This window comes from Oryctolagus cuniculus, chromosome 15, assembly GCF_964237555.1.
Source record: "Oryctolagus cuniculus chromosome 15, mOryCun1.1, whole genome shotgun sequence".
Lineage (NCBI taxonomy): Eukaryota > Metazoa > Chordata > Mammalia > Lagomorpha > Leporidae > Oryctolagus > Oryctolagus cuniculus.
This window is the reverse complement of record NC_091446.1, coordinates 41653871-41776258: the sequence shown is the minus strand read 5'-3', so window position 1 is coordinate 41776258 and position 122388 is coordinate 41653871. Positions and strand designations below refer to the sequence as shown.

General features: G+C 43.5%; 2 protein-coding genes, 2 long non-coding RNA genes and 1 other non-coding gene across 12 annotated transcripts; 3 read left to right on the top strand and 2 right to left on the bottom strand.

The window, feature by feature from the left end:
* The first annotated feature begins 20482 nt into the window (after window positions 1-20482).
* Window positions 20483-20587, top strand: LOC127484290 (small nucleolar RNA U13). Its single transcript, XR_007911171.1, has one exon. It is a non-coding gene; the product is annotated as a small nucleolar RNA U13 (small nucleolar RNA).
* Window positions 20588-21148: 561 nt separating this feature from the next.
* On the top strand, window positions 21149-79862 carry STAMBPL1 (STAM binding protein like 1). Of its 7 annotated transcripts, none has more exons than XM_070057643.1 (11): window positions 21149-21191; window positions 56136-56218; window positions 61050-61267; window positions 63577-63652; window positions 65373-65468; window positions 67487-67844; window positions 69633-69757; window positions 72033-72170; window positions 77031-77143; window positions 77778-77877; window positions 79536-79862. In XM_070057643.1, the coding sequence occupies exons 2-11, from the start codon at window positions 56189-56191 to the stop codon at window positions 79590-79592; spliced, it is 1311 nt and encodes a 436-aa protein (XP_069913744.1). In that variant the 5' UTR covers window positions 21149-21191; window positions 56136-56188; the 3' UTR covers window positions 79593-79862. The 7 variants fall into 7 exon arrangements, with proteins under 7 accessions (XP_069913744.1, XP_002718543.2, XP_051679889.1 ...); XM_002718497.4 differs by lacking the exon at window positions 21149-21191 and adding an exon at window positions 21309-21782; XM_051823927.2 differs by lacking the exon at window positions 21149-21191 and adding an exon at window positions 21798-22024.
* On the bottom strand, window positions 75141-83433 carry LOC138845350 (uncharacterized). The gene is made up of 2 exons (XR_011382382.1): window positions 83154-83433; window positions 75141-77637 (listed from the first exon to the last, which is right to left on the bottom strand). It is a non-coding gene; the product is annotated as an uncharacterized lncRNA (long non-coding RNA).
* LOC127484216 (uncharacterized) lies at window positions 83389-85884 on the top strand. The gene is made up of 3 exons (XR_011382381.1): window positions 83389-83616; window positions 84866-84997; window positions 85672-85884. It is a non-coding gene; the product is annotated as an uncharacterized lncRNA (long non-coding RNA).
* Window positions 85885-91124: 5240 nt separating this feature from the next.
* Window positions 91125-108125, bottom strand: ACTA2 (actin alpha 2, smooth muscle). Of its 2 annotated transcripts, XM_070056994.1 has the most exons (10): window positions 108077-108125; window positions 105284-105487; window positions 104135-104286; window positions 102784-102912; window positions 98770-98880; window positions 97374-97458; window positions 96836-96997; window positions 95201-95392; window positions 93467-93648; window positions 91125-91412 (listed from the first exon to the last, which is right to left on the bottom strand). In XM_070056994.1, the coding sequence occupies exons 3-10, from the start codon at window positions 104261-104263 to the stop codon at window positions 91269-91271; spliced, it is 1134 nt and encodes a 377-aa protein (XP_069913095.1). In that variant the 5' UTR covers window positions 104264-104286; window positions 105284-105487; window positions 108077-108125; the 3' UTR covers window positions 91125-91268.
* Window positions 108126-122388: the final 14263 nt, after the last annotated feature.

Genomic DNA, 122388 nt, shown 5'->3' with positions numbered 1-122388 from the left:
GGGCTGGCCAGGCTGAAGCCAGGAGCCAGGAACTTCATCCAGGACTCCCACTTGGGTGCAAGGGTCCAGAGACTTGGGCCATCTTCTGCTGCTTTTCCAGCACATTAGCAGGGAAACCACCACCCAAACAGGATGCTGGTACTGCAGGCAACGGTTTAACCCACTGTGCTACAGCGGCAGCTCCTTAAATATTCTTGTAAACTAATAAATTAAACTAACTTCCTCAAGTTTTAATTGGCATGCAGTAATCATGTATATTCATTGGGTACAGTGTGATAACTCAATGCACATATAAAGTGTGTGTTGATAGCATCAGGGTCATTATGTTTTCCATCTCATCAAACACTTACAATTTACTTATGTTGAGAACCTAGAGACTTTGGTCTCCTAGTCCTTCATAAAATACATGATACATTGCTGTAAACTATATTCACCCTACTGAGCTGTAGGACATTAGAATGCACTCCTCCTGCCTAACAGTATTTTGGTACCCATTACACAACCTTCCTCTATGTCCTTCCTCTTGCCTTTCCATCTTAAGTTTTCTTAAATATTCTAGTATTGTTTACAAATTAAGTCAAAGTATTTTGCAACATTGCATTTAAAAATTGTAGGTGTTGGGGCCAGCAGGTTAAGTTGCCATTTGCAATGCCAGTGTCCCATATTGGAGTCCCAGCTGCTCCACTGCTTATCCAGGTTCCTGCTAACGCTCCAGGAAAGACAGAGGTTTGACTCCCTGAGTGCTTGCACCCCTGCCACCCACATGGGAAGCCAGGATGGAGTTCCTGGCTTCTGGCTTTGACCTGGCCTGCCCCTGGCTGTTGTATGCTTTTGGGTAGTGTGTGTGTGTGTGTGTGTGTGTGTGTGTGTTTCTGTCTGTCACTGTTGCTCTGGCTTTCAAATAAATCCTTTTAAAAAAATAGTCTAAAATTAATCATCATATTGCACATTTTAAATTGAATCAACAGTTTATTTGATCAAACATGCTAATATACCAACTCTTTTAAACAATGTAAACATATTGTATACTAAATATAATACCAATTACACATTTTATTTGAACTTAATACAATCATATCAAACTATTAAACTTTCCCACAATTAAAATGTTCACCTCTTTCACCTCTACACACACACACACACACGTATACTCATGCATCAGTTCAACCACTCCAAGCAAATTAGTATGGTTTCCCAATGAATCAAGATTCTTCAGATCAAGATTCTTCAGTGACTAGAGGTTAGAAATCAGAATCCTGTGCCTTTTAGGAGCCTGCACCTGCACATATACAGGGAAATTCCTCCTGCTCCAGTGGTTGACAGATATAGTTATTTTTATAACTGTTATTACAAGGATGGCACAGGCTAGGAAATAGCACTGAGCCCAACCTCCCAGGAGGTTGGCTAATTCTGTTGCAGGAAAGGGAAGTCTGCAATACCCAACAAGATTGCAGCAGCTGACTTCCTCTTTGCTTGGGTTTGATTTTGCATTTCTTTAGCCTCTGACTTAGAAAAACAATGTTACCTCCTTTGGGAACTTCATTCTCTTACACAAATCCTTAGTAACCTGTTATAATCTCTTTTGTAAACTGTTTTACCTAATTTATATAAATAGAACCCTTCACTGAGGCCAGGGCTGTGGTACAGCAGGTTAAAGCACCAGTCTGCAGTGCTGACATCCCATATGGGTGCTGGTTCCAGTCCCAGCTGCTCCACTTCCGATCCAGCTCTCTGCTATGGCCTGGGAAAGCAGTGCAAGATGGCCCAACTCCTCGGGCCCCTGCACCCACATGGGAGACCCCGAAGAAGCTCCTGGCTCCTGGCTTCGGATCCGCGCAGCTCCGGCCATAGCGGCCAACTGGGGAGTGAACCAGCAGAATGGAAGACCTCGCTCTTTTTCTCTTGCTCTGCTTCTCTCTGTAACTCTTTCAAATAAATAAAATAATTATTTAAGAAGATAATAATAAATAAAATAAATAAATAAATACAACCCTTCACTCTCACAGCCTCTCTGCTAAAGACACTGCCAGCTTCCTGCAAGTTCTTTACCCTCCCCTGGCTGAATATATATTCAGAACTCTTCTAATTCTACTGCATTTCTTTCTTGGTGGCATTTGGTAATAAAAGCACAAAATTAATTATAGTTGTGAAAAATGAATTGTTTCAATGTAGGATTGACTATTAAAACAATAATAAAAGCAATTGAATCATTACAATTGGGAAAACACTTGCACTTAATGCTAGATCCATGGGTCTCAATCAGAGGTGATCTTGCCTGCAAGTAGACCTCCAGATTTAGCAAATGAAAATACAAGATAGTCAATTAAATTCTAATTTAAAATAAATGTCTGAAACATTGCAGAGACATACTTACACTAAAAACAATGTGCTGTTTAACTGAAAATTGAAGACGTTTGGTGATATCTGGATACATTCTTGGTGGTCACAACCAGGCATGGACCATGCCGCTTGCATCTGGAGGATGAAGGCCAGGAATGCAGCTGAACACCCTACAGTGCACAAGGCACAGCCTCTCACAGCAAAGAAAGGGAGCTAAAGCAGGTAAACCCTGGCCTCAACCAACAGGGGAATTAAAGGTGAAGGGAGACAACTTGACAGAGTACAGTGTTAGAATGGAATACAGTGAAATACCATCAGAATAAGTTCTGATATACAGGCTTTTTAGAAAAGAATTGTTTAGGGTTTGCTCTCTGGTAAATTGAACCTATAATTATAAAGACAAATTAAGATAAAGAAGTTCCAGGAAACACCTTTCACATGTGAATGTCTTCTGTCAAGAAATAATATGAGTCAGATATTGAGTCCTCAAATTAGGGGCATTGATTTGACTCTGGATGTAAATATGGTCATTACTGGTTGTACAGCACCCAACAGCAAGATCAGGGAAGGTCTGGAGAGAGATGATCAGTTTAAGTTTGGGCAAATAGTGTTTAAGAGACATATCTGTAGCACGTCTAAGCGGAAATTCCATGGCTAAATGATTATGGAACTTCAGAGTAAGAGTTGTACTAGAGATAAAAATTTTGAGAGTCATTTTCATGTAGATAAATAATTCTCAATGTAATAAGTGAAGAGGTTAGACAACTTATTAGTCTTTAATTGTTTTTCTTTACAAGCTATGTAAGTTCTTGGTTGTAGAAGGCTCTTTAAGCAATACATGGTCTTTTCTTTTTAACACCTTTTACTGTTGACATTTGCTAACTAAACAAATGAGTACTTTTCCTAGTCAGAATGCTTGTTTCTGAGTTTTATGCATTGGAGGCCTGCCACTTCTTCTGCAATTCTTTTGCTTCTGAATGCTTTTTATCTTTTTGGTAACTCAAGATTAAGTACAGTACTCAGAGGCCAAAGTACAATAATCACTCTAATTATTCTAATATAGGAACATTCCTCTTTTTTAAAAGGTAAACTGAGGGGCCAGTGCTGTGGAGTTTTAGGTTAAGCCTCTGTCTGTGGCATCGGCATCCCATAGGGGCACAGTTTGCGTCCTGGCTGCTCCTCTCCTGACCCAGCTCTCTGCTATGGCTGGGAAAGCAGTGCAAGATGGGCACACTCATCCAGTGTGACATGATTCTTCAGGAACAGAGACCCTCCCCCACCCCCAAGAAATAGAAATAAACTCCCTTGTCTTGAATATGTTAAGGAGTCTCAAAAGTTAGGGAAGCAAAACAAAATCACAGCACTCTGATGACTATGGGACCTTGTACTCCTTATGTTGCCATTAAAGAGCATGGTAATAATTAGTATTGCAAGTGCATGGTAGAGGATGACACAGAAATAGAACACACCATGGAATTAGGTGCTGCATAAGTGCTAAGTGGTTAAATGGCCTATTTTACATTTAAACAGGCAATGCTGGCATTTTTATTAAGGGCTGGCTGACACCATTTCCTCCCCCATTATCACAAATTTCTTATTTTCTAGAAATTCAAAATTGATTTGAAATTTGACAAGAGTTTTTTTGTCTTGAGAGTGTGAAAGTGAATTCAACTAGAGACCAGGCCTAAAGAATCTCTGAGCAGACAAAGCCAGTTAGACTTCACACATAATCTTTTTTTTTTTTTTTTTTTTTTTGGACAGGCAGAGTGGACAGTGAGAGAGAGAGACAGAGAGAAAGGTCTTCCTTTGCCGTTGGTTCACCCTCCAATGGCCGCCGCGGCCAGTGTGCTGCGGCCAGCGCATCGCGCTGATCCGAAGGCAGGATCCAGGTACTTCTCCTGGTCTCCCATGGGGTGCAGGGCCCAAGCATTTGGGCCATCCTCCACTGCACTCCCTGGCCACAGCAGAGAGCTGGCCTGGAACCCGGTGTGCCGACGCCGCAAGGCAGAGGATTAGCCTAGTGAGCCGTGGCGCCAGCCCACACATAATCTTAACCTCGATTAATTTGCAGACATAAGCAAACTTTAATTGGGAGTATTTGTTATAAATGCCTATATTAAAGAAAAATGAAACATAAGGCTATCCAATTGGATGCTGCCTACTACCTTTTACACCTGGAGACTTTCCAGCATGATTACCCAGACAAGGCTGCTGTATAACCGTAACTAATCATTTGCTTTGCTTTGCTTTGTGCTCACCCTCTCAGAAACCTTCCCTTCCTGTTCCCTTCAAGGAGCCCCTGCACCACTTTTGGTTGATGCTGCCTAGTTCATGAATCACTGTTTGCTCAAATGAACACTTTAACATTTTGTCGTGCCTCGGTTTACTTTCTTTAAAAAAGATTTATTTATTTGAGAGGCAGAGCTGTAGACAGAGAGAGGGAGAGACAAAGAGAAAGATCTTCCATCACTGGTTCACTCTCAAATGGCCACAATGGCCAGAGCTGGGCCGATCCAAAGCCAGGAGCCACCATCTGGCCCAACTCTGACTCAGGAGTCTGCCGATGTACGCTGTGAGCCTCTCTGTGTTACAGTAAAACCGGTTTCACAGTGTGAGACAAGCCATGCTCCTGTTTTCCTCATGAATTTTTATAACATTTTTAGAGGCAGAGACAGATGAGAGAGCTCCCACTCACTTGCTCACTTCCCCAGTGCTGGAAAGGGAAGGACTGGGCTGCGCCGGAGTCAGGAGCCACAAACTCAAGCCAGGTCACTCACACCAGTGGCAGGAACACAACCACTTGAGCCATTATCACTGCCTCCCAGGTACTGGCAGGAGCCAGAACCAGGCACTGAATCCAGGCACTCCAATTTGGGACATGACCTTAACCAGCATACTCACCACCAGGCTAAAATCCCACCCCATAAGCTCTACCTTTAGGGTAGACCTAGAATGGAGACAGCAGCCTACTTTAAATTTTGCACTACAGATTTATCTTACTCCTGGTGTTAATGTTGAATAACGATGACATATCACAGCTCCACATGGTGCTTTAATGTTCATTGCATCCTATTCTACGCTGAGTCTGTGAAAATCTGGCTTAAATACTTACATTTACCTGTTATATAACAAAGGGTCATGCTGGGGCCTTTAGAGGCAAGCGCTTACTTCATTTTTTTTTTTTTCAATTAAGTTTTTGTTAATGTCATGGCTGTCAGCCTGTATTGGGGAGATTCTTTTCTTTTTAGGAGCTGACCTAATTCCCCAGTTCTTGGTAATGCCTAGAACTTTTCAATCCTTATCACAGAATAAGGCAGGATTTTAAAGAAGTAGTATTATTTACTACAATATCAAATCAAAACATTATTTTCCTCAATCACAGATATACCAAAACAAGTGAGCAGAACAATTCACTGAACTGGAATAAAACACTGTATCATGTTAACTCTAAAATGATTTTGAAAGTACTCAAGTAGCATCTAAAAGATTTAAAAACCATAATAAGTCAGTTCTTCATTCATAGCTAAACTGATACAAGTCACTGAGCACACTAGTAGAAGGTTTTTTCAATGTTTTTGCCTTCCTTTCTCTCTCTTATTTTACATTTCTTGTCCTCAAAATTATGTTCTGAGCCAGACATGTGATGCAATGTTTAAGAACACTAGTGAAACAGATAGGAACCCCACATAGCATTTAGAGTATAAGAAACACCACACATCTTCATTTTAAAATAAAATTGTATGTGGTATGAATGTTACTTTTCAAGGCTTTGAAGAAATCTGGTATTGGTCAAATTCTCTGGAATTTCTCGTTTCTTGGTGTCTGGCATCTGGTAATACCTCTACACACTTTTTCTAGTATCACCTTGTCATTGTGCTAAGACTAATGTGGGAACTTGCTGAATGTAAATTCCCCACTCCCACATCAGAGGTAAGGAGTCAGGATATCTAGACTAAGAGCTGGGAATCTGCATTTTAATAAGCATTCCAGATGGTTCTGAAACTGGAGGTGCAGGGCTATTTTGAGAAAAGGTGATTTTTTGATTTTTTTCATCAGAAAAGGCTGCAAAGGAAGTAGCACAGTGGCAAATTTAACATTTTATCTGCCTTCAAATGCAGTTTTACACTTACATTTCAATGTGCTTGAGTTTTTGAGATTCTGCAAATTTTCACGATGAAGCTGTATAATGAATAATTTTCCTTACCGTAATAAACCTACTCTTTAACAGCTATGCCTATGTCTCAGTGAGGATGTTTGGGGCCAGGCCTGACTACTAATTTCTGGCCCAACTGAACCTGCATGTTAAATAAACCATAAATTAGAACAGGTTAGCGCATGTGTATGAATTTCTGGTAGGAAAATTTTGACCTATTGAATTTCATGGACACCATATCTTTCTTCCTTAACCATCATGATGGTACTCATTTGCATCTCTTATTTTAACACATGCATTCTCTGAAGGGTAATATTGCTACCCCAAGAAGTGACATTTGTTTTTCAGGGGAGGAGAAAAGTCTTATAATTTTTATGAAGGTAGTACAGACAGAAATAAAATACACAGGACAGGCACTCGCCTGGGCATGTGAATCAAAGTATGAAAGGACAGATACACATGAGAGAAAAACAGTTTGCTTACACATGCAAGGTGCATACACAAGTGGGAGCTCAAAGGAGTGAGAAGAATCTGCAGCTTACATGCTATTTCAGCAGGTAAAGGGAGCAATGCGGTTATGGGAAACAAACGAATTCTCAGGACAAACAGGAGGTAAGAAATAGTTGTAGATAGAAATAAAACAATGTTTTCTGTACAGGCATGTGTGGTCTTTCCATCTCCTTCAGGGCCACCAGCTCCCTGGGAGAAGAGATTTGGGTTAGCTTTTATTTGCTTTCTCCCTTCTGGGAGCAGGTCTTTGTTTCACAGCAGTCTTAATTTTCCGGAACTTGCTATTTTAGTGAGAAAGGGGAAGCTCCAAGCAGTTTCCCTCCCTCTTTTTTGAATGTGTTAAATCTCACACAGTTTCACCTTAAAATAATCTTTTTCCCAATGTGGCCTATTTTGGGGTGGCATATTCTGATTCCCTTCAAGTACATGAAAGGATATGTAGAATATCTGTGATAGTAAAAATCACAGGGGGTGGACAATTAGGAAAAACTATCTACAAAGATTCCTTAGAAAAGAATAATGAAAAAAGATTTAGAGATACAGTTTCAACTGATTTCAATTGATTTTTATCATCTTTACAATAAAATCTTGGAAGTTTAAATAAAAAAATTCCCAAGAATTCTGCTATATACATTTAATACATACACACACAGCATCCACAAGCATAAAAAGTGTGCCTACTGTGCCAGTAGTGTTAACACCTTCAATACAGTCAACAATCCAATATAGTAGGTACTATAATCATCCCCTTTCAGCAGGTGAGAAAGCTAAGGCACAGAGACACTAAGTAACTTGCTCAGGGTCGGTCAACTAAGAAGCATAATGCAAGGATTAAAACTAACAGATTTAGTTTCATAATCCATTATTTTAGCCATTACAATATAGGGCCTCTCTTTGGGTATATATCCATCTAGTCTCTTTCCTATGGCTATGAACTCAATTAACTTATTTGTAAAAAATGAGATTTTATCCACAATGTTTTGAAGCTTACATTTGTCTTTCAACAGTATATAGTGATACACTTCCATGTTATAAAATACACTTTTTTATCATTTTTATTGACTACTTAGCATGTCACTGATATTCATAACAGCTCTAATTTAGCATTTAGCATATGCCAAGCCCTCTGACATGTGCTTATCTAATTTAATCCTTGTGATGGTCCTGGATAATGGCTAGTATTTAACAAGTGCTTACTATTCACAGAAAACATCTCAAGAATGTCATCTACAATACCTCATTCAATGTTCTTTTACAACAACTCCATGAGGTTACACTGTTATGATCATCCTCATTTTACTGATAAGAAAACTAAGCCTCTGAGAGGTAAAATTATGTGCTTGGGATTGACAGTAAGCAACTGGCAGAGTTTAGACCCTAACCCAAATTTGCCTGCCTCTAAAGTCTTTCTCTATATTGTTGTACATTCCTACTACCTGCCAGGGACTGTAGTTTATTTCATCATAACATCTTCAAAAAACAGAAAGAGACTTCTTCCTTAGTTTTGTTGTTACAAGCTCGATGACTTTGGGCAATTGATCCATTGATCTCTTTAAAAACTTTTAAATTAATTAATGTATTTGACAGGCAGAGAGACAGCAATAGAGAAACACAGAAGGCAGACAGACAGTCCATCTGTTGATCACCCCCCAAATGCCTGCCACAGGGATCAGGACTGAGGAGTGGGAAACTCAATCTTGGTCACCCATGTGTGTGGCAGGGATGCAACCACCCAAGCCATCACCTGCAGCCTCCAGGGTGCGCATTAGTAAGAAGACAGACCCAGCACTGAGAGGGATGCAGCATTCCAAGCAGAGTTTTAATCGCTGTGACAAACATTTGCCTCTAACCTGTGGATCTCTGATTATAATTTGTCCTCCTGAAAAGTGAAAGAATAGGCATCAAAATTAAATAAGCTAATGATTTAAAGTGCCTAGGTTATGAAGAGTGTGGAAAACTGTCTACAGAGATACTCAAAAATTCCTCCCATTCCTGTGCCTACAGGCTGCTGCTGCATAAATATGGCCCATCCTTGTGATTTGCTTTGACCAGTAGGATGTGCAAAAGGTAAGGTATGCCAATTCTGCACTAAAGCTATAAGAAGACTACCAGCTTCTTTTTCACCTTCTTTTGATCCAGTCACCCTGTAGGAAACGTAAAGTAGTCTACAAAACAATGAGAGGCTTTCCCTGTCTTCCAATTCTTCCTCAGAAAAACAGACTGTGATCAGATAGGGATATGACTGTAGCATGTATATTCAAAATATTTCTCCATAAATATGAATTACCCTAACAACAGAGAAAAGTCAAGGTGATAAAATGTATTTCATATGAGCTCTTTGGACTCAAGGAGAGACTAAGCTTGGTTTGAAGAAGGAACCAGCCTTGAAAGGGGTAACTCATTGACTATGAATGTTCCTTCCAGTTCCTAGTTCACCTTAGACTCAGAGCTGGGCTATTTATATGTTGAAGTCAGGATATTGAATATAGGGCCAATTATGCTTGGTTGAATAATGGCCAATAATGCATTTACACTAACACATCAGAGATTCAAAGAGCCCTGAAAATACTCAAACTCCCTTTTAGCAGATCTCATTTCCTTACAATTTCCTTTGATCTCTGGTGTCAACAGCTCTCTATGGATCTCACTATGGGTGCAGTCTCATCAATCAGTAGAAGGACCTGAAGGGAGCATTTCTCTTTACAGTAACACACATAGAGGTTAAGAGCACATGCTCTGGAATCCAGGTTGGGTTCACCTGATGCAGAACCTTAAACATATTACTTTTTATTATTAATTCAGTCAATAAATATGTATTAAGTCCCTTCTATGTGCATAGCACTATTTTAAATATTTTGCTGGTTGAGAAGCCTACATCCCATATTGGAATATGAGTCCCAGCTCTGTCTTCATTCCAGTTTCCTTCTAATGTGCATCCTGGTAGGCAGTGGGTGATGGCTCAGGTATTTAGGTCCCTGTCACCCACATGGGAGATCCAGATTGAGTTCCCAGCTCCTAGCTTTGGCTTGGACTACCCTTGGCTATTGTGGCAATTTGGGGAATGAACAAGCAGATGGAAGATTAATCTGTCTCTCTGCCTTTTGGATGAAATGAAAATAAACACACACACACATCACACATACACAGGGATCAGGCCTTCTTCAGGAGGAATCAGTTTGAACATATAATTAGTTCCTACCAACAAATATGATTTTCTAGGGCACTCTGCCCTGAGTGCTGTTTTTCCCCTCCCATTAAGTCACCGTCCTCTTAGAGAACTCCTATCCTCAACACTGCTGCTTTCTTGTTGTTCCAGGTGGTTATGCCTGGGCCCCACCTACAGGATGGACACCTGCAGCACCTGCCTCATGCTAACTCTAAATCATCCATGACATCATAGGAAACCATCTTATTTAAGAAGCATTATAGGAAAATCCAGGACCTGGTTATATCCCTGTTCTTTTCCTGGAAGGATTCTGATGTGCACTGACTTGTCCTCCATCCAGAGGCCATGGAGGAGAAAACCCTCAATCAATTCAGCTGGAATAAAGCAGAAGTATTATTATCACTTAGAGTGTCATCTTGCATATTTTGCCAAGTGACAAAAACAACTCTACTAAGAGCTATGGAATTCAAAGCCTTTCCCTGAGGAATATTACATGCCTCTTTCTTTTGAACCAGCTTTTGACAGAGTCCTGAGAATTACTATTATTTATTGTCGCTCCCCCTCTTCGTGGAGGAGCGACACTAAACCCTGCGCTGTTCTTTCGTCTGCTCGGCCCTCCCCGGGTTTGCTGCTGGTTCTTCCCGGGTTGGCTACTATCCCTTCCACCTCCGTGGAAGGGCAGTTCCCCCTGGCCGCATTCCCCACTTCCGCAGGGGAGCGGCACACCGCCGGCCGGCTTTCTCGGGGGCTGCACGGGTTCCCTTAGATGTTCCCCATAGATGTTCCTGGTGCATGCCGTCTCTCTCCTCCTTTATAGTCCTCCTCCGCCAATCCCAACTCGGCTGCCCACACGCCGAGTACGCTGCTCTCCAATCAGGAGCAAGTCCTACAGTTAATTGGTTGAACTGGAGGCAGCTGTGTGGAAGCTGTTTACTTCTCTCCCAGCGCCATATTGTGGGAGAGCAGATGCATAGAATAAGTCTTAATTTCAGTAACTTAGTCCAGTCCGGATTGCTCCCCACATTTATCAACTGGAAAATATAGAATGATTACTAATATAGTAGCCCATTTTTTAATGATTTTGGCCATGGTCCTGAACAAGCTATGTTTGGAGACATTCCAATAGTATGAGACTTTATATTACTTGTAGGCTAAAAATTTAATCTGCCAGTATTAGAAAAGCTGGTAAAAGACATGAAACCCTTGAGACAAAGAAGAAGGACTTTACTACTCATGGCACATCAAGTCACACAAACATCACCAGGTACACTTAATCTCCTGGACGCCAGTTCTCATGTGGGTGGGCCTGTATAGATACTTAAATATGCCATGGTTGTATTGTAGGGGTGGTTGTGCTGTTGTGGGTCTTTTATAATAGGAAGTAAGTATGTCTGTCTCTTGTTCTGTAGGGAAATGTTATCTCTACCTTCCGAGATTTTTGCTATGCAAAATCCCTAAGAAGATAATATGGGACAGAGTCAACTAGTGTTGCTACTTGAAAGATGCACAGAAATTCAAGATGGAGAATTGTTTCCAAAGACTAGGTTAGATGACCAGCACTGGTGAAAACTGATTTGCTAATGGCAGTGACTCAGCCTGAGTGTGATGCCAGTGGTATCCTCAACAGACCAGTTCCGGCCCTGGTTGCAAGTCTTCAAACATGATTTTTGGACTCACCTGGAGTTTGTTGGCTCCAGCCAATATTTTCTGGTTTGTTTCTTTCACTCACAATTATTAATAATAATTATTATTATTAATATAACAATTATTAGTGAAAAAAATTAGCATATCTGTCACCCACTCAAAATGGTGGGCTTACCTTCTACCCTGCTTCCTGCAGAGCTCAATCAAGACAGGCACCATTTGGGGTGCTGGATTCTGTCCCGGTTGCCCCTCTTCCAGTCCAGCTCTCTGCTGTGGCCAGGGAGTGCAGTGGAGGGTGGCCCAAGTGCTTGGGCCCTGCACCCGCATGGGAGACCAGGAGGAAGCACCTGGCTCCTGGCTTTGGATCAGCGTAGTGCACTGGCCATTAGAGGGTGAACCAACAGTAAAGGAAGACCCTTCTCTCTGTCTCTCTCTCTCTCACTATCCACTCTGCCTGTCAAAAGAAAAAAAAAAAAAAAGACAGGCACCAGAAGGAGTTGTTGCACAAAGTAATTTTTCTGAAGCAAATCAGGTGACCATAGAGAATCATGGGCAAAGTCGTGGCTCCCCAAGCAAGTGGAAATGTGTATGCCAGAAGGAAGGTTCCTGTCACTGCATTTAGGAGTGGGTACAAGTTCTCCAGGCACAGTTCAGGAGCATGTCTTGACCTTTACTACACAAATGGATATAAGGCTTGAGCTCCTCCTGGGTAAGAGATCTTAGTACTAAAACAAAGCAAGAGGGGACCTTTAGACACTTTCTGATCCCTCTGCACAGGCCTTGTCCTTGCGATAGGATCTGGATGAATTCAGCTGACTCATACAGTTAACTCATTTTAGCTGTTTTTGTGGCAAGAGCAGCTAAAAATCTACTGATTTAATATGAGTCCCAAATACAGCACAATTTATTACTTGTACTCTTCATGCTGTATGTTAAATCTTAAGTCTAGGTTAATCCTCCGCCTGCGGTGCTGGCACCCCGAGTTCTAGTCCCGGTTGCCCCTCTTCCAGTCCAGCTCTCTGCTGTGGCCCTGGAGTGCAGTGGAGGATGGCCCAAGCGCTTGGGCCCTGCACCCGCATGGGAGACGAGGAGGAAGCACCTGGCTCCTGGCTTCGGATCAGCGCGGTGCACGGGCCACAGAAGCCATTGGAGGGTGAACCAACGGAAAAGGAAGACCTTTCTCTCTCTCTCTCTCACTGTCCACTCTGCCTGTCCAAAAAAAAAAAAAAAGAAAAAAAAAATTAAGTCTTGTTCACCATATGTGTTTACTAGCTTGTATCTAGGATCTTCATTTTAGAGATATTTTAGTTTTATAATAAATGTTCAGTTATTTGTCTTCAAAGATTGGTTGGGTAATTGGTTAAATGGTATCTGGAGGTAAAAGAAGAGGAATGGGACAACACTCAGGCTATCACCAGGTCTTTGGAGGGCCCAGTCATGTCTTCCCAAATTGTTTACTGTCCTCTATGTTGCCTATACCTCTTTCCCCTGCCTTAGGAAAAGGATATGTAACTTCTAGATCTTACTGGTTTTTGGAGTACTCACTTTTTGTTCTTGTGATGCCCCTGTGCACATAATAAATATGTACACTTTTTCTCCTGTTAATCTGCTATCCTAAATTTATTTCATAGAGTTGGTTATTGACGCATTAGAGCACAGAGGGAAATTTGCTTCCTCTATAGCCTCTTTAAGGCCCTCCCCTCTCCACAGCATCTTGGACACAGTGGTCTGTGTTCAAAATGGGCCTTGTAGAAAGATTTATGCTGGCCTGTTAGTTACACTGGTGTGTTAGTAAGAGAGCACATGTATTTCTTTTATAACTTAAAGATAAGCAATTATATAAGTAACAGATGTTCATTGCAAACTATTAAAAAATTTAAAATAACACCATTAGAAAAATAATGAAAACAGGACAAAGCAAACACAACACATTATATCATCCCTTATCAGCCAAGAGTTTATGGAATTTAAATCATTCTCTAGGCAATGAGATGATACTGGAGTAAGTTATTTATATCGCAATAGCTTCCTTGGGCTAAATGAATATAGATTTTAATCAGACTATTATCAGATTTTAATGAAATATCTGATGATAGATGTGTTTTGTCTCTTTTGTCTAGCCTGTACTGCAAAGATCTCTTTTCAATTCTGACTTCAGGGCTGAAGGGGTAACCCAATGCTGAGGAGTGAAGGACACCACTGTCTGGGACCATAACCTTGGATGTTTGCTTGCTAAACGGCCTGTAAATACATACACAGACTTTGATTTCTCCTCTCCCATACACAACTTCTTACTACTGTATGAATGAGTTTATGGGCAACTCAAGGATGTTTCTTTCCATCTCAGCCTTTACTATTACTTGATACTTGATGCTGATTATTTATTGGGTATTCATAGGGTGCTGGTCACTATGCTAAGCACTCTGGTACTCCAGGTCAGTCAACATTCACAAACTCTCCATGATGTAGTATTGGTATTCCTACTGTACTATTGAAGAAACAAAAATTCAAAGAAATTAATCTAATAGCTCAAAGTTCATTCAATTGTAAAGTGGCAGAAGTAACATTTGTACCCAGGTCTGTCTGACTTCAAAATTTCTCCTCTTATGCAATAAATAAAAAGCCTTGCTTTCTGCCAAAATGGCTCATATTCAGGGTCATAAGAACCTAAGTATAAAGGAAAATTTCAGACAAAGATCCTGTCAAATATCATCCACTGAAAGGTTCTACCCAGGAACCTAAAGTTTAATTTCCATGGGATCAGTTATGGCTGCTTGGTTGAGTGCAGATGTCTACTGAATTTTTGTGTAAGCAGTTTGGTAGACAGCTTCTGGTTCTCAGAAGTGCCTTTAACTTATGGGATCTCAAATAGAAGAACTTCATTTTGGAATTTATACCACCTGAATATCTTTGACTCTGACTTGTGTTTTTAACCCCTTCCTTTCTCAACTGAATGCTAAGAAGCAAGGATGCGTGTGTGTATAGAATCACAGTTGTCAGTTCCCTTCTTGGACTTGGAAAGCAGCACAAGGAAATAAGAAGCTTCTTGTCTGAAGAGGTAATTCCTAGTCTCTTTTTTCCTTGTACAGAATCTGGATGGCATGAAAACAGATAATTGGAAATAAGTCTAGAAAGCTATATTGATTTACATAATAAAGAAGCATGTCAGAAAAAGGACAGGAAAACAAACAAAACCTGTAGGGGCTGTATTGAAGAGACACTGGTAAAACTTGGGGTAGGGGAAAAACAAAACAAACATCTTGAGGCAACTGCCATTTATAAGATACCAAAAATAATAACAAACGTTTTCAATATTCCACAAACACTTCCTTTAACATTTTTATATGAATATTTCCTTCAATGCAAAGTAGGCTGAGAAAATTATAAGGTAGCAAGACAGGACTCATGCCTGGTCTTTCTTCTAAAACGAATCCTCCTGCCTGAATTCCTGATCCCTTCCTGTCCTTCCTGGTTCGAGATCTTACTCTCTTCATTATCTCTATCCACATTTCAGAGCCTCCAATCTCCCTTTTTCTACCAGGCTCATCCCTCTGCTTCTCAGCCTGGCGGAAGAGGTTGCCAGAGCCTCATGAGCCTCTCACTGCCAATCTAGGTCTCACCTTCCTTCGGGAGAACTATTTCCTTCCCAACAATCACTCTTCGACTCCTTGGAACTTGTCTGCTAGGCCCACTCCTCTTCTGAGAACGTGCATGCCAAACCCACGGAACTGTAAATGGCAACACTGGCAACACTGAATTACCTTCTTTCAGACTTTGTTCTTCTTGCTTCTCTCCTCCCAGAGTTCAGAGCTCCAGCTCTCATCATGGCTGCAGTTTGCTCCCTTATAAAATGGGAAGGTAATAATATCATTTGTCTCGCAGGTTTGTGTGGGCTCAATGGGCGGATGCAAGCAGATCACTTAGCTCAGGGCCTACATATGTAAGGGCCAGTAAGTCTGCAGCTATCATCAGTACTACCCACCTGCACTTGTGCCTGCCTCACCCCTAAGATCATCCTTCCCTGGACCTTCTTCCTTCTGCTGTACAGTACAGGTGGACATTTGCTCAAGTTCAGTCCTGGGCCCCCAGGCACTGTCCTTGAGGCTTTTATTCTCAGGACCAGCAGGCATCTTCATTTTATTCTTCTGCATTCATTTCAAATATATCACCATCTCACTATCCAACCTACACCATTACTTGATATTATTGTATTATTTTCATTTTTAGCAACAACTGAACCACTCCCTCTGTAGTCAAGAAGGTTCAAAAACCTCCATGTATTGGTTCCTGTCCTAGACATGGTGCTAGACACTGTACGGATGTGGTTTCATTTAAACTTCTGAGTTCTATCGCATTTACTCACCAGGAAATGGAAGCTTAAAGAAATATATCAACCTACCTTTGTTTTTTTTTTTTTTTTTTTTTTTTTTGACAGGCAGAGTGGACAGTGAGAGAGAGAGACAGAGAGAAAGGTCTTCCTTTGCCGTTGGTTCACCCTCCAATGGCCGCCGCTGCAGCCGGCGCACCGCGCTGATCCTGGCAGGAGCCAGGAGCCAGGTGCTTTTCCTGGTCTCCCATGGGGTGCAGGGCCCAAGCACCTGGGCCATCCTCCACTGCACTCCCTGGCCATAGCAGAGAGCTGGCCTGGAAGAGGGGCAACCGGGACAGAATCCGGCGCCCCAACCGGGACTAGAACCCGGTGTGCCGGCGCCGCAAGGTGGAGGATTAGCCTATTGAGCCACGGCGCCGGCTCTCAACCTACCTTTGAACTACAATTCTTCCAATCCAAAATACCCACTTTTTGTACCTATCCACCTAATCAGCTTTCACAGGTCCACTTATTCCTTTATCATATGTGACAGATGCCCATTTGCTGCTATGTGGTATTTGAGCTGCACTATAATTCTGATCTGTATTGTCATGTGTTTTATGGATTTGCAGTCTTCTGCCTTCCATTTGTTTTTGCACCAATTCTATAAACACACTCCTTTATCTTCTGGACCAATTGCTATCTTTCTTATCTCACAGTTGTTATGGGAACCAACTGACATCATGCCTGGAAAAGTAATGTGCCATCAGTAAAGGTAAAACCTAATAAAACTAACCCCTGGTAAGTTAATCAAGTTTCCAGATAACAATGGAAAAGACACAAGATTAGACTTTAGAACAGTGACTGCTGTGACCTGGGTAAGTATTTGCAAACCAAACTGGCACCACATTGAGTCTAGCTCTTCCTCTTAGAAGGAAGCTGACCACCTGTCAGTCTCACTGATGCCATAATCTAGTCATTAAGTCTAAATGATATCACCAGTCTTTCTGATAAGGTGGGAGAGCCCACAAGATGCCTAACCGGCTATTCCTAAAGAACAGTAAAAGAATATTACAACGTAATGTCCCACCCCCTGTTCTCTGATGATGTATAAAAGTATAAGCCCTTGCTTCTCCAACTATTCTGTGTAGAAGAAACAGGATAAGCTTTGCTACAACTAAGCCCGAACCATCCCTGGTCTTAAATCCTATATTTAAGTTGCTTTAAGAAACTCTTTTATTCACCTATCTTCTTTTTTGTTTATCTATTGGAGGGAGGGAGGGAGAGAGAGACAAAGAAAGAGAGAGAAATGCTTTCATCTACTAGTTCACTCCCCAAATGCCTACAACGGTACACTGTCCCCTGGCTGGAACCAAAGCTGGGAGCTGGAAACTCAATCCAAGATTTCCCGTGGGAGTAACAGGGACTTGTGTACTTAAGCCATCATCACTGCCTCCCAGGGTCTGCATTAATAGGAAGCTGGAGTCAGGAGCAGGAGTTGGGTATCAACCCAGGCAACACTGAACATCGTTCTCCTCTTTCATTTTTCATGGAGTTCCCTTTATTTTTGAGTCTCAGAATTCCTTTTCACTTGGGCAGCATTACATGATCCATACCACTGACACTAAGCTTGACAGCAAGTCACCATCATTTTCAAGATCTCAGGTTGCTTTCCTGTACAGTAAGGGAGCTGAACTAGACTTATATCTCTAGTAATTTTTGACCCTAAAACTTGAAGATTCTGCTTGTTTAAAATGTGCCTTATTTTGCACTTCAATGAATGGTAAAGATTTTTCTGATAAACAAATATAAAGTCAGATAAAGACAATCTCTATAACCTCTTAAGAGCTTTCCCTTCTCTTTTGGGATGGGAGCTGTTTTTCTTTGTGTTTACTCAAGTCCCTGAAACATGAGTAATATATTATGATAGATAGAGTAAATTATGATAGTAGAATCTGACAATGCATCAGGGAAACGGAACAAATCACTGGATAAAATGAGATTCATGATTGTTATCCCTTGGAGTATGAAGAGTCCTACTTTCAAGGAGACTGGTATGAAATTATGGGGTTTCCATCAAGGTGGCATGTACCAATGCCATCTCACTAGTCCCAGTGATCAATTTCTGTTCACAATTGATCATAATGATAGGACTAAGAACCAAAGGGATCACATAAACAAGAATAGTGTCTGCAAATACTAGCTGATAGAATAAAAAACGGAGAGAACGATCCAACATGGGAAGTGAGATACACAGCAGACCCATAGAATGGCAGATGTCCTAAACAGCACTCTGGCCTCAGAATCAGCCCTTAAGGCATGCGGATCTGGCTGAAATGCCCATGAGAGTATTTCAGGCATGGAAAGCCAAGACACTCTGGGGGAAAAAAAAAAAAAAAAAAACCTAAATGAAAGATCTCCACGAGTGAGATCCCAGTGGAAAGAACGGGTCAGCAAAGAAGGAGGTACCTTTCTCTGAAGGGAGGAGAGAACTTCCACTTTGACCGTGGCCTTGTCTAAATATGATCAGAGTCGGTGAACTCAGGGGGCTTCCAAAGCCTTGGCAGCTCATGACAAGAGCCTAGGGTGATTACTGACACCATAAACAAGAGTGTCAATTTGTTAAGTCAACAACAGGAGTCACTGTGCACTTACTCCTCATGTAGGATCTTTGTCCTTAGTGTGCTGTACATTGAGATTTAATGCTATAACTAGTACTGAAACAGTATTTTTCACTTTATGTTTCTGTGTGGGAGCAAACTGTTGAAATCTTTACTTAATGTATGCTAAACTGATCTTCTGTATATAAAGAGAATCGAAAATGAATCATGATGTGAATGGAAGGGGAGAAGGAATGGGAAAGGGGAGGGTTGCGGGTGGGAGGGACGTTATGGGGGGGAAGCATTGTAATCCATAAGCTGTACTTTGGAAATTTATATTCATTAAATAAAAGTTTAAAAAAAGAAATTATGGGGTTTCATTCAGGGTCTATTTTGCACCTACTTGTAAGTGGAAAAAATGTTTCTATGGACTGAACTGCATCCTCTCACCCCTACTCCCAACCCCACTCCTAAATTCATAGGTTAAAGCTCTAACCCCCTAAATGACTGTATTTGGAGCTAAGACTTTTAGAAGTTAATTAAGGTTAAATGAGGTCTTACAGGTGAGGCCTTAATTCAGTAAGATTGGTAGCCACCCCACACACACACACTTCCCTCCATGTAAGGACATAGTGAGAAACCAGCAGTCTACAACCCAAGAAGAGAACCCTCAACAGAAAGGGTTGAATCAGCCAGAATTTGCATCTTGCACGTCCCAGATTCCATAACTGTGGGAAATAAATTTATGCTGTTTAAACCACCTGGTCTATGGCATTTTGTTGTTGTTGTTGTTGTTGTTTATGGCAACCTGAATAAACTAAGACATAAGTGGTACCAGCATTAGAAGCTAAAGTGTCAAATCCAGTGACATTTTAAAAACCAGGGGCTGGCACTGTTATTCAGCAGTTTAAACTGTTAAGACGCCAGCATTCATCTTGAAGTCCCTCCCGGCTGCTCTGCTTCTGATCTAGCTCCCTGACAGTACAACCTGGAAGACAGCAGGGGAGGGCTTAAGGAGTTGGGCCCCTGCCACCCATGTGGGACACTGGGATGGAGTTGCTGGCTCCTGGCTTCAGCATGGTCCAGACCAGGCTGCTGCGGCCATTTGGGGAGTACAGCAGATGTAAGATCTCTCTTTCACTTTCTCTCTCTGCCTCTCCCTCCTCCATCCTCCACTCTGTCACTTCTCTTTTCAAATAAATAAATCTCTTATTAAAAAAGCCACTACCCTGAGAAAAGAGGCCTAAGAAGTTGAAATACGTGAGACCAAATAGCCCAGTTGGTGGTAAAGCCAGGGCTAAAAGCTTAAGCGAAGCTTGAGCGTCTCCAAAAGAAAAGCCAGCTAGGAAAAGCCAATTTCCAAGTCCCCATTTTGCAGTCACTCCTCTCTCAACCAAGCTTCAGAAAAGTGCCTGGGGGCCAGCGCTGTGGCACAGTAAGTTAATCCTCCACATGCAGCGAGGGCATCCCATATGGACAACGGTTCTAGTCCCAGCGCTCTTCTTCCAATCCAGCTCTCGGCTATGGCCTGGGAAAGCAGTAGAAGATGGCCCAAGTCCTTGGGCCCCTGCACCCACGTGGGAGACCAGGAAGAAGCACCTGGCTCCTGGCTTTGGATTGTCGCAGCTCCAGCTGTTGCAGCCATTTGGGGACTGAACCAACGGAAGGAAGACCTTTTTCTCTGTCTCTCACTGTCTGTAACTCTACTTCTCAAATAAATAAATAAATTTTTTTTTTTAAAAGAAAAAGAAATGTGCCTGATCCTTTTGTGGTTCACCAGTGTGAAGACTTGGCTTGCATACCTTTGTGTGAGATGTGTGTTCCTCCCACCTTGTATGACCTCCACACTGTACATCCATTTGATGTGAGAAAAAAGGCAGGCAGGAAAGTGTCTATGTTTCACACAGCAGCAGCAGCATCCATAAAATGTTTGCAAATTAACAGAAACTGTCCTGCCAACTGAAATAGCTTTTGGTATTAGATCAGCGTTCAAATCTTCACTCCTTCCACTTTCTAGGCAGGTAATCGGAGACAAATTACTTCTGTGAATCTCACTCATGGAATAAACAATGCCTTTTAAATATAGGGCTGTGGCAGATAAAGCAAGATTGCACGGACTGAGTGCCGGCCCAGTGTCAGGACTGGAGGGAAAATACTGCATGTGATCAGAATAACATCCAGGGATACCATCATGCGTTGTTATTTCCCAAGTAGATGGAAAAGCGGGAGAACCGAGGTGTTTCTCGGGGTACACACCTAGGTAAGAAAATAAATCTCAGAATGGAGGTTCTATGTGAGATATAAACGGAATTTTCACCCAACCTCTACGCAGTGCCAGTTTCACGGCCAAAGCCGGCTGCATCACACGGTTTGTGGGTCCCGCCCGAGGTGCGGGTGAACTGGATGGTTGGGGCAAAGGGGAAGTGCTGGCGGTCTCGGGCTGCGGAGAAGGCGAGTAGGGTTTAGGTGGTAAGTCGCACCCAACCGTTTCACTTCGTCCTAGGCCATCCGCAGGGACCTGCCGCCACCTGCGAGCTTCCAGGGCAGCCTGCAGGGGGCCGTCGCCGCGGAGGAGGGGGCGGAGGCAGAGGCGGAGGCGGCACCCAGGGGCCGGGGAGGCCGGGACCATCGCACAGACAATTCCGTTTTCCTGAGGCGGCTGTAGCAGGGACGGCTGCCGCGGGCGCGGGGTGGGCCGGCCTGCGCGTGGGTTTGGAAGGAGCTGTCTGCTCCGGCACTGGAGTGTCTGGCAGCGGAGGGAGGAAGAGGAGGACGAGGTGGACTACCGGGAGGAGGTAGAGGCGGAGGAGAGCCACGCACCGAGCTCGCGCGAGCAGGACTGGCCCCTTTCACAGACCGCCGCGGAAAGGGGGAGGAGGCTCAGCCGAGGCCAGCGAGCGGGCGCCTCTCCTCCCCGGGTGCCGGTTTCACCCCGTGGCAGTGCCTTCCAGCAAACGCTACAGCGGCCGGGGCTGCAGCGGCCAGACGGATGCCAAGGCCACACGGCCGGCGCGCGGGTAGCCGCCGTCCCACGCGGGCTCCGGGCGCCCAGGGCTGCTGGTGAGTCGGCGCGTGCGTGCGTCAGGGGGAGCGCGCGCCTGCCGCGTGTGCCGGGGGCCCGCGGGCGGTGTCGGGTCCGGGGCTTGCGAGGTGGGGGTTGTTGCGCTTTGCGGCCCGCTGGCCTCCTTCTAAGCCCGCGCTGCCTGAGCGCCCCAGTGGTCGGCCCGGAGGGTCCGCTTCACCTCGCGCGGAAGGCAGGAAGCCGCGGGTCCTGGTGGCGACGGGGACTCGGACCGTGACCTGTACGTGGGTGCGTGTGAGTTCCAGGCTCGCGCTAGGGTCGCAGCCTGGGCGATGAGGTCGACCTTCTGAGACCACCGCACTGTCTGGCGGTGCGTGGGGTGGAGGCGGGAGGGGCGGGGTTGGAAAAACTGTTTTCTTTTTAACCCCTGCGAGGCGTGTCCCGGTGGTATTACTTTTATACGGGTAACAAGCCCTTTTCCCTCACCCTAACTATGGGAGCCTGCCTCCAAAGTCCCCATTAAAATGCACAAAGAAATGGCATGCCACTGAAATTCTCCAGAACTCTCTCAAACAACCCACGCGGCCACTAGTCAAACGCCTAAGGTGCGTTAACTGAAGTGTAAAGAGATAAATGACTCAGAAGACAAAACTGAGCTAGAGTGCTGGGGAAAAAAAATCTCAGGTGTAGGGGGGTGGGGGCGGGGTGGCCTGCGTTCCGGAAATGCGTGTTTGGTGGGAAATACAGCTAAGGTCTTTCAAAGTTACTCCCGGGGAGTGCACTGCTTTTCAAACATCGTGTTAATCGCTGAGAATGAAATCAAGGCTTAAGTAGTAAACGTTTCCAAAACTATAATGGCTATCACTAGGCCCTTCAAGGTCAGTAACACAGATTTGTGCCAGCAGATAAATTACACCTGTGTGGTTGATTTCTTGTTGCAGTGTTTGCAAGGTAGTTTTCCGTGGTGGTTTTACCCAGAAATCAAGCCATTCTGGTGTGGACCATCCTCTCACCTACCCCCCCCCCCCCAACTGTTTCCACTGGCAATCTTACGTTTTCAGCACGAGTGCTACATTGAACTTGTAAAATATATCCCGCAACCGGATTATAGTGGACATCTTGTAGCTCCACTATAAATACCAGTGTTTATTTTTAACACAAGTTGATGTCTGAGCAAGGTTCTCCTTGTTTACCGTTTGCTCCGGGAGCATCTTCATGCAAAGGCATGACATGTTATTAGACTCAGCCTGGAAAATGAATTGATTGCTTACTCTTTTGTTCGGGCACACACACACAGCAAGTTGTTGGCCGCTTTGGAATTTGCTTTTGGGTACATGTTGGCTGTACTTATCTGCTGGTTCTTGGTAATTTTAAGAAGAAGCTTATTAAAGCCTTTCACAAAGGAAGTGCCACTTAAATTGTAAGGCAGACGTGTTAAGTCCTTTACGCCTATCTTAATCTTCAAGGTCAGTTTCTTGCCTACTTTTGCCCTGTATTCTAGGGTTCTTATTGCCTGGGCTCTTGGAGGGAGTAGTGAGAGGACCTGTTTCCTGGGGGTATCCTCGGCAAGGACATTTGCTCCTGGAGGGGCGGGCATCTCAGGTTGGTTCCTGAGACAGGCTGATATAAAACAGAGAGTGCTTCGTTAGAGTTGCCTCTTTTGCTCCTCAGGACAGAGGACGTGAAAACTACCTCGGTTCCATCAGATCCCTACTTGCAGGACTCTTAGACCTATTTACAGCAACAGTTTCAGGGGGAGATTGCATTTTACACAGAAGAAAAGTCTGATAATTCATGTGAGAGAGAGAAGAAATGTGAGAGGAAATCATGGCCATGCTTCCCAGGAGGTGCTGGGTGCTTTCCTGGCAGAACTAAACATTTTAATTAATCTGAACTTAGGATTCTTTCTAACATTAGCATTATTTTTCTTGACCCTATAAGATTTACGGGTGTCTTTATTGGAGCTACGAGAAATGGTTCATGGTTTTCCCTGAAAATATTAGAGCTTATTTCCTATCCCTTTGGGCTAATAGATTGCAGCTGTTCAATAAGTATTTGTTAAACGAGTTACAAATTCTAGAATGTCTTTGTCTTCCAACCTAACTACATCAGCTGTTTCGGTATTAATTTTTTTTAGTTATGACTTTGTATGAATTACCAAGCATTGCATCTAATTGAAGCCCAGTAGATGTATCCAGCTAAGAAGACCAACTTCCTCAACTGACAGAACAATGACAATCTCTCTACAACAAAACAAAAAACACTGCCCTGGTACCCATTGACTTGCAGATTCCAGCCATGTGAACCTGTGAACTGTGCAGTTAGATGTGTGAGTTTACATTCAGAAGTCCTGAGTGGACATCAGAATGTTCAACTCAGGAATAATCTGGATGGAGCTGCATCTGGATGTGGCTTTTGTCAACTTATTTGCATTTCAAAGCAAATCAGATGGACTTCTAGTACAATCCTGCAACTTCTCTTGCTGAGTACAAAGCAGTTGACAGGTTGCTCAGTCTTCAAAGGACATATTGTTTGATTCTCTTTCAAATTTTAAATGAAATCCATGTTATTTTTGTCCAGTGATGGAGCTGGCTTAGAGACCTTAATTCAGAGTGCTGGTTACTTAGTAACGTGTGCTTATTAAAAGCAGTCCCTTGACATAAGCACCTGTGTTTCTCTTTGTTCTAGTTAGCCTAGCAAGGTACTCTTTTGGAAATGGGTACATTGTTTGGTCTGAAATATTAAGGGTGTTAGCCCTCCTTTTTTTGTTTCAGTTTTGACTTTCCATCTCTAATCATTAACAGTTCTCCCTGTGATTCAGGATCTAAATTTAGGGTGAAAGATTAGAGAGCTAACTGAAATATACCTAGATAGTAACATTGCATTGTTTAAGAATAACGTACATGTTCTCTTTGATATTCTTCCCTTAATGTCTTTCCTGTGTGGCTTTCATAGGAAAAAAACTAAACTCAAACTTACTTTCTCCTACTACACACTGAAAACATGGACAAAGTGTCTGTGAATCAGGTGCCGACAACACCCTCCTTGGGTTCAATTAATTTGCTTGAGTGGTGCACGGAACTCAAGGAAACAGTTTTCCTAGTTTATTATTAAGGATATTACAAAGGAGATGGTTGAAGAGTTGCACAGGGCTAGGTATGGAGGAAGGTGTGAAGCTTCCATGCCCTCACTGGGCTTGCCACCTTCCAGGAACCTCCACATGAGCTTTTGGGAAGTGCTCTGGACCCCGTCCTTTGGGGTTATATGGGACTTAATTGCAGATATAATACAAATATACTGGATGGTCTGTCTGTCCCAGTTCTTCAGAATTCCTTCCTTATTGTTACTGGACAGCACTTCCCCTAAAATAGGTCTTATCCTGCCTACTGGCTTTAGTCTGCCCCAGATCTGGGTATTGTGGCCATTTGGGAAGTGAACCAGCACATGGAAGATAACTATCCCTCTTTCTCCCTCTCCCTCTCCCTCTGTCACCCTGCCTTTCAAACAAACCAGTTTTAAAATAAATAAAATAATAGTTTTATTATCTATGATCAGATTAGGTTACAGAATTCCTGTGTGGCCTACCCCAGGATAGAAAAGTGGGGGAGATTAGAGCTTCTGTTACTTGCTTTGGGAAAGAGAAATTCTCGTTCCTGTGGCCTGCCTTTGGGAGGGAGTTACAAGATAGGAACCATGGTTTAAAACCAGAATACAAGGATCATAGTCCCCCCCCCCCCAAAGATTTACTTATTCATTTGAAAGTCAGAGCCACAGAGAGGTAGAGTCAAAGAGTCAGAGAGAGAGAGGTCTTCCATCTGCTGGTTCACTCCCCAAATGGCAGCAATGGCCAGGGCTGAGCCAGGCCAAGCCAGGAGTCAGGAGCTTCCTCCAGGTCTCCCACGTGGATTCAGGAGCTGAAGGACTTAGGCCATCTTCTGCTACTTTCCCAGATGATTTGCAGGCAGCTGGATCAGAAGTGGAGCAGCCAGGCCTTCAACCAGCGTACATATGGGATGCCAGCAATGCAAATGATGGCTTTACCCACTATGTCACAGTGCCGACCCCTGGATCATAGTATTATACCCTCTCTAATCAAGCTTCTTTCATTGTAAATAAGAATTAATTGAAATTCTCAAATATTTTCTTTTTTTTTAAAAAAATACTTATTTGAAAGGCAGAGAGAAACAGAAACATACAGACAGCTCCTATCCTGGAGCAGCTAGACCCAGGTCAGGCCAAAGCCAATTGCTGAGAATTTCAGTCTGGGTCTCTCACATGGGTGGCAAGGACCCAACTGCTTGAGTAACCGTCTGCTGCTTCCCAGGGTGTGCATTAGCAGGAAGCTGGAATTGGGAGTGGAGCTGGGACTTGAAACCAGGCACTCTGATATTGAATGTGGACATCTCAGGTGTTATCATAACCGCTGCACTAAACACCTGCCCTTATTTTTTTTTTTTTCTACTGGGCCATTGTCGCTCCCCCTCTTCGTGGAGGAGCAACACTAAGCCCTGCCTAGGCTTCATATCCAAGTCACGGCACCATTATGTCGCTCCCCCTCTTCGTGGAGGAACGACACAGGACCCTGCGCTGTTCTTTTGTCTGCTCGGCCCTCCCCGGGTTTGCTGCTGGTTCTTCCCGGGTTGGCTACTATCCCTTCCACCTCCGTGGAAGGGCAGTTCCCCCTGGCCGCATTCCCCACTTCCGCAGGGGAGCGGCATACCGCCGGCTGGCTTTCTCGGGGGCTGCACGGGTTCCCTTAGATGTTCCCCATAGATGTTCCCCGGTGCATGCCGTTTCTCTCCTCCTTTATAGTCCTCCTTCGCCAATCCCAACTCGGCTGCCCACACGCCGAGTACGCTGCTCTCCTCCAATCAGGAGCAAGTCCTACAGTTTATTGGTTGAACTGGAGGCAGCTGGGCAGAAGCTGTTTTCTCCTCTCCCAGCGCCATATTGTAGGAGAGCAGATGCATAGAATAAGTCTTAATTCCAGTAACCCAGTCTAGTCCGAGCTGCTCCCCACAGAGGAGAGCAGATGCATAGAATAAGTCTTAATTCCAGTAACTTAGTCTAGTCCGAGCTGCTCCCCACAGATCCCCCTTTCTTTTTATTTTTTAGCGTTGATATGCGCCTGTCTTCGGTGTCCCGCGGCACACACTCTGCTCCACTTGCTAGCGTTGCCACAGGCTCTTACAAGTCCTATCAATCAGGAAAACCGAATCCGGGTCCTCTCTTCGCCATTGTGAGGAGGTTTTTAGGCGCTGATGCGTGCCTGTGTTCGGTGCCCTGCAGCGCATGCTCTACTCTGCTAGAACTGCCTGCAGGTGTTTACAAAACCTATCAGGCAAACCGAATCCAAGCCTTCTCATTGCCGTATTGTGGGGGAGACTTATTAGTGTTGGTTCGTGCCTATCTTCGGTGACCTGCAGCTCATACTCTGGTCGAGCTTTGCTGGCGCTTACCGCCTTAAATCAGGCAGACCGAATCCAAGCCTTCTAATTGGCATGTTGAGGGGAGGCCTTATTTTTCTCTATTTCTCTATCTCCGGGCATTCCTACCTCTCCCATTTCACTTCTATCTTCCAGCATTCCCATTTCTCTTTTACTTCACTTCCAAACTTCTGTTTCTCTTATCCCTGCGGCTTTCCGGCACCTCGCCCCGCCGGCGGGTTCCCGGCTCTGCGCCGCTTCAGCCCGCGCGCCTCTCTGCGCGGCTTCCCGGCTTTGCGCGGTCCGCGGTCTCCACGCTTAACCCTTTCGCGTCTGAACCACGGCCTACGCCAGCGTTCCCTATCTATTCACGCCCCGTGCTCTCTCTGCACGCGGCGGCTTCCGCGAGTAACACAGCGTAGCTTGCGTCTCCGCCACTAGGATTCAATCTAAGTTCCCCGGGCTAGCCTGGCGAATTCAACCCAGCGTACGTCTCCGCCCCACGATTTGGCTTCCCGTCCTTTGCTCCCCGGGCTAATCAGACGGATCCCAATCTGGCTTGCGTCTCAGCTTCTGGTTTTAACTTTTCGCCCCCTATTCCCGGGCTAACTTGAGAATCCCAAAGTGGCTTTCGTATCCGCCTCGGCCTGCCCCCCGCGGCTTCAATTTCCCTAACATTTTTCTCTACCCGGTATGTTTCCCCAAGCTTTCCTCCAACGATATTCCTCCCTCATTTCTCCTGGCCTCTCCCCACAGTCCGCGTCCGAGTCTGTTTGCTCTAGCTTTCACTTTCGCTTTCGACCTTAGAGATTTCTCCCAGCTTCCCCCCGTAGTCCGTATCCGAGTCTATGCCTAGGCTTTCAATAGCTTCTTCCGGCTCCTTTTTCGTCCGGCTTTTCCCTAGGCTGTTTGCTAGTCTCTCTCTCCGGTATTTTCCCAGTTCTTCCCGTTTCTTCCCTCCTAAGTTTTTTATCCGTCCTAGGTTTCCTATCCGAGTCACGTTTCTTCCCTCCTAAGTTTCCTATCCGAGTCATTTCTTCCCTCCTAGGTTTCCTATCCGAGCTAGGTTTCCTATCCGAGTCACGGCACCATTATGTCGCTCCCCCTCTTCGTGGAGGAGCAACACAGGACCCTGCGCTGTTCTTTCGTCTGCTCGGCCCTCCCCGGGTTTGCTGCTGGTTCTTCCCGGGTTGGCTACTATCCCTTCCACCTCCGTGGAAGGGCAGTTCCCCCTGGCCGCATTCCCCACTTCCGCAGGGGAGCGGCACACCGCCGGCCGGCTTTCTCGGGGGCTGCACGGGTTCCCTTAGATGTTCCCCATAGATGTTCCTGGTGCATGCCGTCTCTCTCCTCCTTTATAGTCCTCCTCCGCCAATCCCAACTCGGCTGAGTACGCTGCTCTCCAATCAGGAGCAAGTCCTACAGTTAATTGGTTGAACTGGAGGCAGCTGTGCGGAAGCTGTTTACTTCTCTCCCAGCGCCATATTGTGGGAGAGCAGATGCATAGAATAAGTCCTAATTCGAGCAACTTAGTCTAGTCCGGATTGCTCCCCACAGATCCCCCTTTCTTTTTATTTTTTGGCGTTGATACGCGCCTGTCTTCGGTGTCCCGCAGCACACACTCTGCTGTACTTGCTAGAGTTGCCACAGGCTCTTACAAGTCCTATCCATCAGGCAAACCGAATCCGGGTCCTCTCTTCGCCATGTTGTGAGGAGGTTTTTAGGCGCTGATGCGTGCCTGTGTTCGGTGCCCTGCAGCGCATACTCTGCTCTGCTAGAACTGCCTGCAGGTGTTTACAAAACCTATCAGGCAAACCGAATCCAAGCCTTCTCATTGCCTTATTGTGGGGGAGACTTATTAGTGTTGGTTCGTGCCTATCTTCGGTGACCTGCAGCTCATACTCTGGTCGAGCTTTGCTAGCGCTTACCGCCTTAAATCAGGCAGACCGAATCCAAGCCTCCTAATTGGCATGTTGAGGGGAGGCCTTATTTTTCTCTATTTCTCTATCTCCGGGCATTTCTATTTCTCCCATTTTACTTCTGTCTGCCAACATTCCTATTTCTCTTTTACTTCTAAACTTCTGTTTCTCTTATCCCCGCAGCTTTCCGGCACCTCGCCGCTTCAGCCCGCGCGCCTCTCTCATCTGCGCAGCTTCCCGGCTTTGCGCGGCTCGGCTCGGCTTCGCGCGCTCCGCGGTCTCCACGCTTAACCCTTTCGCGTCTGAACCACGGCCTACGCCAGCGTTCCCTATCTATTCACGCCCCGTGCTCTCTCTGCACGCGGCGGCTTCCGCGAGTAACACAGCGTAGCTTGCGTCTCCGCCACTAGGATTCAATCTAAGTTCCCCGGGCTAGCCTGGCGAATTCAACCCAGCGTACGTCTCCGCCCCACGATTTGGCTTCCCGTCCTTTGCTCCCCGGGCTAATCAGACGGATCCCAATCTGGCTTACGTCTCAGCTTCTGGTTTCAACTTTTCGCCCCCTATTCCCGGGCTAACTTGAGAACCCCAAAGTGGCTTTCGTTTCCGCCTCGGCCTGCCCCCCGCGGCTTCAATTTCCCTAACATTTTTCTCTACCCGGTATGTTTCCCCAAGCTTTCCTCCAACGATATTCCTCCCTCATTTCTCCTGGCCTCTCCCCACAGTCCGCGTCCGAGTCTGTTTGTTCTAGCTTTCACTTTCGCTTTCGACCTTAGAGATTTCTCCCAGCTTCCCCCCGTAGTCCGTAGTCCGTATCTGAGTCTATGCCTAGGCTTTCAATAGCTTCTTCCGGCACCTTTTTCGGCCGGCTTTTCCCTAGGCTGTTTGCTAGTCTCTCTCTTCGATATTTTCCCAATTCTTCCCGTTTCTTCCCTCCTAAGTTTGCTATCCGTCCTAGGTTTCCTATCCGAGTCACGGCACCATTATGTCGCTCCCCCTCTTCGTGGAGGAGCAACACTAAGCCCTGCCTAGGCTTCATATCCGAGTCACGGCACCATTATGTCGCTCCCCCTCTTCGTGGAGGAGCAACACTAAGCCCTGCCTAGGCTTCATATCCAAGTCACGGCACCATTATGTCGCTCCCCCTCTTCGTGGAGGAACGACACAGGACCCTGCGCTGTTCTTTTGTCTGCTCGGCCCTCCCCGGGTTTGCTGCTGGTTCTTCCCGGGTTGGCTACTATCCCTTCCACCTCCGTGGAAGGGCAGTTCCCCCTGGCCGCATTCCCCACTTCCGCAGGGGAGCGGCATACCGCCGGCTGGCTTTCTCGGGGGCTGCACGGGTTCCCTTAGATGTTCCCCATAGATGTTCCCCGGTGCATGCCGTTTCTCTCCTCCTTTATAGTCCTCCTTCGCCAATCCCAACTCGGCTGCCCACACGCCGAGTACGCTGCTCTCCTCCAATCAGGAGCAAGTCCTACAGTTTATTGGTTGAACTGGAGGCAGCTGGGCAGAAGCTGTTTTCTCCTCTCCCAGCGCCATATTGTAGGAGAGCAGATGCATAGAATAAGTCTTAATTCCAGTAACCCAGTCTAGTCCGAGCTGCTCCCCACAGAGGAGAGCAGATGCATAGAATAAGTCTTAATTCCAGTAACTTAGTCTAGTCCGAGCTGCTCCCCACAGGCCATGTCCAAAACTAAATACATAAAATAAAAAGCCACTTATCACTATTCTGAAGTAACACAAACACTGTTATTCTCCGCATAATGAAATGGCATTCATAGCAAGTGTTTATTTGAACACTTGAATGAGTGTTAAAGGCATATTCTCTCCATGTCGTATTAAGGCTCTTGAAAGCTGAGGAGTGGACTTTTATTTGATGTGGTAGCCAATTGTAGGTTCCTTGTAAGGAAGTACGTGTTGAAAGTATCCTTTTGAAAGCACACTTTGGCAGTTGGGTGGGGAACAGATGAGGAGGAGGAAGAGGTGGAGGTGATAATCTTATCAGGTGGTGACAGCCTGACAAACACTTCTGAGACCGAGGAGGGAAATGCCAGGCAGTTGGACCCCAGGATTTTACGTGGGTGAGGAGGACAGTCCAGCACAAGTGTGATCATGGACGTATTACCGACACATGCAGACATCTCCAGTCGATCACAGCATCCCGTCCTAATGAGCTCTGGTATAACTGCAGAACCTTGCAGACATTTGACAGATACTTGTCAATGAATGCTAGTTGTTAAATGTGCTGTATGCTAGCCACTGTACTCAGTTTTTAATTGTTATATCAAGACTTATGGCATGGTTGGTTGGGAGCATGGTTTCTTTCTGCTGCTTATTAATTGTGTGTCCTTGGGCAAGTCACTTACTTCTCTGAGCATGTTTCCTGATCTTTCAATTAGGCTGTTAGTTTAAGGCCTTGGGAAGGGTTAAATGAATAATAGGAGTAAATAGAAAGCACTCGGAAAAGTATATGTCAGTAGGTATTTGATGTGTGTTTGTTGCTATTAATTCGTAAAACAATCTTATGAAGTAGGTACCATTTGACATTAAGTTGAGATTAAAAATTGAGGTACAAAGAGGCTAGGTAAATTGCTCAGCGTCAAGACTGATAGAGCTGGGAGTCAGACCCAGACAGCCTGATTCCAGTGCCTGCTTTCCTAACCTGTGTGTATCCTCGCCTTCACTGCATGCCAGGTACCACAGATGCTGATTGGCGTTAGAGATGTGTGAACTGGTTCTCATGCAGCTTCAAGGCTCCAGTCATTTCCAATGTAGATTTGCCATTTCCAGTGTAGAATTAGCACCCACGGGGCCGGCACTATGGCACACTAGGTTAATCCTTTGCCTGTGGCACCAGCATCCCATATGGGCGCCAGGTTCTAGTCCCGGCTGCTCCACTTCCAGTCCAGCTCTCTGCTGTGGCCCAGGAAGGCACTGGAGGATGGCCCAAGTGCTTGGGCGCCTGCACCCGAATGGGAGACCAGGAGGAAGCACCTGGCTCCTGGCTTCGGATCGGCACAGCTCCGGCCATAGCGGCCACTTGGGGAATGAACCAATGGAAGGAAGACCTTCCTCATTGTCTCTCTCTCTCTCTCTTACTGTCTGTAACTCTGCCTGTCAAATAAATAAAATATTTTAAAAAATAATTAGCACCCAGGTTATTGCACAAAATTTTTGCTCTTTTCCTGTGGTGTTTTGGTATTTTATAAATAATGTTTGGCATTAAGCTCTTTTTTAAAAATAATTTATTTACATATTTGAAAGAGTTACAGACAGACAGAGATCTTCCATGTGCTGGTTCATTCCCCACATGACCACAATTGCTAGGGCTGGGCTAAGCTGAAGCCAGAAGCCAGGAGTTTCATTTTTCTCAGGCTGTTAACAGGGAGCTGGATAGAAAGTAAAGTAGCTGGGACTCTCTCTGGTGCTCATATGGGATGCTGGTGTCACAGGCGGAAGCTTTACCTGCTACACCACAATGCCAGCCCTGACTTTAAGTTCAAATTATTTTCACATATTCTTTCAAATGGATTATTATGATTTATTTTTTCCCAACTCAATTGAGATATAGAACACATACATCTCTTATACAGTAATTCTTGTTGGAGGTCAGGGGGAGGTTATGCCTCAGTAATATAATGTATCAGATTCTGGGACAGGTATCAGGATTCCGAAAAATTACTATGCCATCCACCTCTCTCTATGGTCTTTGAGTCACATACGTCTGCCATGCGTGAGATGTCGTGGTGGGATGATTACATTCCTAACCATTTTTTATTTGTGGTATTCAGAGTATTTTCTAGATAATGGCAAAGTAAATTTTAGCTGTTCTTTGACTTGTTGAAGTAATTATGCCTAATTATAAATGACCAGATTTTAAATACAGGTGGAAAACTGTTGTGGCAATGAAGAATAGAAAATTCTTCCAGAAAGTTTTTAGGCTAGAATCTGCCATCACTGACTTCAAATTGTCTACATTATTGCATTAATTCTTATAGTTCTTTGTTCTCATAACTTTCAAAGAATCTATAAGCAGTATTTTTTTCTAAGTAATTGAAAGGTTTTCTTAGTCTTCTATAAAGTTCATGGATAAACCATGAATTATGTAGTTTAAGAAAATTTTTAAATCTGATCTTAAAAAATACATTCTTTGATTTACCCTTTTGTGTCAATTATGCATTTCTTAATTTCACTAAAGTTCAATTCACTTGAAAGAAGCTATTTTTAGGGGCAGGTGTTTAGTCTAGAGGTTGACACCCACAGTCCACATGGTAGTATCTGGGTTTAATTTCTGGCTTCAGCTCCCAACTCAGCTTCCTGCCAGTGCAGACCCTGGAAGGCAGGTGATGGCCCAAGAAATTGAGTTCTTGCCACCCACTTGTGAGATGTGAATCAAATTTCTGGTTAAGGTTTCTGCACTCACCCAGACAAAGCCACTGCAAGTGTGTGGGGAGTGACCCAGTAGATGGCGGGGGAAGGCAGCGATGGGGGGCTCTCTCGCTCTTGCTCATAAATAAATTTCTAATTTTTTAAAAAATAATCTATAAATTTCATGATTTAAAACTTTGTTAAGGGTGATAAAATTTAGGTTTGATAGAGTTGTCATTTTGTTCTGTTTTTAACTTTTTTCTATACTTGTTTCTCAGTGGCATTCCTGTAAGTGAACCAAGCACTCAGCAAAAGTTCATACAAGAGGTAACTGGTAAAGGATTCGTCACCAATTATTAATTTTGATTGTTATACTTGATGATTTTTATGGGTGAATTTGGAAACAGGTCACTGATGACTCATTTTTAACCCTTTGTCACTCCAGGTGGCTTGAAAAAGTACCTTCCTGTTTTGTATTTGCCTGTGATTCAGAGAGAAATTCCCATGTGGGTTTCCTGTGAGAGTGCTACATTTATTTAAAACTAAGTGGTTGGGCCAACAGTGTACCTTAAGTTAAAAGCAGAAGGCAGGCTGGCGCCACGGCTTGATAGGCTAATCCTCCGCCTGTGGCGCTGGCACACCAGGTTCTAGTTCGGGTCGGGGTGCCGGATTCTGTCCTGGTTGCCCCTCTTCCAGGCCAGCTCTCTGCTGTGGCCAGGGAGTGCAGTGGAGGATGGCCCAAGTGCTTGGGCCCTGCACCCCATGGGAAACCAGGAGAAGCACCTGGCTCCTGCCATCGGATCAGCGCCGTGCGCCGTGGCAGCCCTGGGGGGTGAACCAACGGCAAAGGAAGACTTTTCTCTCTGTCTCTCTCTCACTGTCCACTCTGCCTGTCAAAAAAAAAAAAAAAAAAAAAAAAAAAGGCAGAAGGAAAACTGCAGTCAGTATAGTGATTGAGTCTAAATTCAGCTCATGTAAAGACCTTGTGATTTCATTTCTCCTGTCACAGGAGCCGCGTCTTTTCGGTGCTGGAAGCGCGCATGCCAACGCTGAGAGGAAACACACAGAAGTCTTCATGCTGCAGTCTTCTAGTGGATTCTCTCTAGCCCTCTTTTCTACTCTTTTTTGTCCTTGAAAGGTTGATTTATAAATCGTCCCACAAGATAAATTCTCTTTAACAGTAGGAGGAAATGAATACGGTGCATGGATTGTATTAGAAAAGGGAAGGCCTGGAATAAACCCTTCTTAGATTAGAGTTTCTGTTTAACAGAGTAGAGAAACTGTTACGGAATTCATACAGCACTTAAGCAAAAGAAGTAAACAAAATTAAAATCACTTGGAATCACTGGCAGGTATGGAACTTTGTTTTTCCAATTAATAACAATTTCAAGAAATTAAAATACAGATATAAAAATAAAAGTAACCATTATGTTTTCATGGTATATACCGTCACTATCTCTGTTTTTTTTTTTTTTTTTAAGATTTATTTATTTATTTGAAAAGGCAGAGTTACAGAGGGAGGGAGAGAAGAGAAGCAGAGAGAGAGCTCTTCCATCTACTGGTTCACTCCCCAGTTTACTGCTATGGCTGGAGCTGAGCCTGTCTGAAGCCTGGAGCTTGTTCTAGGTCTCCCACGTAGGTGCAGGGGCCCAATCACTTGGGCAGTTTTCCACTGCTCTCCCAGGAGCATTAACAGGGGGCTGGATCCAAAGTGGAACAGCCGGGACCTGATTTGGGGCCCACATGGGATGTTGGCACCGCAGAAGGCGGCTTAACCTGCTACACCACAGGAGCGGCCCTGTCACTTTTGTTTTGCAAGTATTTTGTTGAAAGATCTACAAAGGTAACTTGGGCAGTAATTCTCAAATTAGGCTCAAAGAAATAAAATATGTTCTCTATCCCACCCCCATAGATTAGTATTCAGAAGGCTTGTGTTGAGCCTGAAGCCTTATTATTTCTAAAAATATTTATTTATTTATTTTTTTAGACAGGCAAAATTAGACAATGAGAGAGAGACAGAGACAGAGAGAAAGGTCTTCCTTTTCTGTTGGTTCACCCCCCAAGTGGCCGCCACGGCCGGCATGCTGTGCTGATCCAAAGCCAGGAGCCAGGTGCTTCCTCCTGGTCTCCCATGCAGGTGCAGGGCCCAAGCACTTGGGCCATGCTCCACTGCATTCCCAGGCCACAGCAGAGAGCTGGCCTGGAAGAGGGGCAACCGGGACAGAATCCGGTGCCCCGACCGGGATTAAAACCCGGTGTGCTGGCGCCGCAGGCGGAAGATTAGCCTATTGAGCCGTGGCGCCGGCGACGATCTTTTTTTTTTTTTTTTTTTAAGATTTATTTATTTATTTGAAAGAGTTAAACAGAGAGAGAAGGAGAGGCAGAGAGAGAGAGAGAGGTCGGTCTTCCGTCTGCTAGTTCATTCCCCCCATGGCTGCTGATCTGAAGCCAGGAGCTAGGAGTTTCTTTCGGGTCTCCCACGTGGGTACAGGGGCTCAAGGGCTTGGGCCATCTTCTACTGCCTTCCCAGGCCATAGTGGAGAGCTGGATCAGAAGTGGAGCAGCTGGGTCTCCAACTGGTACCCATATGGGATGCCAGCACTGCAGGTGGCAGCTTAACCTGCTACACCACAGCGCCAGCTCCTCTTCTACAATCTTATACAAACTTCAAGGATCCCATCCAGGGTCACAATTATGTTTCCTTGTGTCACTTGCATGTCTGTTAGTGTGTACCATTTCCTCAGTCTTTCTGTCTCATGATCTTGACTCTTTTTGGGAACACTGGCTGGGTATTTTATACAAAAATCTCATGACTTGCATTTGTCTGATGCTTCTTCATGAGTGTATAATAAAGGGTGTGACCTAGTCTAGTGGTGGTAAAAAATACCTTTTCTGAAGAGCAGATACTTAAGCCAACACTGGCAACCTGGGTAGGAAGTAAAGTGTGAGCTGAGGGTGAGGCTCATTCACACCGACTTTTCACACTGCATCTCTGCAGCTGGGAAGACGCCAGTGGGTGCAAGAGATGGTGTGAAAGGAGGCAGCAGCATCAGATCCGAACCTGTGGCGGCTGTTAGGGACATACAGTAGACCCCTACCCCCTTTCCACTGTTTCAACCTGCGGGGTTTCAGTTACCTGTGGTCTACCAGAAGGGAGAGCTCAGTCCAGCAAGGTACTTCGAGAGAGAAAGAGACAGAAAGCATTCACATTACTTTTATTACAGTACATGCTCATAATTGCTTTAGTTTATTTAGTTATTGTTGTTAATATCTTCCTGTGCCTAATTTATAAGTTAAACTTTATCAAAGGTATGGATGGGGGGAACACAGCAGCCATAGACTCTGGTGCTATCTAAGGTTTCAGGAATCCTACTTGGGGGTGGGGTTGTAATGTAATGAGAACTGCTATATAATACTAACAATACTGGATAGCCATTACAGTGTTTTAAGCAAAGAAATGATAGGATCTGAATCAGATTTTCAAGTCACCAACCTTTTCTACGTAGAGTTAATAAAAGAGGGGCAAGATTGAAACAAATAGACCAACAGAAGGCTATTCCAGCAGTGCAGACAGAAAAGAGTGGCTTTGATTTGGCGGCTTCCTGAAATGATGGTGAGAAGATGCAGATGTGAGGAATTTTGGAGAGTGAGTTCTAATCTGTAGGTGTAAGTGGTGAGTTGGATGAGGGGCAAATTCAGGATTCTGCTAGGGTTTATGTAGTTGATTGAATGTTGGTACCATTCATAAAAATGGAAGACATTTCTTTCCCTTCTGCCGGTGGACTCTGAAGTGTCACCATCTCCACCTCCCTCAGGTGCTGATGCTGATGACATCTTTGCTTGCTCCATGCTCTCGTATCTCAGTGTGTCCACATAGTGCTTTGTACGACTTCTCAGAATCTCCCCTCGTGTCCATTTATTCTTCTCTGTTTCCTTCAGTCCTCATCGGGTCAGATCTGGGCTAACTCATTGCACAGTTGCACACCTGCCTCCTCTCTGGGCTGCCAGCTTCTCTCCACTCTTACTTTTTTTCTCTCTGCCACACCGTTTCAGTTTAATAAATGTGTACTAAATGCCCCGTTTGTGAAGATAACTTTTTGGTCAGAGTTGAAAATTAAATTGGAAGTTAAACATACTTAAAGAGACTTGGATGTCAATTCCCAATTTTAATTGGAAGCAGAAGGGAAAAAGGCCATTTTGCTTAGTTGTTAAAAAAAAGACTTCATCGTTTTCTCCTTACATAAAAATAAATTACATGAAGATTAAAGATATTTATCCAAAAATTCTTGACCATAAAATACCAGAAGAAAAGATTAGTAGGCATATTTAAAATTTTTTATGGTCAATAAGTTTGGAGACATTTTAACAAATGTTGAGCGACATAGATATCAGTAAAAAAAGAAAACTCCATTGGATAGGTTAAATTTTTTCCTTTTTATGTAAAAAGAAAACTTTAATAAAGAATTTGAGCTAAATATGTGTAGAAAGAATGATGGAAATAGGAAAATCACTATTTTTAAAACAATAAAAATAGTTTCAGGTAAAAATCATCTTTGGTTGCTAAAATTAGTAGCCAGTGATATGTTTGCATAGTCTCAAAATAACTCCCTTCAAGGTGTTTTTTAATTCCCAAAGGAGAAATGGTATCTTTGCAGGGGAGGAATCTGAAAGACCTACCTTAAACAAATGAGAAAGTTAATGTCACCAGTAGTTGGAAGAATCAGCGATGTGTGTGTCTCCTGATGCATGGGACAATGTCACACTGTCACTTATAAGGTATTTTGCCAAAAACAGATTTGTAAAACTTCCATTGTTCCCTGTACAAGTATTTCATCTTTGTAGCAGTTACCACTATTTTCTTTTAGAAATTTTTAAAAATTTTTAATTATTTTTTTATTTATATTTGAAAGGCAAAGAGAGACATAATGAGAGATACAGAGACAGGCAGAGAGATATATTCCATCTATCAGTTTAGTCTACAAATGCCTTTAGTAGTCAGGGTTGGGCCAGGCTGAAGCCACGAGCCTGGAATTCAATGGGGGTCTTCCACTTGGGTGGCAGGGACTCAAGTACTTGGGCCATCATATGCTGTCTCTCAGGGTGTGCAGGGACTGGAACACAGACACTCCAGTGTGGGGTGTGGGCATCCCAAGTGGCATCTTAACTGCATTGTCAAGTGCGCACTCCACAGTTTCATTAAATAATTATGGAGATAATTGTTTGATATCTTTACATTATTCTTCCCTAATACTTCCTATGAGAAAAATGTGGACTCCTTAACCTCAGTATTCCTGCCTTGTTCCCATTGTATCACCAGGTCCTAGCACAAAATAATACTAAATAATAGTGAGTAAGTAAATGTATTGGAACCTAGCAGTATTTGTAAGAAATATGTATTTAGCATTGGAACGTACTGAACAAGAAATCACAGTTGGATATCCTGGAGGAAACAGATGGAGGACATTAGAAGGTCCAACACTAAAGCTCAAACTAAGCTGATGTCATGAAAATAATGTGTCCTGTGAAAGATATGTCAAGAGAAATGACAGGAAATTAGCATTTGAGAAGCAGAGTGATGGTGAAGGAAGAAAAGGGAAATACTTCTGTTAATAGAGGTCTAAGCAAGAATTGTTCTAAAGTAGATAATATTTAGCAGACAGAGACCATACTTGGAGGGAGCCATTTGCAGTTGTCTTAGAGGAATTTTATTTGATGCAGTGGGTCTCAAGTTTTACTCTAAATTTTTATTATTTTAATTTTTAAATGTATTTCTTTTTATTTATATGAAAGGCAGACACATGCATATAGAGAAGAAAGAGGGAGACAGAGGGAGACTACTCCCATCGTCTGGCTCAGTCCTCAGATGCCCACGACATCAGGGGCTGGGCCAGGCCAAACCAGGAGCTAGGAAGACAGTCTGGGTCTCCCATGTGGGTGGCAGGGAACTAAGTATGTGATCCGTCACCCCTGCCTCCCACATGTGCATTAGCAGGAAGCTGAAATCTGAAACCATACTGGGACTCAAACCCAGGTGCTATGGTATGGGATGCTGGCATCCCATGCAGTGTATTTTTTAAAAAATTTTAATTTAAGTTATATAAGTTTCATATATTTCCTATATACAGATTTAGGAACATAGTGACCCTCCCTCCCACTCTTCCTCCCACTCCGTCTCACATTCCCACTGTTAATTTTTACAAGGATCTATTTTCAGTATACTTAATGATTGTGTAGTTAACCCTACTCGAAGTAAAAAGTTCAACAAGTCATATAAAGAGGAGAAAAACAACAACAACAACAACAACAACACTGTTCCTCAGTGGAAAAGACAAGAGCTATAGACAGTCATTGAATCTCAAAATGTCTATTTCACTCCAATACATTACATTTCAGGTACTCAATTAGTTACCTTGGATCAAGGAAAACAAAAGATATCTGTTTTGGGAACTGGTATATTTCACTAAGTATAATGTCTTCCAGTTGTATCCAACTTGTAAAAAACAAGCAGTGTTGGCCAGCGCCACAGCTGAGTAGGCTAATCCTCTGCCTGCAGTGCTGGCAACCCGGGTTCTAGTCCCGGTTGCTGCGCTGGTTCCGTCCCGGTTGCTCCTCTTCCAGTCCAGCTCTCTGCTGTGGCCCAGGAAGGCAGTGGAGGATGGCCCAAGTGCTTGGGCCCTGAACCCGCTTGGGAGACCAGGAGGAAGCACCTGGTTCCTGGCTTCGGATCGGTGCAGGGCACTGGCCATAGTGGCCATTTGGGGGGGTGAACCAATGGAAGGAAGACCTTTCTCTCTGTTTCTCTCTCTCTCACTGTCTAACTCTGCCTGTCAAAAACAAAAACAAAAACAACAACAACAACAAAAAAACAAGCAGTGTCTTCATCATTGCACCAAATGCCCATTCTTGGCCTCAAAGTTTTGTTTTTGTTGTTCTTAAAATTTATTTATTTGAAAGACAAAGTTAGAGAGGGCAAGCCAGAGATCTTCCATCTGCTGTTTTATTCCCCCAAATGGCCTCAATGGCCAGAGCTGGGTCAATCCAAAGCCAGGAGCCAGGAGCTTCTTCCAGGGGCCATGTACTTAGGCCATCTTCCATTGCTTTCCCCAGGCACTTTAGTGGGGAACTGGATGGAAATGGAGCAGCCAGGACTTGAACTGGTGCCCGTTTGGCAAGTTGGTGCCACTGGTGGCAGTGTTACCTGCTATGCCACAGCACCAGTAGCCAGGTCTTAAGTTTTGATGTGCATGAAGCTATCCTGGACTGGGTTGATGAAACACAGAGACACTTGGGACATCCTTCACAGAAATTGTGACTCAGTGAAGTCTATAAATAGGTTTTTTTGTAGTTAGAATCCTCCTCTTCAACCAAAAATTGTAGTGTAGGTGGTCAAGGAACTATGGTCAGGGGAAACTTACGTCAAATTTAGGGGGTATAGCTACAGGGAAGGAAGGAGTGATGGGCAGACAGGCAGAGCTGATGGCCTGCTTTCTAACAACTTTGCCAGAATAAGGGTGCTCCAATAGTTTTAAAACAAATTACCAGGGAATGCTGTGGAGGACACTGCCATTTTTGGTTTTGTCTACTACAGTGAAGAGATTGTCTCTAGTAAAACAAAATACATGAGTGCGCCAACTCACTGGCACGTGTTCAGCAGTTAATATGTAGTTAATAACTACAGAACATTGGAGAAACAATGAATGACAGTTGTTTCAGGATCGCCATCTTTTGCTTTTACATAATCCTGCAGGACCAGATCCATTTGTTGAAGTACTGTCTGTAGAAAATTTGTGAAAATTAAATAAAATGGCTTAATTCTGACCAAGAGCTGGCCCCTTTTCTGAGCTTCAGGCAAGTGCCAGGAAGGAGATATGATGTGATTTTGAAATATGTTTGTGACTTATTATACTCCATTGAATTAAGCATCCTTCAGATAGTATTTTCTTAAAAGTAATTTGCAATAAAAAAGTATATTAAAATGTACAATAAAATTTAGTGTCTTATGAGTGGCTTATCTTGAGACTATAATTTCTAAAAACATTTAGTATTTTAATTGCAGAAGAGCAAAATTAACATGTCTGTATGGATTTATGATGAAAAAACACCTGTGCATGAAACAAATTTCTCGACACCTCTAATTAACTTATTAAATGTTTTATAATGCATATTAATCAAATCATCCCATTAAAAAGTCCTAAATTAGTACATTTATGATTATGTGAAAAGCCTATTGAATGACACAAAATTCAAAATTTATAATAAAAACCAGAAAACTTTGAATTAAACTATTTTAGTAGAATAATTATGCTTTTAAAATTCTTTTTAAAATTTTTAGTTTTATTTTATTTGTAACAGTGAAAGAGAGACAGACAGAGATATTTTCCCTCTATTGTTCAGTTATCAAATGCCACAACATCCAGGACTGGGCCATGTTGCAGCTAGCAACCCAGAACTCCATCCAGGTCTCCCACATGGCAGGGACCTAAGTATTTGAACCATCATCTACTGCTTCCCAGAATGTGTGTTAGCAGGAAACTGGATAGGGAATTGAACCAGGCACTCTGAAATGGGATGCGGGGGTCCCAAGTGATAACGGAACTACTGCACCAAATGCCATACATTTGAATTTCTTAACTACATTTACCAGGTGGTCAGTACACAGACACTACATCATTCTGCCCAGGAAAAAAGTAAAGGGAATGCCCTTTTCTTTGGCAAGCAGAAGATTATGAACCAAACATTTGCAATAGTGAACTGAAGGCCGGTGCTGTGGCTCAACAGGCTAATCCTCCGCCTTGCGGTGCCGGCACACCGGGTTCTTTTTTTTTTTTTTTTTTTTTTTTTTTACATGCAGAGTGGACAGTGAGAGAGAGAGACAGAGAGAAAGGTCTTCCTTTGCCGTTGGTTCACCCTCCGATGGCCGCCGCGGCCGGCGCGCCGCGCTGATCCGACAGCAGGAGCCAGGTGCTTCTCCTGGTCTCCCATGGGGTGCAGGGCCCAAGCACTTGGGCCATCCTCCACTGCACTCCCTGGCCACAGCAGAGAGCTGGCCTGGAAGAGGGGCAACCGGGACAGAATCCGGCGCCCCGACCGGGACTAGAACCCGGTGTGCCGGCGCCGCAAGGCGGAGGATTAGCCTAGTGAGCCGCGGCGCCGGATCACACCGGGTTCTAGTCCCGGTCGGGTTGCCGGATTCTGTCCCGGTTGCCCCTCTTCCAGGCCAGCTCTCTGCTATGGCCCGGGAGGGCAGTGGAGGATGGCCCAAGTGCTTGGGCCCTGCACCCCATGGGAGACCAGGAGAAGCACCTGGCTCCTGCCTTCGGATCAGCGTGGCGCGCCGGCCGCGGCGGCCATCGGAGGGTGAACCAACGGCAAAAGGAAGACCTTTCTCTCTGTCTCTCTCTCTCACTGTCCACTCTGCCTGTCAAAAAAAAAAAAAAAAAAAAGTGAACTGAAATCTTCATTAGGGCAGTAGATCTGTCATCTTGTCCATGGCCAGTGTTTGGACTTTCATTGAATTTCACTGCTAACTACTGAAAGCTAATTGCCAATATGACTGTGTGACTTAGATTCTGAGCTCTGATTCATGAGTACCACCTTCTGAGTCCCTGGTCTGTCATTTGCTCTTACCTTTCCTAGGTGTTAGTTTTCCCACCTGTAGAGTGCTTGTTGACACCAGGCATTGTGCTATAAGTGTTGCAGGGAGTGTTCAGTTTGCCTTCTCAACACCCCTGGTTGTTAATTACTATTATCAATCCCTTAGTAATTTGAGAAGTTGTGATTCTGTATTTAGTGCTTAGTGGAGTCAGAGTTTGAGCCCAGGTGTGGTGTGTCTAATCTGTAAGCTCAACTTCTGAAGTCATGTGTATTAATGCATTATTTCAGCTACCTAGGAGGAAAGCTTTCTGTTAATGGTACCTATTGTTATGATGATGACAGCTCTTTTGCTGTATTTTCTGCATTACAGGTGACACATAATCCAATAGTACCTCACCCACCCAGAACTCAGCTATTTCCTAGAAGACAGAGGAGAAAAAAATGAATAAAAATGCTTTTTGAAGAGCAAAATTAGAAATCATGTAGCATATTCACTGTAATCAACATGTAGTTCACTCATAGGTGGTCTGCTCAGCTCTGCTCCTCATCTTTACTTTGATTTTTACAAATAAAAAGGTGATTTTTATCAGTGACTTTTTTTTTTTTTGACAGGCAGAGTGGACAGTAAAAGAGAGACAGAGAGAAAGGTCTTCCTTTTTGCTCTTGGTTCACCCTCCAATGGCCGCCACGGCTGGCGCCCTGCAGCCAGCGCACCGCACTGATCCGATGGCAGGAGCCAGGTACTTATCCTGGTCTCCCATGGGGTGCAGGGCCCAAGCACTTGGGCCATCCTCCACTGCACTCCCGGGCCACAGCAGAGAGCTGGCCCGGAAGAGGGGCAACCGGGACAGAATCCGGCGCCCCTACCGGGACTAGAACCCGGTGTGCCGGCGCCGCAAGGCGGAGGATTAGCCTAGTGAGCCGCGGCGCCGGCCTATCAGTGATGTTAAAACAGATTAAAAGAGGAGGAAAGACTATGGTCAAGAAGTTAAGTAGGGGCCCGGCGCCATGGCTCACTTGGTAAATCCTACGCCTGTGGCGCCGGCCTCCCATATGGGCACCGGGTTCAAGTCCCAGTTGCTCCTCTTCCATTCCACTCTCTGCTGTGGCCTGGGAATGCAGTAGGGGATGGCCCAAGTGCTTGGGCCCCTGTACCCACATGGGAGACCAGGAAGAAGCATCTGGCTCCTGGCTTCGGATCAGCACAGCCCCAGCCATAGCAGCCATTTGAGGAGTGAACCAATGGAAGGAAGATCTCTCTCTTTCTCTCTCTCTGTAACTCTACCTGTCAAAAAAAAAAAAAAAAGTTTAGTAAAAAAGTTACTGTTTTCTGATTTTCTAAATCCAGGACATATTAAAAAGAGCAAATTAGAAATGAAAGGGAGCATTGCTATGGGCAGGTATATTGAAAAGACTGTGATTTCCAAGAAAAAGTTAAAAGGGACTGGAATTGTGGTATAGCAGGGTAAATCACAGCTTACAACACTGACGTCCCATGTCAAAGCGTCGGTTGGAATCCTGGCTGCCCCACTTTCGATTTAGCTCCCTGCTAGTGTGCCTCAGAAGGCAGTGAAAAGTGACCCAAATACTTAAGTCTGTGCCATCCATGCAACCTACTTTAAAGGAATTTAAAACATGCATCAGGAATAGTTTATTTGCTCTTTCCTATAGCAGCAACATTCTTGCTAATGGATCTAACCTAAACTACTCTGCTTTGGTGTGTTTATTCTTTTAAAAGATTTATTTATTTACTTGAAAGTCAGAGTTACACAGAGAGAGAAGGAGAGGCAAAGAGAGAGAGAGGTCTTCCATCCGCTGGTTCACTCCCCAATTGGCTGCAACGGTCGGAGCTGTGCCAATCCAAAGCCAGGAGCCAGGAACTTCTTCCAGGTCTCCCACACAGGTGCAAAGGCCCAAGGACTTGGGCCATCTTCTACTACTTTCCCAGGCCATAGCAGAGAGCTAGATTGGAAGTGGAGTAGCAGGGACTGGAACCGGTGCCCATATGGGATCCTGCACTGCAGACAGAGGCTTTAAAAGGGATGAACTTGGCACCTAGTAGTTATATATGTTACCCACATATATAGAAAAAACATACAATGAAAGTTGCTGTAACAATTACAATCAAGTTTCAATTTTCCCATAAATTTTGATTTTTTAAAAAGATTTATTTATTTGAAAGAGTTACAGAGAGAGAAGGAGAGACAGAGAGATCGTCCATCTTTCCCAGATGGCCACAATGGCCAGGGATGGGCCAGCTGAAGCCAGGAGGCAGTAATTTCTTCCAGGTCTCCCACATGGGTAATTGGGCCATCCTTTGCTGCTTCTCCCAGGCCACTAGCAGGGAGCTAGAATGGAAGTGAAGCAGCCAGGATGTGAACTGGCAACCATATGGGATGCCTGTGTTGCAGGTGGTGGCTTCACCTTCTAAGCCATAACACCAGCCCCTGATGTTGTGTTTTTTTTTCCCCATTGTTGTTCATTTCATTGCATTTTTTATATTTTCCTAGAGACTTCTTGTTGGATCTTTGGGTTGTTTAGAAGTGTTACTGCATTTTCAGATCTTGGAAATTTTTAAAAATTTTATTTTTTAAATTGTGAATTGGTGAATCATTACACAATTTTCATTTTTACTTTAACAATATTTTAGTACAGATAAGTAACATCTGGACCACAGTATGTTTCTGAGTTGTAGGTATTACACATGAGTGTAAAAAAAAAAAAAAAAAAAAAAACCACACACACCACAAAGTAATCTTTGGTTTTAATGTCTGAACTTTTAACATCTTTCAAAATGGGCCTAGCAAATTTTCTCCTAAAGCAGGTAAAGATCTGTGGGAGTGTGACTCAAGAGATCCTTCTTTGTGCCTCTGCATTTAAGGTGTGGGAATGACCCTTTACCTCCCTTTATCTAAACCAGTTTGGGCCATTGCAGCCCAGCCTAGGTTACAGTATTTTTCTTTGTGCATCTCCGACTAACTAAGTTGCAATGTGTTCTTCCTGGGAAAATGAACTCTAACCCAGTGGGAGAAAGAAAGGCTGCTGGTTTGGCCAATTAGAAATGAGACTCCTAGAGGTGGTGAGAGGTGTTCCTGCCTCTCTCACCTGATGGACCACAACCTGCTTATCTAGCTTGTTGCAGCACTCAGGTCAAAAGAACAGGGAAGAATGGCACGTTTGGGTGAAGGTCTCACTGGCTCTTTGCTTTATACTGAGACTAAGGAAACTCCTCATTGTCTGGTAGTCTCCATTGTGTGCTCTGGAAAATATTGCTTTATGTAAGAAAGTGGGACTGTACTCTGAGTCTAGCCACTAAAATCAACTATTAAAAAAAAAAAACTTGAATGGAAAATAAAGGCAATTAAGGCTGAAAAATAAAACACAGAATAAGCATTGTTCTGGGTCAGATATTTTCTTTTGTTCATTCTTGCCGTTATTTGCTGCTATTTTTAAAAAAGTTTATTTATTTATTTGAAAGGCAGAGAGAGAGAGAGATAAATATCAATCTTCCATCTGCTGGTTCACTCCCCAAATGGTCACAACAGCCAGAACTGGCAGGGAGAAGCAGGAGCCAGGAACTCCACCTGGGTCTCCCACGTGGGTGGCAGGGGCTCAAGTACCTGAGCCATCAGTTGCCTCCTGTGTGCCTTAGCAGGAAGCTGCATCAGAAGCAGCACTGACAGGATCTGAACCAGCCCTTCCATATGGAATGTGGACATCCCAAGCCATGGCTTAAGGCGGCTTATCTTACTGAACCACAATGCCCACCCATGCTGCTGATTTTAAAAGATAGAAATAATAGAGCTTCATTCCCTTAAGGGGAGCTGAGACTTGGAGACATTGAATTGGAACCTGGAAGCCAAGAGGATTCCGCTACTGGGTTTAGGGAGATGAAACTTTCATACACTTGGGAGCTGTGAAATGTCAGTTTGAAAAGTGTCCCCTGACCTGGCCACTCATGGGTGAGACCTCATGTTTCCTGTGTCCCCTCTGCACACATCAGCTGCTCAGTTGGAGCTACGTGTTAGTTGCACTTCTGGAATAGGGATTGGCTTCTCTGTCCTCCTTTTGAACTTATATAGTTCTGACGTGCTAGTTCCCTAGGGCCCTGTGTTTCCGGCTAAATAGGGAGCAGACTCTTTCCTGCTGCTCACTTTTAAAAAGACAAAGAGAGGCTCTCCTATGCACTGGTTTACATTCCAGATACCCTCAATGGCTGGGATTGGGCTGAAGCCATAGCTGAAGCTGGCAGCTGGGCACCCGATCCAGGTCTTCTTCACGCGAGGCAGGGACCCAATACTTAAGCTGTCACCTCTCAGGTCCCAGATTAGCAGAGAGCTGGAAGCAGGAACCAGAGCTGAGACTCAAACTTGGATTCTCCTATGTGAGATACAGACATCCTAAGCAGTAAGCTAAACTCCTGTTTCCTCTGCTTTTATTTAAAAAGGTCAATTTAAGGAGAAAAACAGCTGCGTAATTGGAGGCTTACAGTGAGGAAGAGTTAGGAATAAAAACAGGAACTCTGAAGCAAAAAAGAGCTCCCAAGAGGGATCGGACGGGTTAAATGCACCGCAAGACTGTAGTTCAGATGTTATCAAGTCACAAGAATGTGGGCTCTGCTGGGGTGGAGGTTGGGAGCAGCCAGAGATTTCATCAGGCATTCCTGATGAGTGTTCCAATTAGTTGTAAGGTGCTCTGAGAGCCATGAAGTGGATCTGCACTAAGCCTCATCATGGGTGAGGAAAGGGAACCTCCCAGGGGCTCAGGAGCTTTCCTGAGTAAGCAGGTGATGGTGCTGAAGATTCATACCCAGGTTTGTCTGGCTCCAAAAGCTGTGTCTGCACCTGGGCTCTGTGGCACACTGGACCTCTGCTTTGAAAATGGAAATTAAGTTTTATTCTTGCATGACGATGAATACTTGCAGTCTGCCTTTGGCATTCTCTTGGTGTCCTGCTTCAGCATGTTTCTGGTCCCCCAAATTGCGATGTGTATTTGATTCTTAAGCACTAGAAGTCAGTTTCACCCTGACTTCCCTGGTTGGTTGCCGAAGTGTGAAGAATTAGAAAAGATAGCCTGCCAGCTATGTGCCAGCTCTGTTGGGCACTTAATACCGCATGGATTACTTCCTTCTCTGAAGTACGTTTGCTTATAATCATGGCACTTAAATTGTTTGCCTTTCCCCTGTTGGAAAAGGGAGACCATAATGAAAATGACTTCGTTTCCTCATCAGAGACCAAGTATTCTGTTTGCTTGATCCGTGCTAGAACAGATATGCTCGTAAGTGTTCCAGGGATGGGGCCTGGGCCCAGTGGTGCTGTATCTTTTTTTTTTTAAGAGGAGTTGAAAATCAAACTTTTTAATGAAATATACCATTTGAAAATATATATTTATTTTATTTACTTAAAATGAATAGCCCACTGATTCACTCCCCAAATGCCTGCAATAGCTGGAACTGGACTGTGCTGAAGGCAGGAGCCAAGAACTCAGTCAGGTCTCCCATGTGGATGGCAGGGACCTAAGTACTTGAACCTTCACCTGCTGTCTTCCAGGATGCACGTTAACAAGAAGCTGGAACTGCGAGCAGAGCCTGGACTCGGTGTAGGATGTGAGCAACCCAAGCGGCACTTAACTAGTGCTCCAAATGCCTACCCCTGAAATACCTCAATTTTTAAATGTTGATATTTCATTCAAATATCAACATCTGGCCCAACCAGATGTTGCCTTTGGAACAATCACTTACATCTACTAGTCAGAGATGCCGTAGTACCGTGAAGAAGTCTGAAATGCCTGGACATTAGGTTGGACAGGATTTAGGTGAGCTGGGGGCAGGAAAGGAGGAAGATGTGCACTCATATTTCTGCTACTTCTTGTACCTGTGACCAAAGTATAGAGGCAGGGCAGACAACGGTGCTGAGGCTGGGAAAAGGGAAGAGGATAGTGTTGGCCGAAGTCGTCTGTTGGAAGTGCTGAGTTATCTTTTCTGATGAGACTTGCTGTCTGTGTCAGGATACTGGGCCAGCTGCCCAAAAAAGACACAGTAGTCATCAAGAAAGAAAGTCCTCATGGTCTGAGTGCAAACAAACCGGGGTGTTCCTGTTTCTTCTTGCTTTGCCATGGTGCATCATCATGACCCAAGAAAAGTCTCCTGGCAGAAGGAGAAAGGGTGGATGGAGAAAGCCATGGCTCTTCCTCTGGAGGCAGGATCCAGACCTTGATTCCATCACGTCTGCTCATCCCTATTGGCAGAACTGGGTGCTGCAGCCTCACTCCAAGAAAGTCTGGTGGTGACTGTGTATCAACTAAAAATCGTATACAGAAAGAATGGGGATTGCATGATTGCATATTGTTTAGCAGTGTGCTAATTTTGTATTTGCGAGTCTCAGATTCTGTGAGGTAAAGTACCCACTTATTGTGGCTACAGTTTAAATTTTCTGATTATTTTAGCAAGACCCTAGTAGCCGGAGTGGAAAGCGATACTTACTATTATTTTGTTCTTTATTTACTGTTATTTTGTTACCTTCTTCATTCCTGGTTAGATTGCCATAGCATGGTGAGTGTCTGTTTCATTTGTTTACATGGTTGATCTAGAGCAGCAGCTTTCAAACTTTTGGGCCTGAGGACCCCTTTGCACTCTAAAATTACTAAAGACACTAAAGACTTTGCTTCCATGAGTTATATCTATTGCATTAAAATTGAAATGCACATTTAGAGTATTTAATTAAGTATTTCAAGTTAAATACTATTCAGTTACAAAGATTGATGCTAAGAAAACATAATGTTTTAAACCATATTATTAAATGCTGTTGGCCTCCCAGATCCCCTGAAAGGCTCTTTGTGGCTCTGGAACACACGTGAGAGCCACTGATCTAGAGAGCATATTTGTCCATGTTGACTTTGGTAATTGTATCACTGCAGCTCTAAGTACCAGGGCTTAAAACAGAGAGGAGCATGGCCATCCAGTAATTACTGGTACAAAAAACAAATTGAGTGGCCAACGTGTGAGCTTCTTTCATCTCAGGTTTCAGAGGAGTTGGATTCTAATACTGAATCATAAATAAATGTAAGTGTGGGAAGTAATAGTGATCATTTCATTTATAGTAATTTAATGTTATGGTGTTGATGGTGCATTGAATTAAATAAACATCATATATATATATGTGTGTATATATATATATATATGCTCATTGTAGTTTGCTAATTTGCTTTTGTGCACAGTTACATTGAGTTTTGGCCACCCAGCTGGGAATCTACCTTTATTCACTTGGCACATGCCTTTGCTCCTCATAGAAGCGTGAGGTGCTAGACGTGGTCTTTGCGTTTTCAGACACCTTTGCTGCCAGGCCCAGGCTGCAGCATGTGACTTGGGCTCTACCACATAGATACGTCTGTCTCATGCTGCGAAATAGAAAGCAAGGACAGGCAGAAATATTGGCTGCTGCACACAGTCATGGAGCAGCAACTGCAGAGTTGATAAACGTTGCTGGAGTTGGTGGTGGCAGCTGCATTCTCCCCTTTTATCAGTGACGTAGACAGCAGTGGCATTTCCACCAGACCAATGCTACTGTGCAGCAATATTCATGCATATGCAGCCTCCAAGCCTAATTTTTCTAGCCCTTGAAATGTGTGATCTTTCCTTTATCTTTCTATGAAATCAAGACTCAGTGCGGTTGCCTGCAGCTAAGAGTTCTGCTTGATACATTCTCAAATGTGTTTTTTCTCAAAGTTTTGTTTGGAAACCTCACGTATCAAGATCATCTGGGGGGCCAGGGCTATGGTGTAGCAGGTAAAGCCGCCACATGCAGTGCCAGCATCCCATATGGGCTCCAGTTCAAGTCCTGGCCACTCCACTTCTGATCCAGCTCTTGGCTATGGCCTGGGAAAGCAGTGGAAGATGGCCCAAGTCCTTGGGCCCCTGCACCCATGTGGGAGACACAGAGGAAGCTCCTGGCTCCCCTGGCTTTGGATTGGCACAGCTCTGGCCATTGCAGCCATTTGGGGAGTGAATCGGCAGATGGAAGACCTCTCTCTGCCTCTCCTCTCTCTATGTAACTCTGACTTTAAAATAAATAAATCTTTTTTTTTTTTTTTTAAAAAAAAGATCATCTGGGTCATATTCTAACAGAGCCTGTAAATGGTCTTAAAACAGATGGACTGGAGAATGTGGGTGTTTGGTGCAGCTGTCAGGTTGCTGCTAAGGACACCTACATCCCATATCAGGGTGCCTGCTTCAAGTCTCCACTCTGCTTCTGATCTTGCTTCCTGCTAATATGCACCTTGGGAAGGAGAAGATGATGGCTCAGGTTCTTGGGTTCCTGCAACCTACTTGGGAGACCCAGATTGAGTTCTAGTCTTCTGGCTTTGGCCTGGCCCAACCTAAGGTGTTGGAGGCATTTGGAAAATGGACCAGAGCTGGAAGATCTCTCTCTGACTCTACCTTTCAAATAAAATGAAAATAAATAAATGACAATTAAAAACAAAACCAGATGGACAGATCCTTGCGGTGAGTCCTAGAAGTCCGTGTTGTAAACAAATCTCAGGCTTAGTGCTTTTTAGGTACGGTACAATTTAAGAACAATGCCCTCATGTTTCCAAATTGTTAAATTATTTGCTTTCTGGCTGGCGCTGCAGCTCACTAGGCTAATCCTCCGCCTGCGGCTCTGGCACCCTGGGTTCTGGTCCCAGTCGGGGTACTGGATTCTGTCCTGGTTGCTCCTCTTCCAGTACAGCTCTCTGCTGTGGCCCGGGAAGGCAGTGGAGGATGGCCCAAGTGCTTGGGCCCTGCACCCACATGGGAGACCAGGAGAAGCGCCTGGCTCCTGGCTTCAGATCAGCGCAATGAGCTGGCCGCAGCGCGCTGGCCACAGCAGCCATTGGGGGGGTGAACCAATGGAAAAAGGAAGACCTTTCACTCTGTCTCTCTCTCTCTCTCACTATCCACTCTGCCTGTCAAAAAAAATTATTTGCTTTCTGTTTAGGCATCCGAGTAACCCTTACAAGAAATAATTCCGCTTTTTTACAAAGCCCTAGTCAGATATGTCCTTGTCTTCTCAACCCCACATTCTGCATATGCTTTTATTCTGTCTCTAACTCCTAAAAAGTCTTTTTCCCCTGATTTATTTATTCTCACTCAGCAGTAGTAATTCCTTGGTTGGGATTGCTTCCATTCAGTGGTGCCTGAGTTTGTCATCCAGGTTCTAAGCTGCACTGTCACTGTGACTCTCTCCAGGTTGCTTCTTGGGCAGTTTTGTAACCTGCAGGCTTAGAGTTCATTGTTCACCCCAGAGATCACTGGTGATGATGAAGGGAAAGACTGGGTCATGCAGGGTGATTCTCCTTGGTGGGCTTCTTATCCATGGATCCAGGCTAGAAAATTGTGGGGGAGGCTGAGTGGTGGACTTCTGAAATGTATAGAGTCACAAATGCTATAATTTTAAGAGAACATAGTTTTACCCCATGTTTCCTAAATGAGGAGCTGAGGAGAAGATACAAGTCCAGGGTGAAATAAATTTAGAAGAAATGTTGATGCAGAAATTGACCTAAACAACTTAAAAAGGAAGGAAGTTTAAAATTTATTGTTAATATTTGACCTTGAGTATGTTCATTTAACATATTTGTGCATCAGTATCCTCAACTGCAAAATGAAGATTTTAGTGATAGCTAACATGTATTGACTGTTTTCTAGGAACTATTCTAAGAACCTTATATGCTAACTCATTTAATCCTTAGCGTGGCCATATGACATATCACTCCCACTTTTCAGATACATAGAATCTAACCTGCAGTCATGCTGCTGACATTGTCCATTGCTGCTTTACAAACATGCATGAACTCAGTGGCATAAGACAGTTATATATCTGTTACTCGTAATTCTGCAGTTCAGGGGTGTGTGGGCAGAGTTCAATGAAGTCCTCTTCTCACAGTTTCATAAGAGATCAGTTGGAGTGTCAATACGACCCAGGGCCTCATCTGAGGCTCCGAGTCCTCTTTCAAACTCATATGATTATTGGAAGAGTTAATTTCCTTGAGGCTGTGGAGGAGTTGTGAAAGCCGAGTCCTCAAGGCCAAAAAGACAGTGTCCCTGTCGCTCCCCCTCTTCGTGGAGGAACGACACAGGACCCTGCGCTGTTCTTTCGTCTGCTCGGCCCTCCCCGGGTTTGCTGCTGGTTCTTCCCGGGTTGGCTACTATCCCTTCCACCTCCGTGGAAGGGCAGTTCCCCCTGGCCACATTCCCCACTTCCGCAGGGGAGCGGCACACCGCCGGCCGGCTCTTTCGGGGGCTGCACGGGTTCCCTTAGATGTTCCCCATAGATGTTCCTGGTGCATGCCGTCTCTCTCCTCCTTTATAGTCCTCCTCCGCCAATCCTAACTCGGCTGCCCACACGCCGAGTACGCTGCTCTCCAATCAGGAGCAAGTCCTACAGTTTATTGGTTGAACTGGAGGCAGCTGTGCGGAAGCTGTTTACTTCTCTCCCAGCGCCATATTGTGGGAGAGCAGATGCATAGAATAAGTCTTAATTCCAGTAACTCAGTCCAGTCCGGGCTGCTCCCCACAGATCCCCCTTTCTTTTTATTTTTTGGCGTTGATATGCGCCTGTCTTCGGTGTCCCGCGGCACACACTCTGCTCTACTTGCTAGAGTTGCCACAGGTTCTTCAAGTCCTATCAATCAGGCAAACCGAATCCGGGTCCTCTCTTCGCCATGTTGTGAGGAGGTTTTTAGGCGCTGATGCGTGCCTGTGTTCGGTGACCTGCGGCTCATACTTTGGTCGAGCCGCCTGCTGGCGCTTACCGCCTTAATCAGGCAGACCGAATCCAAGCTTTCTTATTGCCATGTTGAGGGGAGGCCTTTCTATTTCTCTATTTCTCTATCTCCGGGCATTCCTATTTCTCCCATTTTACTTCTATCTTCCAGCATTCCTATTTCTCTCACTTTGCTTCTAAACTTCTATTTCTCTTATCCCTGCAGCTTCCCGGTGCCTCGCCCTGCCGGCAGCTTCACGGCTCCGCGCAGCTTCAGCCAGCGCCTCTCTCATCTGCGCGGCTCGGCTTTGCGCGCACACTCCGCGGTCTCGCACTTAACCCTTTCGCGTCTGAACCACGGCCTCGCGCCAGCCCCGCGTTCCCTATGTACTTGAGCCCCGCACGCTCTGTCTGCGCGCGGCAGCCTCCGCGAGTCACACAGCGTAGCTTACGTGTCCGCCACTAGCATTCAATCTAAGTTCCCCGGGCTAGCCTGGCGAATTCAACCCAGCTCACGTTTCCGCCCCACGATCTGGCTTCCCGTCCTTTGCTCCCCGGGCTAATCAGACGGATCCCAATCTGGCTTACGTTTCAGCTTCTGGTTTCAACTTTTCGCCCCCTATTCCCGGGCTAACTTGAGAATCCCAAAGTGGCTTTCGTTTCAGCCTCGGCCTGCCCCCCGCGGCTTCAATTTCCCTAACACTTTTCTCTACCCGGTATGTTTCCCCAAGCTTTCCTTCAACAATATTCCTCCCTCATTTCTCCTGGCCTCTCCCCACAGTCCGCGTCCAAGTCTGTTTGTTCTAGCTTTCACTTTCGCTTTCGACCTTAGAGATTTCTCCCAGCTTCCCCCCGTAGTCCGTATCCGAATCTATGCCTAGGCTTTCAATAGCTTCTTCCGGCTCCTTTTTCGTCCGGCTTTTCCCTAGGCTGTTTGCTAGTCTCTCTCTCCGATATTTTCCCTAGGCTGTTTGCTAGTCTCTCTCTCCGATATTTTCCCAGTTCTTCCCGTTTCTTCCCTCCTAAGTTTGCTATCCGTCCTAGGTTTCCTATCCAAGCTAGGTTTCCTATCCGAGTCACTTCTTCCCTCCTAGGTTTCCTATCCGAGTCACGGCACCATTATGTCGCTCCCCCTCTTCGTGGAGGAACGACACAGGACCCTGCCTAGGCTTCATATCCGAGTCACGGCACCATTATGTCGCTCCCCCTCTTCGTGGAGGAACGACACAGGACCCTGCGCTGTTCTTTCGTCTGCTCGGCCCTCCCCGGGTTTGCTGCTGGTTCTTCCCGGGTTGGCTACTATCCCTTCCACCTCCGTGGAAGGGCAGTTCCCCCTGGCCACATTCCCCACTTCCGCAGGGGAGCGGCACACCGCCGGCCGGCTCTTTCGGGGGCTGCACGGGTTCCCTTAGATGTTCCCCATAGATGTTCCTGGTGCATGCCGTCTCTCTCCTCCTTTATAGTCCTCCTCCGCCAATCCTAACTCGGCTGCCCACACGCCGAGTACGCTGCTCTCCAATCAGGAGCAAGTCCTACAGTTTATTGGTTGAACTGGAGGCAGCTGTGCGGAAGCTGTTTACTTCTCTCCCAGCGCCATATTGTGGGAGAGCAGATGCATAGAATAAGTCTTAATTCCAGTAACTCAGTCCAGTCCGGGCTGCTCCCCACAGTCCCTGTCTCACTTGATTAGGCAGACGCACCAGGGCAATAGCTTAACATCGACAGATTAGAGTGCTTGATGTAACTTCAGTAGCTCTTCATCTTTGCTCTATGATGCGACATAATCCTGGTAGTAATATCCCCATCGCATTTACCTGGTTCTATTAGTTAGAAGCCAACTGCAGGTCTCATCTGTACTCAAGGGAAAGGGATTACACAGTTCTGTGGATACCGAGTTTGAAGCATGAATCATGGAACCATCTTAGAATGCTGCCAACCACGGGTCACAGGCAGAGTTTAAACCCAGCCCTGCTCCAGGTTAAGAGTCTGTGCCCCAGTATTCACATCCTAACCACCAGGACCTTCTTTCTCCCCTTGAAGAAAGCAAATGTACTTTATGGTTTTGCACAGAGTTCTAATAAGTAAGATAACACTATTGGGGTGACAGTCAAAAATATTAATTCCTTTCACATCCACCTTTAAAGGTTAGCTTCAAAAAAATCATAAGCGCCTGCAGATTTGTATTTTCAGGAAGAGATTTCCAACAATTCTAAATACTTGGGTTGTGTAAGTGATTAGAGTTCATTCATGTTTGTTTCTGAGGCAAAAGTAACCCTGGAACTTGGGATTTGAGACTTAGGTTCCCGGAAAGCTAACCTGAGCTTTGCTTTCTGTCTTTGAAACAGATGAAGTGATTGAGAAGGAAGAGCGAACGTCTTCATTTTGTAGACAGGACAACATGGACCAGCCATTTACTGTGAATTCTCTGGTAGGTTGCACCACTGATATTTTGCATTTGGTTGGAAAGCCAAGAAGGAAGAACAGAAACAGACCCGCTGTGGAATGAGTCACACACCTTGTAGAAGTGTAGCGCTTTCTCACAGTTTTCCATCCACCCATGTGGTCGTCTCCCTCGAAGATGTGACAGAGGAAGCCATCTTTGCAAACCTGAAAAATATGTTTCTCAAAACCATGTGACATTTAAAAAAAATGTGACATTTTAATTTGGCCAGATTCCAGAAATACAGACCTTTGAAAAGACACCTGAGGGAAGATTTAAAGTTGACTTCATAAACTTAACAGATACTTAAACGTCTTGGTGCCCCAGCTTCTTTACAGATGAAAAGTGGTGGCTTACCTTGTGTGGTAATAACCGAGGAAGACATTTCATATTTAACACCTCTGTATTGCTTTGGGATCCTTATGTAAATGGTCTCATGTGTGAAACTGATTCCAGGCCGGCGCCGCGGCTCAATAGGCTAATCCTACACCTGTGGCACCGGCACACCGGGTTCTAGTCCCAGTCGGGGCACCAGATTCTGTCCCGGTTGCCCCTCTTCCAGGCCAGCTCTCTGCTGTGGCCCAGGAGTGCAGTGGAGGATGGCCCAAGTCTTTGGGCCCTGCACCTGCATGGGAGAGCAGGAGAAGCACCTGGCTCCTGGCTTCGGATCAGTGCGGTGCGCTGGTCGCAGCAGCCATTGGAGGGTGAAACATCAGTAAAGGAAGACCTTTGTCTCTCTCACTGTCCACTCTGCCTGTCAAAAAAAAAAAAAAAAAAAAAAGAAAGAAACTGATTCTTTTCACTTTTACCCTCATTGGCCAATACAATGTACACTTTCTCTAGCAAGATCTTTAAAAAAGACTTGTTGGAGAGGAAATAACAGGGACTTCGATCACTTGGGCTTCTTCTGCATCCCATATCATTCTGTAATTGTGAATGCAGGCATAATGCTTAATCTCTAAGGCTTTAATTTTGTATTTGCCTTATGGCAGTTGAAGATAGTAATTTTCTTGCTCCCAGCCTAGTAGTGGTAGTTTGATGATGGAAGCTGTCATTCCCTTCCTGCACACGACCTGCACTAACACACTCACAGCAACCCTGTCAGAGTAGGCCTGAGTGGAGCAGTGCACTGAACACCCTATATGTACAAAGCCTAGCACTTGGACATAGAGAAAGAGAGGGCCTGGCTCTTGAGTTGAAATAGGTTGTGACCTAATTTCACTCAACCAAGAAATTGCTGTGTAGAAGCTCAGTTGTTTTCAGTGTATGTTTGAGAAGTAATGATTTGGAGGAAGTTTTCTATTTCTTGACTCCGTATTCTCATTCTGCTGTGGGGCCTTAAAGAATGTCCTATTTCTACCTCTGAAGGACTTACCCTTATGGGATTTTTTTTTTTTTTTTTTTTTTTTTGGACAGGCAGAGTGGACAGTGAGAGAGAGAGACAGAGAGAAAGGTCTTCCTTTTACTGTTGGTTCACCCTCCAATGGCCACCACGGCCAGTGCGCTGTGGCCAGTGCACCGCACTGATCTGAAGCCAGGAGCCAGGTGCTTCTGGTCTCCCATGCAGGTGCAGGGCCCAAAAACCTGGACCATCCTCCACTGCACTCCCTGGCCACAGCAGAGAGCTGGCCTGGAAGAGGGGCAACCGGGACAGAATCCGGCACCCCGCCCGGGACTAGAACCCGGTGTGCCAGCGCCACAGGCGGAGGATTAGCCTAGTGATTCACGGTGCTGGCCCATGGGATTTCTTAGGTGCTATTTCCAGAATGTTATATGAGTGTAATTAAAATTGTATTGCGCGTGTTGCTGCAGAAATGAACACCAAAGCTTTTTCATCTGAATAATTTGTACTTTCATCCAAGAAATTCACATGCAAATGAAATGTAGATTGATGAGGACTTTAGGGTATTTCCTGCTTCTCTCAGTTTTAGATTTGGAAAGGACTCAGTAAAGGAAAAATCGATCTTATTTTTTCTTCGGGGAAAGACGATCATCTAGTTATAGACTTGTTGCTGTATTCTCTCTTTCACTTCTTAACTTTCATTTGGTGCTTTTAATGACTGCTATTGCTGTCACAGGTAACATGCTACATACTGGGGAACGCAAAGGAATAGAGAAGGATTTCTTTGGACATCTCAAGGAGTTCCTAAGAAGTTTGAGACACTTGCATTGCAATCATTAGGACCCAAGTGGACTATCCATAATAAAATATGGACAGACGACTTTCGTACCTATAGGAGACTGGAGGCCCCTTAGGAAAATGCTCTGGTTTCCATGGAATTTTTTTTAACCATCTTCTAATGTGACTCAGGCAATTATCTGTAGTTGAGTAATAATATTTTCTTTACGTGTTGTTGGTATATAGTGAGTGTGCTTACAGAAAAGGGGATGGATTGCTGAAGTGTGTTTGAGATGTCTTAATTGGAAAATACTGTGAATACTCAAGCCTGGGGCTCAGAGTTCACAAGCACTGATTCTTGACTCTGACCTCGGAAATCAGAAAGTCGTTCAGGGACTTAGAAAAGCAGTGTGATGGGGTACAGATAGGAAAAAAGTGCTTTAATCACTTAGGAAGAGCCTGAGTATTGCTGCTGTTGTCAGTCACATCTTTCTTTCAGCATTGGACCAAGTGAGGCCAGATCAAAGGTACAGGTGAGGATCAAAATCAAGTGTGCCCTTTACTCCTGGTGGCTTGAACCAGGAATTTCTGTCCTCCAGAGAATATGGGAGGCTGAAAAAGTCTTCTTATCTCTTCTGCTGTCCTCTGACCTATCTTAGCCACCAGTTTCAAAATGAACAGCAGGTGACCTTCAGGGAAAGGAAGTGTAGGCCCCAAGAGCTTCTTTAAGGAGGGAAAAATGGGAAGGAGGACTCGCCCATATGGCTTCTGGCCAGGTCAAAGGAGTTGCAGCAGGTGCAAGAGGCGTGGCCTGCCTCTGACTTAATGGAAGCTTGAGAAATGAGTTTATGGCTCTCTAGTTATATAATAACCTTTAGGAGCCAAAGTCCTTTCAGATCTCTGGGTTTCTATAGGCTGTCTATCAAAGTTGACCAGATGGCATTGGGAAAATTTCAAGTATCTAATTCCCTGCACCCTGCCCCTGAAGGTTGATTCAATAATTTATGGTCAAACTAAGACCGTGTCCTCCTTGATTTCTTTCGTAGTTTTCAACAGACCTCAGTCAAATGTTCTGCCTCCATTGTAGACAGATTTGGGTCCTGTTGTTATCTGCCTGAAGAGGGCTTAGCAAGCGAAGTTTGCTCTAGTCTTGGGGCATCAGGAATGGCAGTGGTCTAAAGCTTCTCTAACTGGAGTGTGCGTAAGTAGCTCAGGAACAGCAGTAAAAACATCAATTCTCAGCCGGTGCCGCGGCTCACTAGACTAATCCTCCACCTTGTGCCGGCACACCGGCACACCAGGTTCTAGTCCCGGCTGGGGCTCCGGATTCTGTCCTGGTTGCCCCTCTTCCAGGCCAGCTCTCTGCTGTGGCCAGGGAGTACAGTGGAGGATGGCCCAAGTCCTTGGGCCCTGCACCCCATGGGAGACCAGGATAAGTACCTGGCTCCTGCCATCAGATCAGCGTGGTGCGCCGGCCGCAGCGCACCGGCCGCAGCGCACTGGCCGCGGTGGCCATTGGAGGGTGAACCAACGGCAAAGGAAGACCTTTCTCTCTGTCTCTCTCTCTCACTGTCCACTCTGCCTGTAAAAACATGAATTCTCAGCTCACCTCCTGAGATCCTGAGTCTGTAGGCGTGAAGCAAGGCCAGTGAGGGTTTGGAGTTTTTAAGAAACTCGCCGTTGCTGCTGATGGTCCTGGTGCAGGGACCATACTTTGAGACTTAATGATCTAAACCTAGTGTCAGTGAACCATAAACCCGTAGATAAACTCATTTGCTTGGGACACAGCAAGAAATATTTTTCCATATTGTTTATGGCTGCTTTTAACCGTGGTAGAGCTAAATTCAAGTTGTGCCACAGACCCTAAAATATTTGCTATCTGGCCCTTAATAGATAAAATTTTCTGGCTCTTCTTGTCTTTCTGAAACACTGACTTTTAATTGAATAATTGTCCTGAATACATATATTCTATGCTTTTCCAAATGTGTACAGTTATTTCTTTTTATTAATAAAATTCATTTGTATTAACATCACTTTTGTTAATGATATATCATCATTTTCTCAGTCAAGCACCAATTATAGCATAATCACTATTAAGTGCAAATGTCTAAGCGCTGTTTATTTAAAAATATGGGGAGGTGTTTGGATGCTTGGAAGGACTTCTCCAGAGCTTATTGGTGGGTTTTGTTTTCACTCAATGGAGATGCAATGAGGCACTGAGAAGTTCTTACTAGATACATACCGAAGCAGAGTTGAATCCTTACAGAAACATTAAATCCAAGCTACCTCTGGGAAACCCTTCGTATTGGAATGACATGAGCTATGCCATGGCAGGAATCTATCCAGGGGCCTGCTTTACATGACCCAGTATGGAAACATTCACGGAGTCATGGGGTCAAACATATTTTACCTAAAACGACTGAACTTTCACAGAATTCTACCCCAAAATCTAAAAACAGCTGCGTGAGGACGGCTGGGGAAACTTAGGTTTTCTCTGGGCTACTTCCTTTCCTAGAGCTTCCGATGCTGGTGTCTGTTGGTGTGGAGACCACATATTTAAGCACAAAGACTTTACTCCGCCTTCAGCTCTTTATGGAAAGATTTCCTTAGGTATTGGCGCCAGACTTTTATACAGAAAAGTACATCCATTATGTCAGTCATATTCTTCTTATAATCAGATATTTAAATTTTGCTTTGCAGAAGAAGCTAGCTGCTATGCCTGATCACACAGATGTTTCCCTGAGCCCAGAAGAGCGAGTGCGTGCCCTAAGCAAGCTCGGTTGCAACATCACCATCAGTGAAGACATCACTCCACGCCGCTACTTCAGATCAGGAGTGGAGATGGAGAGAATGGCATCTGTGTATTTGGAAGAAGGAAACTTGGAAAATGCCTTTGTTCTTTATAATAAATTTATAACGTACGTCTTTTTTGTTGTTGGTTTGGAGACCTTTGAGATGAGGAAAGTTAGAAAATGTTTATTTTGCTGTGGTCATTTATTGGGAATTTTTAATGTGCAGATGAATTTACAGTTTCCTAAAGCATTAGAAGTCCAGGTTTTTAAATTACTGACTAATGTGCCCAAAGGCATCCTGAGACCATCTGTGAGGCTGAGGGATGGGATGAGGTGCAGAGATGTCAGATCGCTCTCCACAGGCCAGTGCAGCATCCTGCACGTCTTGCTCTTTACAAGTCAAATTCTCTTTTGCGTGCCCGTTGCATAGGAGGGCAAGCTTCCTGAGAGCGGGAGCCATATTGCAGCTCCCTTGTAGCATCTGGATAATGCTGCAAATTGGATTTGATTGTTAGAGACCATTTAGGGAACAGAGGTAATATCTTACCCAGGTTCATACAGTACTTTTTTTCAAAAGACAGTTTATTTGGCTGTGTAAGAATACTAAGTGAAAAGAGCTTTCAGAATGGTGAGTGGGGCCAGCATTGTGGCACAGTGGATGAAACTGCCACCCTGTGACACTGGCATTCCATAGGAGTGCCAGTGTGAGTCCTGGGTGCTCTACTTGCCATCCTGCTCCCTGCTGACGTTCCTGGGAGTGAAACAATGGATGGAAGATCTCTGTTTCTCTCTGTCTCTCCCTCTCTCACTCTTTCCCCCAAACTCTGTTTTTCAAATACATAAGAAAATCTTTTTTAAAAATGTAGAATGATAGGGATTACATCATTGTAACCATATAGAAATAACACAGTGCCCATGAGCTATGTGTTTGTAACATATCTTGGTTTAAGTGTTAACAGAAATGGAATTTGGACTTGCTGTAACAATTTGGCAAATTTCTGACTGGAAGGCTTTCCTGTTGCCAATAATTATTTAATCTAAACCAAACCTTTTATTTCCTTGATTTAAAGTCACAGGTTGATTAACTTCGCTAATTTAAAAATTTATTTCTTTAAAAATAAAAATTGTATGTATTTATGACATACAACACAATTTTTGATATATGTATTCACTATGGGATAACGAAAGCTAATTAGCACACTCATCACTTCATGTGCTTTTTTTTTTGTAATGAGATACTTAAGTTAATTCAGCTGTTTTCAGTGGCACACTGCATTGTAACTATAACTGCAATATTATACACTGGATCTCCTGAACTTGGTCCTTCTGTAGGCCTGGAATTGTGATTCTTTTGACCAACATCTCTCCCACTTCCAAGTCACCCTCCCAGCCTCTGACACCCACCTTTCCACTCTGCCCCTGTGAGTTCAGCTTTCTTAGATTCTACCTATAAAAGAGATCATGTAGTATTTGTCTTTCTGTGCTCGGCTTATTTCATTTCTAATTTCACTAGTTTAGTTGGTTGCTTACGCTGACAACATTTGGGTTAAATCTGCATTCCATGATTCTACCAAGGACAAAATTAAAAGTGGTTTACTGAGTATACAAATTTCCAAGTTGATTAAAATGGTTAGCAACCTTTCACCTTCCTTGGAAAACTGCTTGTTTTTTTTTTTTTTTGTTGTTGTTGTTGTTTTGTTTTGTTTCTAAAAAGTTAAGCAATAAATATGAAATTGGAGATTAAGTAGTACTCATTGATAGCCAAGGTTTAAAAAAATGTTTTGTTTCTGTACTACAAGTTAGCAATTGATAATACACGCATTTCTTTTTTACCTTTTGCTCAAGCTTTTTACAGATCCTCTGGAATCCCCTGTGTGATGAAGGGGTGTCATTTCCCTTAATTACAAATTTTCAGTTAGAAGTTTTTGATAGATGGTAGCTGTGGAGTGGTGCTGCGAATTCAGTTTTTGATAGATGGTAGCTGTGGAGTGGTGCTGCGAATTCATTCGTGGTTATTTGAGCCTTTTGCAATGGTGAGAAAGAGTTCACATCAGTCTTTCTCAGTTCTTATACTTTTATGAGTCATCTCTGTTATCGTGTTATAGCAGCATATGTTAAGTAAGGTAATGGTTTTGTCTGAGTGGGTTAAGCACATAGGGCCTGAGAAAGACCAGTGACTTGGTTTGTTTAGGAAATATCCTGACCTTAACCTTGCTAGCTTTAGTACTTAGGTTTGCAGAGCTTAACTGTGTTGTAGTGCCAAAATAATACTTCTTGTGTCAACTTTCAGTGAGAAGGCAGATAAAGATTATGTTAAATAATGCAGTATTGAACATGTCTTTGTTGAAAATGGTAGTCATTGTTATATTAGAAACTATCATTGAGTGCTTGCTGTCAAATAATGCTAAAGATATGGGTTTTTTTCCTTTCTGTAGCTTGTTTGTAGAAAAGCTTCCTAGCCACCGAGATTACCAGCAATGTGCAGTCCCGGAAAAGCAGGATATTATGAAGGTATTGTGGGGTTGAATTCCTGCTGTGGGATCCAGTGCTTCCTAAGTACATAGTATTGATTCACCCTTCTTCCCTTTTACCTCTAGTTCTTCCTCTTGAGAGTTTGAGTACAAGAAACTCATTCCATTAGCCACAGTGTTTCAATTTCTTCTTAGACATGGAATGATCACTACTGAGCCAGTATGGGGTGTCTAATTGATGCTGGGGGTGTGGGCGTTGGGGAAGAAAGCTGTTAGGAATGTGCTCAGCCACCTTGGTGTGCTGGGGAATCAGTTTATCATTCCTTCCAGAGGTGAACAGAATAACTGTGTGTTTCTCTGCACTTGCTGAAGGTGGACACTTTGGTTTTGATTCTCCTTACAGCCCCTGCCGCTCTATAACTATTGAGAATCAGTGTTGATTGTTAAGGCAGCCGCAGAGTTCTAGCTATCTACCCTGTTAGAGTATTGGGTTTATCGATAAGGTGTTGAGGGGGTGATCTTCCTGGAATACTTTGCAGGAAAAAGAGCGATTGTTGTGATGCATTTATTTCATCAGCATTTGTTGGGTAGTCTCCGACATCTCTAGCTGAGAATATGTCCCTTTAAACAAATTTAAAAAATGCTTCCATTTATTTGACTTAAACAGCTCCAGTTGATTTTGCACGAAGGAAGATGAAACAGCATATATAAAGCCAATCAGAGCATGAGATTTTAAGGAATGTTTGAAAAGTATTTTATTCTATGGTGAAATAGAAGCTCTCTTACCAGTCCTGCCAGGACCAAGGCTTCCTGAAAATAAAACTCAAGATTTTCTCACCTTGGTTATCTATATTTTTTAAATTTCTATGTCCACTTAGTTGAAGCAACAGTCATTATGTGTTTGTATGGCATTTTCCCTCAATTCTCTTGTTCATTCAACTTTAGAGAGTTATGCCCTGACTGCCAGTGAGACTCTTTTACTATAATTTAGAGCATTTCTTATTTTTAGCACAGGACAAAAATTCTCTGAAGCATATGGCTTTCCCACATTTATTCTTGTTGAATGAATGGATGGAATGAATGACAGGAATGTGGTGGAAGACACAGGCTAGAGGCAGGTGACATGGGTTCTGTCCTCAGGGGGCTACCAGTTAGGTGTATGCTGCTAGCAAGGCTCTCAGGCTCTGCATAGGCTTTTGTGTTCTCACCTCTGAAGAGGATGGTGGTAGTTGGACCAAATCAAGTTTCCCCGATTTTCCTGCCATTAAGAATCCCTGGGGGAGTTTTTTGAGAGCTGGGTCCCCTGACTCGTTCTCTGCAGATGTGGGACTAGCTCTGAGAATCTGCACTTTTATAAGAAGGCCTTGACTGTGTGCACAGCCTAGCGTTTTGGGAATCCTTCCCCACTGTACAGCCTCTAATATTCCTTCTCACCCAGGGCTGCGTTGTTGGTGTCCCACATAGTGTGCAGTTACAAACCTACCACCCAAATGTGGGGGACCTGTCCAGACACAATGCTTAACTCATCAGTGCAGTCAACATGGGTCCTACAAAAGGGTTTTTTTTTTTTTTCCTTCTCTACTGAAAAGTTGTAATTTTGAGCCCTCGAGAAGAGGGAGGTTTGCTTTCTGCCATCATCTTTGGTTACTCATGACTTGATTTCTAATATGCATACCAGCTGTTTTTCTTTCTCAGCTGATGATCTGAAAGAGTATACTGAAAATCCCACTAATCAATCTGTACATATATATCTTTAAAAGAAACTGAAGGAGATTGCATTCCCAAGGACAGATGAATTGAAAAAGGACCTTTTAAAGAAATATAATGTAGAATATCAAGAATATTTGCAAAGCAAAGTAAGTTCAATTGATATACCTATTTCATGACTGTTTTCTGTGCAAATATTTTTTGAATTTCATTTTTATATGAGTTTCTCAAATGTCTATGCATTTAAATTAAAAATTAAAGATGCAGTGATATGAAACGAATAAAAAATTCATGTTCATACCCAGGTTAAGTATTTGCAACAAAGATGTGGTATTTTTATTTCCCTACAACATCCAATAAAGCAGTGTGTTAGAAAATAGACTTCCTATAGGGATTTAAATAGAACTTTTTGAACAATTCATGCTCATGTAACCTTGAGCCAGATGGCTGCTCTTTGCCAGATGAATGGAGACAGTAGGAGGTAGAGGGAACACCGAATGATTTCTGATGTAGGCTTTGAAAATGTGAATTTTCCTCTTTTTTAAAAAAAGATTTACTTGTTATGTTTTTAAATATTTTATTTATTTATTTGAAAGTCAGAGCCACAGAGGGGAAGAGGGGAGTGACACAGTAGATAGAAGACTTCTGTCTCTGCCTCTGTCTCTCTGCAACTCTGCCTTTCAAATAATAAATAAATAAATATTTTTAAAAAATGTTTAAAAAAGAATAAGATGATAATGATGTCTAAGAGACAGTAAGGAATTGACAGAAGAAATTAATCTGTGGAATACTCAAGTCAAAATGTGAATTATTCATTTTATATCATCATTATAAATGTTGTTTTGTGCCTATTCTGTTCATTTATTTGATTTGAAGTTTCCATTTTCACTGACTTTTATTTATGTCCGATGTCATGAGCTCTAAAAATGGTCATCGAGCTTCTTGATTTTCTTTGGGCATAGCTGTAAGAGTGCTTTGAGTGTTGCTTTGTACTGGGTGGTAGAAGGAATATAAAAATCAAAGTTTTCTCCAAATTGTACATATTAATGGGTTGATCTGAAATGGGAGTGATAAAAATGGTCTTGGAGGCTAAGGCAAAGTTAGGGAGAAAAAAACCTGCTCAGGTTTCCCTTCCTCTTCTTTCTCCCCCTTCTGGATCTCTCTGGGATAACAGCCTCAGCAGCTGCTGCAGGCTATGTCTGCTGCATCCTCTGTAGAGAGCTCCGTGGCAGCCACAATGCCTGGAAGAGAGGAGCAGAGGTGCCTGAAAGCCTTACTGCGGACAGCACCGGCGTTGTATGGAAGTTGTTGCAGGAGCCGAGAGCCCACTGCAGACCTGTGAAGTCAGAATTTGCAACTGTTAACAGAACCCCGGGATGATTCCTGTGTTTGCAAACGTGCTGCTGCAAACTGTGTCACCTACACCACCCCACTTTTCAGTAGGGATCTTTGGGGAGCTTAGGAAAATTTTATATCCACTCTCCTCATAATACCTGGATATCTTGTTAGGACTGGGAAGCTTGGGATCGACTAGTTAGGGGATGGCTGGTCAGGAAAGAGATGGTTGGAACACATTTGGAGAACCATTTCTTGGTGATTTCCCCTTCTCCATCAAGTTCCAATAGAGTCTGAGTTCTAGAGTCAAAATACAAAAGGTTCTAGGGCAGCACTGTCCAATAGAAATTCCCATCATGATAGAAATGTTCCATGTGGCCCTTTCCAATATAGCAGCATTGCTACATGTAAGTACTGGTTGAGGAACTGAACATCTGATTTTATTTAATTTTAATTCATCTAAATGTAAACAGCCACATGTGGCTACTGTATTGGACGGTGTAGTAGGCAGGTGAGATAGTTTGATCCATGTGGTCTGGTCAGCCACTCTGACTGTGATTTTCTAACATTTAGAAATGCAGGAGGAATGGAGGGAACCTGACTGCCCTGTCTTTCTCTGGTTTAACATGGGGAGACTTGGAACTGCTGTCTTAATCAGATGAAGGGTGTTTTGCTGCAGTGCTGTGTATTTTCCATGCTGTTTGATGAGTGTCCCTGTGGGCGTATTGCAGTATCTGTCCGTCTGTCTGCTGGAAGACTGAAAGTATCTGATTCCAGTTTGACATGTTTGCCTTGGAAACTAACCTTTTCTTCTGGCAATCACATTTTTTAGAACAAATACAAAGCTGAAATTCTCAAAAAACTGGAGCATCAGAGATTGATAGAGGCGGAGAGGAAGCGGATTGCTCAGATGCGCCAGCAGCAGCTGGAATCGGAGCAGTTTCTGTTTTTTGAAGATCAGCTCAAGAAGCAAGAGTTAGCCCGGGGTCAGATGCGAAGCCAGGAGAGCCCGGCGCTGTCAGAGCAGATTGATGGGAGTGCTTTGTCCTGCTTTTCCACGCACCAGAACAATTCCTTGCTGAACATATTTGCAGATCAGCCGAATAAAAGCGATGCAACCAGTATTGCTAGCCACTCTCCTCCAGTGAACCGGGCCTTAAAGCCAGCTGCTACTCTAAGTGCCGTGCAGAGTAAGTGATGGCATGCACCCCTGCAGGACTCTGGCCCATCTGATGGGAGGGTCTTTCTGTAGCATCACAGCTTTCCTCATTCCATTGTTAACTGTTGAAGACCCCTGCCTTACACATGGTGTGAACCGCAGAGCTACCCTTCCTGGACTCTGGCTATAACTGTAAATGAAGGCACCCCACGAGGTTTATTTTGGGGCAATTTTTTTCATAATACATGGAAAAAAACATATTTTGAAAAACTATACTTTTATGTCAATTTTCTGCATAGAATACGCTCAACATTTCTTGTTTGATTTGAAAGGCAGAAAAGAGAAAGAAGAGAAAGAGAGAGAGAGATTTTTCCATCTTCTGGCTCCCTTTCCAAATGCCCAGAACAGCCAGAACTGGACCAGGCCAAAGCTGGGAGCCCAGAACTCAGTCCAGGGTTCTCATGTGGGTGGCAGAGATCCAAGTATTTCATCCATCATCTGCTGCCTCCTAGGCTGCACATTAGCAGGACACTGATTGGAAGTGGAGTAGTTGAGACTTGAGCCAGGCACTCTGCCATAATGATGCTGGCATCTCAAGTGGTGACTTCACTACTCTACCTAGTGTCCATCCTAACTCATACTTTTAATTGCATTTTTCCATGAACATTTTGAATCCCTTCATACAACCTTAACATTCAGGAAGTATGATTTGTCTCTGCTAGTGCAGAGACCCTATAATAAATAGAACTGTATTTTGTCACTCAATAGAGATTTTGAATGAGAAGAATGCCAAGCAACTTTACTTTGCTCTTCTTACATGTGTTTTAACCAATAAACACGTAGATCTTAAAGGTGAATACTTACCCTGGAGCTGAGAGATGTTGAGAAAATTGTCCAGACCTTTGCCCAGCAATAAAAGGTTTATGCTCAGTGTATTTAGCGTTATCTTGGACTGAGAGAATCTTATACACTAGTTATGCTCCTCAGTGTTGTTGCTGGATTAGTGCTGGTAAGTTTCTTAGATCAAAAAGGGGTTTATTCCTGCCAGACACTGTCAGATGGAATTTGTGTTCTCATTTATTTTAAAACAGTTACATTGAGTAGCCATTTTATAAGTTACTTCTTATTTCCAAAAACTTTTGTGCTTTTATATGCTGGCCACCGACTTTCATAATGATAAAAGTAACAATGGTAGAATCAATAAAGAATACCCCATGTTTTCCTGGATATGAAATGCATTCTGTAAGCCTATATATTTAAGAGTATATTTGCTTCATGACAAAAGAAAGCATACACACACATGTAAATAGTTGATGCAAGGTACAAACATAAGCATGCTTGCATTTTCTAGTTTCTTTATGAAATAATTGTACAAAATATATTTTTGAAAAATTATTTATTTAGTTTATTTGAGCGGAAAAGAAACACACAGAGAGCTCTGATGGGCTGGATCATTCCCTAAATGCCTGCAGTAGCCATGCTTGAGCCAGACCAAAGCAGGAGCCAGGAATTCATTCCAGGTCTCACATGTGGATGGCAGGGACCCAGGTACTTAAGCCTTCACCTGCTGCCTCCCAGGGTGTGCATTAGCAGGAAGCTGGAATCAGAAGCCAGAGCCGGTGCTTGAACCCAGGCACCCTGATACAGGACACAGGTGTCCTAACTGCTGCATCAGACTCCCACTCCACAAAATGTGTTTTTATCCTCTTTATGATTTCATGTTAAGAATTTATATCTAACTGCAATTGCCTGCTGAAAACAGTTTTTATAGAGAGGCTATAAAGTTTATTTTCTGTCTTCTCCTTTCTCTGTTTCTTAGATTTAGTCGTTGAAGGGCTGCGATGTGTAGTTTTATCAAGAGATCTTTGCCATAAATTTCTGCAGCTGGCAGAATCCAATACCATGCGAGGCATAGAAACCTGCGGCATCCTCTGTGGAAAGCTGGTATGGGCCTTTTCATCTGTCTTAAGAGCATTAGCTTTCTTGTGATAGACCAAGTGGAAGAAAAGCATGCTGAGAGTTACAAATATCCTGAAATTAATTTTACATAGATTAATAAAATTATGGTCACAATGAACAAAATTATTCCTCTAAAAGGGATTTGCAAAATTTCAAGGACATTATAAAAATTTGTTTTAAAGAGTCAATCAAACAATAGATTACATCTTTGTTTAGAAAAATGGTAAATTACAGATCTTCTTTTTAAATCCCTCTGTTGTGTTAAATCAAGTGCTGTTGTAATTGTTAGTTTCACAGACATTCCTATAACTAACTTCCTGCCTATTTTTACCTGTGACAAGTATCATTTTACCATCCTTTTTCAGATATCCCATGCAATAAAACTAGGGTTTTGTTGTTTTCTTTAGGGTAAAGCAATATCTCAGTAAACTAAAATCTGTAAGCACAGATCGCAGTTAATTATGGAAGATGACATCAGAAGTGTAGTATGAAAGATAGAGGTCAAAGGCAGAAGATTCATGCAATTTCCTCCCTGAAGCAGATGACTGTGTTTCTTTGGAGGTGCCCTCTCAAGTCTTTTTGGGTATCTGTTTTTCAGAGTCCAGGCACATTTTCAGTCCTCAACATTTAGCTTGAACAATATGTTTTATTCATTACATCTGCTGTTGTATTCCAGCATTTCATCACCATCTCCCCTTCAAGAGAGAGGTGACAGGTGAAGGAGAATGGTTCCCCCTTCAGTCACCTTCAATGCCCTACAGGAGTCAGTGTGCTGTTGACGCTTCCTCCCCCACCTCATAGGGCAGATTTAGTCTGATCCCGTTATTCATCAGACAAGCATTCACTGAGCATGCGTGGGCACTGTGCTGGGTGTTGGCATTCCGTCGCCTGCAACAGCCCTAGTCCTTGCCAGATGGTGCTTACCTGGTGCTTGTCTTTTCCAGAACCAGACAGGTTAATTGTAAGTTTATCTGAGTGCTCTCACTGGAAGTACAAGGTATCATGGGAATGTGTAACTGGGAAGCCTAACCAGGTCTGAGGGTGGGGGCTAGAAGGGGCCAGAAGTTCCCTGAGAACTGGTGTTTAAGTTAGGCCTGAAGAACACATAAAGCAGCCTGAAAGAGAGGAGGGTGGAAGGAAGAGTTGCCCTCGAGGCATAGGGAGCAGTGCCCTGTTTTCAGGAAGTCCCTGGGGCTGGAGAGAGGATGGTGTGGGGCAGGGCGGGCAAGGTGAGCCTGTCCTGGGGGAAGACTGCTTCACCCTAACCTCTCACTGAAGATCACTTTACAGTCCTCTTCCCTTCAGTTCTTATCTTTTATGTCAGTGGAGTAATTTGATTTTCCTTTCTCTATCTGGTTGCAGACACTAAACATTATCTGCATTGTGGAAGAGCCTAGTGAATTCTTCTCATATTAGAAGAAAGTTAATTAAGAGTTGAAGTGAAATTAAATATAATTAATGAAAACAAGATCATCAACCTCCACAACCCTTACAGATGCCCTTCAGTAGCACCACACAATTTTTTTTAAAAAAGTGTTATTTATTTATTTATTTATTTATTTGAGAGGCAGAGTTATAGGCAGAGAGAGGGAGAGACAGAGATCTTCCATCCACTAGTTCACTCCCCAGATGGCTGCAATGGCCGGAGCTGGGCCATTCCGAAGCCAGGAGCCAGGAGATTCTTCCAGGTCTCCCATGTGGGTGCAGGGGCCCAAGCACTTGAGCTGTCTTCTGCTGCTTTCCCAGGCCATTTGCAGGGAGCTGGATCGGAAGTGGAGCAGCCAGGACAAACTAGCACCTATATGGGATGTTGGTTCCACAGCCGAAGGCTTAACCTACTGTGCCACATCGCTGGCCTCACCACAGAATTATTTAATGACTCTCTCTCCTTCCCAAGCAATGGCTGCGGTTTCGTTCGCCTCTTTTCCATTATAGATCTAATATGTCATGGCTTTATTTGTTAACTAAAGTTCCATCTCTCCCCCTACAGATTCTAATTCCTATTTATGATTGGATTTCTTTTGCAAGATAGGTTTCAAGCTCCAAACAATTGATTCTCAAATATTTGACAAATAATACCTTTTTATATTTGAGATGTTAGTGTTGAATAAAATGATATTGAACTGTGATGGGTGTGTGGGGGGGTGGGGAGTGATGATAATGAGTGTGGTTGGGCTACTGTCAGTCTTGTAGTAAAACATTGAACTTCATTTTTCCCCCCTGTTGTATGTTTCCTGTTCTTTCTGCTGTTTGTTTTTAGACACATAATGAATTTACGATTACACATGTAATTGTGCCAAAGCAGTCTGCAGGGCCAGACTATTGCGACATGGAGAATGTCGAAGAATTATTCAGTGTTCAGGATCAGTACGACCTTCTCACTCTGGGATGGATCCATGTACGTTTGACCTTTTGGGTTTCAGGTGATTTTTGTACATGTGCTTTTTTCCTCTTTGAAGAAATTTAGCTTACTTTAAATAATTTCTTGTTTTTAACTTTTTCAAGTGTCCTAAGTGTAATCACATTAAAGCATTTACTTCAATGTTAGGCAGTGTCTAAATTGGACAGATTTGAGTTTGTAGAGGCATATCTTATGCTTTCTTAGTACCATCCAAAGCTAAGAGAAACATTTGAAAATTATGTGGATGATTTTACATAGTCTGCTGGAGGCTTGGACAGATGTTACTGGTTTTACTATATTAAGGTCCTCTTTCCCTTTACTGTAAGTCTAATTAAGATTTTTAAAGAAATTTCTGAAGATGTTTCTTTTTTTAAATTTTATTTATTTGAAAGGTGAAGTGACAGAGAGAGGGAGAGAGATGGAAAGACAGAAATTGAGAGAGATTTCCTATCTTCTGGTTCACTCCCCAAATACCTTCAACAACCAGATCTGGACGAGGCCAGGAGCCAGGAACTCCACCCTGGTTTCTCACTTGGGTGGCAGGAGCTGGTGTACGTGCACTTGGGCCACCTTCTGCTGCTTTCCCAGGCACATAGAAGGAAGCTGATCACAAACAGAGCAACTGGAACTTGCACCAGCACTTGGATACGGGATCTAGTATCACAAGTGGCAGCTTAACCAGCCGCATCACAGTGCTGCCCCTTAAGGTGTTTCTTTTAAACAGCTGTCTGTGTATACAAATAGCATACATAACCTGCTTCACCCCTGAAGGCCAAAGATTATACATATATCATTGCATAAAAGGTAGCAATGTAGGGGAATGGGATAGCGCTACAGAGAGTTGGTTCCAGCTGGTGCTGTGGGGCAACGGGTTAAAGCCCTGGCCTGAAGTGCCGGCATCCCATATGGGCCCTGGTTCTCGTCCTGGCTGCTCTTCTTCTGATCCAGCTCTCAGCTATGGCTTGGGATAGCAGTGGGAGATGGCCTGGCCTCTTCACCCACGTGGGATACCCGGAGGAAGCTCCTGGCTCCTGGCTTTGGATCGGCGCAGCTCCGGCCATTGTGGCCATCTGGGGAGTGAACCAGTGGTTGGAAGACCTCTCTCTGTCTCTGCCTCTCTCTGTAACTCCATCTTTCAAATAAAAAAAAAAGAGTTGGTTCCAACAACACATCACAGGGGCAGAAAAGGGCTTACAAGTCAGACACCAGTTTACCTCTTGGCTAGGCCAAGAATTTGCTGTAGGAACATTAGCAAGATTTAAAATTAAACTGAACATCAACTTTATCATCTAGGAAGTGAGAACTGTAATAATAGACTTCTTATAATAGTGAATGTTAAATGAGATAGGTTCAAATTTCTTAACCCGTTTTTCTAGGGACTCGGGAAAGTTGCAGCTTTGTTGTTAGTGATGAAGGTTTACTTTTCCTATAATGGTTCAGTCTATCTGGGGCACACATTTTCTATTTGATCTCATAAAGTTGGACCCAGGTTGATGTCGGCCCATTTGTGCTTCTTTAATAAAATATCTGACATTAGATAATGTAGTAAAGAATGGAAATGTATTTCTTACTCTTCTGGAGTTGGTAAGTCAAAGATGCCAGCAATGGGATTGGTATCCAGTGAGGGTTGCTCTCTGCTTCCAAAATGGTGCCGTGTTGCTGTGTTTTACCTGGCAGAAGGCAGAGAGGCAAGAGGGCATGCACCCCCTTTAACCTTGAGCTCTTTTATAAGAGTACTAATCCCATTCATGGGGTGGAGCTCTCACAGTTTAATTACCACTGAAATGCCATACCTCTAAATACTGTAACATTGTGGAGCATACATCAACATGAATTTTGGAGGTAACACTGACACGCCATAGCAAATATTGATGTCATCCCACATGGGATGCAGGCCAGGATTTTCAGGGCGTATGCTGGGGACTCTGAGAGCTCCCAGAGAATGATAAATGCTTAATGGAGAAGCATTGGATAGAAGCAGAGTGCACACACACACACACACACAGCATTTGGTATCATGTATTTTAAGAGTATTGTGCTCTTGGGATTCCTAACCTTGTTTTCATTTTACCTCACTGAGTGAGGCTAATGAATGTCTTCCCTCCTCCCAGGATTTGTGAGCAGTAAACAAGATAACAAGTGTGAAAGCCCTTTGAAAAGTATAAACTGCCTCTCAAATGCAAAAAATTATTTACATGTATAATGAAGTTTTCTAAACTATTGATATGAATATTTGCTTTACCTAACAGTAAATAATATGCCTTACTGTATGTTTCAAAATTGCTGTATGTTAAAGGCATTATTTAGCTTAACATGGGACCTGTAACAAGAATATATGTTTTAAAAAGATTTACTTTATTTTTTTGAAAGGTAGAATTAGAGAGAGAGGGAGAGAAAGAGAGACAAATATCTTCCATCAGCTGGTTCATTCCCTAGATGGCTGCAATAGCCCTAGGGTGGGCCAGGCCAAAGCCAGAAGCCTGAAACTCCATCTGGGTTTCCCACATGGTTGGCAGGGACCTAAGGGCCATCCTGCACTGCTTTCCCAGGCACAATAGCAAGGAACTGGATCAGAAGTGGAGCAACCGGGACTCAAACTGGCACCTATATGGGATGCTGGTATTGCAGGTAGCAGCTTATTCTGCCACAATACCGGCCCCACAAGAATATCTTTTAAAGCAAAACAAATTATATCAAAGATGTGGTAACATAAACTAAGAATGACAGCTCTGGAAATTACACAGCTGCTTGATAAGTCAGTGTTACTTTATCTTATAAAACATTTCCCAAATTAGAAACTAGTTTTCCTTAATGACCTTCTGTATATAAAATGCATGAAATAATGAATTTATTTAAATAACAATTTTGACATAATTTTAGAATCCCAGGACTTGCTTTCTGCTGAATTTACTTCATTGTATAAAATTGTTATGATTCAATGAAAATAAAACAAGCTTAACATTTCAATGGTTATAATGAGTTTTAGAGGTGATTTTTTAATTGAGCATAATAATAGCAACGAATTCCAGAGCTGCTACATTTAGAGTTGAGTTAATCATAGGGAAGAAGATCTGAATCAAATCAGAGACCTGGATTTGAATTTAAGCTTCTTGGTGTGACTTGCTGTATGAGCTTCAGCAAATGACTTACTCTCCTTCCTGCCTACTTGCGTTTTCTCATCTGTAGATGAGGGTGTAATACCTCCAAGGTCATCTTGTTGTTGTGAGACTTCAATGATAAAATTCACATAAAGTGATTTAGTTCAGTGTCTGATCCATTATTCAGTTGCAGTCAGTGGTATCTAACGTTGTTGTCGTCGTCGTCGTCATCGTCGTCGTCATCATCATCGTCGTCGTTATTTCCAGAGTGAGGAGTGCCAGAAAGCTATCCTCATCAGAATGGAAGTGATTTCTCTTGGTAGAAATGCAAGGCTCAGATCATGCAGTGTGCATTCAGTCTGCAATAAATTGACAGCAGAGAGATTTGTCTATTTGACAACCTGCTTGCTGCCTCCACAGTACTGTGGTTCCTTTGAAAATGTACGTTCTCAGCAAGACATGGAAAGCTCTGTTTTACTAAGAGTGTATATTCTGTGAGAGACAACAGGCTGTCAGACACTTCTACCTGCACCCCTACTAAAGATTTGGGCTTTCAAAGTTAGGATAATTTCCATTCTTCTGTTGATGTAAGTCTTTATAGACCAAGAATTATTTTTTCATAGCAGAACATATGTCTTTCTGTAAGTAATCAGCTAATGTTGGCTTTGTTCTGTTAAAGGAACTAGAAACCAGTTACATTTCTCCAACAACCACAAATGTGTGTAAAGGCATTTTCCTGTTATGCCTTTTAGTTAATAATGATAATAGTAAAATAACAACAGCAAGAAAAACAGCTAATGACTGATTCCTTAGGTGCTGTTCTGAGAATTTTGCATGAATTGTCCCATTTAATCTTCTTAACAATCCCATGAAGAAAATGAATATTATGCCTGTTTTACAAACAATGAAATGGGCAAGAAAATGTTAAATAATTTCAATGTCACATAACTAGTGAGTAATGGAGCTGGGATCCAGACTGTAACAATGATCTTTGTTTCATGGTTAAAACAGCCACATCGCCATTTAAGGTTTAATGTGAATTTTTAATTCACTCTATATGCATGCAGTTTTCTTGTTCAATTTGAACTTCTAATTTACCTCTCCTAAACAAGGTTGTATGTAGCCAGAAACTTGAAAGATTTCATTTCATTGATAATCTCCCCAATCTTGCTCAGCATGTGATCATTTAGTTACTGTGCAAGATGAGTTCCACACACCTTCAACAACTCAAGAGACTCGTTTTTTCCCATTTATGATGAATGACAGTCCACAGAAGGGTACGCAATGATGTGATGTATTTAGTGACAACTTGATTTTCCTGTCTATGGTTTTGTATATGGGTATCTCCATTCCAGGTTTCAAATCAGACCTCTGCTCCTTATCAGCTGTCTGACCATGCATCCTTGGATGTAAAGCTGAGATCATAAACTTAGTATCACATAGATGTGTTGTTATGATTAAATGAACATCTGTTTAAAGTCTGTGGCAAATCAGTTTCCGGTTCTTTATTTTGCAACAAGAAGAAAGTACAGTGAAGCTTCTAGGAACCTCTTCTCCAGTCATAGTTATTCAAAGACGCAAATGGAAATGCATAAAGGGAAGGAATATGGCAGCAAAATATTTTTTTAAATCATTATTTAACCATGATGAGTGATGGTAAAAGAAAAAAAAAAACAAATAGGCGTTTGTCTTAAAATGAACTGTGTCCTTGGCTAAGTCTCAGCTACCCTAGTAAGAGTGTGCTCTTTTCTCTCTGTAGACACATCCCACCCAAACTGCATTCTTATCCAGCGTTGATCTTCACACTCACTGTTCCTATCAGCTTATGTTGCCAGAGGCTATTGCCATCGTCTGTTCACCAAAGCATAATGAGTAAGTGTAGCTGTTGGTGGTGTTGGTTGGGGGAGGGTGGTCCAAGGAAGGCTTCATGAGCCTTGCAGGGTTCATGAGCGCCCATCCATATACTGGGTTGTAGCACTTGGGTCAGCAGGCACAGGATGTCCTTGAGAAAAGGAGAGGGGTGGTGCCAGCGGCCATATATACCTTCATGCTTTGACCACTGCGATCCTCAGCATCCTCTTCCTTGACACCTGTCCATCTTGGGTTGATGTGAACATTAAGTTAGATAACATAAGTGCTTAGCATAGGGCCTGGCACCACAGCAAGCACTCAGTAAACATTTGCAGTTGCTATACACAGTATTGACATTATTGGAAAAATTAGAAATAATTATGTCATTTCCCCTGGGGGTCTCAACCCCTCCTCTGTGGTCCGTCAATGATAGCTCAGCTGCCTCCTTCCTACTATGGTCCTGCAGGTGCTTGGAGACAAGATGATGCTTCCTTTTGGGTTTCTGTCTTCCAGACCTGTCATCAAAAGATTGGTTTTTAATAAAAATCACTGTGAGGCCCTAGTTTATAAATTCTTGATCCCATTTGAGGAATGTGTACACTGGGAAGCCCAGGTGACCCTTAATTTCTCCACCTTCTTTCTCCCTGCAATGCAGCACTGGCATCTTCAGGCTCACCAATGCTGGCATGCTTGAGGTTTCTGCTTGTAAAAAGAAGGGCTTTCATCCACACACCAAGGACCCCAGGCTGTTCAGTGTGAGTAGACAGAGCTACTTATTCTTGTAGATACTTATTTTTTACTGCCTCCCTCCCTTTTATAGGAGGAGCAGTCTGACATGGGGTTTTACTCTCAGGAAATTAATAACTCTTTGTGAGTAGTATCTGCATTCTCACTAGTATTTTACTTCAAAGGAAATGTCAGTATTTCTGTAGTAAAGTTGATTGTGCATAAAGTTACCTTTCTCCTTACATAGTTATGTGGTACTGAAGTTTTCTACAGAGCCCAAAGAAGCAAATAATTATTAGAGAAAATGATAACGAATATCTCATGAATTCTTTGTGCTTGATGTAGTAGAATTAATTTTTCATAAAGATTCAATGAAAACTGAAATCATACTTTTTGATTAGTTTTGATAGCCCAAATGAAACATTTAACCACATTTTTAAAAATATTTATTTATTTGAAAGAGTTACACAGAGAGAGTATATATGTGTGTTCTTCCATCCACTGGTTCAACTCCTAAATAGCTATAATGGCTGGGGTAGAGCCAAGCCAAAGCCAGGATCCTGGAACTCCATCCAGATCTCCCATATGGTTGGCAGGCACCCAAGCACTTGGGTATCTTCTGCTTTCTTTTCAGAAGGATTAGCGGGGAGCTGGCTGAGAAGTTGAGCAGCCAGAAGAACCATCACTCATATGGAGTGCTGGCATTGCAGGCAGTGACTTAAACCATTGAGTCACAATGCTGGCCCCTAACTATACCTTTTCTGTTTGCTTGGAGGTTCTGTGGCTTTAACATTAATATTTTGAAGTTAGAATTTATTTAAAATGGGAGTTACCTGGAAACCTCAGTAAGTATTCTCTTGTTGAAAATGAATAAAGGGAAGCCGGCGCCGCAGCTCACTAGGCTAATCCTCTGCCTTGCAGCGCAAGGTTCTAGTCCCGGTGGGGGCACCAGATTCTGTCCCGGTTGCCCCTCTTCCAGGCCAGCTCTCTGCTGTGGCCAGGGAGTGCAGTGGAGGATGGCCCAAGTCCTTGGGCCCTGCACCCCATGGGAGACCAGGATAAGTACCTGGCTCTTGCCATTGGATCAGCGCGGTGCGCTGGCCGCAGCGGCCATTGGAGGGTGAACCAAGAGCAAAATGGAAGACCTTTCTCTCTGTCTCTCTCTCTCACTGTCCACTCTGCCTGTCCAAAAAAAAAAAAGAAGAAAGAAAGAAAGAAAACGAATAAAGGGGGTTGGCACTGGTACATTGGGTTAAAGTCCCGTGAGGGCGCTGGTTCAAGTCCCGGCCACTCCATTTCCAATCCAGTGCTTTGCTATGGCCTGGGAAAGCAATAGAAGATGGCCCAAGTTCTTGGGCCCCTGTACCCATGTGGGAGACCTGGAAGAAGCTCCTGGCTCCTGGCTTCAGATCTGCTCAGCTCTAGCAGTTGTGGCCATTTCAGGAGTGAAGCAGTAGATGAGAGACCTCTCTCTCTCTCTGGCTCTATCTCTCTGTGTAACTCTGACTTTCAAATAAATAAAATAAATCTTAAAAAAAAAATGAAAATGAATAAAGGTTGACTACACTTGTGCTGGTTAGAAATCTGTTTAAAATTAGAAAAAATATATAATAGGAAATCTACGCTCCCTCCCTAAAGAGAATCATATTTAAACTATTATGTAAAACCATTTTTTTTTCTTTCCTAGATATGCAAACATGTGCTGGTAAAGGACATCAAAATAATTGTGTTGGATCTGAGGTGATACGTTCTGAACATAAGCACCATCAGCACCCTACTCCTCCTGCCCATGGACATGTGGTTGCTGGATTTTCTTAAGATGTTTCCAGAAATGACTGCTATTTTATATTTATACCTTTTAGATCAGAAAGTTTGATATTTATTGCTCTTGCATATTTTGATGTTTGCTTTTGGGCTTTCGCTGTCTCAAGAGAGGTCACATGGTATAAAATCAGTACCTATCAGTGTGCCCAAATCCTACAACCTGATAATAAATTGTGCTGCAAACAACATATATCTGATACAGAAGTCTCTGCATATGGTCTAGGAGCTTCAGATGTTTCACTGTATTTTTGTTCATTCATGTAAAATGTATTTCCAAGCAAGAAACTCTGAATACTGGTATTCTGATGTTCTTACTACAGCCTTTCCCTGTGTGAGAAGGTAAGCAGTTTCCTGGGTGAGAGGAGGGAGTGACTGTGGTGGGTGGAGTCCATCCTGTGCTTTCAGTGTTGACAAACCCCAGGCTCGGTGAATCACAGAGAATCATAGGAACAGCAGGGTTTGACTCAGGGGTCAGGTGTCAGAGGGCCTGGGGCAGCAGATGAGTCACAAAAACTAGAAGCAGAGATAATTGAGAGAGGAATAAGACAAGGCTCAGATAAAAGTATAAAGCCTGTTATTGTGAAAATCAATGAGGGGACAAGGAAAAGAAATGAAGCCTAGGAAATAACTGATAATTCTTAGCCAAAGTAATTGGAATGAGTGCTTAAGAATTTTATATTTGTATGGAAGTTGGCTGCACAAAGAATAGGAATACAGTAGGTTTGCAACTGAACAGGGTGACAGAGCTACAATGTTCTGGTATTACTAAGTCTTGGAATGGCACTTGTGACTGGGACCTAGAGTAAAAGTATTGAAGCAAAGGGTACAGATCACAGAAGGAAAGGAAGATAGGGACTTGTGAACAAGTTGAACTGGTAGGGACAACCTGACAATGGAAATCTGACACTATCAAATATTTAAGAGGAGAGGGGCTGAAGCCATGGCTCACTTAGTTAATCCTCGGCCTGCGTCACTGGCATCCCATATGGGCACCGGGGTCTAGTCCTGGTTGCTCCTCTTCCAGTCCAGCTCTCTACTGTGGCCAGGGAAGGCAGTGGAGGATGGCCCAAGTGCTTGGGCCCCTGCACCTGCATGGGAGACCAGGAGGAAGCACATGGCTCCTGGCTTCGGATCCACACAGCGCTGGCCATGGCAGCCATTTGGGGAATGAACCAATGGTAGGAAGACCTTTCTCTCTCTCTCTCTCTCTCTCTCACTGTCTAACTCTATCTGTCAAATAAAATATATATATTTTTATATATTTATTTATATATTTTATATATATATTTTATATATATATGTGTGTGTATATATATATATATATATATGAGGAGAATCTTGGAAGCGGTGTTGTCGAGTACTCTGAGAATATGGAAATATTCTGCAGGATACTGAAGACTGAAGTGGTGCTGTAGGCACAGCCTGAATCTTGGCAAAAATTGTCCCCGGGCACCGTGGGAGTCCTGAGCTGCTGCCCTCTCCTTCATCAGCTGTCCTGGGATCAGCTTTCAGTTTCCTTCTTGTCCCTTTAGGGTCTGACTTTTGTCTAGCGTTCTCCTCTTTTCTGTTTAAGTTTCCTTCTCTAACCATCTCTTCCTGGATCAGCAGATTTTTCCCCTAGTGAGGCCAAACCAATTTAATCCATCCTTCCTTCCAGTGTGCTGTATACTGAGTGGTTTTCCCATCTAGGTGAGAGTTGAGTGAGATCTTCTGTATGCAGTTACAAGATACAGTAATAAACTTCATCTTCTTAGATGAAAATCGAGAGGTGTCTGATGGAAAAACTGTGCATACTCAGTGATGCTTGGAGATAGAAGGGACTGAGCTGAGAGCCATGAACGTTTAGCTTCTGAGATTTTCAGAGAGAATGGAAACAGAAGCTGTGAGTATACACAACTAATTATGTTCCCTTTTCAATAGTGAATTAGAAGAGAATTCTCTTTTCTAAGTTAAAATGGTGTGTTGTATCCCCTAAACAAGGGTGGTACAGTTGACACTTTACTTCCTTTCAAGGAGAGACAATACCTCAAGTTGGAGGTGAAGTTTGGAAGGTCATTTTTGAACAAGATATAATTTTTTAAAGATTTATTTATTTATTTGAAATTCAGAGTTACACAGAGAGAGGAGAGGCAGAGAAAGAGAGAGGGAGGTCTTCCATCGATGGTTCACTCCCCAATTGGCCGTAACGGCTGGAGCTGCACCAGTCTGGAGCCAGGAGCCAGGAGCTTCTTCTGGGTCTCACACATGGGTGCAGGGGCCCAAGGACTTGGGCCATCTTCTACTGCTTTCCCAGGCCATAGCAGAGAGCTAGATCGGAAGTGGAGCAGCCAGGTCTCGAACCGGCATCCATATGGGATACTACCACTTCAGGCCAGGGCATTAACCCTCTGCACCACAGCGCTGGCCCCAGCATATAATTTTTTTAATGGCTAAATACAAACCCAGTTATCCAGCACTTCCCAAGAAAATTTAGAACCAACAGAAATGTGGAAACATCATCTAGCAGTAGACTGACCGGGAAGTTGAGCCCAGGCTGGCCAACCTGGAGGGCTGCAGGTACCTGAGCATGTCCTTGACCAACATGTTCTTGGGGGACCCTTCTGGCAGAGGTCTGTCATAGCAGGTGCAACAGCTTCCCCTTTGAAGTGTGAGTCAGTCCTGGAGCCCCCTTTGCCACTTCCATACCTCTTAAAGCCAAGAAAGTTCACTGCTTGTGCTTTTTCAGGTTTTTAACACTATTCTGTTGGTACAGTGCCTGGCATCTGGCACATTTTTGTTATGGGTTGAATTGTGTCAACTCAAAACCTATGTTGAGGGGCTGGCACTGTGGCGCAGTGGGTTAACATCCTGGCCTGAAGCACCAGCATCCCATATGGGTGCCGATTCTAGTCCCAGCTGCTCCTCTTCCAGTCAAGCTCTCTGCTGTGGCCTGGGAAAGTAGTAGAAGATGGACCAAGTCCCTGGGCCCTTACACCCACATGGGAGATCCAGAAGAAGCTCCTGGCTCCTGGCTTCAGATCGGCACAACTCCAGCCATTGCGGTCATCTGGGGAGTGAACCAGTGGATGGAAGACCTCTCTCTCTGTCTCTACCTCTCTCTGTAATTCTGTCTTTCAAATAAATGAAATAAATCTTCTAAAAAAAATATGTTGAAACCCTAAACCCCCAGTGTCCCAGGATATAACTATTTAAAGAGATCATTAACTTAAAATAAGGCCACTAGAGGGACCCTAATGCAATGTGATGACATCCTTATAAGAAGAGATTGGAATAGAGACACAGGGAGGAAAGGCCATTTGCAGACACCGGGAGAAGATGGCCAAGCACTGGCTGAAAGGAGAGGCCTCAGAAGAGAGTGACACTGCCCGTCACCTTGATGTCAGACCTCCAGCCTCTATAATAGTGAGAAAACAGATTTCTGTGTCTGCTGCTCTGTTAGGGTGGCCCCAACAAACTAGTGCAGTTCTCAGCAGATACTCACAGAAGTTGCTGCTTTTTCCTCCCAGGCTCAGTTGGAAATGGCTTTGCTTGTCCTGGTGCATGGTGGGAATCATTCTCTTCTTCCTAGACCGTGTCAACTGCAGAAGAGCGACGCGGAGTGTTTGTATTATTCTCAGCCTCTGCCATTGCTCCTGGTTTCTGTGTAGTAGGATTTTGCTTGTAGAAAGTTGGCCTGTTTTTTTGAGGCCCTATCCTAAAATTAGTTCAGCTTTTTCCTCCCAGTTCATTGCATGTTGCAGCCACTTGAGTTGTGTGAAGACTTCGTTGCTATAACTCTGACCTTACATGGAAGTTTCTGTTGCGAATCCAGCTGAAGGGGTGCGGATGTGGAAAGCAGATGTTTCGGCCGTGGTATTTCTTGGAGAAACCTGGCAAGAGAACGTCTTCTGTGAAGAGGAGTCCTGAGAAACACTGTGTATTTTGCAGTGGTTGAGGACAACATTGTAAGCCTTTGTTACAAGAATTTGACCTGTCAGTTATTGCGAGATAACAACTATGCGTAGACTTCTTCTCTGTCCCTTTAAGAAACCTGTTTCCTTTTCTGGTATCTTGACTGCTCACAAGGCAAGAATATATTTTTCTTGCAGACAACTGGCAAAAATGTTATTTAGGGGTTCACCATACTGATGGCAAATCACCTAGAGATTCACGTAGAAATTCACCATGCTGATATTCCAGAAGGCATTATTTTTTAAAAAGTGCTTAGTTTGGGCTGCAATTGCAAAAACAAAGTAAACTGGGCCGCTTGAACAACACAGCATTTATATCTCACAGGTCCGTGATCAAGGAGACAGCGTGGTCAGCTCACTTTCTTGCCCCATCCTCACGTGGAGGAGAGTGACTGTCCCTCTCACATCTCTAAGGACACTGTTCCCACTAGGAGGCTCTTCCCTCAGGAACCTAATGACCTCCTCCCTCTGGGGATTAGGCTTCAGCACACGAATGATAGTTCATAGCAAGGCAGTGCCTAAAACTTGCTTGTCCGTTTGCACTACCATAGAGAGGCTCTGCTACCCATGTCCCTAGATACCACGATTATGATGTTTAAGAAAGTACCTGGGGCAGGCATTTGGCAGGGTGGTTAAGACACTGTCCTGGACACTGGCATGGCATGTGTGAATGTCTGGGTTCAAGTCCCAGCTCCACTCCGTGGCTCCTTGCTAATGAGTACACTGGGACGCAGGAGATAATGGCTCAAGTGCTTGGGTCTTTGTAAATGCTTGAGTCCTCTCACATGGGAGACCCAGATTGAGTTTGGCTTTTATCTGGGGTAGCACTGACTGTTGCAGAGATATGGGGAGTCAACCAGGAGATGGAAGATTCTCCCTCTCCTCTCTCTCCACTCCCCGCCTCACTATCTTTCTCTTTGCCTTCAAATAAATAAATACAAATTTTTAATTGTATTATTATATGAGAATGTGATTAGTTATTGTATTCCTCTGACCTAGTTTTGAAACTACCTTCAAATAGATTTTAGGAATTATTCATTAAAATACAATTTTCAAAAAGAACTGCCAATTGATTAAGTCACACTAGGTAATACATTTCAACTTATGGAAGAACAGTCTTCTTGGAAGAAAAGGTTTTTTAAAATGAAAGTTATATATTTTGATAATGTTGCTTTATGATTATAATGTAATAAATGTTATAATACTTTTATAGTTAATTATTTCTTTTCCTTTTATTTAAAAGGCAGAGAGACATACAGAGATCCTCCATCTGCTGGTTCAATCCTCAAATGCCTGCATCAGCTGAGACTGGACCATGCTGAAGTCAGGAGCCTGGAGCTCCATTTCAGTCTCTCTTGGGGGTGGCAGAGACTCGGTTAGTTGAGCCATCACCTGCTGTCTCCAAAGTGTGCACATTAGCAGGAGGCTGAATCAGAAGCAGAGCCAGGACTTAAATCAGGCACTCCAATATGGGATGCAGGTGTCCCAAATGAAGACTTAACTGCGCACCAAATGCCCAGCGCTATTTTTACATTTAAAGGAATTTATAAAAACTATATTCCTGAATATGTTTGAATAACCAAAGAAAAGCCAGAGAAATGGAAAACATGAAGAAATCCGGGAGAGGGAACACAATTTAGGAAGGAAGTTTATTATCCTCTCATGGTGTGTCACTGTGGCTTGTCAGAACTCAGAGTGGGGGTAGGACGAACAGAGAATGAGAGAAAAACAGAGAAGGACCCCAGGGGAGGGCAGATAGGCTGAGTCTTGCAGACTGGCCTTATCGAAAGTTTTCTTTTGAAGTAAATGGCTTGGCACTATCCAGGGCATGAGACCTTCTAAACCCAAATGGAAAAAATTAGAGTTTCCCTGTTCATCAAGCAGAATTGTTTACCAATCTAAGGTAAACAGAGTTGAGAGTGAAAAACCAAAGCTATTTTACTCAGATTAGTCATTGGGTGGTCCTGGATGTCCCAGTGGAGTGAATGGTGAATCCATATTCCCAAGTCTGAAGACAACATTCAAAATTTCCTCTCTGTATTTTTCTAGGAGATAATGTGTTGGCAAATGGCTCCAAAAAATGAGTTATGTTCCCTTCCCATGTAAAGGCCAATGAACAAGGAGAGAAAAACAAACAACTGGAAGATACCTGCTCTGTTCCTGTGGGAAATTTAGTGACCTTACCTACAGAAATGATTTGTGAACTAAGTGATTTAGAAGACTCCTTTCAGCAATAAAATTTGGCACTTATTTCCAGGGAAATGTATTATTTTGTATTTTTTTAATTTAAAACATTATTTGTTGAAGTAAAATTCACATAGTGTAAAATTAATCATTTTAGAATGAACAATTTATGAGGCCGGTGTTGTAGTACAGCAGGTTAAACAACCACTTGGGATTCCAGCACCCTGTATTGGAGTGCTTGTTCAGATTGTGGCTTCTGATCCACGTTCCTGCTGACTGTGCCTTGGGTGATGAGGGCCAAAGTTCTTGGGCCACTGCCACCCACTGAAGAGACCAAGATGTGGTTTCTAGCTCCAGGCTTCAGCCTGACACAGAGCTGGCTGCTGCAATCATTTGGGAAATGAACCAGAGGATGGAAGATCTCTTTCTCTGTTTCTCCCTCCCTGTCTGTTGCTCTGCCTTTCCAATACAATGAATCTTTGCAAAATAAATAAAATGGACAGTTTGGTGGCATGTAGTAAATCCACAGTGTTGTTGGAAACACAGCTTCTATCTAGTTCTAAGACATGTCCATCACTGCAGAAGAAAATCCTTTACTCATTAAGCGCTTTCTCCCTGTTCCACTCTCTACTCCTAGCCCTGGACAGCCATGACTCTGCATTCTATCACTAAGGATTTATTTATCTACAGTATCCTGGATATTTCATGAAAATGGAATCACACAATATGTGACCCATGTTGTCTGGTATCTTTCTCTTAGCATAGGTTTTTGAAGATTCTCCCAAGTTGTAGTATGTGTCGGTCCTATATTCTTTTTTATGGCTAATGCCCCATTACATGTAGATATCACATTGTGCTTGTCCATTTGTCAGCTGATGGACATAAATAGGAGTGCTATAAACAAACATAAACACGTAATCATTTTAGTATTTGCTTTCAAGTCTTTTGAATGTATACCTAGAAATGGAATTACAGGGCCATATGGTAACTGTATTTAACCTTTTGCAGGATCTCCTGTTTTCTGTAGCAGCTGAACCATTTTACGTTCCTGCCTGCCAAGTACAAAGGTTCCGATTCTTCTACAACCTTATCAATACTTCTTTTTTTTTTTTTTTTTTTAAGATTTACTTATTTGAAAGTCAGAGTTACACAGAGAGAGGAGAGGCAGAGAGAGAGAGAGAGGCCTTCCGTCTGATGGTTCATTCCCCAGATGGCTGCAGCAGCTGGAGCTGCGCCAATCCGAAGCCAGGAGCCAGGAGCTTCTTCCAGGTCTCCCATGTGGGTGCAGGGACCCAAGGACTTGGGCCATCTTCTACTGCTTTCCCAGGCCATAGCAGAGAGCTGGGTTGGAAGAGGAGCTGCCGGGATTAGAACCGGTGCCCATATGGGACGCCAGCGCTTCAGGCCACAGGGCGTTAACCTGCTGCGCCACAGCTCCGGCCCCACCAGTACTTCTTTTCTACTTATTTTACTGTAGCCGTCCTAGTAGACATGAGATCATGCTTTGACAGAACATCCCATGATGAGCTTCATTCTTTCAAGGTGGAATTTTAATCCTGAAATAGAGGTGGTGATGATGAAGATGTGTCTGAGGCTTCCAGAGCTTGCTCGCTTTTATCAGGCTCACTGTTGCAGGGTACCCAGCGCAGGCCTTCATCAAGTTCACTGGCATCAGGTTTAGGAGAATTGGATGTCATCAAGGACAGGCCTACGGAGGATGGGATTAGAAATGCACACAAGAGAACACCCAGTGAAAGCCACAGGAACACTTTACACTACCACTGTGTGCTCCAGTAGACCCAGTGCACTCATACCTTGCATTCACGAGGGAGAAGCCGACACTGGAGCATCCGTCTGAAATCTCAGGCTTTTATTTTTTTAAGATCAAGGGCTCATCGTTATTGTAAGGATAGAATTTACCTGCCTAAAGTACTTTTGCCTGTGTAGGTGATATCATTTTGTAAAGGAAGCGTGAAGGGAAGTGATTTTAGGACAGTTTTTTAGGGAGCTGTCGCCTGTGCAGGTATAGCTTAAAGGGGAAGAAACCACTGATGTGTGAAGAGATGGAGGAGTAAGTTCAGAATTAAAGACATTTGTGGTAGGAAATAAACAGAAACCAGGTCAAAGAATATATCTCTCGGTTTGATGTGTCTAGTAACTCATGTTTTTCTCCAAAGAGGGTAAATCTGCCTTAAGAATACCTGAACCTCTAAAAAGTTGTCATTAACTACACTATGTAGTAGCCTGCTTCATCCCCGGTTCTCAGCGTAGTGGATTCCTCGCAGCCCTTCTGTGAGGGAACACTGGAATAGCTGTAGCTACCATGAATAGATTAGAATGAGAGCTCGCGGTGTTCATTGTTTTCCCTGACATGGAATGAAGAAAACCTAAAGGGCCAAGTGCTTGAGAGTGGCAAATTAATCAGACATTTCACTCACAATTTCTTTCATTGCTTGCAATTGGCGTCTCATTTCAAGACAGAGCCAGTGTTGCAAATCCTGTCCTGGAAAATTGTTCTGCTCCAGCCACACTTCTCAGGACTATGAGATGTGTAGTCTGATTCTGTGGGGTTCTCTTTCTGGTTGCATGCAGAGTGCAGCACTTTCTGGGCCTCTGCCCAAACAACTCCCTTGTACATGCCCATTTCCATGCCCCACATCAGTCCTCCTAATCCTTCCCCCAACCCCTTCTTAATGCTTAGTTTTCCAACCTCTTCAGCACTAGAGTTTCCCAAGCGAGGCCTCTCTTGAGCCCCTGGCTGAGGTTAGAAAAGCCTCCCCACATAGTTCTCCTGAAATCCTTATAGTGCTCCAGGCCTATTGGCTTGATGTCGGCTTCCTCCCTGGAGGGTAAGCTCCGTCTGGACAGAACCTTGCCTTCTCTCCTTGACATCCTCCACACCTCTCTGTTCTAGCTCATAGCACTGTTCAATCATTGCTAAACTGATCCGGCTCACTGAGAAACAACCATTACATGAACATCTGGTTATCATACTCTGATGCAGAACCATGTCTGTCCTGTTCCCTTCTTTTGTGTCGCATCTTTCGCATAAGCTCAGCTACAGCAGTGGCTTCTGGGCAGACTGAGTGTATTGGCCCAGACAGCCTCCTTCCTCTACCATCAGAAATTCAGGCTGTTCTGAGTTGAAATTCTACTAAGGAGAATTTTCAGGCTGCACAAATGGTGCCGCAGTGGCAACAGAGACGTACTTCCAACGCTTCTTCCCATGATGTAATCACAGCAAAGGCCACATGATGTAAACTAACGTTATTAGAAACTTGTGTCATTTTCTAGAGTTTCAAATGCCTGTTATGGGAAAATCAGTGGTCATAACAGAGGGATGGTCCCACCCGTTGGAGCCTGGTTTGCTCTTGTTAGGGGAGACAAGAGGATCAAGAAGGCCACCAACTCACAGGTTGTGACTGTCCCTGTGAATCTCGTCAAGGGGACTCTGCCACCTGTGGAAAGCCCAGCCCTCAGTCATCGGAACCTGCTGAAGGGAGGGCATTCACGCACTGCAGCTGCTGGCTCACGGGGACTGAGCACTGCACGAATGCGCATGCACCGGTTGTCCTGATTCTTGCCACTGGATTTGCCTGTGTTCACCAGAGGCCTGGCCAAGCTCCCCCCACTCCTTTACTGTTGAGCCTGTGCCCCCGGATGGTACATGTGAAGCCCACCAGCTCGGCGAGCCTGTTTTACTTCAAGTAAACCCTGTAGTAATGACGGCAGTGGCGGTGATTTTTGTCTAATTATGGAAGCGATCTTTTCCCAGGAATGTGTCTGCTGACCCATGACTTTAACTCTCCTGGGTGTGGACTGGCTTTCCCTGGTTAGCTTAACATGAATGTTCAGTTGGAAAATTTCCTTAGTCACATTACAGTGGCTTTCCAATTTTCATGTGCACAAGAAATCACTGGGGAAACCTGTTTTAAACTCAGTTTCCTAGCCTCAGCTCCAGAGGTTCTAGCTCCGTAGGCACTGTATGCGACCCATACATCTTCCATTTAAAATTAGTCCTCTGTGAAGTTGAACTGTGTGACGCATCCTTCAAGAAATACGGGCCTCATAGCTGAAACCGAGAATAAGCGTGTGGAACCAGGTTCAAGTAGTAGCAGGCTCATGCCACTGTTGCCAGTACCATGGCATTGGGTGGGACTCCTTAACCACCAAGAGCTGCAGTGACATGTAAAGAAACAGTAACCACACCAAATCCACGGGGCGACTGTAGGATAAGAGATCTAAACACCGAGCTTGGCACAAGACCTGCTTGTGGCAGGCACCCAGAACAAGTCAGCTCTCCTTACCGGCAGTAGCCATCCGAAATCAGCTACAAGACCAAAGACCAGGGAAGCTTGGGTTTCCTAGGCCAAACCGGCACTAAATCCAGGGCGCCAGGGCTCTACAGTGCAGTGTTGCCAAAGGCAGACTCCCCTCCCGCCTCAGGCTGACCTGCGGCTGCTGGCCCTACGTGGACATTCACAAACCAGAGGACAAGCGGCTCCCAGCTGAGGAGTCACCACGCATGCTCCACAGCCTGGGCAGAAAAGTGCGCTGAGACTGAAACCCTTAGGGGCAGAGAGGCATATTTTTATATCTTGGTACCGCTCAGGCCAGATAGTAAGGGATAATTCAAGCTGGTATCCCCTGTGTGATTTGTTTCTAGAACAACCTCAGCCTCCTCATGAGCTTGTGGTAGATTCCCCACACAGAGCAAAGGAGAGGGAGTTGACTCCGGTGGTCCTTGGAAAGCATGGCTCGCCCTCCCAGCCTGTCTGGTGTGAACATCTCCCTCGTGTCCCTTCCGGAGGGACAGACTGCCCAGGAGAGAAGAAACTGATGGCCCAGGTGTGGAGAGAGATTTTATAGCAGTGTTTCGCAGTGTGTGTTTTTAAAAAAATGAGCTTAAAAACTATAGCTTTACATATATGTTATATAAAAGTCACACTTTATACATTAGAAATCACACGAATGTATGTACATAATGGTGTAAGTTCAATATAAAAGGTTTGACTTATAGTTGTTTCTGTATATATATACACCATTTTATATATATATATATATACAAATACATATATACATAAAACCAATCAGGCCACCAATGCTGGGGTTATGAATGTCAAAACTGATATGTTTTAATCCTTATTTGTTTATTTTTTTAAATCTCCCCATATGTTCTCAAACTCTTCCCCCTTGAAGTGCTGAAATGGTGTTTACCAAGTTTATGTGACTGCCTGAGAAACATAGCCCTCTGACAGTGTCCTACCTTCGCTGGGCCACTAGAGGGAGCCATTCTGTAGCAAGGCAAATGCTGGAAGTTACTGGTAGCATATTTCAGATTTATTAAAAAATACATAGGTAATGAGTCAGAGCTTTGGATAGGCATGACTTGGAAAGGAATTGAAGGCATTATTCCACAAAACATTCACAGTTGTGGGCTAGAAACAGAGCAGGGAAGTGACTTAGAAGCATTTGCGGTGGACAATGGAGGGCCCGGCTTCATCGTACTCCTGTTTGCTGATCCACATCTGCTGAAAGGTGGACAGAGAGGCCAGGATGGAGCCGCCGATCCAGACGGAGTATTTGCGCTCTGGAGGGGCAATTATCTGTTGGTCGGGATGAGAAAGAAAAGCTGTTAGTGCAGCAGGACAGCTCCTGGGTGTTCTACCATGGTGCACGTTTTGTAGACAGCAGAGACACAGCTGTTAGACGACCAGGGGCTGTAAAGAGGCCATGGATTTGGAGACCCTTCAGGGAACACATTTGTTTTGCTGGCTTTCTTCATGCAATCTATTCCACGCCATCTATAACTCCTCTACCACATGATGGTCTACCCACGCGCTCTGTGTTACACTGAGGGACTCAGGGTTTCCTGCTGGGATGGACACTGCCTTGGGGTGAGTTTCCATTCAGCTGCACTGGCTGGGCTGACCCAGTACACAGGCCTGACATAGCAGGGCATGCTCATGTTTCTTGAGTGCATAAATGGTTTTGTCACAAAGAGCGGTGAGTTGGTTCTGGAGTCTTTATCTGTAGGAACTCACAAAATAACTAGAGCTGAACAATTCCAAATTCCACTGCATACTTGACTTCTTGGGTAGAAGTGGATACTTTGGCGAGCAGACAGTGCTTCTGAAATTGTGGTTAGAGGGTTTAATTTCTGTTTATGCCTCAAACTCTGCATTTGTGATTAAAATACAAATAGCTGACATTTGCTGAGAATGTATTGTGTTGTAAGCACTATCCAAGCATGGTATATGTATTTTCATTTAATTCTTGGAATCACCCTGAAGGGTAAGTATTAAATTACCAGCATTTTCCACATAGGAAAATGGAGACTGAGAGAGATGTAAGAAGAAACTGGTCACACTGGTTGTGTCACTTTCAGACCCAATATTCAAACCTGGACTCTCCCATGTGTTCTGTTTTGTTTTAGAATTACCTTTTTATTTTGGGGTAATTTTAGATTTCCAGACAACTTGCAAAGATAGTACAGGGAGTTGCCATAGGCTCCTCATCCAGTTTCATTTTCCACTAATGTAATTGTCCCAAGTTTTTAACAGATCTTTATACTCTCTCACCACCTGGGGCCCAAAGTCTCATGTTCTTCCTGTATTCAGGAAACCAAGTTTGTAGAACTGGGAATTGCCCAACTCTAGCTACAGGCTCTCTCTCTCTTGCATTTCCTCAACTAGGCTGACTCCAGTGAGCCAGGCAGCTGGCTTCATGCCTTCCCTCCCAGGTGTGAGAAAGAGCGGGTAAGAGTTGATCAGCTGTACATCAGAGAAACACAAGCGATTCAGAAAACAATCTCTCTCCTCTCTTCCTGAGTTATTTTAGGCCTGTTGTGGAGAAAGAAACATGTTTCATTATAGCACACCCTTTCCAAAAGAGAGATAGGTGTGCAAACAACAGAGAACTTGTTTGACTGCCACTCCTGTGTGCTCATTGTACTCGAACTGCCCTTTCTGCTTCCTGTGACTTGAGTCAAAGGGTCCCAACGTGGCCTTCTGATTTCACGGAGTGATAATAGTCTTTGAGGAGACACCAGCCACATGTAAATTTATCTCCAAAGAATAATCTCCACTCAGTCTCTGAGTTCCCTTGCTTGGGATCTAAAACTCACACAAAATAGGCTCCCTGGGAGGTTCAGGGACTGAGCTTGCTTCTCCTGGAGTCAGTCTGTGCTTTTGAGCACCTACATCAAAAGGTGTGCTGGACAGAGCGATGAAGATAGAACCGAATTCTGGCCCACTGATACATGACCATGCTTAGTAGCTGAAGAACAGTACAAGCCTCTGGAGCTACAAGATTTAAACTGCTTCAAAATTAAGTCTGGATCATCTGCAATGAGATATACTATTTTCGTGTTGAGAGAAAACAACAAAAGTGCATTCTTCAGAGATATGGACTCTGTAGACTCTGATAGACAAGGATAAGTACAGACCAAATTTTATATAAAATAATCCAGTGCCTCTCATGGACTGTATTGACTTATATCCCATAAAGAATGGAACATGTGTACCTTTATCCACTGCCTAGTCCTAGAACCCATGAGCACATGTGACCAAGCTATGGCCTCCAACATATGACCTTCATACGTGGTTATAGGGCTGCCACTGATGGTGGTGCAGCCCTGGGATCTGTCTCTGAACAGTACCTTGATCTTCATGGTGCTGGGAGCTAGGGCCGTGATTTCCTTCTGCATGCGGTCAGCAATGCCAGGGTACATGGTGGTGCCCCCTGAGAGCACATTGTTAGCATAGAGGTCCTTCCTGATGTCGATGTCACACTTCATGATGCTGTTGTAGGTGGTTTCATGGATGCCAGCAGATTCCATCCCTGAAAAAGAGATAGCCTGGGGTGTTTGGTTGATGGACATGGAAGTCCTGACTTGAGCAACTGGGTAATCTCATGCTGGAACAAGGCCTGGCAGCCCTAATAGCCTGAGAGCCACCTGCTCTGAGACCAGAAGGGCCTTGTCAGGCTCCATGTCTTTCAGCCTCCCCTCTAGAGAGTGAGGCCTGCTGCAGCGTCTCCATGTGGGGCTACAGGCTACAGCGTGGTATCACTGATACTTTAATAGACCCGCTCCTATGTGTGGTTCAGATAAGGGGCAAAGCCTTCAGATTTTCTGCAGAAGATCCCTGGCTGAGCCAGTGTCGCAGGCGTTGTTCAGAATGCTCCCGCCTTTCTGTGTCTGCTACCTTGCATTTCCTGTTGAATCAAAACGGTTTCTTCCTATTTAAACAGACTCTTTTCTTTCAATATTGAAAGATTTTATTTTGTCTGAAGTTTTTGCTAATTTTTGATGTGGGTCTTCTGGGAAAAAAACTCTAGGGTATGCTTCATCTTTTTCACGGATGAAAAATAGTAGTAGTTAATACTTAATTATTAATTACTACCTATATGTAATTGTTCTTAACTACTTATTTTTGGCAGGCACTGGGCTAAGTTCTCTCTATACATGTCTCATGAATTCTTACGGCCATCCTAAGACAGGTCGTGTTACAATCTTTTTTTTTTTTTTTTTTTTTTTTGACAGGCAGAGTGGACAGTGAGAGAGAGAGACAGAGAGAAAGGTCTTCCTTTGCTGTTGGTTCACCCTCCAATGGCCGCTGCGGCCGGCGCACTGCGACCGGCGCACCGCACTGATCCGATGGCAGGAGCCAGGTGCTTATCCTGGTCTCCCATGGGGTGCAGGGCCCAAGTACTTGGGCCATCCTCCACTGCACTCCTGGGCCACAGCAGAGAGCTGGCCTGGAAGAGGGGCAACCGGGACAGAATCCGGTGCCCTGACTGGGACTAGAACCTGGTGTGCCGGTGCTGCAAGGTGGAGGATTAGCCTAGTGAGCCACGGCGCCGGCCACAATCTTTGTTTTATACATTGAGAGTTGATAGTTAGTGAGGTTAAATACCTTTCCCAAGACCATGAAGGTGGAACTAAGACTCAAATCCAGTCTCTCTCCCTCTGTCCCAGTAGAACCTGCCTCTTTAAACAACTATGCACACCCATCTCCTGAAGTCAGTGCAAATATAGGAACAGGTTCACTTTTGTTCCTCTTCCACTTTTCTCTCCCCCTTCCATTCCCAAACTCTCAGTACATAACACACTCTCCTCATCCATCCAAGTGAGTCTATTGTGTGCTAAGCACAGATAATATTTAATTCTTTCACTGTGCACAAATAGTATTTTTACCTTGACTGCAACATACTGTTTTCCTAGAAATAAAATACCTTTCCTAGCCTCTTGAAGTTTTCTCACCTTGGAAATGTGATACTCTTTTCACTTTTAGAAATATTTTTGGTCTTAGGGCTTCTGGTGGCCAAAGGCTGGCTAGATACAAGAGGACAGGGTGGTGCCCCTGCCCAAGAAAGGATCATGGTTGCCTACCGATGAAGGAGGGCTGGAACAGGGTCTCTGGGCAGCGGAAGCGTTCGTTCCCGATGGTGATCACCTGCCCGTCAGGCAGCTCATAGCTCTTCTCGAGGGAGGAGGAGGATGCAGCAGTGGCCATCTCATTTTCAAAGTCCAGAGCGACATAGCACAATTTCTCTTTGATGTCCCGGACAATCTCACGTTCAGCTGTCAACCAGATATAAAAATGGAGGAAAATGTTCGTGTTTGTGCAGGTGGTCAATACCAACCTACCCTACTACAGTCTCTCCCTCAATCCATGTCCCTTCAAAAAAAAAAAAAAGGGTCTAAGTTCAATATTCTGCATTCCAAAATCTACCATAGTCATGACCCTGTGGGTCCACAAGGGGGCCGTCTCTGCTCATAGTAGGGTACCTTACACACTGTAGGCCCTTAGTAAACATTTTCTGGAAAATGTATAGCAGAAATAAAATGAGCAAGTTAGAGAAAGCTCAGCTATGGAACTCTTCCAGGATAAAACTTGTTGGCTCCCTGTGTAAATGTTTCATTACAGTTATGTTGGAATTTCAGCTGACCAGGAGCTCTTACGCTGAATCAATTCTTTAAAGGCTCCACAGTTTTTAAAAAGCTTCTAAGATCCACGTTGCCTGGCTCAGGTAGAGTCTAAATGAGACTTGTGGCAAGCCTGTCACATTCCTGAAAGAGGAAGTTCTGGCTCAGGACCAGCTTAGTCTGGAAGTCTCCAGTGCGCAAATGGAAGGCCATATGGAAGAGGTTGGGAGGAAGATACTTCCACATGTCTGAACTCTGCAGTTCTAAGCTGTTGGTTACTTCTGAGCCCCCTGGGAACCTTTAGGAGATGTTTGGGATTCTTTGTAGGAAGCAGAAGAAGAATGGAATTAATTCAACTCCACACCTCAAAAGGAGTCTTTTAAATCATCAAGGCTCAAAACGAGTCTATTGGTGACAGGGGTGCAGGCAGCTGGAGCCAAAGGAACTAAAGACATCCAGTTATTTCTGATAAAGTCTCAGGCTGCCCTGTTGTGGGGCAAGACTGGGTAGCATTGGCTTAGAATCTGAAGACACATGTGCCATTGCCTGATGGGTTGGTATTAATAAAAACTAACATGTATCGAAAACCTATTCTGTGCTGTGTAATAGCATTTGCACTATCTCATTTAATACTCATAACGATCATGTGAAATAGGAACCCATTATTGTCCTCATTTGACAAAGAGATTATGGTTTAGCAAGGTTCATGGACTTATCCAAGGTCACCAACCTAGTGAGTGGAAGAGTTGGGACCCAAGTCCTATGTATGTCTCTGAAGACTGCCAAACACCACTCAATACTGCATTCAGTCTCTGCACAATCTCTTTTCTATTTGTTCATGGAGGGGATTAAACAAAGGTTAAGTATTAACAACTCTGACTAGCCCATGACACTGGATGACTGTAACCATTCTCTCTGAGGAAGCAGTATCAGCACGTTGTAATATCGAGAGAAAAGGTGTGCTTTGATTTGTGCATCAGAGTCAAGCCCTGCCATTTGCCAGGCTCTGTCCCAGCACCTCATTGGAGAGTCACTATGGTCCTCTAAGTTATTTTAAACAGCACTGTGTCTCTTCCTTTGAGCTCCTGGAGGCCTCACCAGTAGTCACGAAGGAATAGCCACGCTCAGTCAGGATCTTCATGAGGTAGTCAGTGAGATCTCGGCCTGCCAGGTCCAGACGCATGATGGCATGGGGCAGGGCATAGCCCTCATAGATGGGCACGTTGTGGGTGACACCATCTCCAGAGTCCAGCACAATGCCTGGGGGATAATCGGACATGATAATGTCACCACTGCAGCTGAAATGTAATCACTTGGGCATCAAGAAGCTGTAGGGGAGGTGAAGCCTCTTATTTGAAAGGAGGACAGAGACTATTGATAGGAGAGCTGAGGTGGGACAGGGCTTACAGAAGCTGAAAAAGGGAAGAACAGAAAGAGGGAGACAATAGAGAAAATCCAGCTGGAAATATGAGGTCTAGGGCTTCTTTCGAAAGGCCAAGAATCTCTTAGGGCTGGAATCAACCCTGTCAATTACAACTTGTCCCCTGTCCATCACAACCCACATGCTCACAACTATCAATTCCCATAAGGGTGGTGGATTCATTAGCCAAGACTGCCCATTCCTATAGCCACCTACCAGTTGTACGTCCAGAGGCATAGAGGGACAGCACCGCCTGAATAGCCACGTACATGGCTGGGACATTGAAAGTCTCAAACATAATCTGCAAAGCAATCCAAAGACCTAAGTTAGTGATGTTTCCAGTCCTGCAGAGAATGTTCAAATGAGGGCTTTGTTGATGGATGCAGGTGGACCTGTCAGTTCTAGACAGAAGAGACCAAGGTAGAGGAGAGCCACAGCAACCCTGGTCACTTGAAGAGCAGAGAGGAAAGCATGAATGGGTAGACTATCACATGGGTGACCTGATGGGATGCAGAGGGGAAGGGTAGTGTGCACACAAGACCTGGCCAGAGGTGAAGAGAATCCAGCTTCTGGCTCTGGCTCTGACCCTGACTTGAATGGGAACTGGGAGAAGTGCCCAAAGAAAGAGTTGGCTAATGTGGGCTTCATTCCAGGCCTCTTTCAACTGTCAGTGGTGAAGAGTGTCAGGCCAGATGGGCTCTCAGACTCTTCCTAGGTAGACAGTCCAGGACTTAACTACATCAAAGCCAACAACAAAAGAAAGGGCCCCATAGTATTCATATATATTCATATTCATATAACTTAGGGTTATCCTAGGCCAAAAGCTCAGGCTCTGCCAGTCCTAGCTTTGTGACCTTGGAAAAATCACTTAATGTATCTCAGCCTTGAGTTCTTCATTTATGTAGTCAGGATAACAACAGCTAATGCTTCATATTATTAGAATTTAAGGAGGCAACACATGTAAAATGCTCAACCTAGTGCTTGACCACAGTAAATGTGGTATTTATTTATTAGCTGCTCGAAACCAGAAACTATCTCTGGCTGGTGGACTGGACAGTCTAGAAGGTCACAAGTTTCAGATATGTAACAGTAATGACAATAATAACTATTATTTGTTGAATGTTTATTGTATCAAGTACCATGATAGACATTTAACATTTTGAAACATTAATATTCAAGCAATCCTTTGACAAATAATGGTACTAATGTTATTCACAACTTCCAGAGAAGGAAACAGATTCTGAGAAGATAAGTGGGCTCTTTGATAACTGATCAGTGACGGTTTTCACTTGTTTTCAAATCCAGATCTGACTCCAGAACCAAAATTCCTACTGTATGTTAGAATGCATTTTGAAATGACTTCCTAAATTTTTTAACCTCAATTAAATCTTTTCAATCTCCTGTTGCTCTTGAGGAAAAAGGGTTGGTTCCTGCAGCCAGGATGTGAGAATCTTAAGATGCTCCTGTCCTTTGGGATCCCCAAGTTCCTGGAATGTGCTGGGTCTGTAGCTGGACCACTGGTCGGGGTTTTGTCTCTGCTGTCCTACAAAGGCCCTTTCTAAGAGGACTTCACCCAAACTCAAAAGTGCTGGATGCTGAGGTGAATAGTTACCTGGGTCATTTTCTCCCGGTTGGCTTTGGGGTTCAGCGGTGCCTCAGTCAACAGGGTTGGATGTTCTTCAGGGGCAACGCGGAGCTCATTGTAGAAGGAGTGGTGCCAGATCTAGCGAGTAGGGAGACAGAGTAGAAACACAATGCTGTGATGCCCTGGGCACTGCTAATGAGACCAAAACAAACCAAATGAAACCAGCACCAAATGGGATGCTATGAATGTTATAGGTTCTCATTATGGGTCCACAATTTTACATAGACTGACGTCCAATGAGGGTGAGTGCCTTACTCAAGGACTCATATCCAGTAAGTAATTGAGCAAGAGCTCACAACAGGTCTGTAAGTAGGATGCTGTCGTGGTGAAGGCCGTAAGCTCATATCTGGGGACAAGCTTCAGCTGAGATACACTTTCTGGTTGTGCGAATGTTGGCAAGTTTTTAACCCTCCTCAGTGCCAATCTCACCATTAATAAGAGTAGGATGAAAATAATCAGCACGTACCTCACTGAGTCTTTGTGTGAATTAAATACAATGACCCCAGAGTCACTTTTCAGTCCAGTGCCTAGCCCAGGGCAAGATTATTATTATTCAACTATAACTTCCTTACCCTCTCCTTCCATCTTAGCTAACAATTTATGGGGAAATAATTTAGTTTGGTTAAAAAAAAAAAAAAGAAGAAGAAAAGGGCAAATGAATGCATAGCTGAGGGAATGAATGAAGCTGGCCTGAAAACCTAATCACCATGTTTAATGATTCTGGAGAAACTCCCCTTTGCAGTATAGATGGAGAAGAGAACAGGTTTCCTTGCCTCTTGTCTCCACCCGCTGCTGTCCTCCTGGACTGGGAGACGCCAGATTCTGTGGTCAAGGCCAGCCCCTCAGCCTTTGAGCATTTTCAAGGAAGCCCATGCCTTTATGTAGGGTGTTTGTATGAATGTACTTGGGACATTAGTACATTTACTTTACGGTTTAGCAACGACTTTAACCCACTGGTGCCAAAAAGAACATGCCATTGTAGAAAAAGGCTAAATGAATTAATCTTTAGGAACAAGACATTTTCCATCAGCATCAGTAAGCTTAGATGAACCAAGAATTTAAACAAAGTGAAAGAAAACAGCAAGAACAAAAACAAAACAAAACAAAACAATCAACTTCTGGCAGGAGCTTATAAATGAACAAAAGACTGATCAAGTTTAAAGACTCTATCTTGTTCCAGTTTTTTTTGGTTTCGAATTTGTGGTTTCTAGAAAGGAAATGAGACTCCTAGTAGTTTTTGTTCCTTTGATGGAGTGAAGTGAAAAAAGGGAGTGCTAATAATGGTGGGCTGGGAACCCTGAAGCTGACTTCACGTGAGGATGGGTGGGAGCTGCTCCTAAACACCTTTGCCCTCATCCCACCGACTGGATGTTCATCTGGATAAACACACACTCTTTCCAGCGAGAAAAAGTGTAAATAAAAGGGTGTTCAAGAAACCTTTCCACTCATATTGCAATATGCGGTTACTCTGAAATAGCGTGCTCAAAACCACAACACTCTTCCTCTTCTCTCTCTTTCTTCCTCCCTTTCTCCCCCTCCCCTTCTCTCTGGAAGATACTTTGAATTTAAATGCTCAAAATAGGGATTTTTTTTCATTCCAATAATGTTTCTTTCTCTTTCTTTTTAAAGACTTATTTATTTATTTGAAAGAGTTATACAGAGAAAGGAGAGGCAGAGAGAGAGAGAGAGGTCTTCCATCTGCTGGTTCACTCCCTAACTGGCCACAATGGCCATAGCTGCAAAGATCTGAAGCCAGAAGCCAGGAGCTTCCTCCAGGTCTCCCACATGGGCACAGGGGCCCAAGGACTTGGGCATCTTCTACTGCTTTCCCAAGCCACAGCAGAGAGCTGGACTGGAAGTGGAGCAGCCAGAACTCGAACCGGTGCCCATATGTGATACCAGTGCCACAGGCGGCGGCTTTACCTGCTACATGACAGCATCAGCCCACCAATAATGTCTCTTTAGGAGCACACATTCTAGATACTGTCAGTTCTGTGGAGTAAATCTCAAACAGTATTTTCCTACTAAAATTAACACAATCTCAGTGCAAAATGCAATTGGGACAAATCCAGAATGTTAGACTAAACGAATCTCTAGAGAGACAGTTTAAGCAATACTATCGAAAATTCTAGCAATGTTGTATCTATCGTTTAGTTATTTTCATTTTATTAGAAAGGGAGAGAGAGAGAGAGAGAGAGAGAGAGAGAGAGAGAGAGATCTTCCATCCCACTAATCATTCCCCAAGTTTCTGTAACAGCCAGGACTGGGCCAGGTTAAAGCCAAGAGCCAGGAGCTCAACTGGGGTCTCCAACATAGGTGACAGGGGCACAAGTACTTGAGCCATCATCTGCTGCCTCCCAGGTGCACATTAACAGGAAGCTGGACCAGAAATGGAAGTGAGAGCCACCAGGCACTGATATGGAGTGCAGGCATTCCAAGCAGTGACTTAGTCACTGCACCAAATGCCCCATCAGTTTTTCTTTTAAACTAGTGAGTGGGGCTAGTAAGTGAATTAAGCTGCCACCTCCTACCTCCGCATCCCATATTGGATTCCTGTTTGAATCCTAGCAGTGCTGCTTCCCAAACAGCATCCTGCTAATGCGACTGGGAAAGGAGCAGAAGAGTGCCCAAGCACCCAATGGGGGAGACCAGGATGGAGTTTCTGGCTCCTGGCCTCAGCCTGGCCCAGTCCTGGCTATTGCAGGCTCTTGAGGAGTGAACCAGTGGACAAAAGATCTCTTTCTTAGTTTTCTTCCTCTGTGTCTGTCGCTCTTCCTTCCAAATACATAAATCTTTTGAAAAATAAATAAGTAAACTGATAAGTACATGTGTGTGGTGGGGTGGTGGTGCATATAGTGAGATTATACATACATGAAAGGCCAGATGTGATTCTAATATATTTTTGCTGCATTTAAACAGCTTTATCTTACTTCCTCATTATTCCTTCTTTTCTCTGATCACCAATATTTTAATGCTTAATGGCAAACAGCAAAATCTCTAGATTTAACTACTCATTAACTTTTTCATGAAGGTCTGGGAGATAAGGCTTCAATGCAACACATTTTAAAATATTGATTTAAATACTTTTCAGTCACCATTGTGCTTCAATATATCAATAGACATTTAGGAATATACCAAATTCACAATGTGGCAACCCCCTGTTATACAGTGAAAACCAAAAAATTGTTATGTTTGAATGTTCAGAGTGTCTTAATGGAAAGCTTTCAAGAATGAGTTGTTAGGGGTTGGTGCTGTGACGCAGGTTAATCTTTCGCCTGTGGTGCTGGCATCCCATATGGGCACCAGTTCAAGTCCTGGCTGCTCCACTTCTGATCCAGCTCTCTGCTATGGCCTGGGAAAGCAGTGGAAGATGGCCCAATTCCTTGGGCTCCTGCATCCCTGTGGGATACCCAGAAGAAGTTCCTGGCTCCTGGCTTTGGATTGGTTCAGCTCTGGCTGTTGGGCCATCTGGGGAGTGAACCAATGGATGGAAAACCTTTCTCTCTGTCTGTAACTCTACCTCTCAAATAAATAAATAAAATCTTTAAAAAAAAAAAAAAGAATGAGTTGGTTAAGGTCATTCCCAGTACTTCCTATGCTCTTAAGTTGTACTGCACAGCCTCAGATGGAAATGAAACGAGGGCTATCTTCTCGGCTGCTGCTCACCCAATACTTGTCTTGGGGGAGTTGCCATGGGCAACAGACTATTAGTTCTGACCATGGGGAAAGGGCTATATCTCATCAACAGCACTATAATCCCTCAAATTAGTTTACAAACACTAATAGGCACAGGACCCTTTTTAAATAAGTATTTCATGATTTTTTTTTTGTTTGTTTTCCAGAGAGTAAAAATACATAACAATAACAAATAAAAGTGCAGTTGGGCAATGTGAATTATTTTCCCCAGCCATGGTGCATCAGGGCCATAGGAATTGAGTTGTGTGTCCATAAGACTTGACCTTGCAGCAAACATCCTGGTACCTTTTCCATGTCGTCCCAGTTGGTGATGATGCCATGTTCGATCGGGTACTTCAAGGTCAGGATTCCTCTTTTGCTCTGCGCTTCATCACCCACGTAGCTGTCTTTTTGTCCCATTCCCACCATCACCCCCTAAAAGGGTTCAACATAATCTGAGTCAGTCTCTCCTAAAACTTGTGAATTGATTACACCAACCCCCAAAGGATGAAATCAGTGAGCTAGAAAGTTCCTCTTTTGGTACCAGCAACAACATAATGGGTCTTGTTTTGAATAGGCTCTTAAGCAATGTGTCGACGGGAAACAGACCTAAATCAGCCTCCAAATAACAGGATATGCTATGGACAGGGCAGATTTACACTGTGTCATCTTCTCTGTTCCTCAGTGAACTCTGGTAGGACATCACCAGAGCAAGGTGCCTGGCACATATGCAGCATTCAATAATGTTTGTTGAAAGAAGCTAGAACAGGTTACATAGTAGTTAAATGACATTTTACCTCTTGTAAATCCTTGAAATTGTACTTTCAATGTCGTTACATACTCAAAAATATGTAAATACTGTTTTCTATATTAAATGCATAAATAGCCATTTGATGCTTTATTTCTAATACATAAATTCATACCAATTACCATTAAGACGCTGTCTCGATTAGCTGTATTTTTAAAATACTAAAGTGAAGCTGAAAAGGGACTTCTCACCACTAGGTTTAAACTGCACTGGAGTGACTGCTTTATAATTGTAAAACAGCCATGACTATTATAGATCCAGTAAATATTTGTTTATGTAAAAATCCTCCATTGCACAGAGTTCAACAAGGAGCCAGACAGACTTCATTCACAGTTTTATTCTCATGAATTTATGCTAAGTTGAGACTAGAAATATCAGATAGACTCACTGAGCAAAAATATATTCCTGAGGTGAAAGAGAACTTCTGAGATGAAATTGCCGTTTCTACCATTTGTTTATACCAGTATGTAAAATCATCACGGGGTCATCCAGATTTATTTTTTTGACAGCTAACATTGTGTGAAATTATCCTTGGTATCAATGCTTGCTTTCAGCTAACATCAAGTTCTATGAGTGAGCTTTTTATTTTAGTTTCTTTCCAAAGAGTGGCTGTGGTATACATCAGGATAACTTGTAAATATTTATGATAATGATGATGATGACAATGAGGATATTAGACAAATAAGACACTGGAAAAAGGCACAGAATTTATAACTGATAGACACCCACCAGATAATCTGTCTTCATTGTATGTGGAATTGGCATTGACCTCTGGACATCAATCATCATGGGTATATTTTTAACAAGTTTTTAAATTTCTGGTGCAATTCCAATCAGAACTTCGCTCACCTGGTGCCTGGGACGTCCCACAATGGATGGGAAAACAGCTCTTGGAGCATCGTCTCCGGCAAAGCCAGCCTTACAGAGCCCGGAGCCATTGTCACACACAAGGGCGGTGCTGTCCTCTTCCTCACACATAGCTGCAGCTGCTTCACGGGATTCTACAGGGGACAGAGAGAGAACAGCCCAGCTGCAAGGGAGCACTTGCAGCACTTCAATGCACCACTCCCGCCCAGCGGAGTCTGGAGCCTCTCCTCTGTTTTCCAAGCTTCCCTCTCCTTATCTAACACAGCATTTATCTCAAGGCTTTGAAGTGCTGAAATTCTGACTTTATAGAACCAGCCCTTAGCACAATACATGTTCTGGGGAACACATTAAATGTGGACCAACTGCGTGAATGAATGAATAAACCGTAGAACACAGATGTGAGTCTCAGGCCAGCCCTTCACAGAAACACGTTGTCAAAGATATACTAAAGAAGTATCAGCCCAGACTCATTCTTCTAGGTATGTAATAACTTTTCAAAATTGTTTCAACAAGGTAAGCTTAACCCTCCACTAAATAAATTTTGAGGACTGGACAACATAGGAAAGTTTAGAAATATTAAAATATTTAATGTAAATGTTTAAAGAAAAAAACTTTTCTGGATACTGAATACTTTTATTTTATCCTCATAGAAACATTAAGATGAATCAAAATTTCCTAAGAAGGTGCTTTAAATTTTGGTGACACTGTTATTCTCCATTAACAGAAGTCACTAGTAAGTTAAAGTCCAGTAAGGAAGGGATGGTAAGTGAAGAACAGCACATCATGTAGTAGAATACTTTGCCACCATTAAGAAAGGTAAGTGAAATGATAAACTAACATTATGTTCTTATGTAAGAATAATAGAAAAGAGAAAGCACTGTTATGCGATCCCAAGAAAAAGGAATTTTCATGCATTAAGATTAATTATTTTTACAAGATGTTGATTGGGGTTATTCTGAAGTGGCAGATTTTGCAGGTGTTTTTCAATTATCTTTCCTGGGTTCTGCCATATTTTCTAAATTTTCTGAATTGAGCATGTGTTCTTTGGTTATATAATAATATTTTAAATAACTCATATTTAAGCTTGGAAACTTTGACAAAATTTGAAAGGCTAGAGAAGTACTGACTTACAAATTTGGAAAGGCCAATTAGAAGACATTTCCATCCAGTGCTTTCATTTTTACAAATGAAAAGCGCCCAGGGGAAGTGATTTGTTCAAAGGCACACAGAGCATTGGAGGAAGTGCTCTGACCAGAAATCAGGTGCCCCTCAGCTGTCCCTTGACTTCCATTCTTCCATTCTTCTATTCTTCCAGGAAGAATTAAGTGTAAACATCTGTAAAGAAAAGGACACCTAGAATTCTTGGCCTGGCTTTGAGATATCACCAGGAATTGAAGTTGAGGAAGATTCTTTTTTTGAATCCAGATCTAATTATAACAAACAATTCTCTTTTTCCCATTTTAAAAATTTTATTTTATTTTATTTTATGTATATAAGGGAAAAAATACCATGCATTTCATATATAGTTTTAGGAGCATGATACTTCCCACCATACTCTCCTCTCCTCTTTCTTTTCTTGTTTTTCTTTTAATTTTTACAATGAAATACATTCAATTTTTATAAGCATAAGCTTAACCATCCACTAAATAAAAAATTCAACAAGTTGTAGTTAGAAAACCATTATGCTTAGTGAAAAAAATTCTTCTGGGAAGAAAGAAAAGACAAAAGTTATTAGACTTGGAGTTCTGTCAGACTGTTCTCAGAAAAGCAGGACTGTACCTTTCCATACGCCTAGGATGTCTACAGCAGTGCTCGCTGCAAACAATGTGCACCTGAGTGGAGATGATATATTTTAAAATCAAGACATGTACCATTATCCCCAATGGATAAGCAAGGAAACCATGGCTCAGGGAATTGAAGTGACTTATTCAAGATCCCCTGAAGTGGCAAAAATCAGGCACTGTGATTATGAGCTGGGACTCTAGAGCCGGAGTGCCTGGATTAGAAGCCAGGTAAACACTTGGCAGCAGTGGGATGCAGTCAGTCACTTAACATCTTTAAATCACAATTTCCTTAACTATAAAACAGTAATAATATCAGAGTTCTTATGGACAACATAATTCCAATCTTATACACGTTATAATTTCTAAATAAAATTTAGTTTACTATCATTATCTGATTACTATCATTGTCTAGATTTTTTTTTCTAATGTTTGCCTTCTTTTAACATTGCCCCCAGGATTAGAATGAAAATCTTGTTGGTTCCACAAGTAAGAACAGAAAATGGGACTTAGAGTGGCTTGCCCTTTCCTCTCTCACACTGAATTAGGTTTGGTTTCTTTTGTAGAAGATGAAGATGTTTTAGGAGACAGAACTAGAAGGCTGGCAGAAAAGAGTAGCAGAAAGAGTCAGGGTATTGTGAGAGGTGGCCTGCCACAGGGCTCTGCAGGTCCTGTGAATGTGCTGGGCTTGGCCTCCAAACCATTAGTAAGGGCTGAAGACAGGCTAAGATATCTGCAATGAGGGAGTCTCTGAAAATGGGAAGGAGTGGCCACCATGAATAAGGATATACCCCTGATATCTTTGGGGGCCAGTAGTGGTTTGGAGGCACACTATTTGAGTATACACAGAAAAAGTAGGTGACCCTTAGCATCAGCAAGAACGAAGAAAAAAAATCAAAATTCAATCAATGCATTTGTATTTGGCAAAAAAAAAAAAAAAAAGCCCAGGAAGAATTTCATAATCTCTAAGAGGAGCACTGCTGTGAGAAAGGAATCTTTGTATTCCTGGAGAGAGCTGACTCGGTGGCTTGGACTCCTATCTAACCTGAATGAGCAGCTCGGCTTGGCGCAGAGCATTTCCTAATTAGGTAAAACATGCACAAATGGCTGCTTTTGGAACTGCACCCGGGTCAGGGGGTTTGCTCCAACTAGCGTGCATCTTGTGCCAAAAATGAGTAGTTCGTGGGAGGGGAGGGGAGGGGGAAGAACATTACAGTTCCCAGCTCATTGGACTTGAAATGCGAACCATATTTAGTCATGAATCACAAAATGGAAAGAAAATTTCAGCATGAAAACTCCAGTCCCGGTGCAGTTGCCAAGACCCGATTGACAGAGAAGTCGCGCTCAGGGTGGCAGGGCGGACTCTACAGTCACGCTGGCCTCCCCAGGCTGCAGGGAATGTCAGGCTAAGGGAAATGCAAACCAGACATCCGTTTGGCTGAGACACACACAGCTGTCAGATACAAGCTCTGCTCCCTCCTTCTTCCTTTGCAAAGATTCAAGTTAGTGGCTTGTGGTGCGCTGTGCTGCAAATGATCAATGATGTAAATCCTAACGTGTAAGCTCACAGATACACTCAGGAGAGAGCTATTCCCAACACGAGACAGCACCAACTACAGCCAGGGGAACTCAGAAGCACATATACACCATTTCAGTCAGAATCAGACCAGGCAGCCATCCTCTCTTCACTTCTAAAATCCACTTCCAAGCACCTTCACTACAGCAAAAAGAGAACTCCAGTGAAAAATGCCCACTGCCACTGAACCACAAATTCCACAGTTTCCGATGCCTAGATAGAAATAAGTGCATGACTTACTGCCAACAGCTAGACTTCATCCCTATGATGTGCTGCAAGACCTGGACTACTGGTTTAGTATCAACAGATTTTGCAGGCAACGTGCACCAGTGCAAGCTCATTCAACCTTTCACTCCACTCCTCCACCACACCAAGCTGCATATTAGCCTTGACTTTGATATTAGAGCATTAGAGCTAAAAGCTACTATCATTTTAGTAGTACACGCTTCATTCAGAAATATCAGAGCACACGAGCCCAGCCAAATCCCTGCAGATGATATCTGATTACACTGGGTAATAAAGAGCGCTGGACTCTCAAAGTCACATCCCTGGGCTTGCGCCACTTACCCTGACAGTGCTGGGCTGGGCTTCTCCACTCTGGGTGGGTGGTGTTCAGGGCAGCTGAACACTCAAGGGTTATATAGCTCCTAGGTCTGCTCCCCTCCCACTTGCTTCCCAAACAAGGAACCAAGACAGACTGGAGCCCGTAGTTCAGTCTAACACAACCATATAGGGACCTCAGCACAAAACTCTCTAATCTGGGTGGCCAGAGGCCTGGGTCTCTTCCACCACATTCCAGGGCTCGGCTCATGAAATGGGAGGCCATTCAGCTGCCTGTGGGAGATAAACACCCCAAGCCTTCAGAACAGCTGCTGAAACGCCCAGAGACCCTAGGCTAGCGTGATGGGATGGATGGGATCAGGATTTATGCATTCCTCAGGAGATCCCAGCCTGCCACCGAGCTGACTTTTCAGGCCTCTTGTGAATACGCATGTAAATTGGGGTTGCCTCAGTCTAGCAGGGACTTTTAAGATCTCTCCTACAAAGGTGACTTGTAATAAAGAAAGCTATCATCTCCATCATGCATAGATATGTAGAAGCAGTGATCTTATGTTTGTCATGTGTTTATAAACCCAGTACAGGAGTGCTGCTAATGGAAACAGGATTTGAAGTATGGTGACAAGGTTGACAGGCCCATGTTTCACAAACAGGAACTTGGAAGTCAGCACCACTGTAGCCACTTTCTTTGGTACATTATGTACGTCGACTAAGTTTGCACTGAGCACTTTTGCAGCATGGTTATGGACCATCCTTTGATCAGAGACACTGCCCAAGCAACTTGTCACAGAAATGACTGAGAGACAAAAGACAATGTTCAAAAGAAGCCCCTCTAGTTCTCATCTCTGCTCACTAAGCCACTTGACAGAGCACAGGAAGAACAGGAGGCCCTATCATTTCTCAGACAGAAACTCTCATTCTCAAGAATCAATACAGAACTTCAATGATTTTGCATTTGTCCATCCCCTTCCTTCCAACAGAAGTTCTAAGTAAATTCATGATAGAAATATCCTGATGAGTATTTCTGTACCTCTGACCAGTGAGAACAATGTCACAGAGCACTGTCTCGCTTTCACTTATGTTACTGTATCTTATCTGTGTGACTCATGACATACACACACATGCATGCATATTTCTCTTGGAAGAATTGCATCTTTGATTATTAGAGAACTTTAAATAGCTTAACATTAAATCATAACAGGATCTGTCTGTATTGTTGAGGATTTTATCAACTGTGTCTAGTTTTTCTTAAATGTGCTATTTTTCAAAGATTTATTTATTTGAAAGGCACAGTAACAGATAGAAGGAGAAGAAGGAAGGAGGGAGAAAGAGAGAGAGAAAGAGAGAGAGAGAGAGATCTTCTCATTCCTCAAATGGCTGTAATGGCCAAGATCATGCCAGGCTGAGGCCAGGAGCTAGGGTTGCAAGGATCCAAGTACTTGGTCCATCATTGTTGTCTTCCCAGGCACATTAGCAGGCAGCTGGATTGCAAGCAGAAAAGCAGGAATGGTGGTGCAAAAAGCACTGGCTTAACCTGCTGTGCAACAACCAACATTGACCCTCTGTGTCTAGTTTTTACAAGCCAGAAAACATAACTGTTTTAATGTCCAAATAAGAAGACAACACAGCACAACAGAGAGGTAGGTGCTAAGGGGTTATGTAAACCAACAATTCATATGTTCTTTATTAGGGGGTAAATTTGACTGGAAGAAGGATCTCTCTTTCTCCTGTCTCTGTCTCAAGCAGTGTCTATTTAGTCCTTTAGACTTGCGAAATGAGTGTTCCTTTAAATACCAGAGAAGAGTTTTGGCATTCACCTTCATAACTCATAAATCACTTCTTTGACTATAGTGGAGTACATCCATGACCTTGATAGTATTCAGACTATGAGTCCTTAATTTTTTATATTATTCATATGACATTAACCAGGGAGGACTTGCAACCCCAAATGAACTTCTGAGCAAGTGATTAAATAGTCTCGTTGTCTGAGTTCAAGATTTATATTTTCACATCCTATCCAAGTCTCCTCAGTGAGAGAAAGCAGCACTAGATGAGTATGTGTTTGTGTACAAAGAAATCTCCTTTCTAGTGGCCAGATAACTCTTGGAGCATAAAGCCAAGGAGTTATGGAACAATTAGAAGAATGGTAGTAGCATCTAGTCATCTGCTTTAAGTTGGGGAATGCTATAAAATAAATTCCAAACTATAGACACAGATTCCGGAAGCATCTCAACAAACATCGCACAGCACATCTCACAAACATCACATTATCCAACGATGATCTACTGCTAATTCCCTGAGAACTGGGACAACAGTAATTGTTTTTGGAGCCCAGTCCAGAGCTGAATAGGCAGTGTATGCTCAATAACTGCTTAAGGACTTCTTTATTACTGTTTATCCCTGGTACCCTGTAGATTCAAATTAGGCCATCTAAATACCGGCAAGTATTCATAAAATAGAGATGTCTCATAAAGAAAACATTTTTTTGCTGTTAGTGGAAAAAAAACTTCTCTGTGGACTAATCAGATTCATTAGCTGTTTTGTTCAGCTTCACATGCAAGAAGACACTTGGCATACTAAGGCGAGAGGAACAATGTGAAATATGAAGAAGGACTGAAATGACAATTGGCCCTTTTCTTGTGGAAAGAAGCACTGCTTTTGCAGCAATACACAATTGCGGAATCCAGAGCTCAAGTTTGGGATCTTCCGCTTCTTGGTGCAGTGTCCTCTCTGTGCCTTCATTTACTGGACGAAAATCAGAATTAATAATTCATGCCTTATCACAAGATGGGAATATGAAGTTAGTAAAGTGAGAAGCACCTACAACATTGCCTGGCCCATAGGGGGCACTATGTAATTATTAGCTCTTCTTTTTTTAAAAAAAATTTTTTATTTATTTGAAAAGTCAGAATTACAGAAAGAGGGACACACACACACACACACATACACACATCTTCTATTTGTTTATTCATTCCCCAGATGGCCACAATGGCCAGCGCTGGGCCAGGAACCAAGAGCTTCATCCAGGTCTCCCATGTGGGTGGCAGAAGCCCAAACACTTGGACCACTTCCACTCCTTTTTCCAGGTCATTAGTAGGGAGGTGGATCAGAAGTGGAGCAGCTGGCATGTATGGGTTGCTGGCATTGCAGGCCGTGGCTTTACCCACTACACCACAATGCCAGCCCCATTATTAGCTACTTTTATCATCAAGGGCTCCATAAGAAAGTGTTGGATCTAAATGTGAGAAAGACACTTTTTCAGACAACTGAAGTGCAGAGGTGAACTCCCAGTCAGAAAAACATGACACCCTGTCTGTGTTCTTATTGCTGTTATAATAAGTTATGACAAACTCTGTGGCTTCCAACAACGCAATTTATTCTTTTATAGTTCTTGAGTTCAGAAATCCAAAACATTCTCGCTGGGTTAACATCAGTGTGGCTGCTCTCGTCCAAAAGCTCTGGAGCAGAGACTGTGCTGCTTACCATTCTATTCTCAAGGCCATTCACATTCCTTGGCTCATGGCCCCCTCCTCCATCTGCAGCACCATCAGTGTAGCACCTGAAAACTTTCTTTGTGATGCTAACCCTCTTGCCTCCCTCTCAGAAAGACCTTGGGGTTACATTGGGCATTGATGGATAATCCAGGATAGTCCATGATAATCTTCCAGTTTTAAGTTTTTTAACTTAATTTCATTTTCAAAGTCATTTGTGTGTGAGTATGTGTGTGTAAGGGAATATATTCACTAGTTTTGGAAATTAGTACGCAGGCACTTTGGGGTGGCCATATTTTTTAAAAAATTTTATTTATTTATTTGACAGGTAGAGTTACAGACAGAGAGACAGAGAGAAAGGCCTTCCCTCCGCTGGTTCACTCCTCAAATGGCCGCAACAGCCAGAGCTGCACTGATTGGAAGCCAAGAGCCAGGTGCCTCCTCCTGGTCTCCCACGTGGGTACAGGGGCCCAAGCATCTGGGCCATCCTCCACTGCCTTCCCAGGCCACAGCAGAGAGCTGGACTGGAAGGGGAGCAACCGGAACTAGAACCGGCACCCACATGGGATGCCGGTGCCGGAGGGTGGCCATTATTTTACCTACCAAATACCCCCATCTCATCACACACACACACACACACACACAAATGTGTTTCCTATTCCGTTTCAATGCACTTGTAATAGTTTTTTCATATCAAAAATGTATTTCTACCAGTGGTGTTCACATTAGATATATTAGCTAACATTTGATGGACACTGTCTTAGTTTGTTCTGACTAAATATTCAAGACTGTGTAATTTATAAAGAGTGGACATTGGTTCCAGGGAAATCTATCATTGAGGTGCTGGCATCTAGTGGGGGCCTTCTTGCTCATTCCCACAGGGCAGAAGCAGAAGGGTGAACCTGCTTCCAAAAGCCCTTTTCATAGCAGCATTAATCCATTCATGAGAGAAACCCTCATGGCCTAAACATCTGTCATCAAGCCACACCTCCAGTACTGTTGCACTGCTGATTAAGTTTCCAACACATCAATTTTGAGGGACATAGTAAGAATGTAACAGACAGTGCAGGCTGGTGCCACGGCTCACTAGGCTAATCCTCCACCTGCAGCACCGGCACTCCAGGTTCTAGTCCTGGTTGGGGCGCCAGTTCTGTCCTAGTTGCTCCTCTTCCAGTCCAGCTCTCTGCTGTGGCCCGGGAAGGCAGTGGAGGATAGCCAAAGTGCTTGGGCCCTGCACCTGCATGGGAGACCAGGAGGAAGCACCTGGCTCCTGGCTTCGGATTGGCGCAGCACGCCGGCCGTAGCGGCCATTTGGGGGGTGAACCAACAGAGGGAAAACCTTCCTCTCTCTGTCTCTCTGTCTCTCTCTCACTGTCTAACTCTGCCTGTCAAAAAAAAAAAAAAAAAAGAGCTAGTGTACAAATTTTTTCTAAGGAAAGGATCAAAAAACATTATGATCCTACAAAGGCCAACTAAGAAAGCAAAGTAAGCTTGTACTATTCCATTATACTTTTCAGAGTCTCTAAACAAGTATGTGCTTAAAAGACTCAGAGATCAACTCTCAGTGCTTTATTTTATTTGTTTGTAGAAAAACCGAATGGCTTTCAAATTGCAGGATAGCACCTGTTAGATCTGAGGTGAAAAACAGTTTTTAATATTCTCTTTATCACCAAAAGATTACTTAGAAATTTGGTATAACCATGAACAACAGAAAATTTAAAAACTGAGTTAAATTCCTACAGAAGGACGATAGCTACTATCCCCTTGTTAACAGTTCTCACATTCCACCTGCTTCTCCTTCCTTATCCCCTGTCCTACTCAGACTGGTAAGTTCCAATATTACTCCAATAATACTGAACAATGGATTTTCTTCTTGTTCAGGACCTTTGCGTGTGCTGTTTCTCTGCCTGAAACAATATTCTCACATTCATTCCTGTAAGTCTTCCCCCAACTTCATCTCTTCTTCTGACATGGTCTATTCAAATTCCTCAGCTCAGCTTGGACGTCATCTCCCCCTAGGAACCTTCCTCAGTCTGCTTCCACCTCCCACTCTGGCCTTTTCTGTCTATCCAAAACACACTCTGCTCACCTTCCTCATAACACTAACTATGTTATTCTAGAAAAATATCTCCAATTTCCATGCTGATGATGTTTGAGGGCAAAACCTAAGTTGACTTCATCTTTGCGTGCCTAGAGCCTGGAATATTCAGTAAACATTCCTTGAGCTGAACTGACTCAAGGATAGAAAATTTTTAACAAATGTTTTTTAAACAATAAAGGTCAAAAGTATTCTAAAGAGAGGGCGAATAATGACATTACCAACTAATACTTAGCAGACAAAAGACAGTGCTATGAGACATTTGTCCTATATACATGAGCTCATTTAGTTATCACAGTTTCTATAAGGGATACTATTATTTCCATGGATAAGTGGGAAATGGAAGCTTAAGTAAGCTAACCATCTTGCCAAAGACCTCATAGGTATTAAGTGGTAATACAAGCATTCAAACCCAGACCCATCTAATACCAGAGATTGAATTTTTTTTCTATTGATTTTTTGTCTTGACCCAAGTGTTGAGATTTATTTGCATAGAATTAAACAAAATACTTCTTTAAGTGTCCATTTATCATCCCGCTTTTTAAATTTTGTGTTTAGACATTCTCTTCCTCTTTTCAAGTTTGTGAGGACAGAAACAAAGCTTTAAGAAAAGCCTTAGTCTAAAAGTCTGATAATGAACTTGCCCCTGCACTGCTCCTGTACCAACACACAGAACGTGTCTGTTCCACACAGATACCAGAGTGAAATACATTTGAAACTGCTGCCTCCTATCAGGCTGAAATGTGCTAAGAATACAAGCCTAAAGTTCAAAGATTAGATTTAACCAGTGCCTTCCTGGTGTCCAGTAAGTCCCTTCTAAAGCCTACTGTTCTTTTACACTGGGAGTGCAGCAAGTCCCGTGAGGGACCTGGAACTGGCCCCAGGGAGAAAATCAATAGGCAGTCTGGCAGCGGCTTTAACTCACCACTCCAGGAAGGGGGGCGGGGGGAGGCCTAGCCGGGCAGCAGTTCTGGGCCTGAACCACTGGCTAACTTCATAAACTTTAGACCCCCATGAGAACAAAAGCACCCATCCTCTTGGCTTCAGAAGAATGGTAAACAAGTATTTACTCAGTGGTCTTGAGTTCAGCTGGCTGTGTATCAAGATCTTCTGATGCAGTTAAAAACAGAGAAACCTGACTACCTTACCCTGCCACCAAATTAGAAGTTTTTAAGAAAAAGTGGCCTTAATTTTTTTTTCAAATTTTTTGTTGAGAACCACCGACTTACTGAGTCACTTCTCCATGCTAAGCACTGCCAGACAAGTACCGTGTACCATTTCTTTTATTTCATGATAAAATTCAGACAAGTTCAATCACAGAAACAATGGGGCAGAAGAGGAAAAGCTCATCATGAGGACATCCAGAAAACCTGCCTTTTGACTACGCTGATGTGTGGTTCTTATCCATCCATATTTCTCACCTTGTAGAGATTGAATTTTAACATACAAATAGAGATGTGGGCAGTGGCCAGGGTGTCAGGCTCCACCAAGATAATAGGGAGCAAGAGTTTAGACCATCAGACAAAAGCAACTGACTGTACTATTCAACATCCATGCCATTTGCTTTCCATTGCTATAGCAACGGCTGGGTACTTTGTAAATAAGAAAATGATATATCTTACAGTTTGGGAGAAGGAAAGTCTAAGACTGAGGAGTCCCACTGTTTTCATCTCTGATGAGGGCTCCCTAGCCACATCACATCATGGTGGAAGGCAACATGGGAAGAGTGCATGTGACAGAGAGATCACATGGTTAGACAGGAAGCCAGAGAGCAAGGAAGAGCCATTCTTGCTCTTTTATAACCATCCTCTCTTGCTGAACTAACTTATTTAGTTTCACTAGAACTGCATTAATCCCTTTGGAGGGCAGTGCCCCTCATGACCTCCTACTAGGCTACACTTCTTAAAGCTTCCACTGTTCTAACATAATCACACTGGGGATCAGGTTTACAAAATATGAGCCTTTGGTGGACAAACTTAAACAACATCCAAACCATAGCCCTGGCTCATGAAATCTGGGCCCCATGGACAATTTTGGCTCCAGCTTAGCCCAAGCAAGTCCAGCATCAGCTCTTGAAGACCCAACTGCCCTGATTCCTGCTGGTCGAAGGCCTCTTTCATAAAATACCTCATTTCTCTAGAGTGACAATGATCCTGGTTTGCCCAGAGCTGGGAGTTTCCCTATACACAGGACTTTCAGTGCTTTAGAAAGTCCCAAGAAACCCGGGACAAGTTGGTTTATTCTAATTATCAATGGTTGCAGGGGCTCATTCCATATATTTCTTGTAGGGAATCTTTAAGGATGTTTTCTCTCAGTTCTTGGAGGAGATCACAAACATACCCTTTACATCAATGACATTGACAACACTCACTAACAGAACTTTTTGCAAAATTGAAATGTATAATATCAGCATTTTCCCATACAATAGCCACTTGCCTTATGTGACTAGTAACACTGAAATCTCTTATGTAATTTAATATTAATTAAATTTTACTTTGAATAGCCACATATGGTTGGTGACAACCATATTGGATAGATGGCATAGGTACAGTGAGTGAGTTTGAAACTTGCCTGTAATTAAAATATCCTAAAAAGCTTTTAAAAGTCTTAATGCTCAGGCCAAACTCTTATAAGTTAAATCAAAACATCTTTAAGCATTTAACACAAGTATATAATGGGTAGCCAAGGAGGAAAAACCTTCAGATTAGAAGAGGATTCTCAAAGCATTGTCTATAAATTGCATAAGGAAAAACAAGGGACTAAGTTAATAATATACATATCCCATAACCCTCCCCATTAAACACACCTCCTGAATTATAATCCCTGGGGAACATCCTAGGGTTCATTTTTTAAAATAACTGTTTCATTTGAAAATGTATTCAAATTTACAGAAAAGTTAGGAAGATAGTACAGAGTTTTCACATGCTTAAATTCCGTTTCCCCTATTGTTAACATGTTTTTTAAAAGGAGATTTATTTATTTGAAAGATAGTTACAGAGAGGGGTGGGGAAACATGGAGAGATCTTCCATCCACTGGTTCACTCCCCCAGAAGGCTGTAAAGGCCAGTGCTGTGCCAGGCTGAAACCAGGAACTTGGAACTTAATCCAGTCTCCCATCTGCGTGGCAGAGGCCCAACTACTTAGGCCTTCTTTCACTGTCTTCTGAGGCACATTAGCAGGGAACCAGATCGGAAGTGCAACAGCTGGATTCAAACTGACGCTCATTTGGGATGCTCCTGTCACAGATGATGGTTTAACCTGCTGTTCCACCATGCTAGCCCCATAATTAATATCTTATGCTATGCTAGTGTGGTACATGTGTTACAAGTAATGAACTAACATTGATACATTGTTCTTAACTGAAGTCCATACTTTGTTAGAATTTCCTTAGTTTTTATTGTTTTTATTCCAGGATCCCAGCCAGGATACCACATTACATCTATGTCTCCTTAGGCTCCTCTTGGCCATGGCAGTTTCTCAGACTTTCCTAACTTCTAACTACTTTGACAGTTTTGAGAATTGGTCAAGTATTTTGCAAAAAATTCCTGAATTTGGATTTTTTTGGTGCTTTTCTCATGACTAGACTGTGGTTTTATATTTTAGTGAGGAGGAACTTTGAGGTGAAGTGCCATCCTCATTACTTCATTTCAAAGATACAGGCTATCTGTCAAGATGACTTAATCACCCAGCTATGTTTGTCAGGTTTCTCTACTGTCACGCTACTCTTCCCTCAACTGTATACTCAAGTATACTCCTGCAGACTGTACTATTGGGGTGAAATCCCTCTGCACAGCCCATACTTAACAGAATGGAGAGTCACACTCCTCCTCCTTAAAGACAGAATATCTACATAAATTATTTAGAATTTAGTCTATTTTTGATAGGATCTTCAATGATTCTTATACAAAAATTTGAGGCTCTTTCCAACTTAACTCTTATTTTCTAAGTGTAGATAACGCTTTCAGTGGGTGGATTTGTAGGACTTATCTGGAGACTGACAGCTACTTATTTAGTCTGGAAACCAAGTCATAGATTCTCTGGACAAGCAGGAAATAGATATGGAATAGTTGATACTGCCACCACAGAAGGTTTTGGAGCTGGAACCCAGCTACTAGAGGAGAAAAGGGCCATATCAAGAAGGACGTATATATGTATACATACATGTGTATATATGTGTGTGTGTGTGTGTGTCTGTGTGTGTGTTCATGACTTTCCTCCAAAGGAGAGGAGAAATCAGCCAAAGAAGAGAATGTATCAGCTAAGAAATGGCTTGTGGTAAAGTAAAGGGTACTGGATACATATGGCTATGTGATGAGCCATCACGGCCCACAGGCATCATAGCATTTTAGAGCTATGATGTCATTATTAATAGCAACAGTGAACATTACTAAGCAGTTAGCATGTACCATATATTTGTTTAGCATTTTGCATCAGCTATGTTTTTTTAACACATCCATTTAAAAAGTTTAGCATTTGAACTGGTGAGGATGTAGAGAAAGAGGAACTCTATTTTTTTTTTTTTCAGGCAGAGTGGACAGTGAGAGAGAGAGAGAGAGAGAGAGAGAAAGGTCTTCCTTTTGCCATTGGTTCACCCTCCAATAGCTGCCGCGGCTGGCGCGCTGCGGCCGGCGCACCGCGCTGATCCGATGGCAGGAGCCAGGTACTTCTCCTGGTCTCCCATGGGGTGCAGGGCCCAAGTACTTGGGCCATCCTCCACTGCACTCCCTGGCCACAGCAGAGAGCTGGCCTGGAAGAGGGGCAACCGGGACAGAATCTGGTGCCCCGACCGGGACTAGAACCTGGTGTGCCGGCGCCGCTAGGCGGAGGATTAGCCTATTGAGCGGCGGCGCCGGCCAAGAGGAACTCTTACACCCTGTTGGTGGGAATGCAAATTAGTATAGCCACTATAGAAAACAGTATGAAGATTTCTTCCATAATAAAGCTTTCATATGGTTCTGTGATTCCAATACTGGATATATATCAGAGAGAGGGGAGGAGAGAGAGAGAGGTCCTCCACCTGCTGGTTCACTCCCCAGTTGGCCGCAATAGCTCGAGCTGCACTGATCCGAAGCCAGGAGCCAGGAGCCTCTTCCAGGTCCCCCATGCAGGGGCCCAAGGACCTGGGCCATCTTCCACTGCTTTCCCAGGCCATAGCAGAGAGCTGGATTGGAAGTGGAACAGCTGGGTCTTGAAATGGCACCCATATGGGATGTGGGCACTTCAGGCCAGGGCATTAGCCCATTGCGCCACAGCGCCGGCCCCAGAGGGCATAATGTTAAATGAAATAAGCCAGACAAAGAAAGACAAATATTACATATTCTCCCCAATTTGTAGAAGCTAAAAAGAAAAAAACCCTCAATCTAAACAAAAAAAATGGTGACTACTAGAGAGGGGATGAAAAGATAGGAAGAGTTTGGATAATGGGTACTAAATCAGAGTTATAGTTAGAAAGAATATGCTCTAAGTGTTACACAGCATAGTTGGGGGGACTATAGTTCATAGAGACCTAGTATACATTGTATGAACAAATAGAAGAAAGAAGCTCCAAGCCTCCAAATAAAGGAAAATGTTGGTTATTTTTTTTTTTTTTTTTTTGACAGGCAGAGTGGACAGAGAGAGAGACAGAGAGAGAAAGGTCTTCCTTTGCCGTTGGTTCACCCTCCAATGGCCGCCGCTGCAGCCGGTGCACCGCGCTGATCCGATGGCAGGAGCCAGGATCCAGGTGCTTTTCCTGGTCTCCCATGGGGTGCAGGGCCCAAGCACCTGGGCCATCCTCCACTGCACTCCCTGGCCACAGCAGAGAGCTGGCCTGGAAGAGGGGCAACCGGGACAGTATCCGGCGCCCCGACCGGGACTAGAACCCGGTGTGCCGGCGCCGCAAGGCGGAGGATTAGCCTATTGAGCCACGGCGCCGGCCGGTTATTTTGTTTTGATCAGTACACACTGTGACATAAATCTGTACAATTATTATTAACAAAAATTTTTCAAATGTTAAGCATTTGAGGCTCACAGAGGTTAATTACTCGAGGTCTCACCATTATGGAACGATGTGTTTAGGAGTCAGATTCAGTACTATATGATTTTGGACCTAGGTTAAAGTAAAGGAGAAGACCAGCAACATTCTTAGAGGAACAGGGCATCCCCGAAGATGTTCCTAGGATACAGTGTATGCAAAATAGGAAGAAGGAAGCCATGTGTCTATTGAAAGATAAATGTCCTTATTAAGCCACTAACTTCACAGATGCAAGATGGGAAAGGCAAGTGGAAGATGGAACCATCAACCACCACAGTTTTGACAGATGAACTGTTGAGTTTAGGGTAAAAGGTAATTCAGGAACTCACTTGTCCTTAGCAGATGCCTTGAACTAGCAAGACAATTATCTTACCGAGGAGGTGTTTTATTACTACTGTTTCTAAGGCCCAAAATGCCCCTGTTCTCTAGGTTCTAATAGTACTTTAGAAAACCTAAAAGCAGTTAGGGACTTAACTTTTTGGTTTTTCAGGGCATTGGCCAACAGTGTTAAATTTCATTAACGAAATAAATTGCTAGTGAGGTATGGCAAGGATTAGGAAAGACTTGGACACCTGGCTACATGCGGGGCAGCTCTGAGTACCTTCGAATGCTTGGTTCAGGGAGCCATGAGGGCTGCTTTCATGCACTGATGTGATGTGAAGCAGAGCAACTGCGTATCTTTCAGGCTCCTTATGAAGCTAAAATTGGCATCCATGGGTTCCAAGTACAAGTAAACAAATCTTAGTCACTTTCAGCCAGAAATGAAGGTGAAAGTTTCTAGCAACCTAATAACACAGAGAGCAGATTGCCTTTAGGGTAGTGAATGTCACATCCATTTGCCCCTTGAACTAGTTAAGTGGAAGAAAGATGGTTCAGGCTATTGTAGAAAGGATTTCTATGCTTAAATTAATCATTTTATCTATATTTTTCATTTTATTTGAAGTTCAAGGGGGAGAGAGAGAGAGAAAGCGAGCGAGCGAGAGAATGAGAGATCTTCCACTCACTGGTTCACTGCCCTAAATGCCTGCAACAGTTGGGGCTGCATCAGGTCAAAGCCAGAGTGCCAGAACTCAATCTAGGTCTCCCATATGGGTGGCAGGAAGTCAAGTACTTGAGCCATCATCTGATGCCTTCCAGGGAGCACATTAACAGGAAGCTGGAACTGGAAGCCAAGCTAGGGCAGGAACCCAGGCACTTCAGTATGGAACACAAGCACCCAAGTGGCACCTTAGCTGCTGCTGTACCTATATGCTGTATCACCTGATCCTGTATCTATACTTTTAAGCACCTTCTGACTCTCCAATCTTTTGATACAGTATGAGTGACATGAATTGAAGTATCTGGGATGTTCCTGCTCATCTCTGGTCCTTTATTAATGATCAGCGGTTAGAAATATGCAATCTGGCTCATTTACATCTACATGTTAGAAGAAAATGTACCATAAGCAAGGATATAGTATCCACAGATGAAAAGAAAGATCCCTCATGTGGGAACCTTGCTCTGACTGTGTCATGAAGAAGCTATTTTGATATGGGACAATTTCTTCACATTTCTGGATCTCCATTGCTTATCCTAATAGGAAGTCTTTGGAGTAACTGAACTCCCAGTTTGTTCTTGTAGTTCTGACATTTTATGTGATCTTCCCTTTGTCCTTATCCTCAACATGCTTGCTAAATCTCAGTGAGAAAGCGCCAGGCATTACTTTCAGTGAAATCACAGGCCTGAGGTTAGGGTATGCTGATGTGCTCCCGAAAACACAAAGTGACAGTTATCATGGCTTCTCTGATTTGCCTTTCTACCTGGAAATTTATTTACACATGCACAACCTATACATGGCATTTTTGCTGTGTGTCACTCATTGATGTTTCAAATTCTACGATGAGTTTTGCAAATCCAAAGGCCAACAGGGGAAGACTTACCTGAAAATGACAAATGGTACTTTTCAATGAACAGAGGACAGAAGCTGCCTCTAACAGGGTCAGCCCTTATTTAGCTCTGTTCATTGACAGGCTAGTTCAGAGAGGATAGTTCTTCCACTTCCTAAGAGAAGGTACAAGTAATGATTTTACGTAAAAGCCCCTCCTTTTATAATGATGGCAATTAATTGACTTTTTAAAAAAAGAGAAATGGGCTAATTCAATCTTTTCTGCAGGTCTTCATTTTGTGAATTCTGATTTATGAACAATTAATCAAATCCCAGCTCAGTGCTTGCTGACACTTTATCCTGCAGTATTTCAGTGAACAGTTAATTTAAAAAGGAAGGAAAGAAGTATGAAATGCTATCATAGGTTGGTTAGAAAAAAACAGATAAGGGAGTAGTTTCTGTTAAGGATTTTCTGGTAGGCATCCTGCCTGCTTTGTTGTTAGCCTTTTAGATGTGGTTTTGAACTTTCATTTAGGAAGTAGTAATAAAAGATCTCGGATTATTGTCTTTGATGATAATACCACAGTTGGCATTACTTCCTGAGTGTGTGAACATATGAGTGTCACAGATAAGGAGAGATGATGGTTCAACCAGCAAGTGATCACCATGATGTAGAATAAGTTTCTTAAGGAAATCTAGGAAAATTTCCAGGATGCCATTTTTTTTTTAAGAATGGGATTTAGAACAAAATGCTTGATTATGTCTGAAGTAGCCTGGATTTATTTCTAAAGGTTCTCCAAGTTTCTAGTGCCTAACATGTGCCCACATATAGTACTTACTGTTTCGATAATAAGA

What these genes read in the sequence shown, in the direction of transcription:
- STAMBPL1 (XM_070057643.1), top strand. Translation starts at nt 56,189, where the DNA reads ATGGACCAGCCATTTACTGTGAATTCTCTG. An exon ending in GCATCCTCTGTGGAAAGCTG is followed by an intron (nt 69,758 to 72,032) that starts GTATGGGCCTTT and finishes GTTTGTTTTTAG; the next exon opens with ACACATAATGAATTTACGAT. An exon ending in TCACTCTGGGATGGATCCAT is followed by an intron (nt 72,171 to 77,030) that starts GTACGTTTGACC and finishes TTCTCTCTGTAG; the next exon opens with ACACATCCCACCCAAACTGC.
- ACTA2 (XM_070056994.1), bottom strand. Translation starts at nt 104,263, where the DNA reads ATGTGTGAGGAAGAGGACAGCACCGCCCTTGTGTGTGACAATGGCTCC. An exon ending in TGGGACGTCCCAGGCACCAG is followed by an intron (nt 102,913 to 104,134) that starts GTGAGCGAAGTT and finishes GAACCCTTTTAG; the next exon opens with GGGGTGATGGTGGGAATGGG. An exon ending in CTATTCCTTCGTGACTACTG is followed by an intron (nt 95,393 to 96,835) that starts GTGAGGCCTCCA and finishes TCTGGTTGACAG; the next exon opens with CTGAACGTGAGATTGTCCGG.